The sequence below is a fragment of the Acipenser ruthenus genome, chromosome 6 (genome assembly GCF_902713425.1).
Source record: "Acipenser ruthenus chromosome 6, fAciRut3.2 maternal haplotype, whole genome shotgun sequence".
NCBI lineage: Eukaryota > Metazoa > Chordata > Actinopteri > Acipenseriformes > Acipenseridae > Acipenser > Acipenser ruthenus.
This window is the reverse complement of record NC_081194.1, coordinates 74,952,392-75,096,570: the sequence shown is the minus strand read 5'-3', so window position 1 is coordinate 75,096,570 and position 144,179 is coordinate 74,952,392. Positions and strand designations below refer to the sequence as shown.

General features: G+C 39.8%; 1 protein-coding gene, 1 long non-coding RNA gene and 1 pseudogene across 4 annotated transcripts; 2 read left to right on the top strand and 1 right to left on the bottom strand.

Moving 5' to 3' along the window:
- Positions 1-72,377: 72,377 nt before the first annotated feature.
- LOC131737409 (uncharacterized) lies at positions 72,378-77,330 on the bottom strand (annotated as a pseudogene).
- A 5,668-nt stretch (positions 77,331-82,998) lies between these two features.
- On the top strand, positions 82,999-88,027 carry LOC131737394 (uncharacterized). Its single transcript, XR_009329006.1, has 3 exons — positions 82,999-83,381; positions 85,878-86,020; positions 86,651-88,027. It is a non-coding gene; the product is annotated as an uncharacterized LOC131737394 (long non-coding RNA).
- A 1,726-nt stretch (positions 88,028-89,753) lies between these two features.
- LOC117411490 (probable E3 ubiquitin-protein ligase RNF144A-A) lies at positions 89,754-123,443 on the top strand. 3 transcript variants are annotated; one of them, XM_034019094.3, is made up of 9 exons: positions 89,755-90,148; positions 90,432-90,519; positions 105,964-106,119; positions 107,116-107,220; positions 108,816-108,876; positions 112,185-112,395; positions 114,358-114,505; positions 115,843-115,932; positions 119,221-123,443. In XM_034019094.3, exons 3-9 carry the CDS (start codon positions 105,985-105,987, stop codon positions 119,350-119,352), a joined length of 882 nt encoding a protein of 293 aa, XP_033874985.3. In that variant the 5' UTR covers positions 89,755-90,148; positions 90,432-90,519; positions 105,964-105,984; the 3' UTR covers positions 119,353-123,443. The 3 variants fall into 3 exon arrangements, with proteins under 3 accessions (XP_033874983.3, XP_033874985.3, XP_033874984.3); XM_034019093.3 differs by having other exon boundaries at positions 90,306-90,519; XM_034019092.3 differs by lacking the exon at positions 90,432-90,519 and having other exon boundaries at positions 89,754-90,148.
- The last annotated feature ends 20,736 nt before the right edge of the window (positions 123,444-144,179 follow it).

Sequence of the window (144,179 nt, the reverse complement as noted above, 5' to 3'; positions counted from 1 at the left end):
CATAGCTGGTCTCCCGGGTAATATGACTGGCATTTAATCTAAGGAGGAGGGAGCTTCAGCGGAGGGAGGAGAGAGGAGGGAGTTTCAGAGGAGGGAGGACGGAGGAGGGAGTTTCAGAGGAGGGAGGACGGAGGAGGGAGTTTCAGAGGAAGGAGGAGCGAGTTACAGAGGAGGGAGGAAGGAGTTTCAGAGGAGGGAGTTTCAGAGGAGGGAGGAGGGAGTTACAGAGGAGGGAGGACAGAGGAGGGTGTTTCAGAGGAGGGTGTTTCAGAGGAGGGAGGAGGGAGTTACAGAGGAGGGAGGACGGAAGAGGGAGTTTCAGAGGAGGGAGTTACAGAGGAGGGAGGACGGAGGAGGGAGTTTCAGAGGAGGGAGGAGCGAGTTTCAGAGGAGGAAGGAGGGAGGAGGGAGTTTCAGAGGAGGGAGGAGGGAGTTTCAGAGGAGGGAGGACGGAGGAGGGTGTTTCAGAGGAGGGAGGAGGGAGTTACAGAGGAGGGAGGACGGAGGAGGGGCTTTCAGAGGAGGGAGGAGGGAGTTACAGAGGAGAGAGCACATCATGACTCCTTTTTGCCTGATGTACAAAGGGCAGCAGTGTGGAGTAGTGGTTAGGGCTCTGGACTCCTGACCGGAGGGTTGTGGGTTCAATCCCCAGGGGGGACACTGCTGTTGTACCCTTGAGCAAGGTACTTTACCTAGATTGCTCTAGTAAAAACCCAACTGTATAAATGGGTAATTGTATGTAAAAATAATGTGATATCTGTATAAAGTGAAATAATGTTTAATCTTGTAACAATTGTAAGTCGCCCTGGATAAGGGCGTCTGCTAATAAATAAATAATAATACAAAGATGTCCTAATATGGACACCGTAATGGTGGTATGAACTCAGCTGTACAGTGTCGCTGTAGTCTGCAATGACAGTAAACATTTTTGAAGAGCGCAGCTGAGGCTATAGACACAGCGGGACTTGGGAATTAATGTATACACACAAGGGTTGAAATGCATTTTATTTAGCAGCAAAACAACTAAACAACGTGTAAAAGAGCCTAAATAAATAATTATTAATATAATTTTACCCGAGGCCCATGTTTTGTGTGCCTCATAGCTGACTATGGGCTTGGTATTGAAGCCACACAGTCATATGGGTGTATGTTATCACTGACATAAACCCAACAGGATGTTGTTATGTTGTTTTCTTTCAGATTTAGTTCCTGAGAAGAATAGTCGCCACAGTTATTATTATTGAGGTGTACTTGCCGCTCGCTCTGTGTTATTGATTTCTGTAAAACCTTGATATCCTGTCAGTTAAGAAAAGGCTGAATGCAAAAGCTTGTTTTAATGTTGTCTTTATTATGCCGGCCAGAGACCAGCGCTTACAACTGTGTTGTCATATTTTCTACATTTTATTTAAATTGTCAAATTAATAATCGAACCTGGGTAGTGCTTTCATGCAATCAAATCGCGTGAAAGCACAAAGCGGGCGGAGCTCATTTGCATACAAACTCCAGATTTAGCTGGCCAGTTAAATATTTAGCTAAATTTTAAATCTTGTTAAGAGATTTAAGATTTAGTTAAATGTTTAGCTAAATGTTAAATCTTGTAAATAGATTTATAATGTACACATTTAAAACAATATTTATTTATTTTCACAACATTTATAAACATCCTTCCTATACCGGTACTGTAATGTAATAGCCTAGATGTCCTACTGTTTCTTAAATAGGAAGTTTACTTTTTTCTATCCTCTCCACTTTTTGCACCACCTCTATTGAAACTATTAGAAACAGCTGGATTGAATCAGACTAAACATGCTGCACTCCAGTACTACTCACCAGTGTATAACAAGTTTAGGTTTTTAAATGTTTCCTTTCCCCAGACACTTAGAGCAGACCTGTGCTCTCTATGATCTGCAATTGTGCACAGACAGAACTACATTCACTGGGAAAATAATTGTATTATACGCAATTAGCCTAAATAAAAAGGGATTGCAAAAAACACTTAAGAAACGTCATGTTTTTTCCACAAACTTAACAAAGCTGTCAGAGGTAAAAAAGCAGCAATCTATCTGGAACCATTCTGCAACATTTGGTACCAGTGTTGAGCATTTCAATTAACTTGATTCTAAAGTGTATGCATATTAGTGTCAGTAACAGGCTGAACAGAGCCCTGCTTATCGCTCTTCTGGTGCTGCAGTCTGTGGGTGATGTTTTACTTGCTTGCCCCCTTCACACTGTATCATTCACTTGCTTGGCAGCAGCTAATGTTACATTCACATTTTGTTTCAGAGGCTGTTACTCTGTTTAAAACAGGGTTATATGGAACATACATCTAGCTGTGACAAGTGTGTTACCTGGTTTTGGCAAGTTTTTATTTTTTATTTTACTTACATAAAAAGTGTCCCAAAGCACTTCACAGTAATACAACATAGGAACTAAATCGATAAAAAGAGATGCATTACCATATCATACATTTTAAACTTCATTCTTTGGAAGGGATCAGATGGACAACATTGCTGACTGAAAGAGCTGTTGTATTTAAATACTGTTGTCAGATATTGGGTAGAGTGCCAGCATATATTTTGTAATAGACTAGGGGTATGAGATAAGGTTAAGCTGACAAGTGGGGAGAGGGTTAGAAATCATGTCATCATCACTGGCCAATCAATGCGCTGCATTTTATACTTCAGAAGACATATTTTTATACATGAATGCTTTTCACACTACAGACCCACACAGGTTCTCTGACGTTGGAGTCCCAGCTATGGGACTCTGTGCACTGTAGGCCTGTAGGCCTGTATGGCGACACTATAAAACCTGATGGAACTACTGCAAATGATACCATCAACTTGAACGTTAATTTAATTATAAACCTCTTCTGACTGAAAAGGACTGATTTGATTTATTCAGTGAATTTCTGCCCAGAGTACCGTTGATGAAAGCACAAAACACATGGCTTACCATGCAACCCCTTTCCACTTCCTATCAAAGTTAGGGTATATCATGAAAAACAAGATGGCTGACATGGAGCACGTGTTTCTATGCTGAATGCATGTGTGTGGGGAATATTGGGTTGGCAGGCAGGGGGTTAAATTCCTCCCTGCCAGAACAGACGTGGGAATGTGGCTGGAGCCATAATTGAATGATTAACAGTTAATGAGGCTCCAGCCACAGGTGTATAAAAGGGGTAATCATGGGTATTGTTTGGGTTAATGTTGGTGTTGTGCTGTGTGTTTTTTGTGTAGAACTTTTGTTTTGGCCCTTGTGCCTTTTTGTTTGTTAATGTGTTTTGTTTACTGTAAATGTTATTAAACATGTGCAATAGTGAACTTGCAGCTTGAGTCTCTCTTCGGTAACAGCTGGGCTGTGGCACTACCCTGTCACAATGCGACATTCAGCTCTGGAGCAAAAGCCTATCACAGTATTACATACTGTATCTACTGGTATTAATAAAGGTAAGGTAATATTGTTCCAGGGTAAGCTTAGTACCAATATGCCACAGATGTGAAGATGTTCTAACTTAGCAAGGGATATCTGTACATACAAGTACTTGAAAATCGTAAACGCTTGTGTTAGTACAAGTTGAATTGTATGAGTACATCCTAATAGTTGTTTTTTTTTGTTTTTGTTTTCAACAGTGCTTAAATCTGCATGGTAAAATGATCTTTAAAAGGAATCACAGATTGTACCCCTGATGCCCCACGCAGAAGCAGAGGGCAGTCACTGTTTCAATGGAGCTACATGCCCCAGAGGCCTGTAAGACAGCAGTTAAAGAGCTTATTTTCTAAATCTCTTTATCCGTTCTAGAACAGCGAGATGTTGACAGAAAGTCAGTTAACTATAGCCAGTAGCAGCTGCATGGGTTTTGCATAATTAATTATTTATACCAAACCAGACACAGTAATTACCATCCAGATGAATATGATATTCTAATCAGGCATGCTTTAATTTTAATTGCCCTCCAGCAACTAACTGTCAGAGCTGGACCAGCCTGATAAAGTGGACCTCACTAAACACTATTAGACATCTGTTCAAAGAGCACTGCCCCCCCCCCCCCCAAACAAAATCAATACAGAATCAGTTTGTGTGATCTTGCTCTTTCCACTGAAAGTCAATTTAAGTCTTTTTCCATCACTGACCAATAAACAAAAACACCAAAAAACATAAAACTGAGCATTTTGTGAAAGAAGCTAAAAGAAATATATTAATTGTTGATGATAAAGATTTGAATTGTTTTGTTTATAGATCTGTGAATTTTAACATTGATAGGCAGAAGAGATGTATGGATATGGTAGTAAAAATAAGAGCAGATTTGTCTGGTTATTGGATATGCCTTATCCTTGTTTATTTAGATACAATGCCACACTACGTCTTTGGGATTGTACATTTGCAGAATATTGTATTCCTTTCACAGACTACCATGTGTGTTTTGTATGTTTTTACCTAGATAATTTTTTACCAGGCTTATATATATATATGTGTGTTAAATTTAACATCTATAAATAGTGCTTCTTCACACTGTCACAACCGCTCCATCAAGCAGCTTCTGAATCAAGACTCTAAATTGCGTAATCATCCAAACAGCTATCATTTCCAAAGATTAGTTTCTTCTTGTCACACCAGTGTCACTAAATTAAAAAAAGAGTTCATATTACAGTACTTTTGTTTTTTACAATCCTTAGGAGATAATTTTGTGATAGACAGTTTACAAAGTTTTATTCAAGATGTATTAAATTACTTGTTTTGTGCCTCTCCTGCAGTTCAAAGATCCATAGACAGTAGTTATCAGGGCAAACAAATGCAGTGCCTGTTTCTTCTAGTTCAGAAAAGCCCAAGAGAATCGGATGATGGAGTTCCACAATCCTAGTGCATTTCTAAATGCTACCCCCAGTGTCATGAGCAGAAGTGTAAAAACAAGAAGGAACCCAGTGTGTAAAAAACCCATTAGAATTTTATTTTATGTCTGCAGTCAGTGCAAAGGGACACAAGCTGGTTAAAAAGCTGCTTTTACATAAAATATGTATGCTTTCTAGATTTAGTATATGTCATACCACTGAATTTTGAATGCTTCTATGAAAGTGTGCACAGCCACCTTCCACAGTGTTATGGCATGTCCACCACCCTTTTTCAGTATTAACTTTAGATTATTTGACTGTAATTCGTATATTCCATCTTTTAGGGGATCATTTCTCTAAAACACCTCTCTTGACTCTTGACATCAAGCCAGTCACACACAAACACACTGCCAGGGTTCTTTTCTATCTTCACACGTTCCCATCTTGTATCACAGATGTTTCCGGTGTAACAGAAGCATTTGGTTCCTTTTGATTTAATTCAAAGGCTCCAATCTTCACTTAATCTCCCTGTGGACCATAGCTATCATCTTGGTCTCTTTTGCCATTTCCTGATCTCTGGGTTGGTTCTTATTTGCTTTTTCCCCCACCTTCCCACTCTGGAGTCCTCAGTCAATGTGTATAATCTTTCAAACTTTTTTTTTGTTTTTTGTCTTGCTTCATTGTTGTACAATTTTGTTTTGTTTTTTTATGTTCTTAAAGAGAAAGCACATGGTGAATAAATGGTGTAATAAAACAAAAAAGTGTGAAACTGTTCAACTATATTCTGTGTATGTATAAAAAAAAATCAAAAGTCACTTTGCACAATAAAGCTCTCAGCCTTTGGGAACTACATCACAACCACTGTGACTTTTGAAATTATATAATGTACAGTAAATAACAAAATGACATTATATATAGTAAATTACAAAATCTGTTGGCTGCCCAGCCAACGTATTTACAAAATTTGTCCACATTTGTAACATTTTATTTGAGTGCTTATTACATTTACAGTCAGAACATTAAATACAAAAGTTGATTATTGATCATGACCTATTTATATGTACAGTACATGCTATAATGCTATGTGTGTGTGTGTGTGTGTTTCTGAAATATGCCTCAAAATGACCGCAACAAACTGATGGATGTTGAACTTTGTAACACTGATATAATTTTAGCTAAAACAGGATGTTTTTTTTTAATCCCAAAAATGCAATACTTTTCCAGCATTTCTTATTTCTGCAGGTACTGATGTCAGGTATGTTTTGCTTACAAATTAACATGGTATTAACATTGTTAAAGTCATCATAAGTAACAAAATAGATAAATACATTTCCTCCACCATGCACATTCATCCATTTATATAATACTAAAATGTGCAGTTTTGGAAGAATGTACAGTGTATTTCCATTTTAACCTGTCAAAACCCCAGCCCCTCACAGGCAATTTCCGCCTGGGGGGCTGTGCCCTTAAATAAATCACAATATCTTCCAAAGTATAGACAGCACAGGCATGGTTCAGGGCTTGAATTCAAGGTAACCCCTTGGGCATCAAGACTAAAACCTCAGGTGTGATAAAAGTCTTACTCAGTACCACACTGGAAGGAGATATCCAGAAAAAATACATAAAAAAACAACAAACGCTTTTCATTTTTTTATGTTCTATAGTCATTTTTTCAACTTGTAGCATATGAAAAGAGCCAGATTTTTTTCCAGTGCTTCACCAACATGTCTACTATACTGGGTAAAAATTTGGAACTGTTTGAACAAAGGGATCAAATTCTACAGGAGTTTTTACAAAGCTAAGCCCAAGGGTCCCCAAACCTCTCCAAAAATAAACATTGTGAAAATCTTTATGTCCAGTGATACACTAAGTTCTAAAAGGGATGTTAACTTCTGGCACCTCACATGCTATCCATTGCCACATGCATTAGCCTTTGAAAGGCTTTTTTTTCCCCTTCTCATTCAAGAGGTGGGCGTGTTTGTTTGCACATCGATTACTCTGTGATGGATTGGGTTACAAACACAGTAAATGTATGAATGGAAAGCTTGTGACCTCCCCTACAACGTGACTTCACCGTCATCAAGGTTGTAAGACCAGAGCAGCAAAACGCAAGCTAGTCGATCGCATTTGTTTTGGAAGCATGGGGGTACTAGACACATTGTGAATGGGATATCTCAGCGGTGAAATGACGGATTCGAAAAATTCCTTCGTGGTTTGACGGTAGGAAAACAACGATTTTGATATTGAGTCAGCTTTTTTCTGTTTTGCTTTTGTAATAATATTACAAATGAGTTATGAAATATAATGTTTACGTGAGGTTCCGTGTTCCGCCCGCGGGACTAGAGGGCGTAATTAAAACGTAATCTCTGGCACTACACTGGGTTAAATAAATGTATTTGCAAGCTATGAGTTTAGCCTATCTTGCACTTCCAGAGTCATTTCACCTTTAGGGTGAAATTGTCCCCATCCCTTCGCTGGCTTCTTTCCTGTCAATAACCAATCAGCTGCTTCTCCTTTTGAATGCCATGCTTTTGGCCAATAACATGCTTTGACTCAAAAGTGACTAAGCAAACTGAGAACTTATCTAATCTGTTTTAAAATGAAAATACATGTTTGCTATAACCTAATAGCACATTTGAGCTCTATGTAGCTAATGAAGTGAAAAATGGAATTATGATTTATGGAATTTTGTTAGCTACAATTATTTTAACATTATAATTCAAGATGTTCTGTAGTGGAAGGATTAATGGGCTTCACACAATTTATGTTCTACAGAAAAAAATGACAAGGAACTTGCAAAAAAGTAGTTCCCTCTCAATTCGAAGACGACCACCAAAACATTACGTATAGGATATGCCTGCCTATTTGGTAGGTATTTTCTGAGCTCTCTATACCAGAGCTGCCGATAGGCCCCTTCCTGGGATGACCCCCTCGGTCCCGCCTAACGAGGGATTAACACTAGAAGCTGCATTTTCTTGTTTTGATTTGTAAAATAAATGTTCATATGTGCATATATTTATATATATAATCTCCCTAGCTCCTCATACGTTTTCAAAGTGCATGGATGCTATCCTGGCCCCCTTGCGGTTGCAGGGGAACGGAGTACTAAACTATCTCGACGACTGGCTGATTTGTTCTCAGTCGCAAGAGGGAGCAGTGGCCCACATGGCGATTGTGACGCAACATCTAGCGAGGCTGGGCCTCACCATCAACGATGCGAAGAGTCGGCTTATACTGGTGCAGTGCACGACGTACTTGGGGCTCCGGCTGGACTCCAGTATGATGCGCACATACCTGTCAAACGACAGGGCAGCAGCTATTCAGGGTTGCCTCTCCCTGTTTCAATAGGGATCGCAGGTCCTTTTGGTGCGGTACCAAAAACTGTTGGGTCTGATGGCCGCAGCTGTATCAGCCATCGAGCTGGGTTTATTACACATGCGCCCGCTCCAAATGTGGCTCAATGCGTTTCATTGGATAGCCCTGCACATAAATATGTTGGAGCTGCATATTGTTTTCCTGGCTCTCCAGCACTTCCGGTGTTGCAAGGAACACATGTGCTAGTCTGAACCAGCAACATGTCAGTGGTGGCATATGTCAACCACCAGGGTGGCCTCCGGTCCCCGGGCTTGCATCATATTGCCTTCCGGCTCCTGAATTGGGCACAACAAAACCTGCTGTCCCTACTGGCGACATATCTTCCTGGAGTGGCAAACTGGGCAGTGGACCTCCTGTCGAAGGAAGGTGCGCATTCATCACAGTGGCAACTCCACCCGCACGGTTTGGGAAGGTGCATTGCCCCCTGTGGTATTCCCTCTACCGCTTAGGCAGTCCACTCAGCGTCGACACCCTAGCCCACGAGTGGCCCAGGACGCTCCTTTATTTGTTCCCACCAGTACCATTGCTCCCGGCCTTCTTGGAGAAGGTCCGGTTAGAGAAAGTGGTGGCCCAGGAGAAAATGGTTCTCAATCCTATCTCAGCTCATACAAGGCCAGCCCTGGGAGATCCCGCTTCACCTGGATCTCCTTAGTCAGACGAGAGGCACTCTCTGGCATCTGGAACCAGGCAGATTCCAATTATGGGTCTGGCCCCTGAACAGGACCGCTGGACAGCCCTAGGCCTATCAAATGCAGTTGTGGGTACTTTAAATCTGACAACTTTCACAGAATGCAAGTGTGACAGAGACAGAATGATTCTTGGTGATACATGTGATCCCAACCTGTGAGGGCGCTATGTAAAGGGAACAGATAATTCATTCCCAGGGTTAGATGGAATTCGGCCATTCAGAAAGGGGTCAGAGCTACGGTACACTAAATCATCGACCCAGAAGGGAAACGATGTGGCAGCCGCGGATTGGAGGAGCGGTTGCAATCGTTAACCAAGGGGTCATGATTGACCATACAAAAGGGGACGTAGTGAAGTGATCTGTTCCTTTGTATGGTTAACGCTGTTTTGTTTTGTTTGTTTTTGTCTTGTCTAAAAGATTACTTGTTTGTTGTTATTAGACAACTAACATGATTAGGAGCTGTGGCCAAAGGCCAGCACTTACCCGGAGAACACTGCATCATTGTTCACGATTAACTGTATTTGCACCACTAACACTATAGCACTTACTGTGGACTTGTGAATGTGTTTGTGTTACATGTAGGTGTTTAAGTATCGGGACTGTTATTTCGGGACCAACCCATGGATTAAACGGAGCAATACACAGCGCTGTTTTGCCTGTTATCATTACTATTTTCTGTTTTTGTCATCAGACTTTGGATTGCAAAAATAAAACATCATTGCACCTGGATTATTGTTGTCTGTCTGTTTATTGATCACCACAGCACTCCTGCACCTGCACACTGCTAACCACTTTGCCAAAGCAAGCTTTTTGTTGACACTGCACTGTAAGCATCAAGCTTTTAGATGTGATGCTGTCATGGAACAGACTTGCAGTTGTAAAGGAGGTTTGCGTCGAGATTAGAAAGTGGGGTAGATAACACAGGCATGCATCTGTGCCATGTATCTAATATATTCCAAACATGCTCAATGTTATCCAGAAGAAACTGTGCACAATGCAATACCGCAAAGTAATACTGCAGGCTATTTCCATCATTATAACCTTAAAAAACACATTTTATTGAATTCTGCATCAGACAATGTTGCTTAACTAATTACTTGTTTTCTGTATTTGTGGCAGTCTGGCTCGCAGTGGTGACGTCACGGACCAGGAATTAGAAACCAAAACAATGGTTGGGCGGTTAAAGCGTATTTATTAATAAACAAAAATAAAAGATTTAAACAAAACACAAAACAAAAGGGCACGAGGGCCAAACGAATGAACAAACAAACAAGTAAGTGATGTGCTGGGAAATCCAGCACGTCTTAGCAATTGTTTTTCTAAATGTGGCTTTCTCTCTCCGCTCTCCCGTACTCTCCTCTACACTCTCAACCTAGAATGCAGAGAGCTGCAGGCTTATATACTCTGGCCGAGGGATTAACCAGTTGGTAATTATCTTATTATCCCTCGGCCAGAGTCTGCACGCGTTTGGTAAGGATGCATGACTGTCAGCTAGTTAAATAATCAGTAGCTGATCAGCCATGCATCCTCACGGGGTTTTTAAATATAATAACAAAAGACGCGGCGCTTTTACCCGCGCCGCAAACAAAAATACAAATAATAATAAATAGGGGCGGGACACTCCGCCACACATGCCCCCCCTTGTGCGCAGCACACATGGCCTTTTCGGCCACCTCCCCCCTTAGTCCCCAAAGTCCCGGTCAGCAGTCCCGGCGCAGGAACAGGGGCAGCAACGGGCCAAAGGTGGCGGCCACGGTGGGATGTCCTCCTCCCACCCAAACAGCCGTAGTGTTCCAATGGCCCGCGCACCGGCCAGCTCCTCTGGCCAAAAAATTTTTGGGGGTGGTCTCCAGACCTGCCCCCCCTTCTTCATGGCCGACAGCTCCCCTCCGTGGGGCTCTGGCCACCCTTTCTCCTGCAGCGAAATTGCTGCGGGGGAAGCTGGTCTCCTGACCTCCCCCCCCTTCTTCATGGCTGACAGCTGCCCTTCACGGGGCTCTGACCACATGATCTCCGGCCGCGAAAGTGCGGCTGGGGGAGCTGGTCTCCTGACCTCCCCCCCTTTCTTCATGGCCGGCAGCTCCCCTCCGTGGGGCTCCGACCACAGTGTAGTGACCCCAGGCGAAGCAGGATCCCTGGCGACCCCAGGCAAAGCAGGATCCCTGGCGATCCCAGGCAAAGCAGGATCCCTGGCGACCCCAGGCGAAGCAGGATCCCTGGCGACCCCAGGCGAAGCAGGATCCCTGGCGACCCCAGGCGAAGCAGGATCCCTGGCGACCCCAGGCGAAGCAGGATCCCTGGCGACCCCAGGCGATGTGGAACAGGCAGCCCCAGGCGATGCGAGGCAGGCATCCCTGGGTGGTGCGAGGCAGGGCAGGAGCAGTCCTTCCCATGACGGTGGATGTGGAACCAGCAGGTATTCACCCTCTGCTGGTGGAGGTGGGAGGGGAAAGCAGTCCTCCCACAGCGGCTGAGACGGAACCAGCAGGTATTCACCCTCTGCTGGTGGAGCTGGGAGTGGCAAGCAGTCCTCCCACGGCGGCTGAGGCGGAACCAGCAGGTATTCATCCTCTGCTGGTGGAGGTGGGAGGGGCAAGCAGTCCTCCCACGACGGTTGAGGCAGAACCAGCAGGCATTCATCCTCTGCTGGTGGAGGTGGGAGGGGCAAGCAGTCCTCCCACGACGGTGGAGGCGGAACCAGCAGGCATTCACCCTCTGCTGGTGGAGGTGGGAGGGGCAAGCAGTCCTCCCACGACGGTGGATGTGGAACCAGCAGGCATTCACCCTCTGCTGGTGGAGGTGGCGGAGGCAGAGGCAGCTCTTGCTGCTCTGCTCCTGGTGATGTTGGAGACAGAAGCAGCTCCTGCTGCTCTGCTCCTGGTGGTGGTGGAGACAGAGGCAGCTCCTGCTGCTCTGCTCCTGGTGGTGGTGGAGGCAGAGGCGATGGGGCGGATGCTGGCCACTCAGAGGGAGGCTGTGGCGGTGCTGGCTCCCTCTGCTGTGGCGGCTGGGCTGGTGTGTGCCGTGCTCCCTTCAGCAGCATAAATAGAGGCTGCTGGGGAACACCAGCATCCTGCCCTTCTCCCCCCCAGAAAAATTCAGGGGGTTGAGCCTGTAACTCCTCCCCTTCTGGCTCTTGGGACTGCAGCTTGGGTCCTAAGGCTGTGGAAGCGCAGACTTCCACCTCTTGGGCTATGGACGCACCGACTCCCCCCTCTTTGGGCTGTGGACGCACCGACTCCTCCCTCTTGGGCTGTGGACGCACCGACTCCCCCCTCTTGGGCGTAGGACGTTCGGGCTCCTCCCACTCGGGCGTAGGACGTTCGGGCTCCTCCCACTCGGGCGTAGGACGTTCGGGCTCCTCCCACTCGGGCGTAGGACGTTCGGGCTCCTCCCACTCGGGCGTAGGACGTTCGGGCTCCTCCCACTCGGGCGTAGGACGTTCGGGCTCCTCCCCAGGCTGTGGAGGCGAAACCAGCAGGCATTCTCCCTCTGCTGGTGGAGACAGTAGCGATGGCTCCTCTCCCTCTGATGCTGGAGACGGTAGCGATGGCTCCTCTCCCTCTGATGCTGGAGACGGCAGCGATGGCTCCTCTCCCTCTGATGCTGGAGACGGCAGCGATGGCTCCTCTCCCTCTGATGCTGGAGACGGCAGCGATGGCTCCTCTCCCTCTGGCGCTGGAGACGGCAGCGATGGCTCCTCTCCCTCTGGCGCTGGAGACGGCAGCGATGGCTCCTCTCCCTCTGGCGCTGGAGACGGCAGCGATGGCTCCTCTCCCTCTGGCGCTGGAGACGGCAGCAGCAGAGTCTCTCCCATATCCGCAGCCAGGTAGTTGAACACCATGGCTGCGATGTCTGGGAGGGAAGCTGGGTGGTGTTGCTGTTCCCAGGCCTCCCAGCGCTCCCCATCTCTTGCCCACAGGAGGTTGATCACTGCAGGGAGGGCTTCCTCATAATCCCTCCCCGGCTCCACCAGCCAGTCCCAGACTCCCTCAGAGGAGAGTGCATTCGTCCTCTTTGGAGGATGCAGGTCCTCCCTCACTGGACGCTCTGGCTCCTCTTTCTCCTGCCATGGAGGGGGTTGGTCTGGTGCCACGTGCCCAACCTCACCAACCGCGAAGCACCACTCCTCACCCTTCAGGCAGGTGAGGCAGATATCCAGTGTGGCAAGGTAAGGCTGATGTTGCTGCGCCTCCTGCTGCTGTTGTTGCTGCTGCTGCTTTCTCCTCCGGCTACTTTTCCCCATTTTTAATTTGAGAAAAAAAAACGAACAAACAAAAAAAAAACGCACTTTTCAATCCTGGTCCGGCTGTTGGAGGCGTTGTTTGTCCCACGCAGGACACCATATGTGGCAGTCTGGCTCGCAGTGGTGACGTCACGGACCAGGAATTAGAAACCAAAACAATGGTTGGGCGGTTAAAGCGTATTTATTAATAAACAAAAATAAAAGATTTAAACAAAACACAAAACAAAAGGGCACGAGGGCCAAACGAATGAACAAACAAACAAGTAAGTGATGTGCTGGGAAATCCAGCACGTCTTAGCAATTGTTTTTCTAAATGTGGCTTTCTCTCTCCGCTCTCCCGTACTCTCCTCTACACTCTCAACCTAGAATGCAGAGAGCTGCAGGCTTATATACTCTGGCCGAGGGATTAACCAGTTGGTAATTATCTTATTATCCCTCGGCCAGAGTCTGCACGCGTTTGGTAAGGATGCATGACTGTCAGCTAGTTAAATAATCAGTAGCTGATCAGCCATGCATCCTCACGGGGTTTTTAAATATAATAACAAAAGACGCGGCGCTTTTACCCGCGCCGCAAACAAAAATACAAATAATAATAAATAGGGGCGGGACACTCCGCCACAGTATTACAAACCACAAAGGACATTCTTTTCTTTTAACTCATCAACCAATCTGTTTTTGTGAATTCAGGCAATGACAAGTAAAGGTAGAGAAATTAATTGTCTCCATTGTAAACGGAATACATGATTAATTGTAAGCCATCCGTGTTCTTGATGTCACAGGGGCCACACCAGAAAATTCCAAAAATCAGAAAGCAATTCTTTTCTATCCCCTGTGGTGCTGATAGCTATCCTTAACGAAGGAATGTAAGGTCATTCCTCAATGTCAAGGTAAAATCTAATCCGAGGGTACACTGTTTCTAAAAAGAAAACAGCGCCACGGATGAAATTCAGGCTTTTCACAGAAGAATGTACATTCTTTAATATAGAGCCATAAGAAATAATACCAATAGACATACACAGATTTTCACAATAATAAAATCATGATAAGCTTTGTTATTTCAATAATGGCAAAAATAGCAAAAGCATACCTTTTGTGTCAAAGAAAAATACATCAGGCAAGAGCTGATATTAAGTTTATTTTTCCAAAAGTAATCACTCATGGGATTTGAAGCTCCAGAGACAAGATTGAACATTGACTTTTCCTTCATGTCCATTTGTTGAGTCTGTTATAGGTTATAACTTCTTAAATCATTATCTGACAGTAATATAATTCATACACTATACTGCCACCATGGCTGTGATATTGAGGTTTATTAGTGTGATGGAATGACCCGTAAAGTAAATGTTGTTCAAACTTAGTGTTTCCCAAGAGGCTCCTAGTTATCAGGACACACTTTCCACTGCCTTTTTAATATAACTGGCTAACTGTTACAGCATTGCTACATTCCACTTATGCATTATAACACCCCCATTCCCACTTTAAGAGACCAGCCCTACTGTTGGACTACATTTTAATTCTGGCATTATTGTATTTATAGTGATATTACCAAGTAAATAAATAAATAAAAACAACCATGATAACTATAACTGATAGTTTTATAAGTTGATACGTCACATGCAGGGTGTCTCCTACTGTCATCTTGTGCATGGAAAAGACGGTGAAGCAAAGCTGAAAATTATGTATCATAAGTCTGCTAAGAAATAAATAATAATAAGAAGAGACACTACATGTAATTGATGTACTTTTTAAAAAAAAGTTTACAATACTTAACAGTGAAGATCCAATAGGCAACCAACAAATGTAACTGTGACACAATAATAAACATCACCAAAATAAATCTACATAAACAAATAGTCCCAAAGTGAAGCTCACCAAAATGTTATTGTAGTGTATTGTTTTATGTTAACCTGTTAAGTGTGGTTCAGGGGGCGGGAGCTAGGCTTCACCCTATCCTTCCATCTCCTATCATCAATCAAATCTACTTCCTATTTAAATCATTAGTCACACCCTATGCAGTTGTTTTGTGTTTTTCATTTTTGTTCAACCTAAGCGACTGCAAGACCCCCAGCTAAAAAAAACTTGTGTAAAGAGCAAGAAATAGTAGCATGGAATACTTACAACACCTCTCTTCCTCAGATTCAGAGGGTTTCGCTGATCACCCCACCACTCTTCCCTTTATCAGGTGTCATTGCTACATCCGAATATGTGCCTCCAGAGCAGGATATCATACCACTACCAGTTGTTCAAGGAGTTAATCCTTGCCGATCTAAGCAGCTCCGAACTCAGGATACCTCACCTGAGCATCTGTACTTTAAGGACTGGACTAAAACTTAACTCTGGGGGAATTCATCCTTGCCTTCGCTATATACAGAGATGTGCTATGTTCGGTATACCCAAACCACAGACAAGAACTGGATTCTTACGAATTCTACATAGTGGAGCTATCTGTCACATATGGAGGGACCATGTTTTTCGATTACCACAAGTCATTTTCAGCAAAAGCAGCAGCTATTTTGGCAACAGATAACCAGATCATCGACTGGGCACAACCTGATTTAGACCTATTCAAGAGGATTTTCAGCGGTCTCAGAGCCAGTGCTTGCGGGGTCTGCAGTTCTACCAGCCACTCAACCACTCTTTGCCCGAAAGCTGCCATAGCTTCAACCTCGTCTAGATCAGCAATCTGCATCAATCTTCCCCCTTTTTCTGACAGAACCTTGATCTCTATCTCCTTCCATTCTTCGGTCCCTGAGCAATCCTCAAGAGAAGACAGATTTGGGCGAAGAATCAGATATGCAGGAGGAAAGCAAATATGCAATAATTTCAACTTCGGTATCTGTTCGATGAGGCAATGCAAAAATATCCATATGTGCAGTTTCTGTAGGGACGCTCATTCAAAAGCCATCTACCCAGTAGCTCCAAAGTGGCTTTATCCAACACTCAGTCTCCACTGCTATAAATATTCCCAATTTAAAACAAAAACTTCTGAATCATCCAGACAAAATCTTCGTCGACTACTTGTCAGGCTAAAAAACGGGTTTTCAACCGGACTCAGTGAGACTTTCCCCAGGTGCAGACCAGCAGTCACTGGCTTCTCAGAGCAGAGGCAGGGTATAGGGGCCGGCAGATGTGTACAGGAACATTAGGATGCTCAGCCTGGTACTCCGCCTATAGAACTGCCAGTGCATGAAGCTGCTCAGGAACCTTGTATGTATTTTTACATATCCCCCTGTTCTCAATCTTATATTCATATAGGCCTAAGAATAATACTGGTTTTTATTATATTGTAGTGTAACCCCCCATGTTCCCACATTTTCCACATACATTTATACACTATTTAAATTAAATGAAACTGTTACGCATATCTATTTAAGTAGTAAAACTTTACTTTATATTTTATATACTTTTATGTGTGTGTGTGCATGTGTGTTGGAAAGGTAACAAGGCACAAACAAGTAATGCGTGATAATTCAGAATTTGCGCAACAATAAGTTAATCATTTTCACTTGTTATTTTTTTTTAATCTTCATGGCAACTCATGAAGTTCTCCTCACGATATTCAGAGTTGTTCTTTTCCTAATTACTAGGCAGAAATGGACATTTAAATATCCCTTCCCCTACATGACTATGAATTGAGTAATCTGCATTGGTATGGCCGACTTTTTTTCCTAAATCAGAACAGCATAGCAACGCATTTCCTGAAAAGTACGCAAAAACATTGTGAGGAAAACTGTCATGACTTGTGCATGTAAACAGCGTCACTGATGTTTCTGCAACCCCCTTTCTTTGCCTAGTCCCTCAGAAACTAGAAACATACTGAAGATGAGCACACTCCTTGTGGTTAAACTGGTGCCACTGTAATGTGGCACTGTGCTGCTGAAGTCAATGTAACAGGGACTGTATTCACAAAGCTGAATTAAGTATAAGACTAAAGTTGCTTTTGCTGACTTTGTTATGACCAAGTCTTAAGTCCATTTCACAAAATGATTTTCTGGGGGGTCTTAACTTAGACCAGCGTTTCTGTCCTCGCGCAACATCTTCACTATCTTCCACTCGAGAGAAAACCGCTGCCTGAGGGACAGATTGATAATTTTGATAATTTTGCTTCTTCACTGGGACTTAAGAAAAATCATTATGTCATGTAAATATTAATAATTTAAAATGTACTGTATATATTATAGAATTTCGTAATTTTAAAAAGATAATGTTATAATTATATTTAAAAGTATGATTAAACTGACCTGTTGAATTATTTTACAGTGGTTAGGCTCTCATTGATTACTTAAGTTAAATATATATATATATATATATATATATATATATATATATATATATATATATATATACAGTGCCTTGCATAAGTATTCACCCCCCTTGGACCTTTCCACATTTTGTAGTGTTACAACCTGGAATTAAAATGGATTTAATTGGGATTTTTACCATTTGATTTACACAACATACTTAACACTTTGAAGGTGCAAAATATTTTTTATTGTGACACGAAAGTTAATTAAACAAACAAAAAGACATTTGTTGGTTGCATAAGTATTCACCCCCCTGAGTCAATACTTGGTAGAAGCACCTTTGGCAGCAATTACAGCTGTGAGTCTTTTTGGGTAAGTCTCTACCAACTTTGCACATCTGGATCCTGCAATTTTTGCCCATTCTTCTTGGCAAAATTGCTCAAGCTCTGTCAAGTTGGATGGGGACCGTTGGTGAACAGCAATTTTCAAGTCTTGCCACAGATTCTCAATCGGATTGAGGTCTGGGCTTTGACTGGGCCATTCTAAGACATTCAGGTTCTTGTTTTTAAACCACTCCAGTGTAGCTTTGGCTGTGTGTTTATGGTCATTGTCCTGCTGGAAGGTGAACCTCCGCCCCAGTCCCAGGTCTCTTGCAAACTGAAACAGGTTTTCCTCTAGAATTTCCCTGTATTTGACTCCATCCATCTTGCCCTCAATCCTGACCACATGTTTGCTGTGTCTCCCACATGCCTTTTGGCAAAATCCAAACGGGATTTGATATGGGTTTTTTCAGCAATGGCTTGGAGTGGAGCGTCCGGGTTATAGTTGTCCCATGGACGGTTTCTCCCATCTCAGCTGTGGATCTCTCCAGCTCCTTCAGCGTTACCATTGGCCTCTTGGTTGCTTCTCTGACTAATGCCCTCCTTACCTGGTCACTGAGTTTTGGTGGATGGCCTTCTCTAGGCAGAGTAGCAGTTGTGCCATATTTTTTCCATTTTTTAATAATGGATTTAACGGTGCTCCGGGGGATGTTCAAAGTTTGGGATATTTTTTTATAACCCAACCCTGATTGGTGCTTCTCCAGATCTTTATCCCGGACTTGTTTTGATAGCTCCTTGGTCTTCATGATGCTGTTTGTTTAGATATGCTCTCTAACAAACTCTGGGGCCTTCCAGAAACGTGTATTTAATCTGAGATCATGTGACACTTTAATTGCACACAGGTGGACTCCATTCAACTAATTATGTGACTTCTGAAGGCAATTGGTTGCACCAGAGCTTATTTAGGGGTGTCACAGCAAAGAGGGTGAATACTTATGCAATCAAGACTTTTCAGTTTTTTATTTGTAAATAATTTTGAAAAATATGTAGATTTTTTCCCCCACTTCGACATTATGGACTATTTTGTGTAGATCAGTGACAAAAAATCCTAATTAAATCCATTTTAATTCCAGGTTGTAACACTACAAAATGTGGAAAAGTCCAAGGGGGCTGAATACTTATTCAAGGCACTGTATATATATATATATATATATAATTTTAGCTCAAAGAGACAGCTGCCCTATATATATCATCATCTCATGTAATTACAGTGAAATAAAAACTTGCAGAATGTTATGTAATTGTTATGTGTATTGTATTTAATAGAATATTTGTTAATAATGTATATTTAAAAAATATGTGTTTATCTGTCTATCTTTCTATTTGCTTTTAGATGTGTATCTTTTTAAGAAAGACCTTCTTGGTTTATAATGAGTGGATGCAAGCATTTTTAGAAACAGGATATAGTTTCCGGTAATGGAGTAGCCAGGCAGAGGGGAAAACAGGTGAAGAAACAGTAGTAGGACAAACGAAAAAGGGTACACAGGTTGTAGATTTGTTGCTTTTTGTTTTTTGTTTTATAGCTTGCTTATCTAGTACTTAGAAGAAAAAAACACTATAGATGACAAACACAAAACTATAATGGAGCTGGTATTACTTATGTACACGTATGTTTCTACCTCTGGTAATGAAGTCTTCATTCCACTCAAGCCATGCTTTTGGTGCACCTTGTTATAAATTAAACATAGGTATACAGCCCTAATTATAGTTATAATGTTAATGGTATGATCTATATTGCAATAACATATTCAATACTGTAATAATAAAAATAAAAAAAATCACCTGCAACAAAGCTGGAATTGCATTGCTTCGGTTAGTTGATGGAGAGAGATCGGTGATGTGAGTGGATGCACTCGCATCACCTCAAACTCAACCTCTCTAAATCTGACCTCCTTTTCTGTCCCCCCTCCTCCTCCCCCTCCTCTGATCTCTCTATCTCTGTTCCTCTGGAATCTACCACACTCTCTCCCTCCTCCTCAGCTAAGAACCTCAGAGTCACCCTGGACCCCTGCCTCTCTTATTCCCAGCACATCTCCAATCTGGCACGCACTTGCCGATTCTTCCTGAGCAACACACAAAGAATCCGACCCTTCCTCACCAACTACGCCACCTAGCTCCTGTTCCAGGCCCTGGTACTCTCCCACCTAGACTACTGCAACTCCCTCCTGGCTGGCCTCACTGCATCTGCCACCCATCCGCTCCAGCTCATCCAGAACTCTGCTGCTCGCCGGATGTTCTTTCTGCCTCGCTTCTCCCACGCAACTCCACTGCTCCGTTCACTCCACTGGCTCCCAATCACCGCTCGCATCCAGTTCAAGACTCTTGTACTAGCCTACAGATGCCTTGACCAGACTGCACCCAGCTACCTCCAGACCCTCATCTCTCCCTACACCCCCACTCGACCTCTCCGACTCCTCCTGCACTAGAAGACTGGCTCTACCTCCTTTACGCTCCCCTGCCTCCAGAGCCCACTCCTTCTCCACCCTCGCCCCGCAGTGGTGGATTGACCTTCCTACAGATGTCAGGACTGCCCAGTCCCTGACCACCTTCCGGCGCCTCCTCAAGATTCACCTCTTCAGACAGCACCTGTAGAACTCCTCTTTATTTCCCCCTGGACACTTATCACTCTTCCTTAAATGCGCTTTACTTGCTCTTATCTGCCCCCTATTTCACTGCATTTAATCCTGTACTTTAGAGTACTGTAATCTGTCAAGTTTTATTTAATCTGTAGTATTTTGTATTTAATTATATCCTGATGTAACTATCACTGACACTGTTATCTGCTCTGTTATTGAATTGTATTTTGTCATACTTGTAGTTGCTAGAACCAAAGTCATTGTATTTATCTTGCTCTTAATTGTATTATTACTTGTACTGTGATTCTTGAAATGTATTTTTGTTCACGACTGTGTGTCGCCCTGGATAAGGGCGTCTGCTAAGAAAAAAAAAAAAATAATAATAATAATGTAAATTATTTGTTAGGGTTTCAACTGACCGTCTATTAAACGCTATCGGCTTCTCAATTCAGTCTCGCTAAAAACTTACAACGGGGTTCCCCTGTCTACAAAAACACGTCATCTGGATGATCATCAAAAAAATCATAAACTATCACCTGTCGAGCCATGGCAGAAAAAAAAAAGTTGTTTCAATGGTAGATCTGGACTTAAGCCTCCTTCAGGGTAGTCTTAAAGTTAAGACCTTACTTAAGACCGAAATTCCGTTAAGACTCGTTCGTGAATAAGACTTAAGTCCAAACTGACGACTTATGGCCAGTCTTAGACTTAAGTCAGCTTTGTGAATACAGCCCCAGGAGTAATGGGACTGTCGAGGAGAGGTTTATACACGCCTTCTCCGAGGGTAATAATATTTTTAACTAATGGGCACATGTGCCTGAAACACGGGATAGCGTGAAATATGAGTTACAGGGGGACTGAGGGGGGTGATGCTGGGACGCCAGAATCTCCGTCGAGCCCTCGAGGTGTCGTGGGCTAGTCGACAAAACACAGAGGATGGAAGGTGCCCACTTGAAGAGCGATGTAATCTACTTAGCTCAATCCAGCCGGTTGTCATGCTGATGCCCTGGGGAGACCGCACTGTGGTTGATCCCCAGAGCCAGCATCGCAGCCGTTGTGTATGCTGATGCGCTAGGGAGGCAAAATAAGCTGATTCCCGGAGCCAGCATTACACTTCAGCCATCAACACCAGGCAGAACGATATCTGCATCATCATATGGAAGGAAACGCAAATGGATGGAGACACAGATGGATCACATTAGTTTACTGTAAAGCTACGTCTTAGTTGGTGCTTATCTTGGCGAGAGCCGAGTTCAAATCAGCATGAACTTTTAACATCTACTCTCGTGTAATGGAAATCATTATATTAACTGGTGAGCAATTTTTTCAATGGGCTCATCCAGTTGATATTTCCCATATCATACGCTCATTAATACCAGCAACAGAGCACTACTCCAGCACAAGCTGTCAAGCTGTCAAACAGCCACACATCTCCACAATTCTCCAGTGTGTACCTGATAAAGACACCCCTTTAGCACCCTTCAGGTCCAGTGAAAATTGGGTAAGTCCAAGAGAAATGCATGTTTCCCACATTGAAACTACCTTGGCAACAGGCTCTCTGCTTTCAATCTTCGGGCCAAACTAGGAATGGGGAGTCGATCCCAAAAGAATCGATTCCTGATTCCGTTTCTTTCAAGTATGGGATTTGGTTCTATTTTTGGCATCATAGAGAGTCTACTCCAGCACCAGGATCGATTCCAACTCATAGAATTGAATATTACACATAATAATTAACTGAAATATAATATATTATCCTGAGTTTTTATTTTATTATTGTTTTTGTATTTCTGTGATTTTACATTTTTTTATTTTATTTTATCCTATGTTATTTCTGTTAGTAAGTGCTCTAAGTTTTATCTGGGGTATTAAGACATATTCAAAACTTTGTGTTTTTGTGAATTAGACTAAATACTGGTTGGCATTGATTAAACACTATTGTTACGGCACACAGCTGAGTGAACATAAAACAGACTTTGTTGCATTTTTATATATACGGTGCTTTATTTCTTATGAAAGTTTACATTATTGAATTGTGAATTGTTCATTACAATGATGTTAACCACTGCTGTAGTACAGTATCTTGGATAACAGCAAAATAAAGACATTCTAAATATAATTTATATATGGTGTTGTTTTTAAAGTTTCCTTTTTTTGAAAAAGAAGAATCAGAATTGAAATTATATTATTCAAAATCGATTCTCAAAGTCGATTCCATCAATTCCAAAATCAGGAATCGATTCTGGAATCGACTCTCAAATATTTGGAATCGCCCATCCCTAGGCCAAACTGCTTTTTCCATGAGGGAGTCATCATAAACATCTATAAATCAGCCATCCGAAAAATCTCCCATCCACAGACTAAGACTACTACACCCTGATTATAAAAAATACTGCATGAGGTAGTGTGTGATAAATGAAAATTTAATGCCCACCCTCAGGGTGGCATGCTGCATTGACAAATGACTTGGATCTCTCTGGACACACCATTCATTGATGTTGTTTAAAGTCTTGACACACTGCAGTGTCAGAGCTATACAAGCTTAAACATGTCATAAAGTATAGAACCCCCACCTCCGTCAGTTTTAACGGGAGCATGTACAGTCGCAGACAAAAGTATTTGGCAGTTAAAAAAAAAGAGAAAATCCAAAAAGATACAAATTAAAGTAGATATTCATCTTTATAATAAAACAACAAGTTATTACATAACATGCATAAAATGAAAACTTACATGCAAAAACTAATTTCATACTTAAAGTATTTGGGGACCCTTACATTAGTATTTTCTGTGCCCACCCTTTGCTTCAACAGCTTGCAGTCTTTTTTTGTATTTTGAAATCAGTTCCTGACATCTTTCCGGATATATTTTTGTCCATTCTTAAACACATACAGCTTTGAGTTCTTGCAACAGCAACCTTCAGTCTGGGGATTGAGATGGCCAATCCATAACTGTAATCTTCCTTTTTTCAGAAATTCCTTTGTAGACTGCACAGAATGCTCAGGGTCATTATCCCGCTGGAATACAAACTTCTGTCCAATAAGCCTTCTAGCACTGGGTAACATAAATTGATCCTTCTACAATACAAAGGTCACCAGTGCCTGAGGATGAAAAACAAGCCCATACCATCACACAACCTCCACTATATTAACACTGGGCATGATGAACTTTTCTTTAAATTCTTCTCCTCTCTTCCTCCAAACATATTGTTGCTTTCTTGGTGAAAAAAGTTATAATTTGGATTCGTCTGACCATACAATTTGGTTGAAGAAATCATCAGGCTTCTTCAAGTATTCAATGGAAAACTCCAATTGCTTTCTTTTGTGTGTTTTTAACAAAGGTTTGCATTTTGGTTTTTGCCCATTCACAAAGGTATCGTTGAATTGTTCACTCGTGAATTTCTTGACTATCTTCTCTCTCACTCTTTTGGTAATATGAGGATTTTGCCAGGCTGCTCGAATGATTCTTCTTCCAGATTTTGCAGAATTCTTCCACACCTGGAGCTAGTTGCAGTAGTTCCTGTTCTCCTGTGTTAATAATAGCCCTGTGGCGGAGTGTCCTGCCCCTATGTATTATTATTTGTATTTTTGTTTGCGGCGCGGGTAAAAGCGCCGTGTCTTTTATTATTATATTTAAAAACCCCGTGAGGATGCATGGCTGATCAGCTACTGATTATTTAACTAGCTGACAGTCATGCATCCTTACCAAACGCGTGCAGACTCTGGCCGAGGGATAATAAGATAATTAACAACTAGTTAATCCCTCGGCCAGAGTATATAAACCTGCAGCTCTCTGCACTCGAGGTTGGGTGTACAGAGGATAGTACGGGGAGCGGAGAGAGCGAGTCACATTTAAAAAAACAATTGCTAAAACGTGCTGGATTCTCCAGCACGACACTTACTTGTTTGTTGATTGATTCGTTTGGCCCTCGTGCCCTTTTGTTTTGTGTTTTGTTGTTTTGTTTAAATCTTTTGTTTGTTTATTAATAAATACGCTGAGTGCCTTTGCACTCAGCTTCAACTGCCCATCCATTGTTTTGGTTTCTACTTCCTGGTCCGTGACGTCACCACTGCGAGCCAGACTGTCACAAGCCCACACAGTGCTTTTCAGTAAACCGAGTCTTTCTGCTATTTTTCTGGTAGTTTCTCCTTTTTCATTTAGTTGTATCACTGCCATTTTGAGATTGTTGCTGTATTCTTTAGTTTTAACCATTGTTGTTGCTTTTTTGAATCACAGATTTCCAATTTATTTTTCAGCATTTAATTATGTATTTATTTATTCTGTAATTATCATCAGGTGTTGGATTCATTCATGATAATTGTCAACAATTAGCAATGAATGGGTTTCATGCAAAATATGTTGATTGCCCAAATACTTTTGTCAAAGTATGAAATGTTATTTTTCATTTTATGCATGTTATGTAATAATTTGTTGTTTTATTATAAAGCTGAATCTATACTTTAATATATATCTTTCAATAGAACAAATAGAAATGATACAAATCACTTTCTTTGTGCTTTTTCTCATTTTTTTTAACTGCCCAAATACTTTTATCTGTGACTGTATATGTATATTTGCATGGCAGGTTGACCAGCAGATTTCAGATTGAAAACTTCTTGATTAAACAGATCTCTGATTCGCCAGAGTTAATCTGTTCTTTGTTAGTGGTATGATTCAGTTGTCATCCACTAGAAGGCAATGCTCCACAGGGCAAAGTAAAAGCCAGTACATTTCTCAGTTATATGCAGTTTTTATGACACTGCACTGGCAATATTAACTAAGCATTTCAGTCAGCGTCTAAAGCTGACACACATATTTTCCAATTACTGTTATTTAACTTCAATCAATTACAGTAGATATTGGCGCCATTCCCTTTAAATATTTGGCTCTGTGCTGGACAGCCTAAAGTTTAAAATGAATCCTTCTGGGCTGCCTGGCCTGAGGAAAGAATGATTAGAGGGCCATGGAGACCAGAGATAGCCTAAATTCCTCAGCTTCTGTTGGGAAAGAGATGTGGGATGCCAACAATAGCCCCTAAACTGAGATGAGGAATGTTATATGCTGCTGAGCTCCTAAATTGCCAAAAAATGCATACATAAGAAACCATAAAGAAGAATACTGCATCCACACTATCCAGACTGCATCCAAATTATTTAGATAAGCTGTACATACACCTGCAGCAAAAAGGGAACTTTTATTGATAAACCAGGCTTTGCTAGAGGAAATAGTTCCCGTTATTGGACGCTTATTTATTTATTTTTTTCTGTCAAATAATTTTGCATCAGTGTGATCCACACAAATTGTTAGTTTTCCCTATTTAGTTTATTGTTTCTTTTTAATAAATCAGTGTTTGTTTTTTGGGGGTTTTTTTGTTTTTTTTACAAATCTGTAATGCGTAAACGATTGAATATTTATTTTGTGCTGGATCTTGCACCCAATTTCAGTTACAAATCACTATCACTTTTACTAGTGATCTAGTTGCATCTTAAGTTGTTACAGCCTGCTTACAAAGACAATGGTTGCGTTCTGTTATCCAGAGCTTGCTGTGTCGGCTGCTCTTGGCTGCTGTCTCTCTGACGTCACACGCAGCTTCTAGAGAAACGGCGTCTCCAAACCTTGCAGCGCAGCGCAGCGCAGCGCAGCGCAGCGCAGCGCAGTGAAAACACAATGCTTAAAAACACAACACAACATTCCCTAATAACACTTGCAGTGCATTATGACTTCATAGTTATGATTTTTAAGGCTGTGACATTATTATTTATTGATGTTATTTTTACTTTTATTTTACTTATTATTTATTTGATCACCAATTGCCATGACAACACACACATTTATTTTTTTATTTATTTATTTATGCATTTATTTTAAGGTAATAAATAAACAAAATAGTCTAGAAATATTATTATTATTATTATTATTATTATTATTATTATTATTATTATTATTATTATTATTATTATTTTACATCTCATTAAATTATATGCGTGTGTGTGGTGAATCATTTTCACAGCAAAGCAGGCACAGGGTATTTTGCTGTATTACAGCAGCTTAGATTCAGATTGTACCTGTTCTCTGCACATGGAAACCACATTTTCACAAAATGTCACTTGTAATCTTCAAAAACAGCATGAGTACTTTACGCATAGTCAATTTACATATCAACCCCCACCTTTCCCAGTCATTTGCATGATGTCGGATGAAAAGCCCGGTTTACTCGAGTAAAATAAACGGAGCGAATGGAAACCCCAAAAAGCATTTTACATGAGACATTTTTCTCGTGTAAATGTCTCGAGTTAAAAAAAAAAAACTTGCATGGAAACCCCATGAATGTCGACCCAGAGGACTTTCTTGACCTGAAAAAAGAAACCAGGACCAGAGGTCACAAATGGAGATTAGATAAAGGGGTATTTAGAACAGAAAAAAGGAGGCACTACGCAGAGAATTGTGGGTCTCGAACCAACTACCCAGTAATGTTGTTGAAGCTTGACACCCTGGGATCTTTCAAGAAACAGCTTAGACATTCTAGGAATAATAAGCTACTAACAACCAAGCGAGTAAGATGGGCCGCGTGGCCTCCTCTCATTTGTAACCTTTCTTCTGTTCTTATGTTGTTTGCCTTCACTAACAAGGGCGCAGCAGTAGTTATTTGCATTACGATTAGCAGGTCACTCATGATCTCTGCATCGTCTCAGTGGTTCACAGCTGCAGCCAGCCTCCCGCAGTAACTTTTCAAAGCTGCGCTGGGATGTGCAGGATCTGCACAGATTTCTGTGGGTGGAGTTCAGTGACATCACGCAGCAGCCCTCGAAGAACGCGCATCGCCGTGATTCTGTGCAGAACTGTTGAAATCTGCGCTATAAGAACATGGCCATTATTGAGATTCGATTTGTTTCCTTGTCTAAATAACCTTTGAACCCATTGTAAAAGATAACATTTATATTGGTTTAGTTTTAAAATACTTAAATCATTTGGTATACGTTATTAAGTATTAGAGATATATTTGAGGGTGCCTGTACATTTAGTATATGTTATTAAGAGTATTAGATTCTAGGGATATATGAGGGTGTCTGTACATTTGTCCATCTGTATGTTAGACTTACATATTTGCATATATCTGGGAAACTGCCTATTAAATTTGATGAAATTTTGTATTAACATTATTTATCCATAAGTTATTGGGAGTTTGGGGTTTTGGGGGTATTATGGGAATGTTTGTACATCTGTCTGCCTGAATGCCACCTTTACATTGACATACTGTAAATCAGTCATTTTAATATACTTTACAATGAGAAAAACACCTTGCTTACCTAATGACATATAGACCCAATTTTCATTATATACCAGTACTGATGACAAGTCTGATTTTGAATTTGTAGCCGTGGTGGGAGGTGTACAGTAACTGACATAGCTTATGAAGAATATCTTCAATGTTTTCCTGTATACTGTTATTTGCATTAACAGGCATGATAATTGAACACCAATTGCCAATGCAATAAGCATCAATTGTTAGCTAATTCACTAGTTAAGAGTCCCAAGATGAAAGCTTTATGATGAAATTACAGTATATATATTTTTTTTGCATTCAAATGTAGTTTATTAGTTTTCTTTTGCTTTTTTTTCAGTTTGAAACTAAACAGTTTCAGTTACAGTGATTTAATGGGCTTCTTACAGTAGGATAATATTGCTCTGCTTGTTACCAAATTGGCTGCTACACATGTCTTTGTATTGGACCCAGATGTGGAGATGAGTCATTCCCTTGTAATACCAGGGAGTAATCCCCTTTATCTGCTGGTGTGAGTCTTTAAACTGGGCCACCCACCCTGTCTGTCATTCAGACAGAAGACAAAAGTGTTGCATTGGTTGAGATTTTTATCAAATGCCTGTGAAAGCTGTAAAAAGGAGATGGGTCATGGTTACTCTTATCAGGTCCTTGTTGACAGGACAATAATGGGAGAAAAGAATAAAACCAAAAGAACCTATTCAGGATAAAGGCATAAAAGGATACGTGATAGCAACAGCTAGAGTTAAGTTTCTCAGGCAATAAAACACAAAAAAAATACACCTCAGAAAAGTACACACTTCTTATATTTTGATAGGGATCAGGTCTTGAACATGTAAATGTATTATTATTATTAGCAGATGCCATTATCTTGCATGAATGTAAGAACATCCCTGAACCTCCAATTATTTAAATACAGTAATATTGTATATACCAGTATAGATTGTACAGAACAAGACAGAAGAGAGGTGGCAATCCAATGTGTTGGAAAGGTATTCAATGGGAAGACATTTAAGATGCAACTAGTTGAAAGGGAAGGGCATCCGTTGTGGGTGTAGAGTTTGAATGGTTTTGAAGCTGACAGCTGTTGGGTTGGCTCACCTACATTTATTCTGCTAGTGACAAATTATAGTACCAGCAGATTTACTATTGCATTTCACAAGATCACCTGTCAATTCAATATTAATAGCAATGGACAACATATATATTATACATGGCCCTGTTTGTGAACCAGACTATGACAAGAAAAACAGAATCTGCCATAAAGACAGCTGTGCAAGAATTCCAATGTAATCTCAGCCTCTGTGTTTCATCGTTCTTAAATTCTCTTTATTATTATCCCATATACATGAACGAGTACAATGACACAATGGAATGAGTTTCACCTAGTTATCTTTTATTATTAATGCTCTACTGCTTTCACATTATTGGGTTTACACAAATCAAATATTTATCAGCAAAGAATGCATTTTTCTTTCCTTCATTTGTTGGGTTCTCCTTGGCTGATGTTTATTATAATTGGAGGACAGGCTTGTTATTAGAAGAGCATAAAGAAAGCATTCTTAGGTGGAAATGAAAACCTGAATACATCAAACCTTGGTCTCCATTAGCATTGACAATAGTTAACATTATTGTTATTTCAATCCCAGCGAGTTCCAATATTAGTCTTTAAAGTCTTTAGAGGAAAGACAAATGTCTTATCTTTGAAATGTGCATATAAAGATAACTTCTTAATACGACAATGTCTAATCCCTAACCTCCAATTTGCGCACAACTAATTTCCAATTTTTAATTTATTAATAACATTTGTTTGTGCAATGGGTTGAATCATCATGCTAATTATTATAAGTATAATGTATTATTTTAAATTTCCTTAAATAATTTGTATTGTGTATCCTATTTGCACATGAATTGACACAATGTGTTCTCATTATCTGGCATTTTTAGCATTGATTTTTAAATCTCTGTTTGCAATTTGGACACATTACAAAAAGCCCAAAGCCCAGGGTATGTTATCGAGCATTACATAAGGCCTATATTGGAAAGGGAACTTCAAAGCCCTAGCCCAACCAACCCCCTTGAGGAGCTTATGCTCCAGGCATATTGGTAGATAAAAGTACATATAGGGAGGATTCTTTTTCAATTAAAATGTCTCATAGTGAAGTACTTTCCACTTACCTTGTGGCATTGTGGTATTGTAGCATTTTATGTATATATTCTAGGCTAGATAAACCTACTGTGTATACACCTACTGTGAATGAAGGAAGGTTTATGAGCAAAACATGTTTTTCTGTATGATGTTCATAATAAACACAGTTCTATTCATCTCAAGATATTAAAGGGATATTTGTTCTTAAACTCTGTCAGATGTGAGAGCACCTCTTTCATGTTTGAAAACAATGTAAGCGTAAAAATGACTGTGTATTGACTTTTTTGTCAGTGGTATCCATTAAAGGAGCAATTGAAAATGCATTAGTGACAACTAATCATTTTCACTCAGTACTCCCAGGCTTTTCACACCAGTGATCAAAAATGATTATACCACAGCTAAGATTTTGCGATACCTGTCAATGTGACTTTCCTGCCTTGTTATATTTAGATGCAAGTTGATATGTTGGGTCAATCTTGATCAGAAAAAGCTCTGTACAATCATTAGAACTGCAAAAAGTCAATAGACATTTAGTTTATTATTTATTTTTATTTTAAATATAACCTATGTTGAGTAAATCCTTATTAATTAAGTTTCAGAATTAAAATCTGCCAGCCACCCATATATATATATATATATATATATATATATATATATATATATATATATATATATATATATATAGAGAGAGAGAGAGAGAGAGAAAGAAAACAAAATTATAAAAATAGCTTTTGATTGTTTGAATTTCAGCACTTCAGCAGTTGGCTCTTTATATTTTAGTTGCAGCAACAGTGTCTGCTGCAATATCTATTCTCGAAAACACTACTCTAGCCAATCATCCCTTTCCCAGGGTGGGACAGGGATGAATACACTTGAAATAAACCTGTCACAAAAGGTGTTTTTCAACATAATTTGTTCAAAACATTTTAATAATATCCTTAATTCTGTTGCATGGTTCTAGTTTACATATTTATACAAAAACAAAACAAAATTGTTGTTTGAAGTTGCCATCCGAGATGACTGTGCAAGAGAGAGAGAGAGCTACAGCAAGCTTGCCCCTTCTCTTTGTGTGAATAAACTGGAATTATCTCATGCAGTTGCTGGTTGGTCATCAAAATTCTATTTTACAGCATTAACGATTTTACAGTGTGAATTCTACTTCCTTAAGTATGTATTTTGCCCTTTCGAAGTTGTATTGGCTGTATTTTAATAGTGGTACAAACTATTTCCACAATAAAATGTAACTTAAACGTAGATTCAAAATTCAGCAGAATGAATGTCCCTGTACAAAAGCAGTACGAATATGTTTTAAATAGTTTATTATGGTATTATGTTATGCAATAAAAGGGCCCAGGAGATGGAAGAATTCCCAAGGAATAGCATTTGCTTCACAGTTCTGCATTCTATTGCATTTAATAACAAGAAAACTGTCATCAAATAGCTGTCTCCAGAGAGTAATTTAACTGGCAACAGAACAGAATTCCAGCATATACTGAGAGTGAATATATTTCAGCATTAAACAGTTTTCCACATGGGGTGATTATCTTTTGTTGATTACATATACAGTATGGCATATCTCTGATGATGTAAGGCTGAAACTTCTTAGCCATGTCACACTGTAGATTGTAAGAAGAAGAAGAAGAAGAAGAAGAAGAAGGTTTTCATTATTTTTAATATGATTAAAGATGAAGCAACTCAAGTTGCCCACAATTCCTATTATCTTTCTATCGTATATGCTGGCCACTCCATAATTTTTTCTGTGTCTGTTTGTCATCTGTTTTTTAAACTATTTGTATAAAACAACGAAAGAGCGTCAACAAACACATTTAGAATCTGAAGAAAGTGCAGCAGAATAAACTAAAAGTGAAACACAAGGAAGCGATATAAATCAAGTTCATTAATTTTAGCTTGTGTTTTAGTGCTAAATAGATGTTTCTAAATAACACTTCTTCCATTCTATGTTCCATTATCCCATAGTACCATTGGGCACCATTATAATTCTTATTTTTTTATTGGCTTTGAAAGATTATACCATACTCAGCTACTGTTTGTTTAATGGTCTGAATAATCTAGAAGCCATTATCTTCCACCCCAAATAAAACTGACGGATGTTCTCGGCGTCCTGTTTTATAATGGGATCGTTTCAAAGCCCTGCTGGTTCTGGTGCAGGAATAAGTCAGCTCTGTCAAGATGCATAGCTTGCGTGTCAGTATTATTGGTCTGGAGAAAGCATAACAAACTGTGGGCCCTATCCACAAAGCTTTAACTCATACTGATAGAGTTTGATATTCATGAAACTGTTGAATGTTGTTGCTAGATCTCTCGGTTCTTGTTGTGTACTGTAACAGTTGTCAATTTATCAATGTACATTTTCATATATATGTGTTGTAATGCTAAACACATATTATCCCCCCATCAGGGATACATATTGACTATATATATATATATATATATATACACAGAGTATGTATATCAAGAGGATAAGGCTGCTACATTTAAACATGTTTTTGTCCATCCATCTGTCATTTTACAGTTTACATATATAGAGAGAGAATAAGGCTGACACCTTAGACACCTATGTTAGTTTACAATAAACGTTTGAAAACCCATAGTTTAGAGCAGGTACTGTAGTTTACTCCTTTACAGAAAAATATAAACGTAGTATTACTAGAGGACTGCTTCTCCAATTGTCACCATATTTGTGATGGACTTTATTTAGCACTTATATAATATCCAAGAAGAAGTGTACTGCAGCAAAATAATATGTAACTCTGTAGTCATTATTAAAATAAAACATGTTCCAGGTACCGTTCTGGGAACTCCAAGTTTGAATCTGGTAGCCCCAGCAATAAATTACCTGCAAAAAAAGGGCACCTTTTTCTTTCAAGATCTGTTTATCTGCTGTCTACCTTCTTTAGTATTAGAGACTATGAAACAACTTATTTTAAATAAATTAGCACAGCAACAGAAATGAAAGGGATTTAATTGCATTTGAAGTTAAACAGTTAAAAATGATATCCAAAGCATTGCTTAGCATTCTATTAATGTAATGTTTCCTTGTAAATACGTTTCTGTATTGAAATGTACAGCTATGGTCAAAAGTATTGCAGTACTGTATATAGAAAACTACAAATGCAGACAGATCAATACTTGAATTGGTACCTCATTATAATAAATTGCCACTGATACACCAGAGGTTTGTGGGTTAATTACTGGGGTGCAAAATAACACTCTTAACACTAATATATTGTAAATGACCTACATGTATCCATTAACTTCAATAATGTAATTTCTTGTTTTTCTGAATGGTGTTATGTGTGTGCTATAAATGTAACACACTAGTAAAATATGATACATTTAACTTTTTCACAATTTAGAAGAATATTGCTTTTTACATTTTGCGTCGGTAATTCAGATGTAAGTGCTTATTTTCTCATCCTTCTCTTTACATGTTTAATTTTAAACAGGCTATAAGTATAGACATATAATATAAATTTAAAGTATGGTAACTGCAGAAGCTTGTCTGTGTGAGCTGCAAATGAAGTGAAAGTGGGGAAATAACAGAGAGAAAACTATTATTCGTAACGCTGTGCCACGAAATAACTAACAGTTTGCTTATGTTTGTACATGTGCTATCATCCCAAAATATATAAAGCGGGTATTACTTCATTACCTAAATGTTCTTTCTTCTAATATTAAACCCTCTAACAACTGTTGTTTTGAGACATGAAATGGGAAAGCTGCAACATGGATTTTTCTTTTTTCTTTTTTTTTTTTTTTTTTTTTCACCTACCATAGAAGACAAGTTTGCTTGAAGGCTCAATTCACCATGGTAAAATATTTTTTAAAATGTTATTTTAATGCAAATAAACATTAAACAAAAGTTTAATTGTGTATAAGAAAAACATCTTTGACTTGTAAGTAACATAACATTTTAATATATTGAAAAAATCAATGAATGAGGACGGACAGTAGAGACTGGGCGCTGTATCGAGCATATTCAGCATCTATAGAAATGCTTGTCCAGTATTGATTCAACTAGCTAAGGTCTTCATAGCACAAATTATTTAATATATCATAATCTCTAGGAATATGGAGGCCATTGGTCCGACTGTTGTTCTGTATGGCATTCAATAGCTTTGCATATATTTAGAGAACCACTTGTCCTGTTGGATTTGTATTAATACGGTACAAACTGCATTTTGTATGTATGTTTTTTTTTTTTTATTTAAAGTTGATCTGCAACACATATGTTAAACAGTAATCAAATTATATTCTTCCACAACATATCAGATTACAGTTACAACATTATACCAAACTGTAATAGACCATTATTACTAAGTGTAAGGTTCAGTGCTTATTTTATCAACAATATATTAATCATCGTTTTAGGACCGATTATGTACAATCACAACAACTTATGAACATATTAGTTTATAAATTGATATTCTAATACTTTTCTGTATATCAGCAGTGTGGAGTAGTGGTTAGGGCTCTGCACTCCTGACCGGAGGGTCGTGGGTTCAGTCCCCGGTGGAGGACACTGCTGCTGTACTCTTGAGCAAGGTACTTTACCTAGATTGCTCCAGTAAAAACCCAACTGTAAATGGGTAATTGTATGTAAAAATAATGCGATATCTTGTAACAATTATAAGTCGCCCTGGATAAGAGCGTCTGCTAAGAAATAAATAATAATAATATAATTTTAGAGACATACATTTGCATATAGTTTATCTTGAGACAGTTGTTTATGGTGTGTTCAATTCAGAAATGTACCGGTTGTATTGTTGCAGCCTTGTATCTGTATTCCACATGACTGGAAGGTGTTCTGAGTATTATTTAAAGGTTCTTAAGATTTAAGGTGTGCTTCCACCAAATCCTGAGGAGTAAATGATGCTCTGTGGTGCACCAGCAGGAGAGAGTAAAAGAGCCTCTCGTTCTTTGAGCAAAGCTTTATCAAAGCTAAATAAAAAAAACAGAACTCTGTTATCTTAGGTATCTCAGAGATTTCTAAAACCACCACATCTTCACTTTGAACTGATGAGCTCCATTACAAACTCACTGTAGCCCTGTGTAATTTCATCCACATATTTGAATTTTACCCTTCAGCAATCCATCTCTGAGGTATATAAATGGGAGACTTGGTTCATCCTAGTTAATGAACTCAGCCTTTATCTAATTCCTAGAACAATAGATTGATCAATTAAAAACACAGTTTCTCCTGAAATCCTCTGTGTCTCATTTAAAGTTTTCATAAAAGTGGATTTTTATCCCACTGCCATCTATAACAAAAGAGAATCCCACAGGAGAGGTTGAGGATTTCTAATACAGATCAGGCTACATAAAAGATTTGGCCAAGGCAAGCTGATCCCTTGGGGCAAAACAAACCAGTAAAATGTAAAGGCAATTATAATACATTATTTCATGGGAGCAAAATCCAAGCCTTACACTTGAGTAAGAAGTAAGAATACATAGGTTAGCATGACCAGAGCTGGAAAACAAACACTTTGATTTCTTTAATTAACAAGAGCCAAGGGGGACCCAATTATCAAAAATAAATTGGAATTTAGATCCCTTTAACAAAAATCATACCAATTAGTACGATGACCAGAGGAAGAGAAATTGGATTAAAAAAAAAAAAATGCAATCAATCCCCCTGCTCAAGCTGACAGGAGTTCAAGCTAACATGTTGGAAACCCCAATCACCCAGACTAAAGCAGGAGAAGCAATCAAGGAGATAGCTTCTGTGAGACCAGCTGAGCTTGATGGTCTGCGGGCCATCTTTCAGGGCATTATCTAACACCAGCAATTTAAAACATATATCGAAAGAGGCAGACAAAGTTGACTCAATGCCACAGCCTGTGAAGGAGGCATTAATCAAGCTGCTGCCTGACAAACAATGGGTACGTGCTTAATTTGTAATCTTTGATACTCCCACAAATGCTTTCCGATGTGTAATGTAGAGCAGAATATAAGTGAGATGTTTTTCATAAATTAAGAAAAAAAACATCCTAGTCGCTCTTGGGGCATTTAGAACATCAACAACAATGGCAATGAATAATTTGCCTACACTTGTTTTTTAACCAACTGTAGGCAAACTCTTTAACAGGTTAGAATGGCAATGGGTCATTCCATATCAACTCAACCAGAAAAGGGGCATTTTGTTGCCCGACCGTCTCAAATTTTGCTATAAAGCGCCTGGGGGGTTTCGGGCCCGCTGAGTTCAGAAATGCTAATCATTTTTTTTTTTTTTTATTTCCCCTTCAAGCTGTGACCTGGCAAAGGTCAACCTAAAGTGAAAAAGTGACCCTGATCAGAAAAATCACCCTGGGCTAATCTTAAACGCTACCATCATGTGTAGCACCTTGTTCGACTCGTAATGAATAGGGCTTTCGAGAAAAAAATGCCAGGAGCACCTAACTCACTTCTGGCAAGTTGCCAGACGAGGGGTAAGTGACAAGTTTTATTCGAACTTCAGTCTAACCCTTTACACTGTAGAGGATGCAGGTCTTAAAATGTATTGCTGTAGAATCTTAGGGACCACTCTTCCAAATTTTGTGAAACACTTTTGGTTTCAAGTCCCCCCACTGAAATTAGAATTTTTGGTATTTCTACCAAGTTTAGGCCGAAATAACTCACGTGGGGGGGCTCCAAAAAACACCCAAAGATAGTTTTGGATAGATGCTCATGGGATCTACAAGAATCAAGCAAAACATTTTGGTATCCACAGATTTTGGTAAGGCTAAAGTACCACATAGTCCTAACCGAACTGGCGTCATTCTTCAATATACATTGACTGGGGTTAGGTGCTTCCAGTGGCACCAGCTTGGAGCTGAGGGGTTATGAACATGCATGTGGAACTTTGATTTCTTTGTTACAGTGACACATTTGAAATTACCAAAACCTCACTTAGGTACAACTTCACTTAACTACAAACTGATAGAAAACACAAAAATAGATCATCTTGGCAAACTTTAGGTGCTTGAGGGATTAACTATTTCATGATCTTTATGACATGCTTACTGTACCGTATGCGGTTTCCAATCTCAAAATTTCCTTAAAAAAAAATTCCCCATGTACCCCACCATTTGCATATGCATGTCTTCCACCATCTTGACAATACAGCGTGGTTGCCATGTTGTTTTGAACACTGCTCCGTGTGGTGCTCCAGTGTCCTGGTGCCATGCATACTGACAACTGTTTGCAAACAGAAGCAGTTTGATGTTTAGGCACATTTTGGCGAATTTGGTGGCAGCCATTTTGATAGTAAAATTTAAGGCAGCAACTTCTGCTTCGCAAGCTTGATGCGTGTTTGGTTGCTGATGACATATGCAGAGTTTCAGATCAATCGGTTCACCAGTTCACAAGAAGATGATTTTGAAAGGTTTTTCCAAAAAATGCATCAGGCCACCATCTTGGTTGACACAGGAGTGCAATTTCTTTTGCATCTGAACTGTAATCTACACGGGATGATACCTACCAAGGTAACCATGTTCATTGGTTACACCGCATGTAAACAGGAGCTGTTTGAAGTTGATGGAATAAGAAGAAGACGAAGAAGAAGAAGAAGAAGAAGAAGAAGAAGAAGAAGAAGAAGAAGAAGAAGAAGAAGTAGAAGAAGAAGAAGAAGAAAAATCCTAACAATAACAATAGGCTTCCCAGCCATTCTGGCTGGGAAGCCTAATAATAATAATATGAACTTATGATTGTAAAGTGACCCCAGAGATTGGATGTGCCTTCATGATACATCAACAAATGCTTGCACAGTTTGCATTTAACTTTTTTTTTTGATCATCTGGGCATTTAACAAAAAAAATCCCAAACAGCAGAGGGTTTTCTAGACATTTCTTTCAATACAGCTTACGCTATTATTATTATTATTAATTTCTTAGCAGACGCCCTTATCCAGGACAAATTACAATTGATACAAGATATCACATTATTTTTACATACAATTACCCATTTATACAGTTGGGTTTTTTTTTTTTACTGGAGCAATCTAAGTAAAGTACTTTGCTCAAGGGTACAGCAGCAGTGTCCCCCACCTGGGATTGAACCCACAACCCTTCGGTCAAGAGGCCAGAGCCCTAACCACTACTCCACACTGCTATAGAGCACTTTGCTGTCGAGATGACGAATTAAGAAATTTGCCTGTGGTTAACACGAGCTGGAGGGGAGGGAAGGATGATGCTCAGTTTTTTCTAAATTAAAATTATTAGGGTTAGCATATATTTTGTATGTTTCAAACATATTCTACCATAGCACTTCTCTTTTACTGTCTTGTACACTAGGTAGTCAGTACATCTTTTACTGAAGCACTACAACCGCTATAGGTTTTGAGGAAAATTAGGATCTTTTGCACACTGCCTGTAACTTGCTGCGGGTGAAAGAGCTTTCAAAGTAAACTTTCAATCATCAAAAATGTTCTCAAACTTATAGTTTATTATTATTATTATTATTATTATTATTATTATTATTATTATTATTATTATTATTCCGACATAAGACTCATATATTGTGGTATGTTAACAAAATGCAATTTTTTTATTGACATCGAGGTTTGTGTATTCTGTTGTTAGAATAATGAGGTATTGGCTACACTGTAAAAACAACTAAACACATTTCTGCAACACTTTCAGAACTGCTAAGAAATAAATAGTAATAATAATCTTAATGGCATTTAGCATTTATTATCTAAGCGCATTGGTGTTCTAGGAAAAAACACACTCAATAAGCCTAAGAAAATAATTTAAGAAAGGAAATAATAGAAATATGCATATAGTTAACCCTGGATGTTGCATGTTAATGATATTCCTTTCACAATGTTAACATTTTTTATTATTTCTCAAAGTAAAGCACACACAACATATTACAATAAACTAGTTGGATATTATATGGCATCATATGGCAAAATGCAGTTATTATTATTTATTTATTTTATATAACAAAAGATTTGATAGGGTTAAAGGAAATTATTGGAATCTGTGTAAAATTCAGACAATGAAAGGCAGTATAGCAACCAACGTGCTGTCAGTTCTGCTTACTTGAATACCTCATGAAAGAAAGAAAGAAAGAAAGAAAGAAAGAAAGAAAGGCCAGACTTTCAATGTATTTAAATAGAAACAATAGAATTTTCTGAATTGATTCTGTGAAATCTCTGTGTTGCACAAAACAACACAAAACACTATCCTTGAAATGAAGTACAAACAAAACCACGCAAAAATGCCAATACAAGATTACTGCCGTTGTTAATTGTAACCTAGCATGAAAATTAAGTACAGTAGATGCCGCTTATTAACAACCGCTCGGTTCACAGCAAATAGTTGTCATTAACCAAAAGTTGCCAATAACAAAAAGCCAGTTTTCAGGTGTATTTATATGGAACAGCAATATATATTTGTACAATACGTGTACAAATATGGCACTGAAATACATGTGTTTTAAATGTTAGTGTTAAAAAATGAACATGAGAAACACAAAATACCCAAACATAGAACTGTTTACTTCAAGAGTGTGTAAAACAAACAAAAAGGGAGGAGGCTTAAATAGTACCATACAACGATGTACTACAATTGTCCTTACAATGAGTAAAGCAAACATAAAAAATATGTGTTGTACTTGCAATCAATTCTAAAGAACACCATTTTAAAATAAGAAATTGTACAACGTTGTCTGCTTTTTACAATGTACCACCTCCCGCTGTAAATCCATCTCAATTTTGCATGCAGCTTCGTTTCAAAGCCACGATTCTGCCTCAGTCCGGCAGAAATACGCAGCTGTGAAGTCAGTGTGTTATAAAAGCTGCATGAAGTATGCGCATAAATCATGCAAGTGTGCTCTGTAGCACTGGCAACTCGTAATAAAGTTGTCAATAAGCGGTGTGCAGTTGCTAATATCAGAATTCCATTAACATTAAAGTCTATGGGATGGGATTGGTTCCTGGGAAAATGCTGTTAATAACCGAAAGTTGTCTTTATCAGGGTTGCTAATAACCGGCATCTACTGTATGTGCAATGATAATATCATCCTTATCCTTTGCTTAATAGGAAGAGGTAACTTAAATACACTAATGTAAATGTTACGTGATAAAAACATGTCATGATATCAGTGGCCACTAAAACGGTAGGTATATAGAAAGTTAGAAGAAGAAGAAAAAGAAGAAGAAGAAGAAGAAGAAGAAGAAGAAGAAGAAGACATGGGTTGTTTCAGACTGAAAAACCAGTAATATTCAGGAGAATAATCTCTTTCAAAAAATATTTTGAAATACTTTGATGTTGATTGTTTTTCAATGAACTTCCAAGATTTACAGTAGGGGTGTCCACTCTTTCCTCAATATAGGTCAACCTGGTGGTGCTGATGGATTTTCTTGCTCCGCTTTGCAGCGCTGTGTTTGGTTGACAGCAAGTTGACTTCTCTTTCCAGTTAATTACTTTTAAAGAACACCAGTGTGTCTTTCCACACACCTAAATCATTCCAAGTCATGTAACAATGTATTCTCTTATCTCGGGAAAGGCTAGCCAGGCTGCAAAATACAGCAGTCTATGATGGCTGATAGATTGCCTCCATAGGGAATTGATCTACATCAGGGTTAGGAAAGGCATGGATTGCTATTGATCTCTATCTGATACAATCATTTAATTTGGGCTTAACTCTCCTACCCGCCTCAGAGAAGCAAACCTAACATAGATCCTTTAATTTCAAAACAGGACTCTATCACAGACCCGGACAGTGATACATGCTACACATCTAACAGGGTTAACACCTTTTGGATGTTCTGGCTATTACAGTAAGACTCATTAATTTAGTTACCGAGACCTCAGGGCTCAGGGCTTTTCCACTTCAGACGATGAATTGAAACAAGTCTTCTAAAGATGATTTACTAACAGACAGGGAAGGCCAGCATTACACTTGGGTGTATCAGTGTGGGGCTGTGGGTTAAAAACTGTGAAACCACGCAAATATATTTTGTATAAAAGTATTTTGTGAAAGTTTTTAGTTCAGTTTAAAACTTGTTCTATAATGCTTTATTGGGACATTGTGACCGGTAACTCCCCGCCCCTGTGCATATTATGTAATATTTTGTATTAGTTGTTTTATTATGTACAGTGCCTTGCGAAAGTATTCGGCCCCCTTGAACTTTGCGACCTTTTGCCACATTTCAGGCTTCAAACATAAAGATATGAAACTGTAATTTTTTGTGAAGAATCAACAACAAGTGGGACACAATCATGAAGTGGAACGAAATTTATTGGATATTTCAAACTTTTTTAACAAATAAAAAACTGAAAAATTGGGCGTGCAAAATTATTCAGCCCCCTTAAGTTAATACTTTGTAGCGCCACCTTTTGCTGCGATTACAGCTGTAAGTCGCTTGGGGTATGTCTCTATCAGTTTTGCACATCGAGAGACTGAAATTTTTGCCCATTCCTCCTTGCAAAACAGCTCGAGCTCAGTGAGGTTGGATGGAGAGCATTTGTGAACAGCAGTTTTCAGTTCTTTCCACAGATTCTCGATTGGATTCAGGTCTGGACTTTGACTTGGCCATTCTAACACCTGGATATGTTTATTTGTGAACCATTCCATTGTAGATTTTGCTTTATGTTTTGGATCATTGTCTTGTTGGAAGACAAATCTCCGTCCCAGTCTCAGGTCTTTTGCAGACTCCATCAGGTTTTCTTCCAGAATGGTCCTGTATTTGGCTCCATCCATCTTCCCATCAATTTTAACCATCTTCCCTGTCCCTGCTGAAGAAAAGCAGGCCCAAACCATGATGCTGCCACCACCATGTTTGACAGTGGGGATGGTGTGTTCAGGGTGATGAGCTGTGTTGCTTTTACGCCAAACATAACGTTTTGCATTGTTGCCAAAAAGTTCGATTTTGGTTTCATCTGACCAGAGCACCTTCTTCCACATGTTTGGTGTGTCTCCCAGGTGGCTTGTGGCAAACTGTAAACGACACTTTTTATGGATATCTTTAAGAAATGGCTTTCTTCTTGCCACTCTTCCATAAAGGCCAGATTTGTGCAGTATACGACTGATTGTTGTCCTATGGACAGAGTCTCCCACCTCAGCTGTAGATCTCTGCAGTTCATCCAGAGTGATCATGGGCCTCTTGGCTGCATCTCTGATCAGTCTTCTCCTTGTATGAGCTGAAAGTTTAGAGGGACGGCCAGGTCTTGGTAGATTTGCAGTGGTCTGATACTCCTTCCATTTCAATATTATCGCTTGCACAGTGCTCCTTGGGATGTTTAAAGCTTGGGAAATCTTTTTGTATCCAAATCCGGCTTTAAACTTCTCCACAACAGTATCTCGGACCTGCCTGGTGTGTTCCTTGTTCTTCATGATGCTCTCTGCGCTTTAAACGGACCTCTGAGACTATCACAGTGCAGGTGCATTTATACAGAGACTTGATTACACACAGGTGGATTCTATTTATCATCATTAGTCATTTAGGTAAACATTGGATCATTCAGAGATCCTCACTGAACTTCTGGAGAGAGTTTGCTGCACTGAAAGTAAAGGGGCTGAATAATTTTGCACGCCCAATTTTTCAGTTTTTTATTTGTTAAAAAAGTTTGAAATATCCAATAAATTTCGTTCCACTTCATGATTGTGTCCCACTTGTTGTTGATTCTTCACAAAAAATTACAGTTTCATATCTTTATGTTTGAAGCCTGAAATGTGGCAAAAGGTCGCAAAGTTCAAGGGGGCCGAATACTTTCGCAAGGCACTGTATTATGTTTGACAGGACAAGCGAGGTGACGTCCGCCATTGTTACTGTTTTCTATTTTAATACCTTGTGAGAATGCGTGACTATCGCCGAGGGGTTAAAATATGAAAGACCTGCAGCTTTGGCTGCACGGTGAATGTTCAGGAGTGGAGAGAGAGAGAGAGAGAGAGAGAGAGAGAGAGAGAGAAAAAATAATAATTAGAAGAATACTTGTTATAATTATTATGTTGCTTGTGTTGGCCCTCGTGCCGGTTGTTTTGTGAAAGTCTTTTGTTTTGTCTAAGCCTTTTTATTTTGAAATAAATGCACCTCAGCGCTTTTCATACCCCAATCTCTTATTGTTGTGTAAGCTGCTTCTTCCGGGTTTGACGTCATCCACAAAGCCATCCTGCCACAGACATTTAACAAATTAAGCAACTACAAAGTTTTAATGTAAGAGTTGAATTGTTGAGTACAAAACCCCTGGTCAGACATTTAATTGTGATAATTGCAACACTCAAAAATGAGGATGTTTTAGTATTTGAATGAGGACTTCATATTCCATAGTAAATACCTTCATAGTGAGATTAAAGTAAATCATGATGAATAAAATAAATAAAACCTTGTTACAGCTTGTTAAAACAAAATATGTCTGGTAAAAGATATATTATTCTTAATTCTAAATTAATTCAATTTTCAAATAGAGGTTATAACTACTATAATTAGAGTAAGAAAATGTCCAGTAACTTTGTATTAAAATACTTGGGGGAATAGGATTCAAGGATAGGATCTTAAGGAACCACAGTTTACTGACTAAGCTATACAGAGAGTTCTGTTTCTATCAGCGACAGTGTGTATATCTTGACTTCATACTGTATTTACAGTAAAACAGATTAACCTGTTTTGAGATTATTCAGAGAAGTATGTAACGAAATTCCTAAGAATGTACTTTTGACAGTCAAGGGGAAGCATTGATGTAACTCTGAGCCCTTTTCCTGGTTGGCTTTTTTATTTATCTTTTTATACCAAGTTTTATTAGCTCTGCGTTATTTGTTTAGAAGTTGTGCATTAAGAATTACAGAAGTGTACTTACTGTATGTCTCACTAAGATCACGATTCTTCGATTTGTCTCTTGATTTTGACACATTTTGACCCATGGAACGATGTTAATCATACCAAACTGGCACTGACCTACCCCCTCTATGCTTGAAATGTGATTTTCCAGAGGGGGGGAATTCATTGACACAGGAGACAGAAAGTTGCCATTTTAAACACCACTTGGGTGCACAATTTATTATTTTCCACAAGGTGGAACTGTTGTACTGTTTCTACCAGCGATGGTATAAGGCTTGGACAGATCACCTTGGGTACACATGCAGGTGCACAAAACAATAATCAAAACAGAAGGCACAAAAAAGAGACAACAAAACACTTAACAAAACTACAAAATAAAGGTGCTGCACTCTGCAGTGTTTCCCCGACCGTTGCGACCCGCACTTTCCCCGACACGTCACTACCCGCACGGCCTGAGTCTCCATCCTACACTCCACAGTTCCCTCAACTTAAAAAAAATATATACTTTGGGATCTGCCCAAGGTTTCCCCGCTACTGCTATAATTTCTTTTCTTATCTTGTTTGGGTCTGGTCTGTTTTGTTGTGGTGTTCTCTGTTTGGCCGCAAAGCTTCCACTGTCTCATTTATGTCCTATAGAGGCAGATGTGAGCGAACAACAGAGTGTTATTTTATAGGCCCAGCAATCCCCCAAGGCCCGCCTCTCAGCCACTTAGAGAGAGGGAAAGCCAACACTCCCTCTTCCCCACCTTTCCGTGTCAATGCCATGACTGATAGGCGGATCTTACGAGGCTACTGCCTTTTTCCTGCAGCACCATGCGTGCGCCAGACAGTCAGCACAGATGTCCCCTGTTACAGGCCATAATTCCTTTATTTATTATCCAATAAAAAAAATTAAAAAATCCATGTTCCCTACATGTTGAAGTTTCATTGTACACTGTCAGATTTGAGTTGGCCAAGCTAAAATATTTTTTACAAACAATAAATAATGTTTTTTTTCTAAAAAGTGCCTCTCTTTTTCTTGTTATCTGTATTGAACAGGGTGAGTTTCAGACCATTTCACTTTTTTTATGAAAGCCTTGTGTGTGTACGTTCATTTCATGTATGACGTGTACCTGTAACCTTTATAGTTAAAGAGTTATAGCCACAAATCTAACAGTAAAAAACAGGCGAAAGTAGCTCGGACCCTAAGCATTTATTTAGATTTCTGTATTAATTTTGACAATTTATATTCTAAAAATAATTTTAAAAAAACAAACAAAAAAAAAACTTGAAGCTGTCTTGTAGTTCAGAAATGTCTATTATTATAAAGTAAAACATTTCAAAGGGGGACCATCTGAGTGTATTTTTGGCCCTCCAACTGCGCCAAGGTCTCGGACTAGATCCCAGTCAGCTTAGTTCATCTGCAAAGCATTCCTGTGGGGCCTCTATAGGGCAGCTTTACAATTATTAAATTTGGGTTTATTTGCTAAATTATTTATTTCTAATATTTTTCAAAAACAATGGATGCTCAAGGCATTATAGTGTACATTTCCAAATTGTTTGTGAGAATGGTAGCAATACAGCATTTTCTGCCCATATTCTACCCATATGGTAGTGCAGTGGTTAAAGAAAGGGGCTTGTTACCAGGAGGTTCCAGGTTCAATCCCAGCCACTGACTCACTGTGTGTGACACTTAACCTCCTTGTGCTGTGTCCTTCGGATGAGATGTAAAACGGAGGTCCTGTTGTAAGTGACTCTGCAGCAGCATTTGTTGATGATGATGTAAAGTGCACCCCATAGTCTCTGTAAGTTGCTTTTGGATAAAAGCATCTACTAAATAATAATAATAACTTTAGGCTAATGTTATTCGGGTGATAAAAAATAAGGGACAAAAATTCTGTATTGAATTATAATTCATTGATCTTGAGTCCAAAAACATTTGTTTTTGTTTTTATTGCTGCTTGTTTGTTCTCTGTCTGGTGAACAATCTTGCATGACTAGAGGCATTGCATTGAATTGACATATAATTGGATCAAGGGCATGCCAGAATAGCATGCTTAAAGGCAATTTGGAGTTGAATTCATACATTGTGATGGGAAAGGGGAGTTGACCATGGGCAGTATTGTCTGGTGAGCCACAGGGAGTTGATTTTAATTTCAAGACAATTATTTACCATTCATTTTATATATCTATATATATATACTAATGTAACAATTAGATTATCTTACATTACATGTTACACTTATTTTTAGTTTTACACTGTTTCCCAATACTTCTCGGGGGTTGGAGGCACTCGACTGTCTCGTGCCACACAACGCCCAAGGCGTCCGTATATTTGACGTATACGGACACCCTATCGGGGCTTATTGCATACATATATATTAGAGGTCAGCACAGGTATAAAATCCAGAACTGGGTATCCGCCGTGAAAAATACCCAGGTACCTGGATCTTTTTCGGGTAAAGATTAAAATAGAAAATCACATATATTAATGTTTTAAGTACATGATTTAAATAATATATAGTACACATGCATTTAGTCTCTTCAGATCTGTATACTTGTGTAACCTTTTTCAATACTGGAAACATTGAAATAATAATAATAATAATAATAATAATAATAATAATAATAATAATAATACACATCTCTGTTTAAATACAGTTATTAATGTTAAATGTGCTTCATGCTGTGGGAATATTTGTGACATATATTGGCCATATTTTGCTGTTATTGTTGTTAACATAGCTGTTATGTTCAGTTTTAAAACTAATGCAGTAGTACAGCACCGCCATTACGTTATGGACTGTCGCCAACCTGTAATATATATATAATTTGTTAAAGGATTACAAAGGAATAATTACTAGTGCATAACCCATGTGCACTCCCAGTGTCCCAAAAGTAAAATATGCCGGTGAGTCAGGACTTTATTAAACATACAAAAAAATACATGAGAGCAGAAACAGTAATACATTAAGATTAAGAACATATATACAAGGAAAAAATACAAATATAATGTATTGCTATGAACTGAGCTGAGTCCGTGTCAGATAGTGAACTATGCTGTGTCTGTATTGCATGTGCATGATATACACTATGCTTGTAACCATTGCTACAAGGTAATGTACCACTACGAGAGAACAGGGCTTCATTTATTTCTAATATGACAAATTCAATTTTTCCAGTTCCATTAAAAACTATGAACATAGAAATGTGACCTCCAGGTTCATTCATTGCAGTGCTATATCAAATCAAGATGTGCTGGATAGGTTATACCAGCCCATTGTGCTCAATTTGTACTCAAGGTGTGCAATAGAAACCTGTATGAATGTCTCAGCAGCAGTCGCTAGATGTTGTGTAAAGGCCCAGGAAAAGAGTAAATCCTGTATGAAAGGGTAGGAGGAGAATATATGATAGGGGATAAAGAATGACACTCACAGGATTTAACGAAATTAGTTGTGGACATAAATACATTGAGCACAGCTCACATATCCACTATTGATTTTTTTAAAAATCACATCAGCTTTTTAATACTTTCTTAAATTCTGTAACTGGCTTAGGATTTAATAGAGGCACCTGGAAAGTTCCCACAGTAAACTGAAAAACATTCATAATAATCACAAGCCCTGCTGAAAAATAAAACTAAACTTTGACTGATAAACCTAGTTCCCAGTTCACTGTTTTTTTTGTTGTTGTTGTTTTGTTTTTGTTTTGCAATACATAAATATCTAATTGATTATTGTTAAGGTACAATTTTTGGCTTGATTTTATGTGTTGTTGTTGTTTTTTATAATCCAGGGGGTGTCCTGAAAAAATCCCAGAATCTATTAGGTCCAGTCCTTATGGTTCTTTCTGCACCAGCCAGTTATAGAAGGAAGAAATAAGAGTGAAATGGGAACACAAAACACAGCTGTATAGACTTAACGTTAATTGCTCTAACGTTTTGACACTGCTGTTTTCATCACAGGGTAGGGGTTGTAAAAATGTCCAAAATAGCTTATTATGTTGTAAAAGTATTTTTTTAAAGTGTTATGCTATTAGACACATGGGACTGAACTAGCAATCCAGGTATTGGCATGGTTAAAACCCTTAAAGAGACTATGTATAATACATTACTTGTGAACCATTTCTTTAGTATGGAAATCCCATCAGCAGGCTACAGTAACTAATTCAAACCCTGCTTTGTGCCTAAAGCTTTGCATTATTTTTGCTCCATGTTAATGAGTATTAAAACCCACACTATAGTATCTGGTCCATGGTCTCTTCAACAAAAAGTATATCCTTTTTATGAATGCAAAGTCCCATTTTAGACAATCAGTGAAGACAAATTAGAGCTTGCTGTCTATAATCCGAAGATCCAGCTTTGGGAGAAGCTGGTTAAGCCACAGTTTTGGTCATATTGTAACCATAAAAAATATTCTTTTTATAAATCAGATTTGAACAAAGATTTAACAATTACTCCATTCACAAGACCTGTCATATTTTTCTTGGTTCATATTTTTAATCCTTTTACCATTTAGAAACTTCTACCCCTCGGGAGAAAGATGTAAACCACATGTACTGTACAGTAGCAACAGCCGGCATCAAACACAGTTAGAAGACTCAGCCAACACTATAGCTTATCAGATCCAGCAGAGCCTGACATAAAGTGCCACAGTACAGCCTGTCATGTGGAAATCTGGGTCCTAGATTTTAAAATATGTAGATCAATTCCTTATGCTATCACAGCTAGCTTTATACCCTGTTGTTTACAGCTACTTAAGCACCACAATGATTGGATGTAGGTCGGTGCATGTGATGAATTATACAAATGCTATGCACCTGGAAGATTATTTGTTGTTGTGATTGGTTACCAATGAGATGAAAATAAAAATTGGCATATAACAGGCATGTGTTTTACTTTTCTAATTTACCCGTTAATATTTCATGTGTTTGCTTGGTGGGTCTAGCCTACTGGGTCGAAGACAGTGGTTGCCATGCGTATAGTGGGACACACACTATAGTTAGTGAAGCCATTGGAGGGGTTTGTCGTTTTTCAAGTGTTAAATAGCTGATTTTGGTACATCATATCTAAACAAAAACATGTTACATGTACAGAAACAAGGCAGGGGATCAGACTTGGGATGTGCACTTCCTGATCATATTGCTTTTCTTTTATAACTGCTCCAAAGAGGAGAGCTTTGCAACTGACTTCTGAGGCTGAGATACCAGGAGCACAGTACATAAGTTGCAGCAATAGGATATAGCAAATATGTTCTTATTTTAAAATCCCGTAGTTCACATTAGTATCACATGGCATTGCCTGCTAATGTAGCAACAAGTTTACACTTTGCTTGACTGAGCAGCTTTCTTTAAACAACTGAAAGTACACATGCACCGAGGACAACAACTAAAATATTCTGAAACAATATATATCATTTTAATGTTGTGCTCTGTCTTTTTGTGAGTACTGTACCTTCTTTATTTGTAAACCCTCCAATCCCCACATTTAAAAGATGGCTGTATAAACGTATTGTATAAAGTAAGCATGTACCCTTGTTGATGTATACTGTTATGTGTATTTCTTGTATGTCTTGTGTTAACTGTTTCAGTTGGTTGATTACATCTCTAACTGGTCGCTGCTGCTGTCTTACAAGACTGCTGTAAATTGAGCTCCATTAGCAAAGGGAAATAATTTGTGGTTAAATGCACTGAGCGACTTTAGCTATAGGATGAGTGCATTTCTTGGTGTGGCTGATCTTAATATTTACACTTTTTCTTCCTCCATTCATCTGTAATAAACTATTTTACAATCATTAAATTACAGAGTAAAACTGTAACGTACTGGAAAACATCAAAAGATATGACATTTAGAAACAGTTTATTGTCAAATTAGTTTTAAGCGCATTTGTAACCCAGCATCAACAGGGAAGAGTCATTATTCATCTCTTCTTCTCAGTATCACATTACGGCAGTGCTGAATATCAGTATGGCAAGGACTTCTGGATCATTCATGGTCTGTTAAATTCAGCTGTTTTTTTTTTTAAAACTAGCAAAACATAACTAAGTACTTCTTACCTTAATCCCAGACAGAGTCTCACACTCACAGCAATGCTGACAAAAAGAGTGTACTCCAAACCCTAGAGCCAGTTATAGGACCAGAAAGCCTCAATATGGAATACAGAAATACACCACTGAGTCTATTTTAATAATCTAAACAGTGCCATATCTTAATACTGCAGCTCATTAACCCCATATTAATCTTACTGGGATTTTTTTTTTTCCCAGGGTAAATAATGTAGGTAAAAAATGTGTTGACATCACTAAACACAATAAGGTACAGTCAAAAGAGGTCCACAATATGGTTACAAATAAATTATATTTATTTAATTACTTATAAATACTCTCTAAAGTAAAGAAACACACACTTTTGTGCAGCATTATGCAAGAGAAGTCATTTATCATTTTTCAAAACTAAATATTCCCATATATCAGTAAATGTTTACCATGGTAAAGGGTGTTTATAATGCTTTCCAATACTTACAAAATTCTAAAATACAGAATGCTATCATGCTGCTCTATTCTTAGCAATGCTTTTCTGTGATTTACCATGTTTTAACAGTTACATACTTTACTACACATTACCATATCATATTGCAGGTACGTTTGCTCCCATGCTCCCTGGCAAACATGGTACCTAGTTTGTTCTCTTCCCTTTTTTCTAAACATGCCTAAATCCTCACATGTTTAGTTTACCACAGAGAATGTGGAAGTCAGCTTAGCTTCCAAAACCTGTGCTTTGCTGCGGTCTTAAATGTTAGCGTGTGTGTGTGTGTGAATTTGTGTTTGAAAGATAAAACAGAATCGTTATCAGTTTATGAGATACTTGTTTCAATAACTCTATTGTGGTCCATCTGATGCAAGGAGCTGCCATAGTAAATTGGCTTTAGGCAACTTTCTCGAGTGATTTGAAAGCATAAACCACAGGAGTAGTTGCCGTCTGAAAGACCTCTTATTGCTTAGCTTTTTTATGAGAGCATTTGCCTGCACACTCCTCTTTAAAACCTGGCTTTGCTTAATCACATGTTTTATCCTCCTAGTTCTCCTGACAGGTCAAGGAAAATTAGAGTGATCGGGTATCTCTGCTTGAGAAAAAAAAGAGATAGTTGGTATACGGACCTTTAACATGTTTTGATGTGAGTTAAAAGAGAAAGAAATTGGTCAGAGATAAAAACTTTTGTTAGAGATGAATCTCCTTCTGAGAAAAACGAGATGGGCCAATGTCTGGAACCCACTGGTTTGCTCTGGGTTAGATGCTACTCCAGTCAGACAGATAGATGGAAGTGGATGAGGACAGCCTTAGGCAGACAAATTGGTCTTCTGCTTATCTGGAACAAACAGATCTAATAACAGATAGGCTTCTATTATACAAATATACACAAATTACAAACATGTATTATTTACAGTAAAAGGGTAAACTTGCTGCGGCAGCGCTCAGTATGGTTTGTGTAAATTTGAAATAAAGATGGCAGAAATCACATATATTTCGACACCTGACTGAATTATAAAACTCACGGATTGTCTCAGTCAACCAGGTTCCCTCTAAAAGCTAACAGGACTTGAAACTCGTTTTAAACAGCAATATAATTTGCAAGCTGCCAAAGTGATCCATTCATGTTTAAAAGATGTCATCATACACAAAACATTTGTTTGATTTATAATAGTATTAATGTCCGACCTTGTCTTTTGTTAAATACCCTCTCCTATGGCTCGGGACACCTATTATCTAGCAGGTAATGACCGATGCAGCATACATAAATAAAAATACAGATAATGAGTGTATGAACTGATAGAAAGTGTCACAGACAAATAAAAAGAAAGACACAGTCTGATCTGATACGAGTACAGCACCCTGGAACAGTATTTACTGTGTATTGTTTGGGACTGCAAACACACTCTTTGATCCCCAATACCATTGCTGGTAGAGGGGATAGCCTTTTAAAAATAAGAAAGACAATTACTGTACGTGTACCCTCTCTGTGGACATTATATCATTCATTCACCACTCACATCCTGATGGCTCCTTTCCAATTTGAACCAAAATCCAATGTATTGCCCCAGGGTTTGTTGATAAGAAATAGGTTGTAATCTGTACATGTGTCTGTGCATTGAATTCATTGAGATGCCTTTTGTAATGTTTCACAATTTAAAAGATGGAACAGCCTGTCTGTTACTATGGTTACAAATATGGCTATCTGTTTGAAGATCCCAGTGTCCTGATGGCGACTGGAGTGCTTTTGAAAGAAATAACAAGAAGGAAACAGACAATGCAGGCAGAACAGAAGCTTGCTATTTCAATAAAGAGCAGTACTGAGAAAACTGAACACTGGATTCAGTACAATCTAATAAGAGAGCTATCCTCACTGTGAACCAAAATAAAGGCCATCCATCGCCAATTAAAGAAGAGATAATTTGGTCATCCACAGTGTGTAACAAGCTAGTGCTGATAGATTTATAAAACACTCAAGCCTTTTATTGCTACCATCAATAAATCATATTCTTTGAAGCCATTTTCACTTACATTCACCATGAATAAGCAGAAGTTAAAAGACATTAAAAAGAAAAATCCTTATTATTATTATTGTACAGTGTGTCAAATTCTGCAGAATTCATAAAGGTGATACTGTATATCGATATTTTAAAACATTACTGAAAACTACTTCATACATGCTTCAAGACTTCCTGTACAGAAATAAAATAATACCTTTGTATGGATGGCACATTGGAAATGTCCTTGGATTACCCTGGTTCACATCCAGCCACTGGTTAAAGTAACTGCGTCCTGGTGGGCCCAGACCAACTTTAAGTAGACATCATCAACCAAAGAGACTACTGCAAACAACTGGGACAGAAGCACCATTAGCATGAAACTCGTACTGGTTTTGCTAAAATCCCCTCACAACAAAAAAAGATCAAAATACTTTAGACAAAGGAAGTATATAACCTCACAAAAACTGTAAAGTGAGATTTTAAACCACAATGAAAAACATATACATTTTAGAATTAGGAAGGCTAGAGTTTTGTACATGTTTTGTATTATTACTGTCAAACCCAGGCAACATATTATTATTATTTGTTTATTTAGCAGACGCCTTTATTCAAGGCGACTTACAGAGACTAGGGTGTGTGAACTATGCATCAGCTGCAGAGTCACTTACAATTACATCTCATCCGAAAAATGGAGCACAAGGAGGTGAAGTGACTTGCTCATGGTCACACAATGAGTCAGTGGCTGAGGTGGGATTTGAACCGGGAACCTTATGGTTACAAGCCCCTTTTCTTTAACCACTGGACCACACAGCCATATGCGGCAGAGTAGGGGGTAATGTGGAAGATGTAGTCCTGGAGGGTAATGGGACTACATCCTCCAGATTGGCATGGGGTTGTGTCACAAAGACGGCCAGAGTGGGTGGCGTCAGACCAGACAGGAATTCAAACAAAGAGACGGTGGTTGTGATGAGCTGAGTGCAATGGCTGCACTCAGCGTTTAATAACAAAATAAAAGGTTTAAACAACGGAATACAAAACAGGACACAGCACTTGACGCCAAAAGAAACATATAAACAAAACGGACTAAACAGTGAACAGACAAACGGACAAACACGGTGAGCAGATAACACTAATTACTTTACTTTACTTTACTTTTGACTTTCTTTTCTCCTTCTCTCTCTCCCGTTCTCCACTCACCGAACACCAACCCCGACTGAGTGAAACTGTGCATCTATATATACTGTTGTGCTGGGATTCAATTACTAATTAATTACTCACTTGAATCCCAGCACGTGAATTCATTACGTGCAACCCCGTGCCACACATTATACACATTTTATCTGCACGTGAAGTGATGTGCCATCCTCGTGCCTAAATATAATTATACACTTTAAACACACGTGAAACACAGACCCGTTTATATCCCGTGTACCAATCTATACACCAACATTAACATACGCACGCATATATACAACACAGAACACACAAATGCACACAGGGGCGGGGCACTTTGCCACATATACCCCCCCTTGTGCGCAGCACACATGGCCTCAACGGCCACCTCCCCCCTTAAAAATCCAGCAGTCCAGGACAAAGTCTCGGGCTGGGAAGGGAGGCTTCCAGGGGCCCACAGGTGGCAATGTTGCCAGTAGCCAGGCTGCTACTGGCCATGCTGTCAGCAGACGTGCTGACAGCTCCCAGACTGACTCCTTCAGCAGGGGCAGTCCTGGCAGCGGAAAGGCTGCTTGGGGGATGGTCTCCTGACCTCCCCTCTTCTTCGTAGCCGGCAGCTCCCTCTTCCGGGGCTCCGGCCACAGTCTCTTCTGCAGCACAAGTGCTGCAGTGGGAGCAGGTCTCCGGACCTCCCCCACGATCTCCGGCAGCGAAACTGCTGCAGTGGGAGCAGGTCTCCGGACCTCCCCCACGATCTCCGGCAGCGAAACTGCTGCAGTGGGAGCAGGTCTCCGGACCTCCCCCACGATCTCCGGCAGCGAAACTGCTGCAGTGGGAGCAGGTCTCCGGACCTCCCCCACGATCTCCGGCAGCGAAACTGCTGCTGGGGTTGGTGGTCTCCAGACCTCCTCCCCCTTCTTCGTGGCCGACAGCTCCCCTTTCTGGGGCTCCGGCCACCGTACTCCCCGTGGTGGAAGTACGGGAAGCAGAGACAGCTCCTGCTGTTCTGCTTCTGGCGGTGGTGGAGGCAGAGGCAGCTCCTGCTCCTCTGCTCCTGGAAGTGGCAGAGGCAGCTCCTGCTCCTCTGCTCCTTCCGGTGGTGGTGGCGGAGGCAGAGGCAGCTCCTGCTCTTCTGCTCCTTGCGGTGGTGGTGCCGGAGGCAGAGGCAGCTCCTGCTCCTCTGCTCCTGGAGGTGGTGGAGGCAGAGGCAGCTCCTGCTCCTCTGCTCCTGGAGGTGGTGGAGGCAGAAGCAGCTCCAGCTCCTCTGCTCCTGGCGGTGCTGGCTCCCTCTGCTGTGGCGGCTGGGCATGTGCGCACCGTGCTGCCTTCAGCAGCATAGCGAGAGGCTGCTGGGGGACACCAGCATCCTGCCCTTCTCCCCCCCAAAAATTTTCAGGGGGTTGAGCCTGTAACCCCTCCCCTTCCGGCTCTTGGGGCTGAACCAGCAGGCATTTTCCCTCTGCTGGTGGCTTGGGTCCCAGGGCTGTGGAAGCCCCGACTTGCCTCCCTTTGGGCTGTGGACGCACCGACTCCTCCCTTTTGGGCTGTGGACGCACTGACTCCTCCCTTTTGGGCTGTGGACGCACCGACTCCTCCCTTTTGGGCTGTGGACGCACCGACTCCCCCCTCTTGGGCTGTGGACGTTCGGGCTCCTCCCACTCAGGCGTAGGACGTTCGGGCTCCTCCCATTTGGGCTGTGAAGGCAAAACCAGCAGGCATTCACCCTCTGCTGGTGGAGATGGGGACAGCAGGTACTCACCCTCTGCTGGTGGAGATGGGGACAGCAGGTACTCACCCTCTGCTGGTGGAGATGGGGACAGCAGGTACTCCTCTGCTGGTGGTCCTGCTACCTGGGCTGCTGTTCCATTTATGGTTGCCTCCAGGTAGCTGAGGACAAACTCCACACCTTCCTCCAAGGTGTTTGGGGTGTGTTCCTCCTGATAGGCCTCCCATCTCTCACTGTCCATCATCCACAGGGCCTGGACGACTATGGGCAGAGACTGGGCCTCCAGCCCAGCATTCTCCAGCATCCAGTCCCGCACTTTGATGGCGTCTTCCGCCATTTTTTTTTTTTTTTTTTTCTTTTTTTTTAAATCCAAACTGCGGTTCCTGCTCTGGCCTGAGTCCTGGAGGCGCTGTCGATCCCACTTCTGACACCACGTGTCACAAAGACGGCCAGAGTGGGTGGCGTCAGACCAGACAGGAATTCAAACAAAGAGACGGTGGTTGTGATGAGCTGAGTGCAATGGCTGCACTCAGCGTTTAATAACAAAATAAAAGGTTTAAACAACGGAATACAAAACAGGACACGGCACTTGACGCCAAAAGAAACATATAAACAAAACGGACTAAACAGTGAACAGACAAACGGACAAACACGGTGAGCAGATAACACTAATTACTTTACTTTACTTTTGACTTTCTTTTCTCCTTCTCTCTCTCCCGTTCTCCACTCACCGAACACCAACCCCGACTGAGTGAAACTGTGCATCTATATATACTGTTGTGCTGGGATTCAATTACTAATTAATTACTCACTTGAATCCCTGCACGTGAATTCATTACGTGCAACCCCGTGCCACACATTATACACATTTTATCTGCACGTGAAGTGATGTGCCATCCTCGTGCCTAAATATAATTATACACTTTAAACACACGTGAAACACAGACCCGTTTATATCCCGTGTACCAATCTATACACCAACATTAACATACGCACGCATATATACAACACAGAACACACAAATGCACACAGGGGCGGGGCACTTTGCCACAGGTTGCTATTAAGCCAGAAGTGGAATCACCTGGCTCTACTTTAATGAGGAACACCTGCCTGGGATTAGGCAGGCAGATGTATAAAAGCAGGTCTAAATGTTTACAGAGGCTGTCTGTGTGAAGCCTGGGTAATACCTGTGTGGTTTGACTTGAAAACCTGAAAGATATTGTGTAAAACTGTAAAGTGTAACCTGTATTGTGTTTTGTTGAAACGGTAAACGGCTTAGCTGTCCGGTTAAGACTGAAAAGTTTAGTTAGCACTCCTAGGTGGAGTTAGGCTTTTGTTTTGTGTATTGTGTTTTGTTCCAGCATGGTTGGGATGCATTACCACAGTAACCATTTTTAGTTTGATATTCATGTCAACTGTCAATAGTAATATGAAATGTTGTAATGGTTCCATCTCTGATCATGCATATTGGAGGGGATCATCGGAAGTGTAATTCTGATGGACAGTTGACTACAGTACGTTCCAGTTTACAATAATGGACAATTTGGCAGTCTATTAAACAGAATAATGGGCATAGAAACTAAACTGTTCTTTCCCACTGTTTCAGGAGATCCCTCACAGGAATTGTATTGGCAGTGTAATGGAATGGAAGTATATATTACAGCTGTACATTATGTGCCATACCTGGTCTGTGGATATAATGAGTATTGTACTTCATTCTCCACTGCTGCACATCTCACAACTTCCAGAGGCACTTCCTGAATTGCTCAGGATTAATGTAAATCAATAGATAAAGCCAAAAAAAAATAATCGCATTAACCATACTGTGGACATGTTATAGCACATTTCTTATTTGTGTTCATTTTAGCGAGTTTCTAGATTTCATTTGATCGCTCACTTCGATGGTTTTCAGACGGGTGTACAATCACCTAGGAATCACATTTTACATTGAAACTGAAGTGGATAAATGGGGGATTTGAAGTTGTTCAAGGGAAAATATAAAACTATAAAGATACACTTTGATATTCCAGACAAAAACAGAAACAGGCTTGGTTTTATACTTCTAACTCATATAATCTAAATCCAGTGGCAGTTTCCCAAGCTGTAATGCTGACCCCCAAATGTTGGATAAGCAAGTTATAGCAATTATGCAGCAAGTGTTTTCAACATAACAGTTTTCTGTAATGATCGCTGGAGGGCTACCCCCAATGTGACTCTGAACTGTATAGTCAGTATTGCTGAGAAAGTCCCTAATGCATGACCTCTCTGACACTTTTTGAGTGCCTTCCCTGAATTTAAGTTCTCCATTCTCTCTCAGGTGATTAAGCTCACATATAACCCCACCATAAATAACTTGCAGGCACTAAAAACTGAAGGAAAGAAATTACAAAAACACGGCACCCAAAATTAGACAAATACTAACCATGTCTGTTTACCACAGGCTTGTTTCTAATGAAAGTAGCATCTGTGCTTCTTTGACAGTTAATGTACTCTAGATAATGTACAAGCAGACCTTGAAATGCAAGGTCTACTGGGAAATACGTATATGGGGATGGTGCTTTATTCAATATCACACGCTTTTAAAATTAGCCACCCCACCGGTTTCACAGCTGCAATAACAGCAGCAGAGGCCCCATTGAATTTCTATCACGTAATTCATACCAACTATCTTTTAAGTCGCTCTGGCTTTAGACCAGATTGAGTCAGATTTACTGTCTATAAAAAGAAAATATATAGTTCATTATTATCTCTGTGCAGGTGGAGTTATTATTAACGTCGTTACTGCTCCTCTTTCATTGTTCTTTGAATCTTTTGGTTTTTCTCTTGCGTTTTTCAGGATTTGATAAACTGTGGCATCCTGGTTGCTTTACTATAGACCACATGGTCTGATTGTAGCTAGACCTTTGGAGTGTTATTACAACACAGTCTCATTACGTATCAGGAAGCAGCAGAAGCTGTTCATCAGGAGGCTGTGTGGTCCAGTGGTTAAAGAAAAGGGCTTGTAACCAGGAGATCCCCGTTCAAATCCCACCTCAGCCACTGACTCCTTTTGTGACCCTGAGCAAGTCACTTAACCTCCTTGTGCTCCGTCTTTCGGGTGAGACGTAGTTGTAAGTGACTCACACACCCTAGTCTCTCTAAGTCGCCTTGGATAAAGGTGTCTGCTAAATAAACAAATAATAATAATCATAGGTCTTCTTGATAACAAAATATTCCAAATGAAGTCTAAAATACACTCAGTGCTTCAACAGTCAAGAAGGGGGGGCCAGTGATTATATAACTGGTGCTAATAAGAAGCAAGTATGACATGGATTAATCTCACACACTTTTTTTTGTATCAACTTTTTTATTCTTAGGGGCTATTTTAAAGATCTCCACAGAGGCAGTTCTTAATACAGCCGCAATTAAACTCATCACAGACTTCTTTCCACCTTGTTTATTGATGTTATTTAGGGGCTATTGAAACTCCCATCGAATTAATGTATTATTTATGCCCTAACCACTACTCCACACTGCTACTCCACACTGATGTAATATAGAGTTAAACAGTTAATTTGATCAAACAAAGTTTAGTCTTTGATCAGTGAATGGCTACAGATGCATTTCAATAACACCTGTCTGCAGCTTTACCGCCATGATTTTGTCATTTATCAGAAGCATGGCTGGACCTGGATAGTACTGGGATTGGGGATTTGAAGGGAAAACCTGGTGCTCCAGGAAGTGGTGTTGGTAGGGGGCGCTTTCTTTAACTCGAGTCCCAGCTTGGTGTCAGAGAGAACCCAGCAGCAGGAGATCATGCTATCCTTTTGGTGAGACGTTAGCCAAGGTCCGATCTGCTCTGTGGACAAAAAACATCACTGACCTCTTTCAAAGAAGAGCATTGGTATTAACCCTGGATTCATGCTTTATTCTCCATCAAGGTAAATAAAACTCTAATTTGACTCATTCCCCCCTTACTCTGACTAATTCACAAAAACACACAAAAAACTTTTAATTTCCCACTGTAAATGGTAACCTTTACTCAACTGGCCCTTCATGGCTCAATGGTAAAAGCATATGAATTGGTGTTTACTCTATAACTTGACATACTCAATGGTAAACATATAAGTGAAGTTGTCAAACCTTTCATCTAATGCCTCATCAGTGTATGAAACTGATGGGTACACACTCCCTAATGCAAATATTTAGTTAGGGTTCTCAATTTACATTTTTTCCTGTGTTGTTTTTTTTTTTATTTTGTATTAATATGGAAGAGTTGGATCCATACTTGGCACATTAACTTGATTAACTCGCTTAACAAGGTCAAGTTACTTGCCAAATGTCAAAGTGAGATTCAGTGGCTGAGCTGGGGTTTGAAATGCTGGCACTAAAGATAAGATATAATATAATTCTGGCACTAAATGTCACGCTGGCTTCAGATTTAGTTTAGCCTTTCTCATGACTCTATGGGCAGGATCTTCAAAAGGCCGTAAATGATAACTCCAGTGTTATTCAAGAAATCGGTATGTAGCATTGATTTGGGCATTTTCAAGTGGTCGTTATGCCTATTTAATTATTAAATGATCATGCTAATGTGATTTCTGAAATCATATTGATTTATGAAATATTGTTATAATCTTAATGAGCATTGCTTCTTGTGACTATTTATTTTGTTTGTGTGGGAATTTAATAGCAAATCATGTTAATTGTCATGATTTATCAGGAGTTAATTTGCACTTGGAAAAGGGGGTTTTAATTAACGAAACAGTATATAACTCACCTTGAAACAGAAATGTAACAGACCGCGGCTGACGATACAGAGTGTACAGGAAATTGCAAAATGCACATTAAAAGAGTTGTATATCATAAGCTGTGGCAAAGTATCCCCCCGAAAGAGGGTAAATGAATAGTGGGGTTTCATTTTTATTTATGTATTGTTTTTTTTTTAATCCATGCCGTCTGATTTTTACCCACACGCCAGATAATCGTAAATCAGCATTTTATATGTAAAGTCAGGGGCGTGGCATACATTGAGGCAGCAGAGGCAGCCACCTCAGTAAAAATCAGCTAGGTACATTTTTTAAAGAAAAATATATATATATATATATATAAAGATTTTTTTTTTTTAATAATGTGCCCACTTGAATTTTTAAGAGTGGCATAATTGACATGTTTTCATATTATTATAATTATTATTTTTATTTGCCATTTCTTCGTAACATTATTGTGATCTTAGGCTGTATAGAAATTTGCCAGCCGGGGTATTGAAACTTCGTGACACAAAGACATGTTCGATTCTCATTGGTCAGTTTCCCTAGTTAAGCCGCTTGTAGCTCCAGAATTGGATCAAAGATTAGGGATCCAGATCCGCTTCGTACAACATCTTTTTATGATCTGACTGAATTCGGATCTGATCCCATTTTTTGTTCTCATTAGTACAACTGGGCCCTGAAGCAGTGAGTAATCCAGTATATTATTTAGTGGACAGTTCGGTACTGTACATACTCAAAGATGAAACCAATCTATAACCTATTTCTTTCAGACGGTAAGAATGTTTAGTGATTGTATTTCTTCTTATATTAATATTGTTTTTCTGCTGACAGTCCTGTGCAATGTGATGTTTAGCTGCGATACATTTTGATAAATCAGTGTTTTTTTCTTGAGCAATTACTTAATTGAACCCTTAATTGAACTAATAATTAGCTTAATTTGACTTTATAAATAGTGTAGCTTATAAAAATATTGGAGAATTTAAAGTTCCTTATACAATTTTATACCTAAATTGAAATCTCCATCTGTTTAAAATAATCTAAGAGCTCAGATTAGGCAAATTATTAGTTCAATTAAATGTTCAATTATGTAATTGAGCGCTTGGTTGGAACAAAAACCAGCAGGGCAATAGTCCTCCAGGACCAGGATTGAGAACCACTGGGCTAGAAGAATTTGACACTGATTCCATGATTTCTTACATTATACACTGTCAGCTGTATAAGAAATTGCGACACTAAGAGAAAAAAAATGCAGGCTTATCTTGGTCAATATTGTGGTTCATGACCATGGATCCTAGTTTTCCTCAATAAAAAAGAAACTCTCTGATAAAAAAAATAAAATAAAAATATGCGTTATTCCACAATTTAAATAAATAACTGAATAACAGTTAACACAGGAAGTATTTATTGGTACTTTTAAATTCTAAGGAAGTTACAAGCTCACCAGATTGCCATCAATCAATAATATAAACAAACGTACCATTTTACTTTAAACATTACAAGTACGTCTGTGTAGTAATATAAAAACCAAAAAATAAATAAAAATAGTATTCATATTAGTTTATCTTGAGTTAATCTTTGTCACCTGAATGGCTATTGCCAAACTCATTGACCCAATTATAAGGGTGATTTTTATCATTTTCAGCATCTTTAAAAAGCTTGTTCAGCAGTACCAATGCACTGGATACTGAAGTAAACAGCAGCTACGTGTAACCTTGACCTCTGTACACCAGATGCAGTTTTATTAACTATATTTATGTAAATTTAAAGCAACAGTGCCTGTGTTGATGATTATATATGATATGTGTATTGATCTGGTTATCAAACAAACAAAAAAAGCTTTGCATTTTTTTTGCCCCGCCCCAAGTGTAAAACTAAAAAATCTCTAACAGCATTAAAAATGTGTGTTTTTCCGCAGCAAACAGATTCCTATGATCCTTGTTCATGACATAGAAAGAGTTTAACAGTGCATCCTTTCGATGGTTTTGCAGCAGTATAGGTGAAAGTAGACTGAACGGCCTTGCCCTGCTATGTCCACAGATACAAGGTGTCTCGGGAGGAAGTGTTACAGCGTTTCGATAGATCAGATCATAGGAGAATTGGCAAACTCTATATTTAAAGTAAAGCCATCCCAGCAGTGTGAGCACCAGTCTTACCAGTCCAGCAGTGTCAGTACCAGTCTTACCAGTCCCAGCAGTGTCAGCACCAATCTTACCAGTTGCAGTTGTAGCATCAGTGTCACCAGTCTCAGCATTAACTTCAGTAGCAGTGAACCAAACCCATGTCTCTCAATGAAGGTATAACTACTTTTTCATATTTTTTCTTGTCCTTCTTAATATCACATATTTATGACAGTGTGAATAGGGTAATTTTAGGTTGGTGTGTTTTTGCTGGGAGATTTGTTTTAAAAAATATGGGTCATGAAATTTCAACATCATTCAAGGTGGGTCACTGGGCAAAAAAAGTTAGCGACTTATATCGCTTTGCAGTTTGCATTTAATAATCTTCAGTATTTATATGATGATAACTATTACCATCGTAACATAAAAATGCAGGGATTTTTTTGACAAAAATTAGATTTTTGCCTCAGTAAAAATCTATTCCTAGCTACACCTCTGGAAGTGTTCTAAATAAATGTACATTCTGCATGACAAAATGCACAATTTTAAATGAAGTTTACAATTTATACACAACATAGATATTCCCATTATTTTTATTTAATTTGGCTGCTGCTAGCTGGTGGGAGCCTCAGCAGCAACTAGACACAGACACTCCATTCACGAAGAGCGAGGAGATGGAGGCCGTCATGATGGAGGAGACCAGGGCCCGTCACCGCAGCGGAACCAAGGCAGTCGGGGCCAGAGACCTTACCAGATCAGACGAGAGTGACGGGGAACAGAAGGAAGAGCTCACCTGCGCCACCCTAAGTGGCAGCGGAGTGTGTGAGGGTCACCCCTGTCCGTGTGTTCCCCTGGTGTGTCTGGTTTTGTTCCTGTCTCTGCTAATGACAAGATGTTTACTGTCCTTTTAAGGATTGTTTTGGAATTGCCAATAAAGAGCTTCTAAGTTGAAATTATGTTCCTGTCTCTTAATCCTGAACCACGTCAAGCAAGAATGCTACAATATTTTTCTTCATGACCAAAGTGTTACAAGAGTTTAGTCAGAGCTTCTGTGTAAAGTTCAGTACGCTTGTAGATACATAAAGCAGGCATTTGTTTTTATGTATTTCCCAACGCGACTTCAATTCTAGTTTCAAAGTGTTAGTTGCTCCTCCTTATTGAATTCCTCAGAACAAATCAAATATAGGCAGATCTGACTGGACGAGATATTTGAGACCCAGGAGTGTTATCTGCAGTTTTTGGACAAAAACTAGAAACACTTGCCATGTGCAGCACACACTTTTATATAAATGGACTTTCAGCCATGCCCCTGATTTCTAAAAGTTGCATCTCCTTCTTGCATGTTGCTTTCAGGGACTATGGGTGAGATCTTTGATGGCTGGCAACAGACACTTCCCTGACTGAATTAGAAACAGTAATTGAACAACACACCTTCATCACGCCAAAAAGTGCCACCCCATTGACAGTGTTATGGCAGCCATTTTTATTTTTATTTCTGTCAAACCCATAAATGGCTCTGACGAACAAAGACTGCAGTGTGGAGTAGTGGTTAGGGCTCTGGACTCTTGACCGGAGGGTCATGGGTTCAGTCCCCGGTGGGGACACTGCTGCTGTACCCTTGAGCAAGGTACTTTACCTAGATTGCTCCAGTAAAAACCCAACTGTATAAATGGGGAATTGTATGTAAAATAATGTGATATCTTGTAAGTCGCCCTGGATAAGGGCGTCTGCTAAGAAATACATTAAATACTAAGAACTCCACTAATTTCTATCAGAAATGTTTCTGTTTTTATTTATTTATTATTTTATTTTTTTATTTTTGTTTGTAGAAATTGTTGAAGAAAGCAACTAAGACTGTATTCCCACATCAATGGTTAAGATTTCTACAATATGACATGCTGAAGTTGAATGGTTTCTGTACACAGCTCTACTAAGCTTGTATTTCTACCTGAAATTGAAGGAAGATTAATGCACTAGCTGGCACAGTCAGCAATATAACACCACAGTAGAAGAACATGTTTTTTGGAACATTAGATGGTAGTTTCTAAACGTACCTGAGGGAACATACTAGATAACAAGAAGAAGAGACCATCGTATGAAGGGTTGTGCCCCATATATTTACTTACCCCTGGACTACTTTACATCAGTCTATATACGGGCTTATGTAGTCTCTGGTTTAATTTGGCAAATGCCACATTGCACCTGTCATCTTCTGGAAGTTTGCTTAAAAATAATCTTTTCTTTCTAGTTGGAAAAGTAAACATTTCCTATTGAGCCTATTTCTAATTTAAAAAAGAGACTTTGGGTCAGCACTGTTTGTTCTCTTGGAATAAACAGCACAAACAAGCAAGGCACAGTTTAAGTGCACTGACTTTTTTTGTTATTATCTTGGTATGGATTCTTATTTAACTTAAGAACCTCCTGACATGAAAGTCTTGGTTTGGATATTTGTTTATTTTTGATATTACATTGGGGTTAGTACTGGATGGGAAGCACTGGTAGGTCGACAGTCCAGTACTAGACTGGGGTGCTGGACATAAACAGGGGTGAAGTCAGGACAGGCTGCTGTATAAACGAGCTTGCAGCTTGTAGTTGTGCTGAGAACAGAAATACGGAAGTAGGACAGCACTGCTGTTAGTTTTGTGTGCAGGGTCTAGGCTGCAAACTATTGCATGCAACCAAAAAATGGTAGCAAATGTTGAAACATATCAGTAATAGAAAAAGTCAGGTAGCATAATACTAATCAGTGTTAATAATGTATTAATGAGCGCTTGTTAATATGCATAGATTAGTATAACAAACCGCAGCACAAAAATGTATCCTAGTCTCACAACAAAGATTTAACCTTTCCATCTACAACACAAATTACATTATCTGTCTTAACAGATGGCCAAACTGACCAAAAAAAACATCAGAAAACAAGGCCTAATATTTTCTTAATATCAATTGAGACCCAAGTGTAAAATGACCAGACTCAACTAACAATTTCAAATCACAGTAATCAGGTTGTAGTATCAACACACAGGTAGAATTATACAGAGAAATTCACTACTACTAGTTTATGAATTGATACAGAGTAACATAAATACAGAGTAACATAAAGTAAAATACTTATGTATTAACCCTGGACAACTAGCGGTGTCAGCCTCTCTCCTGCATTTTCAGACTGTGAGTGAGTTCAACATTGACAATACACAAACCCACAAACCCCACTTCAGCCCACAATAAATACATACTGCAACCCACAAACTCTGCTGCACATTCATAAGATGAGAGAGAGAGAGAGAGAGAGAGAGAGAAACACAGACACACGCACACAAACCGTGATGCCCACACACACAAGGATGGAAATAAGACTCCTATTGCATAGCACCTTCACCCATTCCTAGCAACCATTATATATATTGAACTAATTCAGTTATCAGCAAGAAACAGTTAGTCAATTAAATGATTTATTAATAGCATATTACAAATACTAAAATTGTCAAAAATACCAGATGTTACAACAACTAGGCTATGAAATATTCCCATCCCTGTTAGTTGAGGCAACATTACAAAAGGGAGATACTGCCAAAATGAAATGTTATTCATTTCCTTTCATTTGGAAAGAATCCATTTGCTCTAGAGGAAAAAATACTTCACTTTATTTCATCTTTCTATATAATCATAATTTTTGTTGTCCTCACTTTTTCCTTTCATCTATCACAGCTAATGCTGGCTAATGCAGCTTTCCTACCTCTTGATTCTTAGATCGTGTCTTTCTACAGAGATCAAATGCCTCGCCCTCTTGCAGCGCTGCTTACTGAAGCACTAGTGTTCCTGCATGTCTCTGCGTGCTTGCTCACACTCTGGCCTGACAGGGATAGCCATAGCTTTTGGTTTTTTTAAATTATTATTACAAACTAATCACCTATTGATAACTTATCAATAGGTCAAATATTAATCTATGCCATAGCTGCCTAAACTTATGAATGGAAAAACTGTTTTTATTTTTATTTTTTTTAATAAATGATTATGAAAAATGAAGAGGACAATTCCAGTGCTGGGATCAGCTTCCTGTCACAGCTGTTAACCATCTACAATCCAAACACTTCAGTATTTACACTACCTGCTCCAAGCATCCGTGCATCCAGGAGCTTTTACAGCACTTCTACACATAAACTGATCATGTTCTGTCACCTCCAATAACACAACAACTCCTTGCTCAGTTTGCTCTAGGATGATCTTCCCTTTAACCGATATAATTGCAACACAAGTACAGGACTCTCCTGGAATTTTTCAAATATTACTGTATCCTAATCTTATGACTTGTTAATATAATTGCATGTTTCCCTTTCCCTAAACCTACAGTAAGGCCAGTCAAATATAAATATCTCAATTTCTTCAGATCCATATCTAAATAGATATCCTTGTCCCAATCCCATTCTCCTTCTTTGGGTGTAGATGGCTGTTGATCACTGGAACAGGTTCTCACGAGGATAGGCTGCTGGAACACCTGCTTGATCTTCTAATGAAGCAAGGGCCCTTTGAAATATAGTTTGTTTCAGTGTTTGATGTGGATAGAAGAGTGCTTAGGTTTGTTTGCAGGTGAAAACATTTGATTCACACCAGAATTCTCACCAAGTCAATCAAACAGTCTTTGTAAGTTTACCTTCTTGCTTTCTTTGTTTCTTTCTTGCAAGGTTGGTTTGGGGTGAAATGATCAATTGTCTATCAACGTATTGTGATACTTTCTTCACATGTTTATATCGTGATACTTTCTTCACATGTTTATATCGCGATACTTTCTTCACATGTTTATATCGCGATACTTTCTTCTCATGTTTATATCGCGATACTTTCTTCACATGTTTATATCGCGATACTTTCTTCACATGTTTATATCGTGATACTTTCTTCACATGTTTATATCGCGATACTTTCTTCACATGTTTATATCGCGATACTTTCTTCACATGTTTATATCGTGATACTTTCTTCACATGTTTATATCGCGATACTTTCTTCACATGTTTATATCGTGATACTTTCTTCACATGTTTATATTGTTTGTATTGTGACCAACAGCACTACATAGCTACTTGTTGTCCACCAAATAGATACATTAAAATAATCCATCATTGATGATGACATGATGTTATATTATGCATCATACAAATTAGCCTTAAAGACTATAACATGTATAACAATGCATATATTTCCACTTGAAACAGGGCTTTTAGCAGTACTGTAAAACACGCTGGCAATTTACACAGCTAAAGGGCTTTTTTAATGTAGCATATGACTTTGCACTGTACTATATTATGTTGTGACTTCCTTAAACCTACATATCCCATCACTGATCCGATATTTAGGGAAACATGCTGTTGACTGGTAGAGGGCTTTGTTGCTTTAAAAGAGTAGGCTAACGTTGTGCCAATCAATTCTCTAACAGCATCATGGAGGTTATAAGTGTAGCATGATTCACCGAAGTCTCAGCCTAGTTCCACACTCAGTATAGCAGTTAGTGTGCTGATATCCAGACGGTTACATAGTTTCGACTTGACTGTGAAAGTCGCTAGGTTTGTCGCTTGTCGCTTTGACAAAATGTTCATGCTAAGGAACCCTGAAAAGTCGCTACATCTAGCGACAAAGTTGCTAAGTTGGCAGCAATGCACTGAGTCTGCCTAGCCCCCAAGAGAAACTATAATGTGCAATACTGCAGCATCCTCAAACTATACAGTGCTACAGTACTACTAATAAGTGCAGCACTATTGATGAGACCTACAAATACTTAAAATAAGTGGCACCACCCCTACTTTAAATCTATATACCAGTTTTAAACCATTTAAACCAGGGGGGGTTGTAAATATAAATATTTTGAGTTTGCCAGGCCCTAATTTTTATTCATCTTTCAAATCCCTGATAAAACTCAATTAAGTCTCAAGAATAGCAATTTCATCTGAAATTGTGCCATTCTTGACAGAAGATTATGATTTATGGCACATTCTTTATTACTTTAAGAGGCAATAGACAATAAGTGGTGTGCCACTTTCAGCTGAGTTATGACTAGTTTTCAGCCAAGTATGATTAGTGAGCTTGGGCCTGGGGAGGTCCAATCTGGTTGAAATTTATAATGAGATCTCACAGCATGTTTAAATATTTAGCAACTCTCTGTTTAGCCGGACTGTCAGCCACTCAGGAGCCGCTAAGCATAATCACAGTGTAAAGGTTTGTCACCTCCACTTCTGTAATTGTTAGGACATTCATTAAGCAACTAATCGACAGCATGGAAAAGACAATGAAGGGCAATGCAAAACACTGAAGCAGAAAATAAAAACAGGTTTGGTGCAAATTCAGACATGCAGCAATAGATCACTATAAAACGTTTACCATGGTAAATTGGTATTGTCATTTTACAGTTTAACATTGACAAAGGCTTCTTGTTGAAACATTTGTCTAATTGTATCAATAACTGTAAGTTTAACTATTCTGTGCTGCCAATAGATCAACTTCACTTTACTATGGTTTTACCATTGAATATCAAGTATTGTAAAAATAACAATTTAAGTAGAATTGTTTATTCTAGTATCAGCAGCTAATTTTTACATACAGCTATGGCCAAAAGTTTTGCATCACCTAGAATTTTAGGATTGAGACATAATTTAAAAAACTACATGAACTTAATTTAGATATTTAATTTAACATTGTGTAATCAAATAAACTGTAAAATGACAGTCTACCAGAAGCCATAATAGTAGTATAGTATTCATGTTAGATTTTGAAATGTCACATTTTAAAATTGTCAGTTTTTTGTTAAGAATATGAAAAACTGCAAAGCGGTATGTAATTCAATATGTTAACGTAGCATTATTGTGCAGGTTTCATTCGACCTTATGAAGCAAAATTAGTTAATTCTATAGGGTGATGCTAAACTTTTGGTCATAGCGGTATACAACATCATCATAGCATTTGCTCTGTGCCTTGTGAAAGATGATGGACTTGAGCTACTCTGTTTATAGATTGTAATTGGAAACGAATTGGAACCTTGTTTTACCTAATGGTTTATCTATTTTGAGAACTGCAAAAACAAAGATACGAGGATTGCTATAATGATGTCACAGATTTGCTTGAAATGCAAAAGGAACCAAGTTTGGACCAAACTGTCAAAGTTATCCATTGTGGACCAATTGTTCTACTATCAATGAAAACTGGATTGGTCTTGTATTTTGTGATCTTGACCTGATGGTTAAATGTCAAAGTTTTTCCACAATCATGTGTTTACCTGTGTGATGATGGAACTTCGTGACCCACTCATTCACATGAAGCCCGTTTGTACCTATTATACAGCTGCAAAATGAACTAAGAACAACTTCCTATTGCATTAATATTTAATTTATATAACAAAAACCTACCATATAAAAAATTAACCATTTAACACTGTAATGATGAACAGTTTCTTCTTTTGTTAATATTCACTTTTTAATAACTTGAATTATTATTGAATAACTTCTCCACTTTAATAATAAATGACATACTGTGTTTAGTAACATGTGAACTATAGTACCGGTTGGTACCAGTGCATTGATGTGATGTGACACGTGAAATGATGCATCATCGAGAAATGAAACTTGGCAGATGAGAAAACAACCTTAGTCCATGGTGAAGAGGGTTGTTTAGTTTGCTCCCTGTGTCATAGGTGTGCTTAATATGACCACCATTTATTTTCACAATAGATGCATCCTTGGGATGTGATTTATTTAGGGTCCGAGCTATTTTCGCCTTTTTTTTTTTTTTTTTTTTTCACTGTTGTTAGATTTGTGGCTATAACTCTTTAACTATAGAGGTTAAAAAAAAAAAAAAAATTCAAATTATTCGCCCACCCTGATCATGTGGCACAGGATGAGGCTGTTCATTGTGGCTTGAATGGCCAGCATGGTGGTGACCATGGCAACATAACCCTAAACAGCTCTGGTCCCATGCGTCTGATCCACAAACACGAAAATAGGTCCTTGTGCCTTCGATGTGGCCATTTCTCTTATTTTAAAGATTTGAAAATGTGTGTTTACTGCACCGAGTAGGTCTGTCTTACAGCGCAGCAGTAACATTGCAAAACAATCGCATTCAAGGCTCTCTCCTAATATTATTATTATTATTTGTTTATTTAACAGACGCCTTTATCCAAGGCGACTTACAGAAACTAGGGTGTGTGAACTATGCATCAGCTGCAGAGTCACTTACAACTACGTCTCACCCGAAAGACGGAGCACAAGGAGGTTAAGTGACTTGCTCAGGGTCATACAATGAGTCAGTGGCTGCTGTGGGATTTGAACCGGGGACCTCCTGGTTACAAGCCCATTTCTTTAACCACTGGACCACACAGCCTCCTTGGTCATCTACCGGAAATACACAAGTAGGACCTTGTTTTAAAGCTCTTAATCTCCGCTTTCCAATGACACAGGCCTGTCTCTCACAGTGCCTGAGTAAAAATAGTTAAAGAACCACGTCGCCAGTGGGCTATTTAACATTGGCCAGACCCTAAAGAGTTTTATAAGGCAGATCGAAAGCCATTCATGCAGGTTTGCTGTCTCCCGCTGTGGGTAATATCATCTCAAGGAAGCAAGTCATTGTATATGACATTGAATTCTATCTCAGTTGCATTGTCCAGCAACACATACCCACGCCCTACCTAAACTGTATATTGACCAGTATACCGTTTGGATATGTTAGATATAGCAGACTATTATATACAAAATAATTTATAGGAATCATGCTCTTCTATAACTAACTTGAAATGTCCATGCCCCCCTCTTTCTCTCTCTCTTATTCATGAAAAGCAGTGAGCTACAGCAAACCCCATTACCTGTATTAGCCTTAGCAAACCAGCTCAGATTTACAGCACTATGGCACCATCTAGAGGTGGGGGACGGGGGACGACAAAGACTCTGTTACAAATTACTGTGCTTTTGAATTGAGTACGACTTCACTTAGAACTTCTTCCACAGTGACACACAATAACACTCCATTTAGCAACCTAGGCCAGCCGATTAAAGGTTTTAAATCTACTGTTTCCATAAAGGAATTTATGGAAACAGTAGATTTATACAAACATGATTAAATCGAATGTAACCCTGACCAAGCTGACCGCAAATCATTCTGGTCTGGCAGTGGTGCATTTCTCTGACAGACTGAGAAGTTGCAGTCTAACTCTTTGTTCGGCCTATTATTCACCACAACTGGCAATTGGAGAAAATTGGAGAAATTGGAGAACATGAATTACTGCACCTCTTATTGTGGTAAAAAAAAAAAAAAAAAAACAGTGCCAGTGTAGCCCACAAACATGCTTTCCTTTCACCTCAAAGGATAACTGAAAAAAGACCTGGCTAATTGAATTTCTGTCAGAATATCACATTAGTTGAAAATCTCTTATCATCACAACTTATGTGCATTCTTAGCCATAGCTTCAGTAAAACCCAAATTCATACAGTAGGTTTCCACAATGCTAGTTCCTGGCTAGGTCCTAATTACTCCACTTACCTGGTTGTTATAGCAGAAGTGCACAAGCACTCTCTCATTAACATGTACGATTCAAAGGCATTCTTTTTGTGCTATAACTATTGTAATTTATGGATACACGCAGCATGGTTGGTGAACTGGCTGTGCTGTTTGTGTGTGTGTGTGTGTACTTGCTGTGCAGTGCAGCACACTTTACCCTGTCATGCTGTCTGCTGTCTGGCACTGTATGACTGTATTTCAAGTACATTGTCACATCCATTGATAGCCTGGGATTTTATGCAGCAGCCATAGCATTCCATTCCTCCCAACACGCTCCCATGTTGCTGTCTGACAGTGCGTCACTGAGTTCCAGTTTCAACATCGCCATGATGATGCAGCTCCCTTGGTTTCAGGCTCAAGTTCTTTTAAATGGCTTCAGGGTGATTTGAATGTGAAACCTGTGTACTCTCAGGTCATTTGCTGTAAAATGATCCTAATGCAATCCAAGGGAAAGTTTAGACCGCTGATAGTCTCTGTGCTCATTTATATATGCAATAAGCTTCTGACCGGACTCATCTGATGTGGCATCCAGTTGCACTTTACTGGTTCTAAGGTGATTTGGAGTTTTACATACTTATTATGAATTTTGAATTATAATTTGTTTTTTAAACGCCTATGTACAATATGTTACAGCTTGCTGATTGTGTCACCAGGTCCAATTTTTCAGTGGGTGCATTTCTGCTAGTAACCTTTGCAGAGTGAAAGGAGGAAACCTGCCCCTTTAAGTGAAGAAAGTATTTACTGAACAGATCGAGAAAGTAAATGTCATGTGTGATGGTATCAAACCCCAACGATTAGTTTTGCTGCCTAGGGCCAATTTTCTAATCTTGGTTAGTGAAGTTTGAGTGAATACACTCTTCTAGCAATCAAGTCAATTTTTCTCATGTTCAAAGAAGAAAGGACTTTTCATCAGGTACTTGCACAGGTGGCTTTCTTGTTGCCAGTAGGAAGGAAACCAATTACAACATGTTGCTATTCCAAACAATTCCTGGTCACCAACAAAAAATATAAAAATATCATAAACAGTCTAGCTACTTTTGCCTGAACAGATTGTTTTCCTCCAGTTCTGCCTCCTCCCTTGTCTTCTCCACTCCCCATACATGTAAACGCCAAGCCCGGTCCTCTGGACTCACTGGCAGCAGCACCACTAGATCAGGTGTCAGCAGGTCCCTGGGCCACCGGTACACTTCAGAATGAGAGGAGGGCAGGCTCTCTAGCATCCCCCCCGACCTCTGTCGCAAGGCTGCAGCTATGCCAGTACCTGAAAGGGAACAAATTAAGCTTTAAATACAGATATTTAAAAAAGTACTTACTTATTTAATTCTAATTGGGTACATATTGAACTGCTTAAAATACAACAACTTGCTCAGACACTAAAGTGATACTAAAACAGTAACTTCATGTCTGTACTCCCTTGTTTGTTGCCACATTCTGCTGAATGGTTAATCTGTGCAGCTGATGACTGCAATGAAATCAGCATGTTTATATTTTAAATATTTTGCAAACTTGTGAAATAGCATGCATTATTAGTTAATTGATTATCGTCCTTCTTGCGCTTCAGTTTATTGAAACATGTGATAAGCGTTTTTTTCCCCTTACAGACCGAAATCATAGCGCATTCATAAATATTGACACATGCTTTTAAAGGGAGAGGAAGCATTTTTTGAGTTACAGGCACCAATGTGCCTAACCCCAACATTTTTTTTTTTGTCGATTTGCAACCATTTGTAGTCTAGAGCCTTGTAAATAATAATAATAATAATAATAATAATAATAATAATAATAATAATAATAAATTGTTGCCATTTCTGGAAACAAAAGTTTTTCAGAAGTTCTGAATCTAACAAAAACAAATTAAAACAAATATAATCATTTTATATTTTGAGTTTGTTTTTTTTTTCTTGAGGAACAGTAAGTGATCTACATTTTCTTATTCACACAAATCCACTGGATTTTAAATCATCCGTCGCGGGTCGAATTTCGCCGTCGCCCTGATGAGATTATCAACATTAATAACCCGTCTCCGCTCAGTTTCCGTTTCGCTCCGCTGCCGGCGGACTTGACAAAAGCACCCTCAACACAGTGAATGGTAGGTGATGCTGTTAAAGTACATGATAATACATAATATTCTCTAATTATTAGTGTAGACACAAATTAGTGTATGCCCATGTTTATGTTAACAGATCAAATTTTACTTAAATAAAATAAAAAAACAGTGCATCAATACAGTGTTGTAAGGGTCAACTGGGAAGCCACCCTTAAACACTCCATGACAGGTAGAACCTAGTGACGGTATGGGGAGTAGCCCACACTGCCGCATTGCATATGTCCTTGACAGATGCACCCTGGAATAAAGCCCATGAAGTTGCCATGCCCCTGGTGGAATGGGCAGTGAGCTTTTCTGGAGGGGGCAAATTGGCCAGCTCATAGGCATCCTGACCGTCTCTGCTATCCACTTGGCCAGCCGCTGCTTAGACAGGGCTTGACCATGGGACTTCGCCCCATATCAGACAAAAATTGTTCGGACTGCCTCCAACTTTTTGTCCTGTCAAAGTAGCACGCCAGGGCCTGCACTGTCAGACTGGAAAGGAGGTGGATGGAAAGCCTCCATTTCCACAGACTGGTTGACAATGGAATGCCGAGATCATCTTCGGCAAAAAGGCAGGATTGGTACGGAGTGCAACCTTTGTCCTGTCTTCTGTAAAAATGAAGCAGGCTTTCGCTACCGAGAATGCCAGCATCTCACTCACCCGCTTTGCAGAGGTGATATCAAGCAAGAAAGCCATTTTGAATGATACAAATTTCAGCTCAGCTCAATGCATGGGCTCAAATGGAGTGCATTAAGCACCACGTTTAGCCTCCAGTGAAGAACAATGTCCTTCATAGGCGATCAAAGCTGCCAAGCCCCTTTCAAAAATTGTCCCGCCAGGAAGTGAGCTCCAGGGGAGACTAATTTTGACATGGCAGGCCAAATGGCTGCCAGATAGACATTTAACTTGGATGGTGCAGGGAAAAGACCAGGAGGATTAGACAAAATAAGAGTGAGAGAGAAGGGTGTGTGTGGAGAGATAGAGATAAAGCAGGAAAGGGTGGAGTAAAACAGACAACTACAATCATTTATTTTCACTTTAGACTCCCGGTTCCCTTCCCCCACTTTATGATTTTATTTCACTGATCATGGTACAAAAATAATCATCATTACTCACGGCTTCAGTCTCATTTCTGTTCCAGAAGAACCCGAAAATGCTACAATATACACAAAGCAAAATTTCTTAAATTTAAACCATGCTTTATTCCAAGAAGAAGAAATCAGGCAATTATTACTATTATTACTATTATTATTATTATTATTATTATTATTATTATTATTATTATTATTGATATGTCCCTTGGCTTAATGATAATTGATAACTGTTTCATGAGTTCTTGTTGTTAACTATGCATATTAAATTTAAATAAAATCATGTTCTTGGGAATTGTACACAAGGAAAACATAAAAATCCATTGAAAATAAGAAATGTCAAAAAACTAACAATATTAAATGAACTGCAATTGAATTGTATTTAGTCTGTAAACTATATTTTGTATTCATTTTGTTTGTTTTGAACAGAGTACCGAAATTAGTGGTATGGAAAACGTATAATATTTTAAATAAGTAGTTTTTTATATTTGAATTTGAAAGCATCGGTAAAAAAAAAAAGACTGTGACAGTGCCAGTACTTATAACGAAGCACACTTGTAACACAAGAGGGCACTCTTCGTATTTAAAGTCCACAGAGCAATTAAATCTTGGCTGTGGTAGAGTGGAGAGAGTGGTGGGGAATCAACAGTTCTTCAGAGCAGGTTTGCAATGCTCACTTGCCCTGATTACAAACAAACCAGAGAATTATACAAAATAAGTGTTTTTAGCGTTTTTAAACATAAGTTGCCTGTCCTCAGCCAGAAAAAGAAAGAAATAAAATGACCCATACCAGCACTTTTAAACACGCAGGTTTCAGCTGGTTGCATGGGTCAATGGCACCATCTCACCATTTCACAATCACACATATCCATTCCACTCTTCACTCTTCACTCTGGTAAGAGGCAGCCCAGCGTTTACACACCTCTATACACTACAACTCAGTTAGGGAGCCTGACTGACAAGGATTTAACACCGTCTCTATCAAATTCAACACAAATGGTACAAAAGTTAAACATTTAAAACATCCTTAATTTTATTCCAAGAAGAAACCAGGCAATATATTAATTTTTTTTTTTTTTTTTTTAATTATGATTTTTTAAAATTATTAATATTGCATACATAACATACACATCAGCTCCCCAGGCTTCATTTACACACGTGTGTGGAACATCTTAGACCACTGAGCAGTGGGGGATCCTTTCCCCTGTAAAGGGTGTCTTCACCCTGCCACATAGGCAAACTTAAAATGGACACTCTGGTCCAGGGTACTTGACGTTTACATGTCAAACGTGTGTAAAGCAAGCTGACTTACCGGTTGCAAGCAGTCCTTCTATCACTATCACAGGAAGTTCCAAGACTTCTTTGGATTCAGGAATACATTCCTGTGACAGAGAAAGAATGAATCTCGGTTATAAATCTTCCGCCAGACCTGTGAAGGTGCTGTGTAAAGGGAACAGTGTGCCCCGGACTGGATGGTCTGGCATTTCATTCCAGGGAAAGCTGGAAGTCGGTTATCTAGAAAGGGGGTGGATCCACAGTACACCAAGTCATTGCCCCAGACATGACAATCGCGGATTGGAGGAAAAGCGTTTACATTCGCTAACCAAAGGGGCATGGCTGAAGGTACAAAAGGGGATGTGGCCAAGCAAACTGCTCCTTTGTTATGGTTGCGAGAGAACCGCTGAAGGACAGTAAAGTTACCATGAGTGTTTCGTGTTTGTTTGCCAAATCTAATTTGTCATTATTAGACGGCTAACACGTTCCATGAACTGTCGCTAAAGGCCAGCACCAACCCGGACAGCACTGCACTACTGATTACAAATAACTTGTATATCACCACTTGCACGTATAGCTCTCACTCTGGACTTGTGATTGTGTTTGTGTTCTGTGTGTGTTTATACTGTGTTTATAATTTCGGGACTGTACCCCGTGGTTTGAACTGTGCAGTTCACATTGCTGTGTATTGCCAGGGATTATTATTTATGGTCACCAAACGACCTGGATTAAAAACAAATAAAGAATTGTTTGGACCGTGAACTTTGTTGTTTGTCATCTGTTTACACATTGCGTCACCTCTACACCTGCACATTGCAAACCACTTTGCCACAATTCCTTACACTGGAAAAATATGTGCTGTCATGCAGTGTATTATGCTGTAAAATTGCAGCATTGTAACCAACCTGTCTCTCCCAGTTCCTCAATACCCAGAAAGATGTAATAATATCCTCCCATACACACTAGCAGAGGGATACATTTTATAGCTTACAGCTTTTATCATTAGTCTTGACTCAATAAACGCATGAACTATAAAAACACAATAAAAAAAAAAAACAGGTACCGGTTTAGTATTGTATTACCTATTATTTAAAATACACCTACAACCTACAGTACTTACCTCTTGCAAAACCCTATAAGCATCTTCAAAGTTGTAGAGCACAACTGTGTTAATAATGTTCAGCAGAGAGGGATGATGTTCTGGTTTTACAGCGAGGATGATGTAGTGTTTAGCAACACTACATGATGTAGTGTTTAGCAACCTCAGTACACTCTTTGCCTCTTTGTGACCACACACACTTCCACAGCTTCCCATCTTCAGAGGAGACATATGAAACTCCTCGCTTTTAACTAGATCTTTTAGCATGTTTTCAGTAGAAAAGGAGTTGTTCATGTCTGGATGAAAGGCTGTCAGTTGCAATAGATTGCAACTTTTTGGTAACGCAGAAACAAGTTTATCCTGAAGGTCACAATATGATCTTGCCCTTTGAATTCTGTCATCTGTAGTGCAATGGACAGAATAAGCCATTCCTTGACTGAAAAGCTTCTGGAAAAGCAGGCTCTGGTTGTTATCCGCAGCTGGGGGCTGTGCGCTTAAAGCGAAATAAACTGGATCACAAATTCTGCAGGAAAGACTTGAGAACACCACTGACAGTTCAAACGTCTAGCCAACTTTGAAAGGCAATTAAGTCTGACGCTCCTTTCATCAGGATATATAATACAAATTATACTTTGTCTTTCTGATGTGAATTGCCAGACAACATAAACAAAACAGATCTGACACGAAGTATGGAAAACAAAACTGATTGCAAAACATGGGTGTGCTCTGTGGGAAAATGAAAGCATTTAAACAGTTTCTGTTCCCTCTAATCGTGTTAATAAGGACCTTATGTTAAGCTTGGGTATATCGATGCTAATTTGTACAGTATAGCGGTAGCCAATGTATACGGGACCAAACAAGGTAGTAATGTACAGTATATTTGACACTGTTTTGTGAATAGACTGTTTTTATGTGTGTGACTGTTACCGTACAGTTCCCTTTCAATTTGAAGATGACCACCAACAATACTTTGGGGATATGCTTGTCACAGGTAAGGTATTCGCTGAGCATTTTACATCAAAGCTGCCAATAGGCCCCTCTGGGGAGTGACGTCCTAGGTCCCGCCTTCAGAGGTCGTTCCAAATAGTCGTTCCACGGATTTCACTTCCTCTTTTGCTTCTCATGGTAAGGTACTAACCAAACCAGTTGCTGTGATTAGGTCTGTGTGAAAAAGCTCTCACTTGAGTTTGCTGGAGTTCCCCTGCAATTGTATTGCTGGAAGTCTAGCTTGCCATTCCCTGGAATCAGAAACACTGCTTCTGTAAACTGAGCTATAACGCTGCACAACTGCGCTTCGTTAAATCGTTCTCTCTTTTCCCAGTCTTTACATTGCACTACGTTGCAGACTGCTTTCTAACACAGCAGCATCTGCTTTTGTGTGTGTTTTCTTTATCCTGCCTTTGCAGCTTCGGTGCGCAATGACCTTGGTGCTTCGGAGCCTCTGTGCCTCTGTGCTTCAGTGCCCTCAGTGCTTAGACGCTCTGTGCTTCGGTGTTCAGTGCCTCAGATGCCTTGGCGTCCATGGGACCTTGGTGCCCTTGGTGCTTCGGCGCCCCTGGTGCCCCAGTGTTGTGCTGTCTTGGTGCTTCGGCATTCAGGGTCTCAGAGCCTCAGTGCACACGGTGCCCTCAGTGCATCGTCACCCTCGGTGCTTCGACACCCTCTATGCCTCGGCACTCCAAAGTTAAACACCCTTGGTGCTTGGTGCCCCTCGGAGCTTGACGCCCTCGGGACCTCAGAGCTTTCAGTGCACAGTGCCCTTGGTGCTGCGGCACCCTCTGTGCTTAGGTGCGTCGCTTCACAGTCAGACACCCTTGGTGCTCGTACTCCCTTGATGCTTCGACACCCGCGGGACCTCAGAGCCTCGGTGCACATAGTGCCCTTGGTGCTTCAGCACCCCAGAATCAAATGCCATTGGTGCTCCAACACCCTTGGGGCCTTGGAGCCTCAGTGAACACGGTACTCTCGGTGCTTCAGTACCCTGTTACTTAGATGCTCCTCTGTGCTTCGGCATCCTCAGAGCCTCAGAGCGTCGGTGCCCTTGCTGCTTCGGCGCCTCGGTGCCTTGACGCTCCACTGATTGTCGCACCCTTGGTGCTTCGACACCCTCGGGACCTCAGTTCAGGACCTGACCTTTGAGATGGGTCCCAGTTCCGAGACAACCTCGGATGTCGGGCTTTCCCCTCTCCAGAGCTCCATCTCGGCGCTTATAGAGCGAGCCTCCAAGTTCCTGCAGGTACCTAGGACGACAGCGCCTGAACCACGCTGGTCGGTCTTCAGGATGCAGGCAACATTGCCTCACCCTCAGTCCTTTCCAGTCTTCCCGGACTTCCTGGAAGAGGTAAGATTGTCTTGGAACCACCTGGCCTCGGCACCAAGTGTAGTGAAACGGGAAACCCCGCTGGCTTCCTTGGAAGGCGCGGGGGCACTGGGCTTGGCGGAATTCCCACCAGTAGACCTGACCATCGCAGCCCTCGTGTGAGACCCCCAAGTAGGAGGTTTACCTAAGGACCTTGCATGCCCTAACGGCCAATGCAGGGTAACAGAGATTCATTTAAAGAAGGCCAACGCAGCAGAAGCGCAAGTCACGCACCTGGCCAACACTACAAGCCTCCTCACGGCTTACCTAGATGGTGTATTACAGTCAACGCCCCTCCCTGAGCCTGTGGCATCGGAGTTGCGCCTCGTGTCAGGCATGCTCCAGATTTCCAGCTGCCAAGGTCAGGCCCTGGGCCGGAGCCTGACAGGCCTGATAGTAGCCCGCAAACAGCTTTGACTGTCAAAGGTGAGGGTCCCTGATGTGGACAAATCTGCCTTGCTGGACACGCCAATATCTCCTGGTCATACCTTCAGGCCAGCGGTGGAGGAAGTACTGTAGCACTCCCGCAGATAATGTAAGGCATCTCGTCAGGTAGCCTCGATGCTCCCTTCCCGCTCTTCGGCATCCGCCAGTGGCACGCACGGTGACTCGGACGATCCCAATTCCCACCGCCTTGCTTGGCGACCTGAGGCATTGTCTTCAGGTCTCCACGGCAGCAAGGAGGGGGGTGCTGGACACGGGGTCCCAACGCAACAGTGCTCCGGAAGGCAGCTTCACCACCACCCCAGACACCCCCCACAGCAGGCTCCGCCACAGCCCCAGCAGCCCAAGCAAGGGCTCTGAAGGCTTGCAGCCTCAGACCCCCTTAAGAACATAAGAACATAAGAAAGTTTACAAACAAAAGGAGGCCATTCGGCCCATCTTGCTTGTTTGGTTGTTAGTAGCTTATTGATCACAGAATCTCATCAAGCAGCTTCTTGAAGGATCCCAGGGTGTCAGCTTTCAACCACATTACTGGGGAGTTGGTTCCAGACCCTCACAATTCTCTGTGCCTCCTATTTTCTGTTCTGAATGCCCCTTTATCTAATCTCCATTTGTGACCCCTGGTCTTTTTTTCAGGTCAAAAAAGTTCCCTGGGTTGACATTGTCAATACCTTTTAGAATTTTGAAAGCTTGAATCAGATCACCGCGTAGTCTTCTTTGTTCAAGACTGAATAGATTCAATCATTTTAGCCTGTCTACATACAGGCTAAAATAATTGAATGCAACACCAGCTCCAATACTGGCGCGACTGCACCTCAAACACTTGGGTGCTCGCCAACATACACATTGGTTACGCATGGATCCTCGAGGGATCACAGTTACTTCCATGAGCGACCCTCTCCAGGTCAAACAAGCCATCCGCCTCGTAGAACCCACTCCCCAAGAGGAGGGGTTCTACTCAAGGTATTTTCTAGTGATAAAGAAGGATGGCAGCCTTCGCCCCATCCTAGACTTCAGACACCTCAACGGGTTCTTGAGGGAGGGGAGGTTCCAGAAGGTCACACACTGTCACATCCTGCAGTCTGTCCGGTTGGGCAACTAGTTTACCACCGTGGACTTAAAGGACAAGTATTTTCACGTCCCTGTTTGTCCCGCTCACAGGAAGTATCTCCACTTCGCCTTTCAGGGAAGCGTCTTCGAGTTGTCATTCCGCCTCTCCTTAGTCCCCCGCACGTTTTCAAAGTGCCGCTCAACGGCTTCAAAGGTCTCAATGGGTACATTTCCTGGTAAAATAAATAAATACATAAATAAATAAATAAATACACAATTTGTAGACTATGTCATACCTTTGGCTTATAGACAAGCTTCCTCTTTTTATCTGGATGGCAGCTTTCATTGTTACAAAGCTTCATTTTTCTTTTCTTCTGAACGTCATTTTTGATCTGCTGTCTCTCCAACTCCGCTTTTGATTTAGCGAGTTTATCGGCATCTGGTAAAATAAAAAGTACAAGATCGATTAATGAATTGCATCAGTGCATAACGATAAAGTACACTGCTGTCCTGCTTCAATGTTCCAACAACAGTCAAGATGATGTCAGTCTTGTTCGGTTCATATCCACTGTAGGACACAAGGGCAAACTTATCACAGTGTGAGAAGAAAGACTAAGGGATTAATTCATCAACGTGTTATTTTCTTTTGATATTTAATCGAGTTCTTGGAATTACCCAGAATATCTCTTTACAGTCTCAGTTTTAGATCGAAGATTAGCCAACTAATGAGTCATAACGGAACGTTTAATGTGGAAATGTGAGAAACGCGTAAGATAATGTGTTTAAAAACAAAAACATCAACACATGCTACGGTATTTAATGTGTTTAATGACGCAATCGCTGGTTTGTATTTCAAATAAGTTCTGTCAACTTTAAAGTTTAATAACTTTGGATGTGCACATGATAGAAGCAAACTGTATAAACGGCGCAAGATCCCCAAATTATATCCAAATGAGTCTTATTTTATTTTGTATTTTTTGTCTGCAATGTGTAAAAACAAAACAATTGCGTTCCTTGTTCGGTTTGGCCAAGGTCCTAATATTGCTACTGCATCATAAAGAAAATACTGCTGCATAAGGATTATACCTTTCTACCACAGAATATCTTCTTTAAAAAAATCGCGCGACAGAAGTGGCTTATAAACAGTAAGTACAAACCTTTCTTGTCATGTTTATTTTAAGTTAAATCTGCCAAATATCCTGGGAAAATATTAATCAAATTCTGTTTTTATATGTCAAACTGTAGGCTACCCCAAGTTTTGTTTTATTATTATTTGTTTATTGAGCAGACGCCTTTATCCAAAGCAACTTATAGAGACTAGGGTGTGTGAACTATGCATCCGCTGTAGAGTCACTTACAACTACGTCTCACCCGAAAGACGGAGCACAAGGAGGTTAAGTGACTTGCTCAGGGTCACACGAGTCAGTGGCTGAGGTGGGATGTGAACCGGGGAGCTTCCGGTTACATGCCCTTCTCTTTAAGTACTGGACTACACAGCCTCCTGTGTGTATTAGTTATTACTGATATAAGCAAATATTTGTGGAATGGTTTTAGTAGCCTACCGTATATTTTTTTTTAAAAAACGACAATTTACTTTTTATAATAACTAGGAAAACATAAAACCACCTTCACATGCATAATGCATGTATCCATTTCTTAAGAAAAAGCATGCTTTAACTTATTGATATATGCTGCTGTATAGTTTATTTATTTTGGGCTATTGCCTTACAGTAGAGTTTACTAGAAGTTATCTTTGCCTTTTTGTTATTCGTTAGTTTTCGCACATGACCTCAACCATGCTATTAATCTATAGTCAAAGCAGTTTTTAACTGAAGTCATTGTATTTTGTATTGTGTATCTTGCTCTTAATTGTACTGTAATTCTTGATATGTATTTTTTGTATACAACTGTAAGTTGCCCTGAGTAAGGGCATCTGCTAAGAAATTAATAATAATAATAATAATAATAATAATAATAACTAGGTATTGCCCTCTAGCGGTCAGAAAGATGCTTAACACGCCACAATGCAGTGACAATGTACCGTAAAATGGAACAAAGTAAACTAGATTGGTTCCCAATGGACAGTGTGTTTTAAAAGGGAACAATATGACAGCAGTAAATAATTCACCAGCAGGGGTCTCCAAAACACCTGCCAAGGACAAAAAGTGAATTACTCAAGGAAAGGACTGTCTAACAATAAGTGAACCTACACTTACCTGTTGTTCCTGTTCGGAGTAGAGGAGCGCCAACTTCTCTTGTGGAAATAGATCCAAAACCTGGAGATACTTACCTGTACACCTGAAAGGAGCAAAATTACAGTTACTACGCAGACACGTGTGGATTACAAAATTACTTGTGAACGTGAGACTTACCTTGAGTGGACCTGTGCCTGGAGACCTCAGAAAGGTGTCCTCAGTTTCTGTTAATACATTTGTGTTTTTACTTGCATTGAGAGCAGCTCATGCAAGGCCGAGCATACAGCCTGCAAGACATGTAGACAGGGCCCAAGTAGGCAGGTTTTCTTTTATTTAATTTCTTTTTTCCAAATGCCGGATATTTTGTATTTTTCAGTTTAAACAGTATGATGCCTCTTACTGGAACCCGTTGAATGTGCATTCAAAATACAGGTGAGCAGTGGTATGAAGAATTCCTGAAAACATGGAACCCCGTTTTATAAACACATAGACCTTGAATATCAAAGCTGTTCAATGTAATTTGTAAATGGGCTGAGTGATTCATTTGTAATGCAATTTGTACTGTCTTTAAAGACCACCCTGAAATCTCTCTCTCTCTCTCTCTCTCTCTCTCTCTCTCTCTCTCTCTCTCTCTCTCTCTCTCTCTCTCTCTCTCTCTCTCTCTCTCTATATATATATATATATATATATATATATATATATATATATATATACAGTATATATGGTTAGTTGCTAAAATCTGCCAAAATAAAATGATTATAGTTAACCATTGAAAAGTTTGCTCTAAAGTTAGGACCTAGGACTAGTTATTGAGATTAAACAACTAGAAACGCTTGTCATAACACTATCAATAAGTGCATGGCCAGCAGGCAACCAAGATGTGACTAGCCCCTACTGTCATCGTGTTCGAAACTGTTTCTCATGCTACCAAATACCTAAATCATCAGTCAACAGTGTGTGTGCAATAACTAGAAATCTGTTTGTCTTTCCAGTTTATGAGTTTCAGTTTCTGAGTTTATGAATAGTGAGCTTCTGTTTCACAGTAAAATGCCACACGTTTTTCTTTCCCTGTTATGCCCAAAAGACATTCCACCATTGTCTTATGTTCAAGTCGTCAAACGTCAAACTTCCTCCAAAAGTATGTATTATTACCAAATTAATTTACAAGAACGCGTTCATCAGCATAACACATACTATGCAAACATCTCGAAATACACGAAGAGCAAGCTGTGTTCTTCTGTGAACGTACATCGGTTTCAGAACATACTGCACTTCAAATAATCATGGCATTTTGGACACATGTTATCATACCGGTATTTAGTTTCGTTTTCAGCGCGCACAACTCTTTTAATCACAGTGTTACAGCAACTTGTGCATAGAAACGTCATCTCATAAGGAGGGTATGACACCCTCCATCAGCTGCAGTCGAAAACAAACTAATAAAGCAGCTACTCCTGAGATTCTGCGTGTGCAGGTTTAGCTGTATTTTTGAAGGTGGGTTAGCTAAACTTCGCACTTGGCTTGGAATAACAACACTGGTGTATGGCAGGAGAATCGTCAAGTCAGAGAATGGTGCAGGAGAGACCCCTACCACTCCAACTCCAACCTGTGTAAATTACCAGTTTATTCGCCAGTGCAACTACACATGTGCTTTCTGTTTCCACACTGCCAAAACATCGTTTCTGCTACCGATAGAAGCAGCCAAGACAGGTTTGTGGATGCTAAAAGACTCAGGTAATTTAGTAATTCTATGTAATTATATGAATTCCAAATGCAGTAGGTAATTAGGTAACTATTATTATTGTTCTAATAATGCATCGACAATATTCAAGCTTTTATATGTTATATTATCGGCAAAAAACAAAAACAAAAAAAACACAGTGTTTGTTTAAAGTGTGTTAGTAAGATAAATTATTTAGCTAGATTCACAATGTGTTGTGCCCTTACAGGCAACATATTTTATATACTGTCTGTAAGTGTATTTATGTTGCTGTAAATACAACTTTACAGCCACTATTTATCGTGACTTACCATATAAATCCAGCCCTTACCTTAGCAACACCTACAGGGAAGAAACATACAGTATGCATGTGTACTTTGCGTTTAAAACCATTTACAGCATAGCCTGTAGATAGCAACACAGGTGTATGTACCACAATGTACGTTACAGTATCAGTTGTACGTGCTGCTGTATTTTTCACTGTACAGAAATACTGTTAATATAAGTTAGATAAGTAATAAGGGGTTCCCGAGTGACGCATCCAGTAAAAGCCCTCGCTAAAATGCAGGATGCGCTCTATAACCTGGATGTCGCGAGTTCGAATCCAGGCTGTTTCACTGCTGACCGTGGATGGGAGCTCACAGGGGGCTGCGCACAACTGGCCGAGTGTAGCCCGGGGGGAGGGAGGTAGGGAGGGCTAGGTCGGCCAGGGTGTCCTCGGTTCACCGCACACCAGCGACCCCTGTAGTCTGGCCGGGCGCCTGCGGGGTTGCCTGTAAGCTGCCCAGAGCTGCGTTGTCCTCCAACACTGTAGACCTGAGGCGGCTGCACGGTGAGTCTGCAGAGTGTAAAAAAGCGGGCGGCTGACGGCACACGGAGGACAGCGTGTGTTCGTCATCTTCGCCCCTCCCGAGTCAGCACAGGGGTGGTAGCGGTGAGCTGAGCCTAAAAAAAAAATACTTGGGCATTTCAAATTGGGGAGAAAATAATAAAAACTATTTGGCAGCCACTAAATTTTAGATGGACTGTTTTAGTGCTTTTCTCTAAGGTGTAGTAAAATGTTGTGGGCAAAGATAATAAAAGATGATGATTGATTCCTGTTTAAAAGTACTGGGGTTATTACTGGCTGAAAAACAGTCCTGATCTGGCTGTGTCAATGTACTTGATAACCGGGGGAATGTCATCTTTTTTCCATTATGTTTTTGTAGGCATGGAGGGGAACCATTTTTGCATCAGCTGGGTGACTTTTTGGGGAAGTTAGTTCCGGTCTGCAAGCAGGAACTGCTGTTACCAAGTGTCAGCATTGTGCACAATGGAAGCCTGCTAACTGAGAAGTGGTTCCAAAAATATGGTATGTTCATACACTTCTTCCATACTAGATAGGGTGCCGATGGAAGAATGTAGTGGTTTGTTCCTGTTCTATTGCTAAGCAGTTTTGGGGTTCTGTTGCTTCAATATTGTCTTATTACCATTTTCTTTACATCTGCCTTTACCTGGCTCTAATCTTGTCTGGAGAACGTCTGCCTTCCTTCCACCCAGTATTCCTGCATTGGTCTTAAATGGATAATATTTGGGATACCACTTAAGTTAGGAAACAAATTGATCTTTAAAACCTTTTTGCATGTGCCGATATTTGAAGATGTGACATTTACAGTTGCTATTCTGAAACAGCAAGATATTAAGTGGTCTGAGTAAAACTAAACATAAATGTCCATCTCTTCCTCCCAACTGTTGTAGTTCAGCATGCTTAATAATGATTAACATTTTGAGGAACCATTGCACTGCATTCAAATATTTAGCACAGTATATACTGCATTAAAAGAGGATAATCCAGGGATACCAAGATATTTAGAAAGTAGGGTTTGATGTGGGGTGAAATGCCCCAACCCAAGTCTGTCTGCAATTATTAACACAATGCTTGTTGGGATGGTGTATATGTTTGGTAGATAAAATAAATGCTAACTTAATTTCCTTATAACAGATCCTCAAGGCCTGCTATCATCTTGGTTAGCTTACATTACCTATCATCCTATAAGCAGAACTTCCCAGGAATTTGTACAGAAAAGTTTCAGCATTTTAAAAGATTACCTGGTCCACAGCATAACACATCCAAAAAATAAAAGATCAACAGGAACATTTCCATGTAACAGGCTACGTTGTACAACCTGCAAATATACCATCTCAAAACTAGAGATCACAGGACCTAAATCATCATTTATCATCAGTGAACACTTTACTTGCACCTCACATGGAATTGTCTATTGCATTATCAGTAAAAATTCAACAAACTGTACATTTGAGAAACAAAAAGGCGTTTAGCTGATCGCTTTGTGGAACATTTAAGAAACATTAGGATCAGCTCTGCCACATCATCCATAGCTAAACATTTTAACACAGCTGGACACAGCCCTAATGACATTGCAGTCTGTGCAATTTATCATTGTTACGGAACACATGCTGGAAGGAAACAAAAGGAACGTGAATGTATCTTTAAACTTGGCACCTCAGAACCTGTTGGGATGAACATTCTGTCTTGAGAGTCAAAACATTCCATGACTATTGAAATTCAGAACCTACAGTACACTCTTTAGAGATCTACAGTAACAGAAGAAAGTCTTATTTTCATAAATAATGTTTTGCAGAACAATAGGTTTTATTTAGCTAAATCTAACATTTGACTATTTAAAGTTTTAAGTAAAACAAAAAGCAACCAGAAAAAAAGCTATCTTTTCAATTGCTTACATACCCTGTGTATTCAACAGTTTTATATAAATGTGTTCCCAAGTTTACCCATTGATGAAGGTTGGTGGCTGAAGTACTAATTTGGGACTGTAGGTGGCAGCAAAGTGGAATGTGAATCTGCCTGCTGAATCAGACAGGAGAAGCAAAGTACTGCCTGAAGTGCTCCCTCACACATCTGGTTAGTTCACAGTTAGGCCGTGTTGACAGGAAGATGTCATGTACTATACTTTATGGTGTAGAAACCCTTCACTAATTCATGTTGTAACAAGCGACTGTATATTATTATATACTGTATTAGTATCTGTACCTTTAAGAGTGAAGGCACTTCCCTGGAGAAGCAGCCTTGACGTGGGCATGGTAAGGAAATGTAAATTCTTAAGTTACTATTTTATTTTTGTGTACTGTATGTTGGTTAATGTAAATGATTAGTGTGGTAATAAAAGTGTAATCGCTTACCTGAAAACCTGTGTGTGGATCCTTGTATTCACAATAAGCCAGGATACAACAGTCTGATAAGTTATTCACATATGCTATGGTGCTAGGTTAATAGCTACCCCAACCTGAGCCAGACTGCCACTGTGCTGATGCAAATAGTGTGACTGTTCATTGATTTTCATCACACTAATACCATCCTAGACTGACAGTTGTTGATGCCTGGTGTAAGTTATGCAGCCTCATGGAGCAAATAGGATTCATGAAAGCTGGGAGGAAGGGCCTTTTCTTGTGAAGCTCCTAAATTCTGGAATGCTGTGCCTTCTTCTGTCAAGGAAGCTGGGACTCTTACTGTTTAGCTTTTTTTATTTTACAATCAAAACTGAATTTTTATTAACCCCCCCAGTTTGAGAACCGCTGCTCTATGTGACAGGGCGGCTGGAGTAGTGACGTCCCCAGACCAGGAAGTTGATACAGATGCAGGTACTATGAGTGAATGCGCTGGTGCACGCGTCTTTATTTAAGCAAAAATAATTAAACAAAAACACAGCTCACAGAGCAAAATAAAAAGGTGTAACAAAACAGTCTCGCACACAAACAAGCACCTTGAACCGAGGACACCCTGGCCAACCTAACCCTCCCTCCCCCCGGGCGACGCTCGGCCAATTGTGCGCAGCCCCCTGGGAGCTCCCGTCCACGGTCAGCAGTGGAATAGCCTGGACTCGAACCGGCGACGTCCAGACTATAGAGCACATACTGCACTCCACGCGGCGTGCCTTTACCGGATGCGGTTCTTCAACCATTCTGATGTAGACTTGCTTGTGTGTTTCGGATCATTGTTCCATGACCCAGCTGCGCTTCAGCTTCAGCTCACGGACAGATGGCCTGACATTCTCCTGTAGAATTCTCTGATACAGAGCAGAATACATGGTTCCTTCAATGATGGCAAGGCGTCCAGGTCCTGATGCAGCAAAGCATCCCCAAACCATGACACAACCACCACCATGCTTGACCATTGGTATGAGGTTCTTACTGTGGAATGCAGTGTTTGGTTTTCACCAGACATAACGGGGCCCATGTCGGCCTAAAAGTTCCACTTTTGACTCAACTGTCCATAGAACATTGTTCCAGAACTCTTGAGGATCATCCAGGTGCTTTTTGGCAAACCTGAGACGAGCATTCATGTTCTTCTTAGTGAGCAATGGTTTCCGCCTTGCTACTCTGCCATGAGTCCCATTTTTTCCGAGTGTCTTTCTGATGGTGGAGTCATGAACACTGACCTTAGCCGAGGCGAGAGAGGCCTGCAGATCCCTGGATGTTGTTCTAGGGTTCTTTGTGACTTCCTGCATGATGTGGCTGTAGAACCTGTGTGCTGACAACTTCACTGATGGTAAGGGCCAAAGTTAGTCAGATTTATATTGGGCAGGGCTGGCCCAAGTCAGGCCTGGTTGTTAACCGAAGTACTCAAACAGCTGACCCTAATTATCCCTTTAATTGGGTTGAGTTAACTGGGGGGGGGAGTGCAATAACTTTTTCACACCTGAAGATTGCATGTTTGATTACCTTGCACACCAAACAAATGAAAGAAGCACCAAACTTTGGTGTCATTTTTTCTCTCAGACTCCCTCTATATACTACTACAAGCCACAAAAAAATCTGACCAAATACAATGTGAAAAATGTGCAAAAATGTAGAAAATCAGACAGGGGGCAAATACCTATATATAATATTATAATCCATGTCATATTCATGGTAAATGTTTGTTTGTTATAGCTTCTTGAAAGTTATTAGTAAAGCAAACACATAAACAAATCTCCCTTTTTTAGTGGGCACACAAGGGTCGTAATTTAAATCCAGGGCATGACAAGGATGGAAATTACAGCCCTAAAGCCTTGCCACACTCCCTGATGAACGATTAGTTATGCATCAATTGCACAGCAACTAGAGCACTTGTCAATGTAGTCATTTGTCCTGCAAGGGGCGCTGTGCTCGACTTCTCCCTCACTCCCACATACAGCCAGTCTGTTTATAGAATTACAAGCAAACACGCAGACTAATGGCGTCTCTCCAGGCAGATGTACCAGCTGTTTTCATCCCGTGCTTTTTTTAGTGCTGCAGCAAAATCATCTTTCGCAGAAGCAGCGGCAGCTTCACCACTGTTAGCATTTGCAATACATTATCGTTGCATGGTAAAATTGAGGCAGTGATGACAGAGAAGTTAGAGAAAATGGACGTCGCTCAATTGCTTGGGTTAAATCGGAGAGCTGCTTGATTTTTCTTTTCTTTTGCGTTGTAAATGGAAACGGTGAGTTATAACATATAAGATAATATTAATATAATTTTAAAAATGAAACTTGTATGAATTTATTGTACACTGTTTTATTATTATTATTATTATTATTATTATTATTATTATTATTATTATTATTATTATTATTATTTGATTTATTTCCGCTCCACAGGCTTCTACGAATTCCTTTCTTCTCCCTCCCCTGGATTGAAAGTGATAGATACCAGGAGGTATCACATACTTTTGTCTAGTTAGGGGTACATTTATGCATTTTTGCTCGCATCATTTATCTGTTTAGTCGCATTGAGGAGGTCATCTCGGCAAAACTCAAAAGAATCAACAGTCTGAACTGATTTAAGAAAGACCAACGGAAATAAATAAAGCAGGTAAGACGAGTTTTCCATTGATAAATGCTCGAGTAATAACAGCCCTCCATTGTTGTTTGCTTCACACGTCATACAGTTTCTCTAAAGCAGACTATAAAGAATATAGAGGATGGTGTGGCATTTCGACGTAGATTATATTTTTATTATCATGAGCTGACAAGGGTGTATACTGTTATCTTGCTTATTGCTTTGTGCTGGTAGTTATACAGTTGACAGTTAAACCAGCAAGAGGAACATTTCTGATTCAATTTAAAAAGAAAAAAACAGTATCTCCCATCTGTCTTTTACATGTTTAATTTTAAATGGTTGTTCTTGGATTCTAAAACACACAGGCAGTCGCACAGATGGTTAAAATGATCATTGTACAACACGATTGCTGTTTTGGAGGGAATAATAATTTATGTACTGTACCTATGTGTTCAAATATTAATTTGATTAAAAAAAAAAAGTTTTTGTGAATGACTGGTTTTATTGATTATCATTCTGAAATCTTATTTACGGTTCGTTTTTACATAGCATCACAACCAATCACAGTGAATGTATTTGAATTTATTGGGTTTGTTTATTTGCATCGTGAACTGAATTTCGGAAAAAAAATAAAGTTATATAGCAGCCCGGGCATTGCATGAGAATGTGGGTCTTGTGAAAATCCCAGGCCCAGAGGTGCCAGTCCTCATCTCACTTGTGCTATGCTGAAAGATTGAGCAGCGTTGTGCTTTACCAGTACTCTGCAATTTGCTCCATACATTTAATGCAGGTTTACTATTTTAGTTATATGGAGATAGGGGGCCTCTTTTGCACCCAGGGTATCATTGGACTGGATTACTGTTTAGTAAAATGTTTACATGTCTTAAATACACCTTTTTGTGTGTGTGAAAGACCATTGTTTTCAAAGATAGTGTGAAAATGCTTGTATCAAAATAAATGTTTGTCAGAACTTAATGAGAATTTTTTTGTACCCTTGAAAAGTCAAACCATTTTTCTTACTAAATTACCTACAGTACACACACATATTTTAAAACGCCACTTGTTGAATGGGAATGTACAGCAGGGAAGTGTCTGGCGTCCCATTTCTTAAAGGGAACAGAGAATCATTGCACTTTACAGTTTTATTTATAGGCTCGATGTGGCGATGTAATTCCGTTTTAAATATGAATGTGGCTGCCTCAAATTCTGTCGACAGATTAAAGTGAGGTAGAGATTTTGGGATCTAATTTGTTGTTTCTAAAGTAAAGAATGTTTTCAAAACCTGCCAAACACAAATCTAGTTGACTCTAGACTCTAGTTACTAGTTAATTCCATGATTTAGTATTATGTGTGGTGTAATTTATCAGAAAGCAGACTAGTTAACTGCCAAATAGTCATGCTCCTGCTGCTGGTTGTTATGCATTTCATCTTCAGGTTCTGTTATGCTTGGTGTTTGAGATATTGATGGCTGTGTTTGCTTCAGTCTTGTTGAGTACTTTTACACACACACCCTGTCTCTCAGGGACCTCACTGCAGATTTGGAAATGATACGTTTGATTTTGAAATCTATTGATATATTGTATGTGTGTTGTGAGTTCTTATTATAACTTATTTTAGGAATCAGCTGGTTAGAGAGCTTAGAACTGCTGTATGTAGAGCATGTTTTCAGTTTCATGACATGTTTGTACAATACTTTGTGTATTACTGAATGCAAATTATGTATGTATACAGTACTTCCCACAATCACATTGCAGGAACAGATGATGTAGAAAATGTTACATTTACTTTCTGTTTTCACTGCCTTAGAACTGATATGATGTACCATAGATGGCTGCCCATGACGTATGTGTCTTGCAACGTATTGGATTTTGATTAGCAGTGTTGTATTTCTCATGTTAGTGCTGGTTGCTCTGTGGACTGTAAAGATCTCACAGTGTGTGTTGTCAGAAAACAGGAAGTGGACCAGTTTCCTTTGGTTGCATTCATTTCCTGAGGCCAGTTCTGGGAACAAGCAGCTGGTCAAAATGCTACACTTTAATGAATATAGATGAAAACACATCTTCAAAGTGCAATTTAATTTACAAGCCTTCCTTTTCAATTGTAGCAAGAGATACCACTCTCATTGTATTAACAGGAATCCAAAACAAACTGAGTAGGATGCATTTTTTTCTTCAGTGAATATAACCTTTTTCTTTCTAGGCGTTTTATTGTAATGGGGGGAGTAGTGTAGGAAAAGCTAGAATCAATATTAACCAGTGCTGTGTCAAATTGGAAATGCACTGATTTCTAGAATCGAGAATTTGAGCTGAATAAACAAATCTGCAAGTTTCTGTCTCAAAGCCACAACCTTTACCCTCCAAACAAGTACCATTACAGAAAGTTAACCCTAGGATAATTAATGTATTCGTTCCAGGGCCTTGTAATAAAATAATGAATACATTTCAGGCAATTTTGAGGACCTTGTGCCAGGAGATGATTCAATCTGTTGACACGTTCCAACTTGCAGAAAACCTGGAGGAAAATGGTGATTTACAGTAAAATTAAAAAGTGGCTTTTTTTCATAAAACCATAGACCAGATCCCAACGTAGTGTATTTTTTTGAATGTCCAAAACTCCCCTTAGCTGTTCTAGCGGTCTGTTATAGAATTTTATTATTATTATTATTATTATTATTATTATTATTATTATTATTATTATTATTATTATTTATTTCGTAGCAGACGCCCTTATCCAGGGCGACTTACAATCGTAAGCAAATACATTTCAAGTGTTACAATACAAGTAATACAATAAGAGCAAGAAATACAATAACTTTTGTTCAAGTGTGACAAACCACAATTCAATAATACAGCAGATAATAGTGATAGTTACATCAGGATATGATTAAATACAAAATACTACAGGTTAAACACTTGGCAGATTACAGTATTCTGAAGTACAGGATTAAATGCAGTAAAATAGGGGGCAGATAAGAGCAAAATAAAGCACATTTAAATGAAGGGTGATAGTGTCCCAGGATACAAACAGAGGAGTTCTACAGGTGCTGTTTGAAGAGGTGAGTCTTAAGGAGGCGCCGGAATGTGGTCAGGGACAGGGCAGTCCTGACATCTGTAGGAAGGTCATTCCACCACTGCGGAGCAAGGGTGGAGAAGGAGCGGGCTCTGGAGGCAGGGGAGCGTAGCGGGGGTAGATCCAGTCTTCTAGTGCAGGCGGAGCGGAGAGGTCGAGTGGGGGTGTAGGGAGAGATGAGGGTCAGGAGGTAGCTGGGTGCAGTCTGGTCAAGGCATCTGTAGGCTAGTACAAGAGTCTTGAACTGGATGCGAGCGGTGATCGGGAGCCAGTGGAGCGAGCGGAGTAGTGGAGTAGCGTGGGCAAAGCGAGGCAGAGAGAACACCAGGCGGGCAGCAGAGTTCTGGATGAGCTGGAGTGGACGGGTGGCGGACGCAGGGAGGCCAGCCAGGAGGGAGTTGCAATTTTGAATAGAAAATAGTAACATTCAAGAATCTGAAAAGTATTTTAGCAGCTGCATGTTGGAATATACAGAGTAGGCCTATATTGTTTTCATATACTGTACAAAGCAAATAGTCATCATCTCAGGTTGGCCGCACCAACACTGTCATTGCTTCTTGAGCTTCAGAACAAACGCATTAACATGTATGTCGGCAACTTATTTCATCCCCCTGCCACAACTGTAAATACAAGTACTCCTTTGCATGAGTTCTGATGAGTTTGGCTAATGCCGGTTTGCTTGAATTTTGCATGAACATGATTACAGGTCATAGTAATCTACTTTCTGCTGTACTGCCATATTATATATTACTTCCATGCCTGTGGCAAAGATTTACAGAACTGCATTCCCTCCTTTCTGATGTCCTCTGCAAGAATGTTTCTACTGTGGTGTTAAGGCTCATGACGCCATTGGAATCTCAGCCAATGTTTATGGTTTAATGTTTATGAGGAGGCTGTGTGGTCCAGTGGTTAAAGAAAAAGGCTTGTAATCAGGAGGTCCCCGGTTCAAATCCCACCTCAGCCACTGACTCATTGTGCGACCCTGAGCAAGTCACTTAACCTCCTTGTGCTCCGTCTTTCGGGTGAGACGTAGTTGTAAGTGACTCTGCAGCTGATGCATAGTTCACACACCCGAGTCTCTGTAAGTCGCCTTGGATAAAGGCGTCTGCTAAATAAACAAATAATAATAATAATAATGGTAGCTCTGGGGCCTGAAGCCAGAACAGAGCTTGCCCGGAGCTGGGGATGCTGGAGCTGGGGATGCTGGAGCTGGGTCACTGGAGCTGGGGATGCTGGAGCAGGGTCGCTGGAACTGGGGATGCTGGACCTGGGTCTCTGGAGCCAGGTCTCTGGAGCTGGGGATGCTGGAGCTGGGGATGCTGGAGCTGGGGATGCTGGAGCTGGGGATGCTGGAGCTGAGGATGCTGGAGCTGGGTCTCTGGAGCTGGGGATGCTGGAGCTGGGGATGCTGGAGCTGGGGATGCTGGAGCTGGGTTACTGCAGCTGGGGATGCTGGAGCTGGGGATGCTGGAGCTGAGGATGCTGGAGCTGGGGATGCTGGAGCTGGGGATGCTGGAGCTGGGGATGCTGGAGCTGAGGATGCTGGAGCTGGGTCGCTGGAGCTGGGTCTCTGGAGCTGGGGGATGCTGGAGCTGAGGATGCTGGAGCTGGGTCTCTGGAGCTGGGGATGCTGGAGCTGAGGATGCTGGAGCTGGGTCTCTGGAGCTGGGGATGCTGGAGCTGAGGATGCTGGAGCTGGGGATGCTGGAGCTGGGTCTCTGGAGCTGGGGATGCTGGAGCTGAGGATGCTGGAGCTGGGTCTCTGGAGCTGGGGATGCTGGAGCTGAGGATGCTGGAGCTGGGTCGCTGGAGCTGGGGATGCTGGAGCTGGGGATGCTGGAGCTGGGTCTCTGGAGCTGGGGATGCTGGAGCTGGGGATGCTGGAGCTGGGTCGCTGGAGCTGGGGATGCTGGAGCTGGGTCTCTGGAGCTGAGGATGCTGGAGCTGGGGATGCTGGAGCTGGGGATGCTGGAGCTGGGGATGCTGGAGCTGGGTTACTGGAGCTGGGGATGCTGGAGCTGGGGATGCTGGAGCTGGGTTACTGGAGCTGGGGATGCTGGAGCTGGGGATGCTGGAGCTGGGTCTCTGGAGCTGGGGATGCTGGAGCTGGGGATGCTGGAGCTGGGGATGCTGGAGCTGGGTCTCTGGAGCTGGGGATGCTGGAGCTGGGTTACTGGAGCGCTCCGGAGCATGGAGACGGAGAAGCTCCATGCCTTTCACAGTTTAAAAAATCCTTCCTGAATAATATTTCTGTTGATATGAGGAGGTATCTGCAGCCATTGCATTACAAAATGATCAGCTAGAAACATGTATCCCAGTATCTGCAGTCATTACCTTTTATAAAACCCAGTGCAGGCATATAGAGAGGGTCCTCATAATCACATAGAAAGATTATAGTCAAATGCAACCCGAAACATACATAGGAGGCCAGGACTAAATAATAAAATAAAAGATTGGTACAAAATCAAGGCAGTTCTCATGTTCACAATGTCATGTGTGACAGACAGACCTTTACATGAAATGCATAATGTATATTATAGTAATACGTATCATAAGACATACTAGATACTGTGCTTTATAGAACACTGATTCTATCCATGTAACATATATTAATTATACTGCTGGAACAAACCTGGTATTTCCATGTTCAGATATCTGTTCAGGATTCAGACATGTATTTGAATATTTGTTAATTTGCAAAATGTTCTCAAAGTCATTCTATGTAACACTATTAAAGTTGAACAATATCCCAGAAGTAAGAAAGGGCTGACTTTTCTCTTGTGAGTTAAGTACAAAACAAAGGATGCCATTCAGTAGTTAAAACAATGTTGCGTGCCCAGTTTAATCTAGACTTGTATATATGTGTGTGTGTGTTTTTTTGTTTTTTTGTTTTTTTTTTTGACTACCAGAAGTAAATACCAAGAGTGGCTGTGTTGATCTATATAGATCTCCCACAGCTATTTTTACCATTGCTAATTTAGAAGCTGTTGCCAATTTCTGGTGAGGTGGTAAATTGGTGCAAGACAAAACAGATTGATGCGTATTTCTCATTTCTGTTAACTGTCATTCTTGCTGACACAGACATTTGAATACCTGGATATTGGTCCCAGCACTCAATTTGTAGGCTTTCAGAAAAGGACGAGCATTTTGGACAGCCCCTAATATAGAAGGTAAATACAGTCTAAATTCATAGAAATTAGTTTGTTAACCCTTTGCGGTCCTATAATAATTTATTTCTTAGCCGACGCCCTTATCCAGGGCGACTTACAAGATATCACATTATTTTTACATACAATTACCCATTTATACAGTTGGGTTTTTACTGGAGCAATCTAGGTAAAGTACCTTGCTCAAGAGTACAGCAGCAGTGTCCCCACCGGGGATTGAACCCATGACCCTCCGGTCAAGAGTCCAGAGCCCTAACCACTACTCCACACTGCTGCCGAGCAGGGTCCGACATTGCAATTTTCCCTTTCCGGTCCGAATCAAAAAGATGCAAAAAACAGGTCTCTAGTCGTTTTTTCTCCGGAAAAAGCCAAGAAAACAATTCAATGGCCGAGTGAGATCGATAGGAGCCGAGAGAAGCCAAAAAAAGGGGCGTATCTCATGAATACAGATAGCCCCGGCATCACATAGATAACACGGACATAAACAAACAAGATAGCTGCTTCTGCATCCAGCGCTCAAAGAATATCGCAGACATTTGTAGAGCTCTTTTTAGATGTTATAGTAATAAAACAATGACTTGGATCGCATTATTGAGGAGTTTGGTGATAAAACGAGTGATCAGGAGATGATTTATCGGTATGCACGACTATCGAGGTATGTGAAAAAAACAGGGAATGAGGGGTGGGGCGGGGCTGGAGATTCAGTACCAAGTGTCCTGTTGATATGCAGTGCCTTTTAAACCTGTTTTACTGTCTAAAATAAACTGTGCGTGTGAAAATAAATTGGACCTGACGCGCTGAATAAATGGACCGCAAAGGGTTAAAGGACAAATAAAATAAAATTTGAACCAGACTTCACATTCTTGTAAACAGATTTAACCTGATGGAACAATTAAAAGAAAACGCAAATGGGTTGTTACTACGATAGTCAAGAATACATTACTGATAAAAGGTTTTAGTGGCTCTGGAGCCGAGGCTGGAGACAGCTAAAAGCAGTTGGAGCTGGAGCTGGAGCAGGGGGTCTCCATCAGCTCTGGAGCCAGCTTGGAGCTGGAGCAGGGGGTCTCCATCAGCACTGGAGCCAGCCTGGAGCTGGAGCAGGGGGTCGCCATCAGCTCTGGAGCTGGAGCAGGGGGTCTCCATCAGCACTGAAGCCAGCCTGGAGCTGGAGCAGGGGCTCGCCATCAGCGCTGGAGCTGGAGCAAGGGGCCTCCATCTGCGCTGGAGCCAGCCTGGAGCTGGTGCAGGGGGTCTCCATCAGCTCTGGAGCCAGCCTGGAGCTGGACCAGGGGTCTCCATCAGCTCTGGAGCCAACCCGGAGCTGGAGCTGAGCTACCAGAGCCACTCCGGAGCTGGAGCTAGCAAAGCCGGAGCACGGCCAATCCTAGTTTATGGTGAGACCTGTTTCTTTCTTGTTAGAATATGCAAGCTTGTTTGTGTGTGCTGATGCGCTGGGCAGGCAAAATAAGCTGATCCCTGGAGCCAGCATTACACTTCAGCCATCAACACCAGGCAGAAGGATATCTACATCATCAGATGGAAGGAAACGCAAATGGATGAAGAAGCAGATGAATCACATTAGTTTACTGTAAAGCTACGTCTTAGTTGGTGCCGAGTTCAAATTAGCATGAAGTTTTAACATCTACTCTCATTTAATGGAAATCATTACTGACCTGATGTCACCTGGGAATACTGCTGCCTGATTGGATTCTTGTTTGTTTCCTGTTAGCATTGTCTAGCAGCAGTGAGCCAAAGGAATATTGATTGGTTTTGTGTTTTGTCAGAAGTCACCAGTGAAGTGGTGACCTGCAGCCACACCAGAAAGTCTCTCTGTGGTTTGACAGCCTGCAAGTGCATCACGTTTAATTTATTAATTATAGTCATCTGTTATGCTTTGTGAATGCAGTCCTGATTTGCTGATGATTACGCTATTTATTGAAGCTGACAAGTGGGGAGCAATTAAGTGTGTTAGTTTAGGGGTATTTATAATTGCTTCCAATTAACTTTATTTGCATACGTCATGTAGCAGAAAATGAGAATCCAGCCAATTTGTTTTAACATTGAGTAGATTGTGAAATTTACCTAATAGTCCGGATGAGCTCCACGGCATATTTTATACAAGAAGATTAGAAGTCTTCTTCAAAAAAAGGTAAAGCTGAAAACAATTTATGTTATTTATCATATAGGTGTGCTGATGATGATATAAGTCATTGGGCCTCATTTGAGAAGCAAACTTTTGTTAATCTGTGTATTCATCAGGAAAGCTGTGTTACAGTGCATTAATTTACTGAGGTGATTTACAGTATGCACAAGGTTGACAATGTGGACTGTAGGATTCAGCACACACAGTATTGGAGAGCCTCTGCTTGAGAGAGGTCCAGGACTGAATACAGGAGCAGGAATGGTCCTTCTGGTCAGGATGAAGATACATTGGTTCCCATTCAAGTATGAAATTTAACCATTACCTCATGGGTATTAATCCTTTGATACCGTCTAACCTGAATAGATATTCCAAAGCTGCACGTAGTGCCAGTGACACAGTCGCGCCCTGCCCCCAAGGGCATAAAAGAGACTGTGACACTCAAAACGTAATCATTTTTCCTTTCACTGAGCTGACAGAGATCTATGAACAGGTAAGTTACACATAGTGTTATATCTGATTGTATTATTATTGTTCGTTTGTGTTTATCACTTATTGCAAATTGTTGTTTTTACACGTTTTAATAAAAACTTCATGTATTGTGCACTCAGCCGTGGTTGTTCATTAGTCCCTCAGTGGTCTTGTGCTCCGCGTGAAGCTGGCAGCTCTGCTGCCCCTTCCCCGGGATCGAACGGCTTAAGCCGGCTACTGGTGCTCTCTCGTAAGCTGCTAGCTTCGGTTGAAGTGTAAAATAAAAAATTTTATTATAAAAAATATATTAAGATATCGGTAATTGATTGATTACTGTGTTGTTTGAGAAGAAATTGTTTTCTCTGTTGTATTTTGTGTTTTTTTTTTTTTACAGAAATATTAACGCGCTGTTGGGCTCAGCTGTCCTGCAATGAACAATCTGCTTGCAGCTTTTGCACAGTGTCTCTGTAGATCTGCTTGCAGATTTAGTGTGAAAACTGTTAGGGCTCTAGCAATAGGCTTTCCTTGGGTTTCGATTTGTTGGTTAGTCAAAAAGCGTTCTAGGTGGGCATCCGTATATCACTCCTGTGGTAACGGTACTTTTGTACAACGAACAAGGTTACCCTTCCGATTCAGCAGTTGCTGGGCTTGGCTCTGCTTTGGGTCTGGCTGCTTGCAGTCCTTCCTGCAGTGTTTCGTTGCCGCTCTGGTCTGCTTGCAGTACCATTGCGAGAGCTGTCACAGTGACAGCAGGCTTTCTCCAGTCTTAGGGCTGTGTTGTGTTAAGCCAGAAGCTATACAGGTGGGCACCCCTGCATATTGCTTCTTCGGTAACTGTAGGTCAGTGATCTACCACCGTTCCTAGTGAACAAGGTTACCGTACCATACCATTGCACCGTGCCGTGCACCGTACCGAGGGTACTGTGCGCTGTATACTATCTGTATATACCGTACATTGGGCATTATAATATAATTAGCACTATACCGTACTGTGTATACTGTGCATTGCCCACCATATTGCACTGCACTGTAAAAACAAAACAAAAAAAAAAACTGTTGCACTGTAATGTGTGTACTGGGCTTGTTCACTATAGAAGTGCAGGTGTTAAGCATTCGATACGTTGATACTAGTAATATAGGCTATACTGATAGCAATTACAGTTCAAGTTTGTTTGCATTGCACACCACTGCAATTACATTATGCCGGGGTTTTATTCGTGCGACATATTCAAGAAAGGTCTCCCCACAGAGGACAGGCATGGCAGATGTGCTGCCTATCTGGGTCTGGAGCATACTAAGGAGGCACTTGTCAAATGTAGCTATTGAGCGTTTTGTGCATCCTTTTCTATTCATACATTAGAGAAACGAGTGTCTCACAGCTCTGTAGAGCGCTCGCTGTCCGTTCCACCTGAACAAGGCTCCCCTCCCTCTTCAGCTCAAAAGGGAGCTGTATCCTCTCATGAGAGGTCTGTGCCTAGTGAAAGTAGAACACGTAGGAGACCGGTTTCACGGTCCTCCTCGTCTTCTCCTTCCCCCTCCCCTCCTCCGGCTCCTTTGCCTAAGAAGAGGATAAAAAAGAACCATAGGTCTCATAGATCAGACAGCTCTGAGCAGCTGGATAAGCTCTGGGAGGCGGTCTCCCAACAGGGAAACATGTTAGCTGAGCTGTTGCGAGAACGCACTGTTACACCTGCTCCCTCTGTGCCATTACAGTCACAAGGAGTAGTACACATAGAATGGCAGCAAGAGGATCTGCTGTCTATCACTGAGTCTGATGAGGCAGTCGATCGGGAGTTCCCCTCTGAGGAAGGTGATAGCATAACACCAATGGCGCAGGTGTCACTATCAGCAGGGCTTTTGCCACTCATTAAGAGGGCGTCTTTTTTTTCATTAAGAACTTGTTATTCTATGTTGAAATTAATTTTCGGCTTTTATATTGAAGCTTGTTGTGCACTACTCCTTCACTCAAACCAAGTAGGAATTTGCTTGCACAGTTTAAGACGTTTTTCAAGTCAAGTAAGCTTATTTGTGTATAAAAAATAACAAGAGTGTCATCTTACTTTAAAGGCAAGGAGAATACTGAAATGTTCTTTGTATTTCTCCGATCCATGCTTGGAAAGAGGATAACTGCAAACTGTTGTCACCATGTAACCTTTAAGATGTCTGGTTGTAACTTTGCAACTCAGAACTTTTATCTTCAATAAACTACACTTATCTGGACTCAAAGAAGAAGCCTGCAACTTTGCTTTCCTTTTTTCTTTTATCTCAACAGTCAAAGTAATTGAAAACCGTGATGCTTTTAGGAACCGCTGAGAGCATGAAGATGGAGACTGTTCCGTTTGAATTTGCTAAACACTTTGCATCCTGGAATGTTGCATGAGGTGGTGCCAAAACTGCTAACTCAGAGTTGTGGAATTCCTGTCACCTGATATTCTGTATGAGACGTGCAAGCATCCAGCAGAGCAGTAAATAGCCTGGCACTGTGGATTTAGACTGGGTCCTGCCTGCTGGCCTTCATACCGACCAGTGTTTTTTTAAGTTTTACGGTACTGTCCTCTACTATACCCTATAATTACTGGTTTAACTACTTTCAGCAAAAATGATCATATTAAAAAAAAAAAAAAAAGTTAAATCTTTGAATTGCTTTTTTGATTCATGTAATTCATATAAATGCATGGTTTGATGTTCATTAGTATCATCGTGTGATTTTCAGATTTTTGTCTGAGCAACATGCTTTTAAGTGACAGTTCTCTGTCAGTCAAGCAGTCACTAGGTCCACAGCTGCAAAGGAATACGTGCCGATCTGTGAATACATAAGCACTGCTGTGTCAGAAAAAGAAAACTGCATACAGGTGTTTAATAACAAGCCCCCGCTGGGGATGCATGTCCCCTGTGACAGGGATCTAGCAGAGGTGCCCGTATGTAGTCAGTCACACTGGAGGATGACCAGCAAGTTGGATGTCAGAGTCATATCAATAATCTGCCTTGGCTGACTACTCAAAGCAAATCAGAAAGAGTAGCAATCCTGTTACTGTAGGATATATTCTGATTCGTTCTAAATTCGGCTTTGCTCTACAAATCCGAACGACTTCTCCAGTAACAAGTGAGGTGGGGGAAGTATTAGCATTGCGCTGTGCACTGAAGCCCATAGATGAAGCATTGTGCACTGGATCCTGTGCAATATTATTATTATTATTATTATTATTATTATTATTATTATTATTATTATTATTTATTTCTTAGCAGACACCCTTATCCAAGGCGATTTACAGTCGTAAACAAAAATACATTTCAAGAATCACAGTACAAGTAATAATACAATTAAGAGCAAGATAAATACAATGACTTTGGTTCTAGCAAGTACAAGTATGACAAAATACGATTCAATAACGGAGCAGATAAGTGTCAGTGATAGTTACATCAGGATATAATTAAATACAAAATACTACAGATTAAATAACACTTGACAGATTACAGTACTCTAAAGTACAGGATTAAATGCTGTAAAATAGGGGGCAGATAAGAGCAAGTAAAGCACATTTAAGAGTGATAAGTGTCCAGGGGGAAAAAAAGAGGAGTTCTACAGGTGCTGTCTGAAGAGGTGAGTCTTGAGGAGGCGCCGGAAGGTGGTCAGGGACTGAGCAGTCCTGACATCTGTAGGAAGGTCATTCCACCACTGTGGGGCAAGGGTGGAGAAGGAGCGGGCTCTGGAGGCAGGGGAGCGTAAAGGAGGTAGAGCCAGTCTTCTAGTGCAGGAGGAGCGGACAGGTCGAGTGGGGGTGTAGGGAGAGATGAGGGTCTTGAGGTAGATGGGTGCAGTCTGGTCAAGGCATCTGTAGGCTAGTACACGAGTCTTGAATAGACGTAGTCTTGCCTGTAGGGACCTTGCAAACCTAAATATCGATACTGACTTCCTGTACGCACATATAAGTGACCCTGTGGAATCCTTTTTTGACATGTTGAAGTCGCAGTGTAGTGTGCCCAGGATGCAGACTACATACCTGTGATTGCATACCAGTGTCAATATTGACCTTCTGCCAGGGTTTTAGTTCCACTCTGCAGAATATTTATTCATTCATTCATTCATTCATTCAGTACTATAGTCCATAACCAGCAGCGCATTTTAGTATTATTATACTGTATAAAAAGGAAATATTATGAAAGGTCCTTAGAGGGGGCACCTTACAATTCATGAACAGAACAAAATGTTAATTAATGGCTTGATCTTGGAAAATGAAAATCTAATATTTTTTACAGAATACTTTTCCAATAGAGATGGCAGCCATCCCAGATCGAAGCTGTGCTCCAATAGGACTGTGCTCTTGGAAGTAGTAATTCATCATATTATTCCACTGTAACATTGTACTACTTTACTGTATTCAGCCACACATTTGGATTGGAGGTCTGGCTGTGGTGTTCAGCAATAACCTGTTTCTTGATAACTCAATGACAAACAGCTGGTACAGCAAGAGGTTGTCAGAAATTACACCAGTCAATCCTAATCTTGCCTTCTATTGCTGACTTCTATCACAACAGCATGAAAACAGTTTCCTCTTTTTTTAGCATTTGATTTCATCTTCATTTGATTTCATCTTCTTTTCATGCAGTAAATGCTTTGAAACAAACATGGCATTTCTAAAAGTGAAGGGTTGAATATAACTGTTTATACCAGCACTCTACTCTGTTGCTCTCGTATGAACTGTGATATGTTATAATCAATTAATATAGTAATTCTTGTAAGGTAGTCTCAGATTAGTGCCATGCCCAAGGTCTGCAAAACCAACGTTGATTTATTGTCTGTATATATAGCTGTATTCTATAATTTTCTAAATTTAAGTTCCATAATTAGAGGACAGTGACAATAACCATTTCACTGCCACATTGTTTTAACCTCTAAGCTATATCAATGATACACACTTCACTGTCTCTACGGTTGATACTCTGCTGCTTTCTGTTATTTTTCAAGTTACTTTACGTATTGTGTCTTTATACTAAAAGATTAAGATGAAAGGATATGGTGAACTCTCTGTACTGGGTTCAACTCATTTCTCTGATTGACAGTTACCGGCTCTCTGGACTAAGTGTGTCCTAATGGCATCTCTGGAGTGAGTGTTTTAAATTGGTTTCAGCCTAGTTTGTGTATCGATAGGCATTACGTAATCCCTAGGCCATAAGCTTCCAGAGTGCTTTCTAAAGCAGTGAGCCACAGTATACACCCAGGTGAAGAATAGCAAACATGTAGTGTGAATTCATTATTTATTTACTATAGTACTATACATTCATATTTATGCAGTATGACGGGAAGTTTTTTTTAATATTTTTCTCACAGCAAAATGATTGACCAAGTATTATTATTTTGTCAGCTACAATTGTAGCAACAGAAATCTTTAAACCATATTTATTCAGAATTGTGTTACTAGAACTACTGTCAGTTAGATATGTGACACTCCTCTGCAACGAGCACTGGGAAGTCGGGCTCTATGCTGGAGACTCCAATTTGAAGGCACTCTTTTGTGTGTTGGAGACTGAGTCGATTTCGCTGTTACTTTTAATCCGTGAAAGTGCAGAGAAGGATGCTTCACATATGTAGGTTGACGGGAACATGGAAATAAACTCATTAACATCTATCCAAACATATCTTTCGGTGATTTTTTGGAGTCCCCCCACGCAAGTTAATTACGGCCTAAACTTGGTACAAATTGCAAAAATTCTAATTTCAAGGGGGTTTAATGACCAGTGGTGGGACTTGAAACCAAAAGTTTTTCACAGAATTTGGAAGACTGGTACCTAAGGTTATTACAGCAATGCTAACATTTTAGGACCCACATCCCCTACAGGGTAAAGGGTTAGGCTGAAGTTTGAATAAAACTCGTCATTTACCCCTCGTCTGGCAATTTGCCAGAAGTGAGTAGGGTGCTGCTAATATTTTATTCTAAAAAGCCCTATTCAATATGAGTAGAACGAGGTGCTACACATGATGGTAGCATCTAAATTGCACCTTGGGTGATTTTCCTGGTGAAGGTCCCTTTCTCACTTTAGGTTGACCTTTGCAAGGTCACAAGTTGAAGGGGACATTTTTTTAAACAATAATGGCTATCATTTCTGAAGTCAGCGTGTCTGAAAACCCCCAGGTGAATTTTTCTAGGAAAATCTGAGATGGACGTGCAACGTCACTGGTTGATTTGGCATGGAATGACCTAAAGGCAGATAAGAAAATAGAGGGTGAGGCTGAGAGATATTGAGTTACTACCACAGGACAGATTTTAACCTGTTACATTCTAGCCTAGGGGCAAGTGTGATCTATTTCACGCCATAACATAATGTGGACAGACGCACATAACCTTCTGCAGACTAAGGATTGCGTGTCCAGGTACACAAATCAGAAGTAACACAGATATTATTTATAATAGTTATCTAATGTATAAACAGTTGCAGGTGTATTGGCACATTTGAATCTCATGCTACAATTTGCAAGTTGCCTACTTTTTTTTTTTTTTTTTAATCTTTGCATGTTACCAACATCTAATTACCCAAGTTTTACCATTACAGAGTTTGTAGTTTTCAGTTGACCTTAGTGTGACAGGAACAGGGTTCTGAGTAATGTAAAATAATCGTGTGTTTCTTTTTAAGGAGATACAGATTTCACTCACAATGACTACAGCAAGATATAGGCCTACTTGGGATTTGGCCCTGGACCCCCTAATGTCCTGTAAACTGTGCCTTGGGGAATTTCCATTGGAGCAGATGACAACAATAACCCAATGCCAATGCATCTTCTGTACACTGGTTTGTATGTTTCTAATATTGGGCATTACTGGGCTTAATTTATGCGTTTTCTTTTTTTTTTTTTGACCCAGTACACTGATAAAGGCATTGGCTTAGACTGTGTTTATAACTGGGTTTCAAAAAACCTCCAGGAGTTTTAGGTGTAGACAATATAAATGTGATCTTTATAAAAAGATTACAGATTAGACTGAATATTTCATAAAGTTTCTTTAATTTATTCATATTTCATACTTGCATAGCAATGAGTTACCACTATGTTAAACACATTTGGGAAATGGTTGGGCATCCTCAACCAGCATCCTAGCAGCACCAGCTTGTCCAGACCAATGCCTCTCTTGTATGTTATTCATGTTTCCTGGAATACAGAGCCTGTACTTCTGCTTGGGTAAATTCAAAGAATAGCAATACCTTCAGTGGACTGTTATTAATCTGAAAACCGTCTTGAGACTTTGCCGGTTAATGACATTTCAATTGGTGCAAACAGTAGTCCCTGATAGACAACTCATTAGACCTGCATAGACAAGGGTTTTAACGTGTGTTGAAATTCACCTTGTCTAAAACCTATTGGCAACCACGGTAACCGAGCAGCACACCACACAAAAATCACTGGTAGTAGATGGATGTATTAATTCGATTGTGTTGTTAATTTGAAGGGGGTCATTTTAATTTTCAAACAAACTCAAGACTGTTCCAATGAATGATCATTTAAATTGCTGCCTTCAGTAAAGAGGCAGATTTTAATTGCCAGTAGATTTCACTCAATAGAACGGTCCCCCCAGCTGTGAACGCATGACATGAAAGCAGTTATTATCGAGTTTTGATGCTGGCGAGTCTGGCTGAAGAGCACCACAAAAAGGAGAATGTTATCTGTATCGTTTCATCTTCCTGCATCTCTAATGCAGAAATTAAACCAGATTGTTTTACATTATTCAGGGGAATCGTTATTAATTCATAAGCACAGATATATTTATAGTCCATTCTCTGTTTTGCCAACAGTGCCTAAAACAGTATGTGGAACTCCTGATCAAAGGGGGCCTGGAAGCGGCTATTAGCTGCCCCGATGCTGCCTGTCCACAACACGGCCATTTACAAGAAAATGAGGTATTGTCTGGGATGTTATTTTCTATGATTGTATTACCACTGCAACCTAATAGCGGGTTTCTGGTGCACCAGAAATATCAAACACTATATCTAGACCAGAAGTAGGGGTGTCAAGTATGCACACTTCAATTTAGTTACTACTGTTATCCTTTCAAAGACCATTTAAACTAAACTCACATATTGATCACAAAATGAATTCAGTAAGGAATATATTTGCTTTGTTGTCTGCATTGTTTACTCAATGAATTTTCTTGTGATGTCATACCCCTGTTCAGTCTAGAGATCCAGTACTTAAACCTGTCATTTTCTTTTTGTGAAACAGAACTTTAAAAAGTTTCAATAAAACAGATTGAATGGAGTTTTCAGTTTTTTTGTGAAAAAATAAAATACCCCTGGATTGAAAGTGACCTCCAGTGGGCAATGTGCCCTTCTGTGCAATAATTTTCCTCCAAGCCTCAACTCCAGTCAATATTTGTATAATGGCACACCTCAGCCTGCTATCCCGAAGATCAAAACTATTTGCTTATGGTCAGTGTTCAGAAGTGTTTCAAGACTTGGATTATACCGTGCATTCTACAAATAGTATTTAAGCTGTAAGAAGCTGCAGAGAATTGATAAAAGATCCAACTGTGTGAACTAGATTTACCTCTCTGACTTGATTGAAATTCCTATTTCTTTCAATGAATGTTATACTTTAATATGCAGGTTGGTCCTCTCTGTGATGGGTTTGCCTAACATTTGAAGAAATAAAAGTTGAGTTGTGAATTGGAGAATTAACAGAGGCTGTGATGTTGGCAGTGCAGCATTCTAGAAACAGAAAGGGAAACCGTTCATGAGGAAAAGTAGCTACAAGATCATTATTACAAATCTAGTCACAAACAGTGACTCAAGTCAAATATATATTACGTAGAAAAAGCAATTTCGGGGGGAAAAAAGGTAGTTCCTTTAATAAAATAGGGACAAACATAGCTGTTGCTTCAAAAGGGACTGTCTTGTTAAGGAGCTTTAACACACTACTAGAACTTGTGAGAATACCGCAGCTCAATATATTCTTTTGGCAACACAAATATTTATATGCATTGCATTTTTACCTGGCAAATTCGGCTTAGCAAGGGAAATGTGTGTTGCATTATGCTACAAGCAAATGCCAGAATCAGAGGCAAGGCAAAGTACCTTGGTTTAATTTTAATTGCAGCTGACGGGCAATCGTCTCCCGAGGTCATCTTTTATACTGTGTTGCAGGTACATTACTTAATTAGGTGATGCTATAATTAAATAATTTCCATGTTAAATTCTAATTAACTGAGGTGTTAAAAAAAAAAAAAAGATTAGAATTGTAAAATTATTGCGGTATAGTACCTGTTCATTGTGCTCTCTGCTGATGTATCTTTATAGTTCTTTAACACTATTCTAGTAATACAATCTTCTTAGCTTAAAATGACGATTGTTGCTGCAATAATAATCCTAAATATAGTCAAAAGATAGTAAAGCTGTACCACCTAAGCCTGTGTTTGTGACAGCATCAGAGGATGCCAGGTAAATGCTGAGACAGGTTAGGATTTTACCACTGCTCGTATTTCTTCTTTTTTTAACAGATTGAATGCATGGTGCCAGCAGACATTATGCAAAGATATAAGAAGTTACAGTTTGAAAGAGGTAAGCTATTGTTTCTTACATAAGGGAATTGCTTTGTAAAAGATTCATGTGAGGAAACCATCTCTGAGTGTTGGTATATTTGCTTTTTTCTTATTTGTTTACACATATAAACTAAACGCATTTTTCAGAAATGCATTTAAAACTAGAAACTTATTACAGCATACTCTACTGGAAGGCATGTGAGTTTTTGTACTGAACATCACAACAACTTGTACAGTAAGTGCATTTATTTTATATATACTAAATCTAATAATAAAATCAATAGCTCGTTGCTGAGAGCTTACCCTGATTGACAGGGTAACTAATGGAGTGCCAACCTTGCCAGGTTCTGCATGAATGAAAGGCTCAAAGGAAGCCTGGAGTGGGAAGATTGGGCACCAAGCCTGAAGAAAGAGCAACTGCGCTTTTCCTTTTAATCTCCTTAATCAGATTGACTACACATATTCTGTGCAGAAAGTCACCTTGAGTTTCTTTTCAGTTGTTGTCAGGAAACTTGGTATCCACCTTCCAGTTCAGTCTGAACTCTGTTGGATTTTGAGTTTTGGCCACTGACCAAGCTTAAAATGGAGCATCATGCAGCCTGTGGCACACAATCAGACAAGCAAGAGCTTTTCAGACCGTGTCTGTCTGATTTTGAATTTGCTTTCGTTACAGTACAGATTGAATTAGCTTTATCGAAAGCTAGGTCACAAGGGGAAGTTATGGGTGGGTTTCTTTTCAACTGAAAAAAAGTTCTACTATAACCCTATTGCTAGGTAGATAGAAAAAGACAACTACTTAAGTTAAGTTTGCATTTTAAAATGTATGTCATTGTTCTTTTGCATACTATGTACTATGATGGGCCTCCCATGCATGGTCTTTATTACTGTGGGGTGGGAGGGTCAAACACCCCAGACATTATTTTTGCACACAGCAGTACATTTTGAAAATAAATGCACACCACAAGGCTGTGGTCCTTTCAATAAGTCTAATATATATTTGTTAATGATCGTTAATAATAAAAATCCAGTCACATTAAAAGTAGTGTAGTATCAGCAATTGCATTTCATCACCAAATTTGTTGATTTTTGAAAATAATCCAAAAGGCAATGTTTACTAAGAAGAATAAAATGAATTATCATATGTTGAATACAATTACAGATAACAAAAAAAAACCTATGACTTGGTTATGTATAAAACCTTGATACTTTTTGTAAAGTATTGAGAACACATGCCAGGCTTTCAGTGTAATTCCGCCAGTGGCATTAACAAAACACAGAAGTGTTCAACATGGTGGTTCTTACTTGCCTTGAGCGAATTAAATCAGGCCGGTGTTGCATGAAGAGCTATGCGTGTGCTGTCACATTGTTGGTTGGCCGATCTTATCAACATGATTTCTAAATGTGTTTTAAAGCAAAGACCTATAAACACAATCTGTGAGAAATCTAAATATCGCAACCGGCAGAACATTCTGTCTTTCTTGGAGTTTATATAGATGGCAGCATAATATTAGTTTAATATTAGAGATGTACAGAGGGTTCTGTTTTCCTTTGTGCCATCAGGCACCATCAAGGATTTGTCTGCTTTTAATTAACAAAAGTGACAGAACGCCAGCCTGGACTTTAAGCAGCGGAGGTGTGTGGTGCCTGTTGGCGTAACAGAACATTGCTTACCAAGTGCTGTGTTTTATTCCACTGTCTCTATCAACTGCCTTACGTTTGTTTCTGTTCTCATTAATTATCAGCACTGTCACTGTGTCCACTAAATTCTCAACTCCAATATTACAAAAAGACCATTATTTTTAAATCAATTTCAGTGTTTCCATTCCATTGTAGTATGTTGCTTGTTTTAAAGAGTAAGTAGCAGAGTTCTGAAAAATCCAGCGTTACCCATCCCCACGTGTTGCTACAACTGTTTAAATAGCGTACCTGTAATTTCTTTCCATTGTTAACATCCTGACAGCTTTTTACACTTTAAAGCCTGTTTCAAAGTTCTTTTCAAAATGGCCGCTTTAGTGCACTGATAGTGTAAGGATTATTGCCCCCATTATACATATTTTTAATTGCTCTCCCTGCAGTGATCTAGAGCAGTGGCTTTCAACCTGTGCTACGCGTACCAGTACTGGTGCGTGACAGGCTTGCACACCAGCAGTTGCTCTTTATGAAGATGTGATTCCTCACCCACAATACTCCCTCAATCGCACCATCGTAATGCATCGATCTGTTTGTACCACTGAATCACAGAGAAGTGAGAAATTATGATGAGAGGGATTTGTTGTGAACTTTCAAAATTACTGATGGGGAACCAAAGAAGCCACTCTGTGTTGCTGATTGTGGTGAACTCTTGTCAAATAATTTAGATGATGTCGTCACATTTTCAGTGAGAAACCCAGCTGTAATCAGGTAGGTCTCTGTTTTACAACAGCCCTGCTGGAAACACTGGTACTTGAGATGAAAAGGTTTAAAACCACTGATTTAGAGGACAGATCTCAAACCCCAGTGCACTAGATCGGCAATTTTGAAAAGAGCTTTGAAACAGACTTTACAGTTATAAGTGTAAAAAGTTGTCAGGATGTTAACAATGAAAAGAGAAATGACAGGTGTGTTATTTAAACAAGGGGAGGTATACCGCTTTTTCGGAACCCCACTACTTACTCTTTAATGTGTTCACATATGTAGAACTGCTCTAGGATCACATAATTGAAAAAGTATAACATTACATTTTAAAACATCATGCCAATATATCAGTTGCAGTGGATCCAATGTATAATGTGATATGTTGTAACAATTGTAAGTCGCCCTGGATAAGGGCGTCTGCTAAGAAATAAATAATAATAATAATAATAATAATAATCTGCCTTCACGTTGAGGCTGTTTGTTTTTGTTTCCTAACTCCAGGGGTTTTCATACATTCAGTTCATGCTGGCTGCCTTTACTGTGCATTTTAAATCCTAATTTATACATATTGGTATAACTTACAACGAAAACATTCAATTCAATGCATTCATTAACTGATTTGTACTGTAACGTAAAATAGCTATTGAGAGTCATATTCAGAAATCATTTACCCTAGTGCAGCTTTTTTTTTGGTCTTTGTTTTGGTGAAAGCTAAAACAAAGCAAGAAACAACTAAGGTGAATTTGGGAACTGTTACATTTACTGCGTCATAAACTCTTAACGTAAAATGTTAAGAAGCCATATTAACAAAACATTGAAATTACACTTCCTGTCTTTAAATGAAAAGCGTCCCGTCTCAGTTCAATACTGACTGGTGCACGTTCCTGAGAAAAACCTAATCTCTGTATATTAAGACTGGTGTTTTTGTCTCAGAGGTTCTGTTGGATCCTTGCCGGACCTGGTGCCCGTCCTCCTCCTGTCAAGCCGTGTGTCAGCTGAAAGAAATGGAGCCCCCTGCCCTACAGCTGGTCCAGTGCACAGCCTGTAACCTGGAGTTCTGCTCTGCCTGCAAAGCAAACTGGCATCCTGAGCAGGTCTGCCAAGAGAACGTGCCTATGACATCGTTCCTTCCAGGAGAAACAAGGTAACGTATCTCCTGGTGCTGAGTGCTGGCAAGAGGGTGCCTGTTGGGTCTATCCGTATGTCACATTTCCTATACCGGTAACTAGATAACTGCTTATACAATTGAGAAGAAACCTGATAAGGATATTCTTTGACAGTTATTTGGAATATCAGAATGCCTGTCTCTCCGCCTGTCCGTGTGTCTCAGTTTCACTTTGTGTGTGTACAGTACTGGCACAAATGACGGCAACAGCAAATGATTTACAGCAAGACTGGGGCTTGTATTGCTCAGACCCTTTACTTACTAAATATCTTGGTATCCCTGAATAGATAGTCGTCTCCTCTTTTTAAAATATGCTAAATATTTTAATGAGCAAGACATCTTGCATGTAGAATGGTACCCAGAAATGTTTTCCTTTTTCTAGGAAAACAGTACAACTGGGGATGGGGAGTATGTTGCTGGATAACTTCGGACTACTTGCTCACTAAATATCATGGTATCCCTTTGTAACAGGGCGAGGAGCCCTGTACATGATTATTTGTTTATTTTTAGAACGGGGCACCCCTCCGTCCCTGTGTGATTTTATTATTTTGTATTGGTTTTGTTGTAGTAGTATTTGTATTATTATTGTTAGAATGATTATTATGATTTTTTATGTATATAAAGGATGGTGAATAGCCGAGTGTGTTATTTTGAATGGATGTTGTGTTCTTTAAAAATCCGATGTTTTCTTTGTTGTTATTGTTTGGTTTGGATGTGGTCTGGCAGATGCGATGGTAGCAGGTCGTCTCTGCCAGACAGCTCGTGAGAATGTGGCTGGTGCCATTTATTGAATTATTGTTTAAGTGTTTGTAATTATTTTGTTAATCACCTGCATATAAACCTGTAGGGCGCTCAGTTCGGGGTGGGTGTTCAGAAGTGGAGAACGAGAGCAGAGTGAGCGAGTGGATTAATATTATAAACAAACCTAAAATATAAATAGGAACAGTGACAGCAACTGCCCAGCCTGTCCTATTGTTTGTGTTTAGTGTTAGTGATTATTTTGTTTAAACTTTTATTTTCGCTCTGAGCAAGTGTTTTTGTTTAAGTATTTTATTTATTTTTGGTATTTAAAAATAAACGGCGCCGCACTGCCTTTTGCACCGCAGTATTTTGTGTTTGTTTTCTTCCTGAATTCTGGCCTGACGTCACAACATCGGCTAACCTGTCACACCCTGTATAGATAATTGTCTCCTCTTTAAAAATATCCTAAGGATTTTAATCGGCAATCTGTCTCAAGTTCAGTGGTGTCCTAAATATGATTAATTTACTATTAATGTACTAATTGTCCCTAAAGAAAATCTGCCCTTAAATTAGGACATTGCTGTAAGAAACAAATGACCCCCCATTAAAATCTCATCCTATGTCTGCTTCATCCTCTGGAGGTGAATGTAACTCATTTAAGACTGTGTTAAAAACCTCATCCTTGGGCATTGCAGATGTGTCTTTTATCAAAGTACTGTGGTGAAATGTCTCATGTAAAAATGGGTTTCAAAGCAGTCATTTAATGGCTATCATGAGAATCAATAAACCATGAATTGTCTCTGCAGTTTAATCAGTGGACAGCCTTGGTTTGTGTTTCCCACAATTTTTTACACAATATCATTCTGGATGCGCCTGTGATATTTTTAAACCTCATTGTTTTGTCCATTGATGAATTTGGAACAATGAAATTCCCATGAGACTGAGCAAATCTGGTAAATGAAACAGTTTTTTAAGAGTCTGTCATTGTTCAGTTGTGCCTGGGAAACAGCATTAATATGAGTGTACTTGTCACAGTTAATTGTTCCCTATGTATGTGTGATAAACTGTAAAAGGCATTTATAAAGAAATAAAGGGATTTACCGTACAACGATCAGAACCTATAGATAGTAATATATGTAGAATCATGTTGGTAATACAGATTAAAACCATATTTGGTTTTGTTGCCTCATTCTGTTTCAGTTCATTCTATAAGAGTGATGAAGATGATGCTCCGATCAAGCGTTGTCCAAAGTGCAAAGTCTATATTGAACGTGATGAAGGCTGCGCCCAAATGATGTGCAAAAACTGTAAACATGCCTTCTGCTGGTACTGTCTGGGGTCTCTGGATGTGAGTATGAGCTCCTAACAGTATGGTTGCTCCCTGCTCTATATTTTTTATAAAGTTACCATAACATTCAGTATCTAATTAAATGATTTAAAAAATACTTTTTTTAATTAAAAGTAATGTTTATAGTGAATAAAGTAATCGACACCCATCTGCTAATGTCATAACTGTGCGTGACTAAATTCTAAACAGATTATTCAGATTTGTTTTTCCTATTGGAAAATGACAGATGGCTGGTGTTTCATGTCATACCTCACTCCAGCTAATTTTACATTTGCACACAATTAGATATTACATGAAAATCCACTGAACATCCAAGAATACATTATGGATGCTTGTGGCAGAGCGAGAGCTCTGCCCATGTATATTTATTGGTGTTTGGTGGTGGTTGGCAGGGATGGGGTTAATTCCTCCTTGACAAAAACATGTCAGTGTGTGGCTGGAGCCTTAATTGGATAATTGCTAATTATTGATTAATGAGGCTCCAGCCACATCCCATAAAAAGAGAGTCCAGGGCTCCATTTGGAGAGAGGAGTTTGGTGAGTGAACCTGTGTTGTTTTTGTGTCTCTATATTGTCTTAAGTTCAGTGAAGCCTCTGCCCAGCCTGAACAGTTTTTGTAAGCTTGTCTAAAGTTTTATTTTGCCCTTGTGCCTTTTTGTTTGTACTTTTGTGTTATTTTTTGTTTCTTAAAGTGTGCTTTAGCGCTTGCAATTCCCTGGCTTCTGTCTCGCCGCTACCCCGTCACAATGCTGTACGTAGCTGCCCGTGTACTGTCAAACCTCTAGGAAGGACCACATGTCTGTATGCCTAAAAATCCTGTTGTGCACCAATGGAAAAAGGAAAAGTTTTCAAACCATTGTTGTGAGGAGATTTAAAAGTAATAATGTTGATAGTAAATACAATAGTCAACATCCATCTGTTTGACTTTAGTTTACCATTTCAAAATATGGTTTTAATATCATAAATGTGCATGATTAAATTCTAATAACAATAAATCTGTGCTCATTTCAAACATCTCTTGCATTCCATGAACTAGTGTAATAACGTAACGTAACACTTTTTGGTTATTTGTTGTGTGGTCGTTTTAAGCAGGTTTGACTGTGTGATGTTTTGAATATTCATTTTGACATTGGTCAGTGGACAATAGGCCAAAAAGAAAAGCAATGCAACTTTTGAATAATTCCTTACAGAACTAAATAAATTCATTTTATTACACGAGTTTCTAGCCACCCCTGGCTATCATTAGGCTATGTGTGATTCACAGCTGTTCTCATGTTCTGTAGCTGTAACTTCAGGCTAGGCTCTGCTGATGGTACTTTTGTTCTTTATGTGTAACAGGATGATTTCCTATTGATACATTATGACAAAGGACCTTGTCGCAACAAACTTGGACACTCCAGGGCATCTGTAATCTGGCACAGAACACAAGTAGGTACCCAGATCACAACAACAATTCTCATGTTCCATTCATAGAGAGAGGTTTTGAATTCTGGTTTCAGACCCCTCTCCTTTTATGGCAGATTCTCCAATGGTCATTTTTTCCTTGTACAATAGGTCTTTTATCTTTGTCCTCAGCATGACAGTACTGTGACCACATTCATCACTCGGTGCTGGGCAGACCTATTAACAAGTCCTTTGAGGAGACAAGCATAAGGCTGCTTCTACCTGCACGCACCATGCCTGGTTGTAACCAATTGCTATTAGTCTCTGTCTGATTTAAACTGAGCAGTTGGTGGAGCATAATTGAGCACAAGTACTATTTTCTTGAGCAACACAAGCCACTCCATGTTTTTAGCTTATAATGGCTATGTGCCATTGTTCATAGTAGACACAGAAATATATTCATATGCAGTAAGACATGATCTGTTGAACACACAGGAATACAAGTACTGTACCAGACACAAGTGACTTTCCAGTGGTATTTGTGATTATTTTTCTGGTTATTGATTATGAACCATTTGCCTTTGGAAACAAGATTTGCACCTGTAAGACAAATTAATGTCAATTTAAATCTACATTTTATGTTCTTTATAATTGCCATTCATTCTACAAAGAATATGTCAAGCCCAGTTTACCTACTATAGTGCTTCCTCTTTCATTCTTGAATCAATTAAACCTAATCCTCCCTGATTCAGAGGGATTTCATTGTTAGGATAAGCAGTCTAGAAGACCCCCTTGTTCACGTTTTACCACTGCCTGATATTTGAAACCCTTTATCTTTGCTCTGCAGGTGCTGTCCTCTATTTGTTGATCAATCTCAGAATCTCATTGTAATTCTAAGCCATTGAAATTCACATGATAGCGCTTTTAAGTTATGGTTGCCTCTCCAGTGCACCATTTCCTGTCTCAGCAATGTTTTACAGCAGGGGTGTCCAATCCTGGTCTTGGAGGGCTGGTGTCCCTCCTGGTTTTTGTTCCAACTGTGCCCTAAATTACTTAATTAGAACAATAATTGGTCCATTTAAGTAATTTAGGACACAGTTGGAACAAAAACCAGAAGGGACACCGGCCCTCCAAGACCAGCATTGAACACCCCTGTTTTACAGTGTTTAGAAGACTTGGGATTCTGCACAATTAAAATACTTCTTAGATACTAGTACTTAACAGACAGATCTGAATCTGAAGGTAAAATAATCAGACCTTCCTCAACTGATGATAAATAGTAATTTGTATATTTAAGCATCTCCTTCAGGGGAGTTTATATCTTGTGTACTTTTAGATACTGATTTCATGTTTACATTGTTCAGAAAACTCCTTGGGCAAAATCTGACTTTTTCTCCTGATACTAAGTTGCTTCTGTGTTTCACCTATATGGCTACAGTAGATGCTGGTAATGCAGAATTTAAAAATAATGACTAGGTATTAAACTTGAAAGATTCCAACGCCTAATGGAAATTGTGATGTTTTTTGTCACACTTTATGTGAATTGGTACACTTCCAGCTAGCAAACAGTTTATCATTTCATGTTTCTTGGCATACAGAACCCTGTACAGCACAGATTAACCAATAAGAGTCGATTTAATTGTGAATAAGATTCTTTTGGATTGGGTATCTGAATGCTAAGCCACAGGGTAGGTTGGTATAGACCGTGCCCTTTAAAAGTTGTATGTTACTTCATTCACTTCAGCTCTTTACATCTGGGGCAAACAAGGTTGGGTTGCCCTTTACAGCTCCTTTCAATCAATAACACAATCCCTTACAAGCATGCTGTTTCTTATCTGAGCACAATTTGCCTTCATTCTGTACCTGTCAGGAAATCCAGGAGATCTATCATGGACCGATATATTCTTTGTAAGGGATGAACAAAAGCTTCATTGAGACAGGATCTCCAGCAAACAGTCCGTGCTCTCTTGCACCCTTTGTCATGTTGAACAGTTCTAAGAAAATTAGAATTTGTGAGACTGACTTGCCGTGCACATTGAGCGAAATATTGAGCGAACAAGAGAAAGGTTACCAGCAAGACTTCTGTTTTGATGGTATGGAAATGCGCAGTAATCAAAAACATTGAAAACTAGAGCACAGCAGGCCAGATCAAGTGTGTTTTGTTTGTTTGTTACCCAGTCCCTTGATGGGTTGAATTCTACATACTGTAGTACAGGTAAGTCCAAAGCTGTATTAAAGTGTTGGCTTTTCCTGTATGGGTTTCTTAAATAGGCTGCATGCTGCAATGTTCATCCTTTTTTTTTTTTTTTTTTAATTGAACAGCGCCCTCTTCTGGCTTGTGGTATAACCACACTCTTGCTTTCAAGCCAGTGGAAAGAGTTTTAGGCTAGAGGCAATGAAATAGGGACCATACTGCATTTTCACTAACTGTGAAAGGACACCCGAAACAAATTTTTTTAGTTTCAGGAAATGCCAGCATAAATGTTACATATTTCACTTTCCTATCTATGTAAATAATAATGTTTTGTCAGGCAGTAACTAAAGAAAGAAAGAGAGAGTGAGAAAATGTCTTTGGATTTTAATCCATAGTGCTGGGACTGATTTCTGAAAGAAGTACTAATGAAAAGAACTGGAAGCTTAGTGTTACAGAGCACCATGCAAAGTTTACTAGAAAAGCATTATGTTGCCTTTGCTGTGTTCTGTGTTGTCTGTATAGCAGCATTATATTTACAAAAAAAAAAAAAAAGTATAATTGCACATCATAGGTCATCAACTGGGCAATTCATTTCTCAACATTTACTCATGAGCGTTCGCCTAAGAGAATTCTAAGGATCACAGTGTGTATCCAGATCACGCTCCCTCCTGCAACAATGCTGTTTTTCTGTTCCCTCAATACGCCACTCATTTCAATAAGAGTCCCAGCATTGGTACAGGAGGGAGCCTGAACCGCACACACTGTGATGTTAAGAAGAGGAAATCTCTTTCTCCTGGCGAACATTCCCAAGTAAAACTTGAAGAAAAAAAAATTATATCCCTAGTTTACTAAACTATGATGTGTGAATAAAAAAATATCAAAACTATCAGGGAATATGTGGGGAAAAAATATTGCTGCGATATGCAAACAATACAGCAAAGGTAAAATACTGTGTATCTTGTAAACACTGCAGGGCATTCTGTAATAATATCTCTCTTTTCCCAAGGCTAGTTTGATCTGAGTTTGTTTTGGTGACTATTGGAAAAATTCATAATGAAAGCAATCCCATTAAAAGCCAATTAAAAAGATGAGCTTAAAAAAATGTCTGTTTAAATCAGACTTTCTGTTCTGTCTTGCAGGTGGTTGGTATTTTTGCCGGGTTTGGTCTGTTGCTGTTGGTGGCCTCCCCCTTCCTCCTTCTGGCCACTCCATTTGTCTTGTGCTGCAAATGCAAATGCAGCAAGGGTGATGATGACCCACTGCCTACCTAGCTGCCTGCCTGTTTTCTATTCGGAGGGCTTTGTTTCTGTTCACCAGCACTGTTTCAGCCTTACCTGGCCCATCTTGCTTTACAGTACCAGCTCCAGTGCTCTGCTCTCCGGAAAGGTCCCCAGTGCATTAGAGACTGGCTCAGCTCTGAAAGGAAGAGTGCAAAGAAAGAAAGACAGAACGTCAGTTAAGTGGCAAATGAAATGTACTGTGAAAGGTCCCTTACGAGAATCTGAAAGGAAGGTGTCGGGCAAAACAGCTACAGAAGGAGGTACAGGTGTTGCAAGGGATGCTGGTAGCTATTCATTTTCCAGCTTCGGCAATAAAATGGGGGCGAGGAAGCCCAACAAAAAAACAGCACACAGTTCTAGTATCACTTTGTTTTTGTATATGATATCTATGAATCTCAACTAAATTAAATAGTTTCAGTAAACACACAAAGCCATCTTTTTTTTTTCTTTTTCCTTGAACCATATGATAAATAATATGAAGCAAGTGTATTTTTGAAATGTTTTACCTTCGTGTATTTAACCCTTTTGAAGTTGCATTTTTAACCCTCAAGTCAGAATGACTCTGATACTGTCACAATTATAAAGCGACTGGCATGTTTTGTGTAAACTTGCTTCTAAAAGTCCTAAGGATTAGGAAGCTTTGTTGAGTTGCTACTTTACAGTCGGCCTTTGTAGCTGACTAGTAGTATTCACCCTACATTTAATTCTAAGGTTTGTTTTTAGTACTGTAACATAGTGACTACAAAGCTAAGCTTTGATGCACATTTTGCTTATTGTTTTTACAATGCCAAGTTAATCTGCATTATATCAGTGTTCATTTGAGTTTGGGACCTCTGAGGGGGGAGGGGGGGTGGAATACAGCACCACTAAATGGCCCATGATTTTTTCCCTGTGTTCTGATTATTATTCATTCAACCTACCCCTTCAGACCAAAATACCTCTGTTTTGTTAACAATCAATTAAAAAAAAAAAAAAAAAGGTCTCTGCCATTAAACACAGAAACATGGGTCATAAGTGCTGGTATTCTGTTTTTTCTTGACTCAATCCACCCTTTAAGTACGTTCTGTACAATTTCATTAGTTTATGTATATACTGTACTGTGAAGACATTTTATAAGTTTGAATTTAACCTGTCTAAATCATATTTCTGCCTTCCAGTGCTGATATTGTATTTACCTTTATTTAATGAAAACAAGTAATTCATTATTATTTAAAAAAAATAAAAATCTGAATAATCAGTATAGTCTAGTATGTGCATGTACTGTATACGCCATCTTTCTCATCTCCCATCTTCTGTTTTAAAAGTATTTAGAGGTTTGCATAGTATTATTATTTGTTTATTTAGCAGACACCTTTATCCAAGGTGACTTACAGAGACTAGGGTGTGTGAACTATGCATCAGCTGCAGAGTCACTTACAACAACGTCTCACCCGAAAGACGGAGCACAAAGAGGTTAAATGACTTGCTCAAGGTCACACAGTGAGTCAGTGGCTGAGCCAGGATTTGAACCGGGAACCTCCTGGTTACAAGCCCTTTTATAACCACTGGACCTCGCAGCCTCCCTACAATGGAAATCCAGTTTTTATAGCACCTTTCCCAAAGAGGTTTCCTAAATTAGTTTTAAAAGTATGGGACAAGCAAGTTTTCATTGTATATTTTAAACCAAAGACGCTTCAATATTGACTTCTCTACGTGCATTGCACAATAGTAACATAAAAAGTAACAATGAAGGCTGAAGCGTGTAATATATATATATATATATATATATATATATATATATATATATATATATATATAATATATACAGTGCCTTGCAAAAGTATTCAGACCACTGACCAATTCTCATATTACTGAATTACAAATGGTACATTGAAATTTCGTTCTGTTTGATATTTTATTTTAAAACACTGAAACTCAAAATCAGTTATTGTAAGGTGACATTGGTTTTATGTTGGGAAATATTTTTAAGAAAAATAAAAAACTGAAATATCTTGCTTGCATAAGTATTCAACCCCTGTGCTGTGGAAGCTCCCAGTTTATACCAATGAAAGAAATTGCCCTATATATATATATATATATATATATATATATATATATATATATATATATATATATATATATGTACCGGTATATATACAAATACTTGTCTGTCTGTTATATACTGTTTTACATTTAATTCCCTATCAGCAAAGTTTTATTTTATCCATTGACACCCTCATTCAAAAGAGGGAGAAGGCAAAAGGGAGAGTGGCATCCAGAAGATTAAACTCCTGCTCTGATTGGCTGAAAGCTCAATTGAAGTCAGATTAGAAGGGTAGTGGACTGAGTCAGGAAGGAAGGTATAGACAAGGTCAACTACCAAGCCATCTGTCATTAGAAACTAGTATGCAAGGCCTGTATTGTTATTTAAAACATATAAATTACATGAAGATTATTTATCTTTTCAATGTTGTGATGCTTTTTTCTTTCTTTTTTTTTTATTCAAGACATTCTATCGGAATGTTGTCTAATGGAGCATCCTAATTTGTGGATGGAAGTTGATGTTTCTAATAAGATAATAGCATTACCCTCACTAGTGATCAGAGTTATGTACGTTTTGGCTTGCCTTGCCTTGTATGATTATGTTAATACGTTTTTACAGTATTGTAAAATGGATAGCGAACTGCAGTACACCATTTTTTAAAGAAATTACACAGGACCTCATTAAAACAATCCCCTGCAGTATCTACATGTTAATCATAGTTTATAATGACAAATAAGATAAATACACGCTTGTTTTCTATAAAAGTCCTACCGCCATGCTGAAGTAGATAACTGCTGCTCAGTGAATTTTTCATGAGGGTTGATTGAAGGAATCTGGGCAGGGTTTCAGTACCTCTTACCTCATCTTCTCAAGAGTGCCTTGAGGTTAAACATCCTCAAAGCATATGGGACCATTTTTCTTTGTCAGTAACGGCAGCTCTAACAGTACTGGTGAGCCCTACATTGAAGCAAATGAAAAGGCAAATCTTCAGAGAATAACAAAGTCATGTTAATGTTATCCTAGTGAACTAGCCAGTGTATTCAATTCCTTGTGTGTAATTTTACATATAGCATAAAAATAAAATATATATATATATAAACCAGGGGTCAGTCTGTCCTAGAGCAGATGACGCATGTGCTTTAATCCCAGTTCAGACCTTTCCTCTAAATACAGTAGAAGCAGTTCCCCATTGAAAAATCTTTGTTGGACTATACTGAAGTAAATATTTTATATTAATGTAATAATAAATAATACATTTATTTTCATGAAATAATTATTCAAGCATTGTTTGTGTTCTACTTTTTTTTTTAGTTAATTCTAGTCAAATTACTTGTTAATGTTGTTTTTCTTTTTTCTTAATACAATGTACAGGATGTAACCCTATTGTGTGGCAATTTTGATGGCAACAAAAGGGAGACTTGGTGGTCAACATGCCAGCAACTTGTTTGGGGCAACATGCCCACTATCATGTTTGGAACCGGTGTCACATGGTAATAAAAAAGCTAAGTGGACGCATGATTTGGGATTAAGAGTACTGGTGGGGCCCTACATTAAAGCAAATGAATTCTGTTGCTAGCTTGTTGACTGTGGCCTTGCTTCTCGTGTGAACACCACATTTACAAGGCAACACGTGGGCAAACAATGTCTTGGTGCTGTAGCCATCAACAAAAACTCTTATGTGATTGCAATTGAAGTTTCCAAAACCTCCTGCATTTATTTATGTCAGCTCAAAGTAAAGCTTTATATTTTACTCTACCAGGCTAATGTCATATTTCATGTTGACTTTCCTTGCATGTATTGTTCAAGAATTGGAATTTGCATTGCCTTTGTTGCACAATATTTTTAATGTATACACATATTCTGATTAATAAATGTATTTACATTTTATTACATATGCAATTGAATTCTAGCTGTAGAATTGTAACCTTGTATATTGATAAGCATGACAAAGTCTTGTATATAAAATATATATATAGTTCAGTTCCTCTGTAAAGTGTATTTAAATGTAAATGTATCTATTGTGCCACTAACACTGTGATATTAAACAAAATGTTTACTACCTGTTCCATAATGTGGTATTTAAAAAAATAATAATATAATTTATTTATTTTTCAAAACAGTTTAGAATTTTGAACCACCTCATCAATTATTTATTTATTCATTTATTATAATAACATGGAAATGTAGGTCATGGTGAGCAAATAGCTTGTTCTCCTCTTTCAGCAGAACGTAACTAGCTAAAGACGGCTTTAACAAATCCGGTAGTTTGTGTCTAATAGGGAAATCAATTATAAATCAAATTCAAGGGCTGGTCAAAAGCTTTGCACTTTAAAAATAAATACATAAATAAAACATTTCCTGCCGAGGGAACCCAAGACTGGCCTGCTACACATCATGCTTTCAAAGCCAGAGTCACTCCAGGTAATGCTAATTAGACACAGATCACTGTAGCTCAATCCATTCCTCTCACATCCCATCCTTAACACCTGCAGAAAGTGCTACAGTGGAGCATTTCTCATGTCTCTGGACAAAGTTTTGGTACAAAAGACAGCCGAAGTAAATGACAGCAAGCTCAGCTAGACAATGCTTTAGCCTGTACCAGAATTTCATTAATATCTGATAATATATATCATTAGTTCTACCTGAACTTAAATCTCAGCTTTGAATTGTGCTTGCAGAACCTGAAATGGAGTGTAAACAGCATTTCATTCCACAGTACTTCTTACATTCCCTCGAATACATCGAAAATGTAAATGTGGATACTACGAAATATTACAGTTGCGAACACCAAAGGTGGTGCAGATTAAGCTGCAGTGAATCAGGGCACCCAGGCAATGGCTTTTCTTCAAATGGTTTGGGCAAGCCCTGTGCATATACTATATAAAGCACTGTGTGCCTAACGTGTCATTTCTTATTAATTTCAATTGCTTGATAACTGTTTAAGGTCACAAATGCACTGTGCGATGACTCAATTGAGTGAAAGGTTGACAGACACTCCCAATCTCCCATGCATGTCTTCTGTATATTTTAGTTACATCCCTGTCGGCTTCTTTTAGCGTATATACTGTACAGATACAGATAACACACAGGGAAAACAATGTCCAGGTACATTTATAAATTACAAGCCAGGCAGCCACACCTAACACACATGCCCCCCCCCCCCCCCCCCCTTCCCCCCCACACACACACACATTCACATGCTCAACTGTATAACAGTCCTTTATTACCTCTCGTCTTTAAAGGCAGGTGTTCCACTGAGGCAAAAAAGACACGCTTCAAATTAAAATGTATACCAAACAGAGAACTAGTCATATATCACTTCCCACCAGCTTCTCTCAGTTCACAAGGTTTAATCAATCAGAGGACTATGGGAGAACATCTACAACTCTGGGTGACTTGAGTGCATATTGAACAGGACTGGGTAAAAGAATTGAAAGAATAACCAAGTGTAAAATACCAGACTGAACCTTCACACCTATACGACATTAAACATTTGCTCCTTGTTTCAAGAAGAACAGATTCATTCCACTCTTTTGCTTCAGACTGATCTGTGCAATAAAAAGGTGATAAATTAAGTATTGTTGAAGTCATTTTGTGTAGTGTTATTTCTTGTGTGGGCTTCAGAACACTGCATCAGTCAGCTACTTAATTCATATCAGAAACCACTTTGTACAGGTAAATATAGACTATTCTTACTGGTTCGATAAAAATAACTCTACCCTTCAATATGCACCCTACTGTGAATGTACTTTATTGTCTTTAGTGTAGAAATGCGATATCTAAAAGATAGTTCCATAAATACCTCAGGTACGATATTTCAACTTTTTTTTTTTTTTTTTTTTTGCTCTCATACGGTATGTTTTTTTCAGCTTTAAATGCTTCCACAAACATTCCTTGGGAAACAGCTGCAGAACTCTGTCCTGTGATGATTCATCCTTGGAATTTTCAACATCTCAAACTAGCTTATGATGGATATGCCATGAAATGTATTAAAGTGATTACATACTGCAAATGTTATGCAGGTGCAGTACAGCTGGTTTCTTAATAACTACAAGACGCTTCCTGAACTGTAACATTGCTTTGGGTATTTCACGGCTGGACGATTCAGAAAGTACTGTCCTTCACTTGTGACGGCTCCTGAAAGCAGAGAAAGCAGGTCACAGGAGTTTTAAGAACCCACAGTACTAGTCTAGTGTTGAGCATCTATAGTATAAGGCTGTGTTCTGAATGCAGAGTTACAGAGTGAATTTCTCCTTCCGCAAAACCATGCAGGCTATAGCCAAGAGCACAGTGCTGTACCAGTTTACAATGCGATCAGAAGGATCTAGTCAGTCCTGTTAGGCACAGGTAGCCAGTGAAGTACACACAGGTGAGTGGTGATGTGATTATATAGATATCCTAACCCAGCCTGTTGAACTCTGGATCAGATGCAGCTTGGATGAGATGTTTGTAAAGAACTGTAATCCAACCTTGATGCAACAGACATAGATATATATAGTTGTAGTCAAACGTTTACATACCCCAGTGAAATTTATTAATTTCTAGAAATTTCTCAAAAACAGAATTTTAGGAAAAATCTTTTGTAGCTAATTCAAAACTATTCATACCCTTTGATGCTATGATAGTATTGTCTACAAGGTGCTAGAAATTTCAATATGATAATGCAGAACCTAATTCTAGAAAATGCTGGATTGTAGGTGAATATTCTTAGATAGTATAAAAGGGTTAGGCAAAGGATGACTCCTGTCATTACCAATAAGTCAATATGGGAAAAAGTAAAGAGCTATCTGAAGACCTTAGGCAGAAAGTATTTATTGTCATAAAGCTAGAGAAGGATACAAGAAGATTTCCAAGCATTTGAGTATCCCAATTTCAACTATTGTTTCTATTATCAGAAGTACAAGACTCGTGGTACTGTCACAACACTCCCTTCGTCTGGAAGAAAGAAGGGTCTTTCACCAAGAACAAGTAGAAGAATTGTGAGGAAGGTTAATAACAACCCGAGATTGAGTTGCAAAGATATTCAGAGTGAATTGGCTGCAAGTGGGACTGGGGTTTCTATTTCAACCACAGGTTGAGTATTGCATGGTGAAGGTCTCAATGATTGCAAGCCAAGGAAAAAAAAAACACTCAGGAAAACGTCACAAGGACAATCGCTTAAAGTTTGCAAAATTACATTTGAATGATGAATATGAGTTCTGGATGAATAAGGTTTTGTGGAGTGATGAAATAAAAATCGAGCTATTTGGTCACGCTGATAGTCATTACATTTGGAGAAAGTCTGGTGAGGCGTGCAAAGAAAAGAACACCACACCTACTGTCAAGCATGGAGGTGCTAGTATCCTTCTATGGGGCATATCCACTAAAAATGAAGATCTACTGTAAAAATAGCAATGTTGTTTATGGAATAGCCTGTGAAAAATGTGATGAAATAAAATATGTTGGAGAGACTCGAACAACTTTATATAAAATTTCAGATTTTAATCCAGAACCATCTTTCATTAATTAGAAAGAAAAAAAAAAAAAATGAACCAATAGTACAGCACTTCATGACATAAAGAACAGCTAAAATTAGACGATGCAACATAGAAGAATAAAAGAAAGTAAATGGATAAACAGACTGAACACGATTATGCCAGTGGGACTCAAAAGACAATAATGAACTAATTAACTCCAATACATATATAACAATTAAATAAATAAATAAACAAAATTCATTCAAAAGTTCTGCATGCTGATGCGCTGGGGAGGCCAAATCAAGGCTGATTCTCAGAGCCAGCATTGCATGATAATATAAATGTAAGTTTATATAAACTAATGTTAATTAGAATTAATACAGATTTAAAGATAGAAGAAAAAATGATGTCACAATATACAGAACACCATTACATCATGTAAGAATAAATCATGGATTTGAATATAAACAATAACAAGTAGTTGTCATGCCGTCAAAAACCTATAAATACCTCCAATGTTTTGATTCAAACACATGCTCCCTTGAGAAACAGGGAGCTGACTCTTTGAGCTAATATATATATATATATACAGCTCTGGAAAAAATTAAGAGACCACTGCAAAATTATCAGTTTCTCTGGTTTTACTATTTATAGGTATGTGTTTGGGTAAAATGAACATTTTTGTTTTATTCTGTAAACTACTGACAACATTTCTCCCAAATTCCAAATAAAAATATTGTCATTTAGAGCATTTATTTGCAGAAAATGACAACTGGTCAAAATAACAAAAAAGATGCAGTGTTGTCAGACCTCGAATAATGCAAAGAAAATAAGTTCATATTCATTTTTAAACAACACAATACTAATGTTTTAACTTAGGAAGAATTCAGTTTTCAATGGGATTCAGGTATGGAGATTGGGCTGGCCATGACAGGGTCTTGATCTGGTGGTCCTCCATCTACACCTTGATTGACCTGGCTGTGTGGCATGGAGCATTGTCCTGCTGGAAAAACCAATCCTCAGAGTTGGGGAACATTGTCAGAGCAGAAGGAAGCAAGTTTTCTTCCAGGACAACCTTGTACTTGGCTTGATTCATGCGTCCTTCACAAAGACAAATCTGCCCGATTCCAGCCTTGCTGAAGCACCCCCAGATGAGTCCAATTTTCAGCTTTGCCCAACACCTGGTCGTCTAATGGTTAGACGGAGACCTGGAGAGGCCTACAAGCCACAGTGTCTCGCACCCACTGTGAAATGTGGTGGAGGATCGGTGATGATCTGGGGGTGCTTCAGCAAGGCTGGAATCGGGCAGCTTTGGCATGAATCAAGCCAAGTATAAGGTTGTCCTGGAAGAAAACTTGCTTCCTTCTGCTCTGACAATGTTCCCCAACTCTGAGGATTGGTTTTTCCAGCAGGACAATGCTCCATGCCACACAGCCAGGTCAATCAAGGTGTGGATGGAGGACCACCAGATCAAGACCCTGTCATGGCCAGCCCAATCTCCAGACCTGAACCCCATTGAAAACCTCTGGAATGTGATCAAGAGGAAGATGGATGGTCACAAGCCATCAAACAAAGCTGAGCTGCTTGAATTTTTGCGCCAGGAGTGGCATAAAGTCACCCAACATCAATGTGAAAGACTGGTGGAGAGCATGCCAAGACGCATGAAAGCTGTGCTTGAAAATCAGGGTTATTCCACCAAATATTGATTTCTGAATTCTTCCTAAGTTAAAACATTAGTATTGTGTTGTTTGAAAATGAATATGAACTTATTTTCTTTGCATTATTCGAGGTCTGACAACACTGCATCTTTTTTGTTATTTTGACCAGTTGTCATTTTCTGCAAATAAATGCTCTAAATGACAATATTTTTATTTGGAATTTGGGAGAAATGTTGTCAGTAGTTTATAGAATAAAACAAAAATGTTCATTTTACCCAAACGCATACCTATAAATAGTAAAACCAGAGAAACTGATAATTTTGCAGTGGTCTCTTAATTTTTCCCAGAGCTGGGTAGATAGATAGATAGATAGATAGATAGATAGATAGATAGATAGATAGATAGATAGATAGATAGATAGATAGATAGATAGATATTATTTTCCTTATTGTAGTAAAGTGAGCATTGATAGTATGTTCCTGTTATAACACTATAAACACATTTCCCTGGACTTTTTCTGCATCAAGAGAAGTAAACTTCACAATTTAAGCTAAAAAAAAAAAATGCTGAACCCAGAGACAATGTGAATGAATTGATTAATGTATCTCTTGTCCAGATGTTATTTGTGTACACTCTCTGACAGTTGAAACAAAAGGCATTTCAGTAATCTAGTTGCTATATTGTGTGCCTAAACAAAGCACTCACCAAACCCAACAGGGGGAACCGGATGTTCCTACCACGGTGACGCAAAATCATCCATCACAATTTGATACACCATGGAGGTTGGTGAGATGTGCCACTTGTTTAACCAACCATTGCATGTTCTGCACTGGGTGCTCGGTAAGTAGAAACTGGAATTTCAGGGATTTAAATAGGTTGAAATACACCTGTCGCACGCTGAAGAACATCTCTAGTAGCAATCTATGGTATGCCATAGGGGTGAAAATGTAGTACACGTTTGAAATGTATTTAGAACGTGCTCTAAATCAAATTACAACAATTTGATCAAACAGAAAATTAAACCAAAAGCAACAAAGTAGATGTCAACCACTATCTAAAACCACATCCCTCTTGCAGCTTGATCAGAATACCACCACTAGAATTCTGACTAAAACCAGGAAAAGTGAACATATTACCCATTTTGGCATCTTTACACTGGCTCCAGGGAAAATGTGGCCTCGACTTGCACAGATACTGCTTCATCATACATGCCAGGGACATTAAACTTAATCAGAAACCAAAATTGCTATGCATCATATTTCACATGTAAAGTGTGTATACTGAGATTCCCCCCCCCCAATTTTTACCAATGTTTAAATTAAAAAAACATTTTTTTTACCAATGTTATCCCTCTTTTATTATTTGTAAAATAAACCAAAAAATTCCAGGGAAAGTTTTTTAAAGATAAAAACTGAACATACGGAACACTAAATATGAAGTTTGTTCCAACATTTACAATATTCATAAAGTCTCTGCTTCATTTTCTCCTATTGATTCAAGAAAAGCACAGGTTGTATGAACTTGCCAGAAGGGAATTGCAAAAAATATTACGACAAGACTGGGTTCAAAATGTTCCGAGCAGGATCTTGTACCCCATAGTACATCAGTTAAGTAAAAAATAGACATTTCTACATGTTTTTACAAAAGCTTGCCACCTTAGAATGTATTATTCTAGGGGAAAATTGCTCAAGGGGGCAGCAGTGTGGAGTAGTGGTTAGGGCTCTGGACTCTTGACCGGCGGGTCGTGGGTTCAATCCCTGGTAGGGGACACTGCTGCTGTACCCTTGAGCAAGGTACTTTACCTAGATTGCTCCAGTAAAAACCCAACTGTATAAATGGGTAACTGTATGTAAAAATAATGTGATATCTTGTAATAATTGTAAGTCGCCCTGGATAAGGGGCGTCTGCTAAGAAACAAATAATAATATTAATAATAATAATTATGCTTGCTTTCTCTAATTTTATTGCTTCTAACCCCCAATAAAGTGGACGTTCTATCACTCACTCACTCACCAATCCTCCAGATCAACGAGCCATCTCAACAGATCCAATAGAAAATCTATTCTAATTCACAGTATGCTTTACACATGGATGTAGGAGCAGTCCCTTATTTTCATTCCCCATGAAACATGTGCTGGACTCATGATAATATATCTACCGTGACAATAATTACCGGCTCCAGCCGTCCGTACAGAACAAGCCTCCTGAGTGTTGCTCACTCTGCAGAAGTACGAAGTGGTCCTCCCAGAGCAGGGCTCGCTCTGCGGAAGTACGGAGTGGTCCTCCCAGAGCAGGGCTCGCTCTGCGGAAGTACGGAGTGGTCCTCCCAGAGCAGGGCTCGCTCTGCGGAAGTACGGAGTGGTCCTCCCAGAGCAGGGCTCGCTCTGCGGAAGTACGGAGTGGTCCTCCCAGAGCAGGGCTCGCTCTGCGGAAGTACGGAGTGGTCCTCCCAGAGCAGGGCTCGCTCTGCGGAAGTACAGAGTGGTCCTCCCAGAGCAGGGCTCGCTCTGCGGAAGTACGAAGTGGTCCTCCCAGAGCAGGGCTCGCTCTGCGGAAGTACGAAGTGGTCCTCCCAGAGCAGGGCTCGCTCTGCGGAAGTACGAAGTGGTCCTCCCAGAGCAGGGCTCGCTCTGCGGAAGTACGGAGTGGTCCTCCCAGAGCAGGGCTCGCTCTGCGGAAGTACGGAGTGGTCCTCCCAGAGCAGGGCTCGCTCTGCGGAAGTACGGAGTGGTCCTCCCAGAGCAGGGCTCGCTCTGCGGAAGTACGGAGTGGTCCTCCCAGAGCAGGGCTCGCTCTGCGGAAGTACGGAGTGGTCCTCCCAGAGCAGGGCTCGCTCTGCGGAAGTACGGAGTGGTCCTCCCAGAGCAGGGCTCGCTCTGCGGAAGTACGAAGTGGTCCTCCCAGAGCAGGGCTCGCTCTGCGGAAGTACGAAGTGGTCCTCCCAGAGCAGGGCTCGCTCTGCGGAAGTACGAAGTGGTCCTCCCAGAGCAGGGCTCGCTCTGCGGAAGTACGGAGTGGTCCTCCCAGAGCAGGGCTCGCTCTGCGGAAGTACGGAGTGGTCCTCCCAGAGCAGGGCTCGCTCTGCGGAAGTACGGAGTGGTCCTCCCAGAGCAGGGCTCGCTCTGCGGAAGTACGGAGTGGTCCTCCCAGAGCAGGGCTCGCTCTGCGGAAGTACGGAGTGGTCCTCCCAGAGCAGGGCTCGCTCTGCGGAAGTACGGAATGGTCCTCCCAGAGCAGGGCTCGCTCTGCGGAAGTACGGAGTGGTCCTCCCAGAGCAGGGCTTGCTCTGCGGAAGTACGGAGTGGTCCTCCCAGAGCAGGGCTCGTTCAGCGGAAGTACGGAGTGGTCCTCCCAGAGCAGGGCTCGCTCTGCAGAAGTACGGAGTGGTCCTCCCAGAGCAGGGCTCGCTCTGTGGAAGTACGGAGTGGTCCTCCCAGAGCAGGGCTCGCTCTGTGGAAGTACGGAGTGGTCCTAACCAGAGCAGGGCTTGCGCTGCAGTGTGTACCGCCTTCCAGAGACTCTCTACAGGATTCATGCCCAGTGTTCAAGACATCATCACATACGAATCAAACCCCCTTTTCAAATACACACATTATGATCTAGCATTCAACCTAACAGCAAATTAGGTTACAAACCACCTGAGGATCATATAATACAGGCTGGCAATTGTTATCCGATTCCGTAATCAGTCATACTTTGTCAGGTCGCATACTGAAAATCATATTATAGAATTTTACTTTTGCTTTACTCAATGCAATAAGTGTTTCCTTTCACATACGCCATTACTCATCAGGTTACAATATCACTCGTTAATAGCAATCATGCGCAGCCATTTTAACTACTCAAAATGTTACTATATAAGCTCCCCGAGTGGCTCACCTGGTAGAAGCGCAGCCACGTGGGGGGCAGGGTGAGTCATACAGTGCAGGCTTGCTTCTTGGCTGTGTGAAGTAGGCCGGTCTTTGCTGGGGACTCCGAAGGGAGCGTCGCATTGGCACAGGCGCTCCTGTGGGTTAGGGAGGTAAAACCAGCAGGCACTGTTTCTCCTCATTGCTCTACAGCAAACTCTGCTGACCAGGCGCCAAGTGAGCTCAGACTTGACACCTGCAGAACTGGCCTTTGTCCTCCCGAGGTCGGTAGCTCGCTGGCATCCGCTCTTAAGTTCCTGGGTAAAAAAGGAAGCTTGGTTGTGGGATTGGAGGATGCTCACTGAACCTTCGGGTCTCCTGAGCCATGTGGGAAATTGATGCGGTGAGGAGAAAAGCGATTGGGGATTCCAAATTGGGAGAAAATCAGGGGGGATTACTATATAATCGATGGCTTTCGCTTATTTAATGCAATCATGTCTCCCTACGATATGCGTTACTAATCAAGTTGACATATAACCTTTGCTACTAGTAATTAATATTTTGTTTAACTTGCTATCTCGGATGCAGATGTCGCTGTGGGACATTCAAGGATCTGCTCCAACCTTCAGGATACAAATGTCGCTGCATGATGTCCAAAGATCTGCTCCAACCTTCATCTTCCAAACCACCCATCACAAAGGAGTCCCGGAGTCCTGTCAACACTTTGCGCTCCGGATGCTTCGCCCCATTCAAGGACGTCCTTCCAGAAACGACGTTCGTTTCTCTGCTACTGTGGGTTCCTCCGGCAGGGCGAAATCGCAACTGAAAGCAGTTTCTTGATCTGTCATTGGACCCCCGCATCGGAGACCTTAAACTTCAATCTCAGGGTCATCTATTCTGTACATTTTAACACTAGAACCACCACGGAAGTCATTTTGACAGTTTGAGGTTTTCAAATTTAAATTACTCTGCGTGTCTGAAAGTTATGTGGTTGTCCATTTATGACTTTTCCTAAATACATGTATTAAATACCGTGATGGCGTTTGAAAGGCAGGATCACGAAAATAAAGAAGTTATAATCCCGCCCACCTAGAACCACCAAAGCAGTCATTTTGACTGCCTTTCACAATATGTTTTTATTTTGAATATAACCTACAATATTCTATTGTTTTTATATACAAGCCTGTTATCTCCACCACCACTGAGCTTACCTTTGCAGTGCCAGCCTCTTTGCCTGTATCATCTCCTGCAGCAGCTGCAGGCATGACAGCCACGCCAACCGCTTCACCCGCAGCAGTACCAAGGACAGTGACTCCAGCTGCATCGCCAGCACGAACAGGCATTCAGGAGACTGGGAAGGATGACACTATTTAGGAAATTATAAATCCCGGTGTTGACGTTGTGGGAAGATGGGAAGGGTCGATTTGCAAATGTTACACCACATTCAATGCTGTTCTGTAGCAGAGGCACATACGATACAAAATGATGATTCCTGGGCAATGTTGTTGGAGGAATTAGAAGCGTTTATTGCAATCCTGAATGTTTATTGCAAACCTGAATTTTTTTTACTTCACTGCAATTGGCAAAAAAGTTGAGGAAAAAAAAAAACAGCCTGGTTAGAACAGTGAACAAAGCAAGAAGAAAGCTTCCACCATCTGCACAAAACTTGCAACCACAGCTGTACTCCAGTACAATTTTGAAACACAATGGCTGTGCTACACTAACTGTTTACAAGTGCAAGCCGATAAAGAATGTAATAATTCTCAGCTCCCTTCATACGTCAGTTGCCATCTGGACTGAAAATAAATCCTTTTATTTTAATTGTGCATTTAAATATGGTGTTTCGGCTGTGCAGAGGTTTGATATGAACTGCTTGAATAAAACCTTTGAGTTGTATCCGATAGTTTGTTTTTTATTTTAATATTGAGGTTGTTTAAAATGTAATCGTCATAATGACTGCCAGCGGGGGTTCTAGGTATGAGTATAAGTATTAATTGCCTTTTCTGCTCCATCTAGCTACCTATTGAGGCGTCCTGCTGCAGTTCATATAGACCTTAAACTTAAATCTCAGGTCACGTATTCCATACATTTAAAGCACTTAAAATATCGTACTAATTGTATTTGCCCTTTTCTACCTATCAAGGTCCTGCTGCAGTTTAATGAGTGTTTTCTATCTTTTTTTAAACAAAGTAAAGCTAATAAATTAAGGGAAGAAGTAACTGTTCACATTGCTCGCACTGATTCTGTTTTCTGTCCCCACGCTTCCATGATGAGATATCTTTCCTCCAGAACCCGATCCATGCCTCCAAATTCGCTGTTTCTAACTGCGCAGAACCTGCCAGTCTCCAGATCCTGGTTTCTGCAAGACTCCTAGATCTTTTTCTTCCTCAAACTATTCGTTCAAGATTGAAGCTGCAACCACAGCTGCTCAGCTAAACATTCCTGTGCATGTCATCAAAAAGCTTGGCCGGTGGTCTTCCGATGCTTATGAGATTTACATGATATTAAAGACATTCTTGTTGCCCAACAACACCTGGAACCTGCATTCTAATGAAGGACTCCAGGATCCAACCCTTCCATATTTTTTGTCATTTTGCTATATGATGCCACCTATTAGTAATATGTATAATTATACTATGTTTGTGCTTTTTTTTTTAGGACTGGAGGGGAAGCAACCAAAGGGCTAGAACCCCCCCAAGATTTTTTCCTTTTTAGGTTTTTTTTCTTCCCTTTGTTTACCTTCTGTCACTAAAATTAGATACCACATTATTTCTATTTTTTTTTTTTTTTGGGGGGGGGGGGGGGGAGTTCACTATTTTTATTCGATATATTTTGTGAGGTGTGTTTAGGTGGCCATAATTGTGTGTGTATATATATATATATATACAGTGCCTTGCGAAAGTATTCGGCCCCCTTGAACTTTGCGACCTTTTGCCACATTTCAGGCTTCAAACATAAAGATATGAAACTGTAATTTTTTGTGAAGAATCAACAACAAGTGGGACACAATCATGAAGTGGAACGAAATTTATTGGATATTTCAAACTTTTTTAACAAATAAAAAACTGAAAAATTGGGCGTGCAAAATTATTCAGCCCCCTTAAGTTAATACTTTGTAGCGCCACCTTTTGCTGCGATTACAGCTGTAAGTCGCTTGGGGTATGTCTCTATCAGTTTTGCACGTCGAGAGACTGAAATTTTTGCCCATTCCTCCTTGCAAAACAGCTCGAGCTCAGTGAGGTTGGATGGAGAGCATTTGTGAACAGCAGTTTTCAGTTCTTTCCACAGATTCTCGATTGGATTCAGGTCTGGACTTTGACTTGGCCATTCTAACACCTGGATATGTTTATTTGTGAACCATTCCATTGTTGATTTTGCTTTATGTTTTGGATCATTGTCTTGTTGGAAGACAAATCTCCGTCCCAGTCTCAGGTCTTTTGCAGACTCCATCAGGTTTTCTTCCAGAATGGTCCTGTATTTGGCTCCATCCATCTTCCCATCAATTTTAACCATCTTCCCTGTCCCTGCTGAAGAAAAGCAGGCCCAAACCATGATGCTGCCACCACCATGTTTGACAGTGGGGATGGTGTGTTCAGGGTGATGAGCTGTGTTGCTTTTACGCCAAACATAACGTTTTGCATTGTTGCCAAAAAGTTCGATTTTGGTTTCATCTGACCAGAGCACCTTCTTCCACATGTTTGGTGTGTCTCCCAGATGGCTTGTGGCAAACTGTAAACGACACTTTTTATGGATATCTTTAAGAAATGGCTTTCTTCTTGCCACTCTTCCATAAAGGCCAGATTTGTGCAGTATACGACTGATTGTTGTCCTATGGACAGAGTCTCCCACCTCAGCTGTAGATCTCTGCAGTTCATCCAGAGTGATCATGGGCCTCTTGGCTGCATCTCTGATCAGTCTTCTCCTTGTATGAGCTGAAAGTTTAGAGGGACGGCCAGGTCTTGGTAGATTTGCAGTGGTCTGATACTCCATCCATTTCAATATTATCGCTTGCACAGTGCTCCTTGGGATGTTTAAAGCTTGGGAAATCTTTTTGTATCCAAATCCGGCTTTAAACTTCTCCACAACAGTATCTCGGACCTGCCTGGTGTGTTCCTTGTTCTTCATGATGCTCTCTGCGCTTTAAACAGACCTCTGAGACTATCACAGTGCAGGTGCATTTATACGGAGACTTGATTACACACAAGTGGATTCTATTTATCATCATTAGTCATTTAGGTCAACATTGGATCATTCAGAGATCCTCACTGAACTTCTGGAGAGAGTTTGCTGCACTGAAAGTAAAGGGGCTGAATAATTTTGCACGCCCAATTTTTCAGTTTTTTATTTGTTAAAAAAGTTTGAAATATCCAATAAATTTCGTTCCACTTCATGATTGTGTCCCACTTGTTGTTGATTCTTCACAAAAAATTACAGTTTCATATCTTTATGTTTGAAGCCTGAAATGTGGCAAAAGGTCGCAAAGTTCAAGGGGGCCGAATACTTTCGCAAGGCACTGTATATATGTGTGTATATGAAACTATTTTTCATTGCTATACCTTAGTTACCCAGCAGTAGGAGCTAAAGTACTGTTTAAGGAAAGACTGCAGAAATAAAATCTAAGGTACGCTATGTCCCAAATGTGTGTTTTCATCCTTAATTAATTACATTTATCTAGTGGTTTAATCGGCAACTAAAAAGCAATGAATGCTGGTGGTTTTTGTATCATCACTAATTGATGGATTTTAAAGTATTTTAAAAATAAAACACAGTTATACATTACATTAATCTTACACAACTAGTTCTAACAGTAGTAATGAACTGCCAAATAAAAAAAAAACAGATAATGGCATTTATGTAGTGTTTATTTAGTTTGTTATTTCATAATTCTTTAAAGATGCTACAATTAGTTTTTTTAATCACAGCCATTCTCACAGCTGATATGCAATGTGTGTAAGGAGTAAACAGGAGAAGACCAGTAAAGAATGATGACATTCTTATAAGCATTTCTGAAAAAAAAAGTTGCCTCATTATTGTGACAGGCTGCAGCAGTAATACAATGCTAATAAGACACCTGAGATGCCTGAGTTGTGCCACAGCAACTAGATAACTGGAATGATGCCAGTGGAATGTCCCAAGAGTTCACAGCTAAGGAAAGAGGCCCATCAGTGTCACCTGCTGTCTCTTACTGCACCTAATACATCTGGTTTGGAGTTTTAATACTGAGCATATTTTGAAAGTTTAACAAAAATAACTACAGCAAGCATGAGACATTTGAATTTTAGTGGAGTGGAGAAAGCTAATATGCATACTGAATTCAGGGCTGCCAAAACATACTGTATTACTGTAAAACCTGTACATTAGTGCAATGATGATACAGAAGCATGATCAGTTTCAAAGTGTACTGGCCATGTTGTCGTGAATCAGCCTGGGGGGAATTAAATAACAAAGCACAAAGCTGGTACAGTTCTCTCTTGTGGTATAAACTGCTATTTGCTTTCATTTTCCAAAGCGGTGCTTTATGTCTCAGGAGCTTACTCGAATCAATTCCTGTACTTTAAAAAAATAATAATAATATGTATTCTACAACTAAAAGCAAGGCTTTTCTAGGTTACCATCTTTGAAGCAATAACCCATTCAGGAGGTTGGGCACTGCCCACGTTTGTTCTTTTTAGTATTATTAATATTATTTATTTATGTATTTATTTCTTAGCAGACGCCCCTATCCAGGGTAACTTACAGTTATCACAGTACAAAATATCACATTATAAAATATTACAATACAGAGTATCACATTACAGAACATCACATTGCAGAATGTCACATTACAGAAAGAGCAGTTATAAAGTACAGTAAAATCTGTGACAAATAAGATCAAATTCAAATAAGATGAAGAATACAGTAAATAATTACATATAAGAGTGAGTTTGACTGAGAGCAGTTAACTTATAGAAACAATATTTGCTTACAGGAGTAAAGTCCTGTAAGAGCATGTAGTAAGTACAATAAATGGGTGAGAACGATTTCAAATAAGAGCAGTTACAAAAACAATACGGATACCTATAAGAGTAAAATCATGCACAAGATACAGGAAGTAGTTATAATTAAGAGCAGTAGTAGAATACGGCAAGGTATGGAGCAGTTCAGTGCAAGTACAAGATGTTGCAAGTACTGGTACAAATGGGTGCCATATAGTCCAGTATAGTCAAGAGTTGTGAGGTGTACAGATGCTATCTGAACAGGTGTGTCTTGAGGAGCTGCTGGAAGGTGGTCCGGGACTGAGCAGTCCTGATATCCATGGGTAGGTCGTTCCACCACTGAGGGGCAAGGGTGGAAAAGGAGCTGGCTCTGGAAGCAGGAGAGCGGAGTGGGGGTACAGCTAATCTGCCAGTGGTGGAGGAGTGGAGGGGGCGAGAGGGAGTATAGGGAGAAATTATGGTCTGGAGATAGGAGGGAGCAGAAAGGTTGAGACAGCGATAGGCAAGTACAAGAGTTTTAAATTGGATGCAAGCAGCTATAGGGAGCCAGTGCAGAGAGCAGAGCAGTGGTGTAGCATGGGAGAAACAAGGAAGGGAAAAGACAAGACGAGCAGCAAAGTTTTGGATGAGCTGGAGTGGCCGGATAACAGAGGCAGGGAGGCCAGCCAGGTGGGAGTTGCAGTAGTCAAGGTGGGACAGTACCAGGGCCTGGACTAGCAGCTGCGTGGAGTGGTCGGTGAGGAAGGGGCAAATTCTGCATATGTTGCTGAGGAAGAAGCGACAGGAGCGTGCCAGAGTAGAAATGTGCTGAGAGTAGGAGAGGGAGGGGTCGAAGGTGAAACCAAGTTTCTTGGTGGATGAGGATGGAGAGAGGGTGGTGGATTCAAGAGGAATAGAGATATAGAGTTTAGCGGTGGAGGAAGAAGAGGGGGAGGAAAAGGTCTAATTTGGAGAGGTTGAGTTTGAGATGATGCGAGTGCATCCAGGAGGAGATGGCCGAGAGGCAGGTAGATATGGGAGGAAATGTCGGAGTCAGAGGGGGGAAAGGAGAGAAAGATCTGGGCATCATCAGCATAGAAATGATATGAGAAGCCATGGAAGGAGATGAGGGGACCCAAGGAGAGGGTGTAGAGAAAACAGGAGGGGACCCAGGACTGAGCTTTGGGGGACACCTGTCAAAAGAGAGCAAGAGGCAGAGGGTGCTGCACTGCACAAATAAATCATTTTTAACCAATCATAGAGACCTGAACAAACCTATTCATACAGTGGCTGTAGAACAATGTAAGCTGAGCAGCAGGTGACATGAAACTGAAGTGTAATTGTTTAGAATGGGCACCATTTCTCTCAGAGGAGGGTTCCAGTATAAAACATTAAGAACGGCCGGATGCAGCATTTTCACAACTAGAGCAGTTTTTTGTGTTTCTTTGTGGTGCAGACCCTTTCTCAGTGAACCTCATTTTTGCAGTGGCTTATAAAAGAATGCTAGAAGAACTGCATGTAAGAGGCTGTTTGCAACTAATAGTGCATGTGCAGGTGCAAAATGTGTTAGAGGTGGCTGGGGTGAGTAGAGTGAAGGCCGATGGGACAGTCCCAGCATTTACACGTGTTCATTTCAGTCACTGGATTGAAACATCACAAACGATATCATGGCAGAACCACAGTAAATGCATTGGGAAGGCAACATGTCGAGGAGTAAACATTACATGGCCTGTGACCATTGAGCTCAGTGACACTGGCTACCAGTCAGGTAGCAAATAATCTTTAAGGTTTTCCTGATTATCCGAAGTTCAGACCCCTTGGTAATTTAGGTCCTTGTCTCACGAATGCACGTTACCCAAGGAGGACACTGTTTCAGTCATTACTATGTCTGTGAAACTCGTGCCCTGAGATATTAAGGAAGCTGGAAGTGCCTTCATAAAAAGGTGGATTCAAGCAATAAACAACTGCTTGGTCTTGGTAAAACCCAAATCCGACTAAGCATGGCGTCATGGTTATTATAGAACAAACACCACATAACAGTCAGATAGCTATTTAACATCAAGAGGGTCTTTAAGAAAACTTTTGAAATGAAAAATTATATTTATATTATATTATTAATTTCTTAGCAGACGCCCTTATACAGGGCGACTTACAATTGTTACAAGATATCACATTATACATTATACAGATATCACATTATTTTTACATACAATTAGCCATTTAAACAGTTGGGTTTTTACTGGAGCAATCTAGGTAAAGTACCTTGCTCAAGGGTACAACAGCAGTGTCCCTCACCGGGGATTGAACTCACGACCCTCTGGTCAGGAGTCCAGAGCCCTAACCACTACTCCACACTGCTGCCCCTTAAAATATAGCTTTTTGTGCACACAATCTGTGGCCCCTTAGTTTGTCAGCACTTGTTTTGAGTTTCCTGTCTGGTTATATTTATCTAATCACATCGCTCAGATCTCTGTCTTTGCATAGAGTAATTGGGAAGAGCGACTGGTCACTGCATGTTGCAGTAACACTGTATGCATCCCTGTATCTGTAAATGTCATGATGAATTGCACAATAACATATGATGAATAGCCCTAACCTTTCCCTGGGTCTAAATTGATACAAAATCACACTTCATGCCACTCACTTAATGAGTTTGTCTGATAGAAATGTTATTGTGCGATACCAAAGGAGAGGGTTGACATTTTCTTTTAATCTCAGTTGACAATGTAGACACACTTACAGTACTTGGGTAATACATCAGAATACCACACATGAGTGCCAGTGGGAATCTGGATTCAAAATCCTTTATTCCTGTAGTACTCATGCAGTGTTCTATACCACCCAGAACAGCATACTATTCAACCTTCCAAAAAAATTGCTTCTGATATCTGTAACCCAGCACATCTGGCTAAACACTACATGGGCCCATCCCTATAACTAATGCCAAAAACATCTTACAGAAATCTCACAAAGACAGAGCTGCAGCCAGTGGTATACAGCTGCAGTGTATTATTGATGCTCTAATTCTTACACAGTAATTCAGAATAACTAACACATGCTGTCTGGGAGTTTTCACATTGATTGGCTACTTGCTCACATTCTTTCAACTGTTTTTCTTGCTTGGAAATGGGAAGTCACTTTAAGGAATGCCAAGCAAATGTTAAATTGATCTTTACCTTCAATAAATCTTTTCCAAACATATGTAAGTTTGTGGCAAATATATGTATCCTACTTTATGTTACAATAATGCATGAACCCTCTGTTAAACAAATGCAACCAATTATACTAATATCTTCCATATCTTTGCAAAGATTTTAGATCAAAAAGAAAATATAATACACTTGTAAACACTCTGTAAATCGCACTTAATGTATAATTTGAGAATAGTATATATTCTATTGTTACTTTTGACTGAATCTGGCTGCCCTTTAAGCATTTTCTGTAACATACCTTAAGCTATAGGCTAAATCAATATATAAGCTGCATCGCTTAATATGTCGCCCTCCTCTTTTCCAGGACCCATGAAAGTCAGTAAGTACTGAATTTTACAGTCATTTTTTTTTTCTTTCTTTTCCTGATATTAATTGGCTTTGCTTAACTAATGGACCTCACCAGTTAAAAACAGTAGTGGCATCCAATCCATGTTACTATGGTGATCCAGTAAAAATTGTTTCAAAAAGGTCATTTATTACAGTTATTGGATGTTACTAGCATAACATAGCTGTTGCTGTTTGTTTGTTGGTGTTGTCTTGACAGCACTCCAAAATGAGGATTCAATCTCATGAAGTACTCATTAATAAAGAAAAAGAAAGAAATTAAATGACTGCCCATGCATCTCCCGGCATTATAATCACACCTGGCCTCCTCATTGAAACCTGTTATAAGCACAACCCCTATAATGACTACTTTGGACAACCTATAAATTACCTTCAGGTGGCAACAACAACAACAACAACAACAACAACAACAACAACATACCACACAGTTGTCAGGCATCAGCAAACTGATTTTGTCACTGAATACTGATTTGCTGAATCAGTTACTAAGGTGGGGCATAAAACATGACCTTCTTCTTCAGTCACCAGAGTGACCTCTAAACCAAAATCAGTGTCCTACCAGACAGTCAATGCCTCTAGACTAGATTATGCTTTCATACCATAAATATCACCTCTCTGTTTGACACAAAAACAACTCGTCAGTACATTTGCTCCTGTGTTTAATATTAACACCATGCACTGTGCTGCTAAGCATTTCCTGGTTGTCAATGAATAAATGAATTGAATTGAGATCCAGATACCTCAGTACTGTAGAGTATGTACGAATATGCAGTGAATTGTCATGTTAAACACCAATAGATTATTGACTGCTCCTATAACACATTTTTACACCCTACAACATATTGTTATTACATTATCACCTATGGCAACATTGATCATTTTCTACCTGCAATTAGAACATCTCTACAACTAACTTGATATCACCTGTCTATGATTAGTGGCTGTGAGTCTCCCACACAGGTACTATGACAACGCTTTTTTGTCTTGTTTTTTCTGGTTGTAAAAGTGTCATGAGTGCCCCAGAGCACTTCACCTGCAGGAAGTCGAGTGTGCAGGTGAAACATTTGCTTTGATAGATATAAGACATGCTCCAGGGGAAACTGCTGTTTGTTTAGAAAATTATCATTATCCTGAGCTTTAGGTGCAAATGACACACACACAAAAAAACCCAGAATGGTTTCGCAAGCCCAAATATTTCAGTAAACAAATATTTCAACACAAATACATGTCTATTGCATTGAATAAAAGCACAAGGTGGGTGAATTTTGAGGTGTTTTGGAAAAATGGGAACATTGTAATAACCTTTTTTGGAGCATACATGTTTAATATAGGCCTGCTAAATGTGCCACTTCCTGCAGCTGTTATAGCTTGAACACACCTGGATAAGAAGGCCCCCTGAGTTATTAGAGATCATTTATCTTTTAAAGCCCCAAACAGAGTATGAGCATATATACAGTGTGTGTATATATGTATACGCACACACACATATTTGTTCATCTTTCTTGATCAAGTTCAAATCAAATGCCCTCAATTAGAATTAAATATGGGTCATATTTTGTCAAATCAACCAAGTACTGAAATATGTTCCACCATTAGCACTTCATCAAATTTGCTCAATTTATTATCAGAAAATTATTTTTTCATCAATCACCAATATATCAGGTTAACAAGCGCAGCACCTTCTAAGTGAGATACATTTCGTACTGCAGTCAAGCTCAGGCCAGGGTTACTTTAGCCAAATCAGTTCTCCCAGATGCAACCTCTAATTGTATAAACCTGATCACTGTTTTTATCCTGTTAGGTGCAAACTTAGTTCCAACTGCTTTTGAAGTGCATCTGTGAAATGAAAGTAAGTCATGCCTTTCAGAAGGCACAGTGCAGATGCTACAATGATGTTATCTGTGTGATGGCTGCAGATACCAGAATACATCATTTTAGTCGCCATCTGATACAAACTACAGCAAGGGTGTGTGATACAAACCATTCCTGACGGTTGTAACACATTGATATCAGTGACCACCTTATAAATATACTCTCAAACTGCGAGTTAGAAAAAGGGGGTGATGAGGATAATAAAATAATAAAGATTTTATATCGGGCCACATACAGTACATTTGACTTAATGTAGATGTATTTCCTTACAATATAAGTAAGTCCTATGCAGATTCCAGAAATACTGTACTTGGGATAACCTACTTCTAAATGGACTGTTTGTAATCCAGTTTCGAACAGCTGCTGAGAGGTCTTCTTGACTTGAGGATCTACAGCCATACAGTGCGGGGTCTGCGAGTCAAAAGACCCCATAGTTATCGGAAATCAAAA

Bases quoted from the DNA above. Each gene is read 5' to 3' on its own strand.
- LOC117411490 (XM_034019092.3), top strand. The intron at 112,396-114,357 runs GTAACGTATCTC...ATTCTGTTTCAG, and splicing joins TTCCTTCCAGGAGAAACAAG to TTCATTCTATAAGAGTGATG. The intron at 114,506-115,842 runs GTGAGTATGAGC...TATGTGTAACAG, and splicing joins ACTGTCTGGGGTCTCTGGAT to GATGATTTCCTATTGATACA.